This window comes from Anolis carolinensis, unplaced genomic scaffold (genome assembly GCF_035594765.1).
Source record: "Anolis carolinensis isolate JA03-04 unplaced genomic scaffold, rAnoCar3.1.pri scaffold_25, whole genome shotgun sequence".
NCBI classification, from domain to species: Eukaryota; Metazoa; Chordata; class Lepidosauria; order Squamata; family Dactyloidae; genus Anolis; species Anolis carolinensis.
In genome coordinates this window covers 11246-155424 of record NW_026943834.1, presented here as the reverse complement: position 1 = coordinate 155424, position 144179 = coordinate 11246, and the positions used below count along the sequence as shown (strand labels likewise).

The 144179-nt window shown below is 40.7% G+C and overlaps 3 protein-coding genes and 1 long non-coding RNA gene across 9 annotated transcripts; 3 read left to right on the top strand and 1 right to left on the bottom strand.

The window, feature by feature from the left end:
* Positions 1–30102: 30102 nt before the first annotated feature.
* LOC134294853 (leucine--tRNA ligase-like) lies at positions 30103–86620 on the top strand. 6 transcript variants are annotated; one of them, XM_062966615.1, is made up of 20 exons: positions 30105–30633; positions 31322–31382; positions 32267–32543; positions 35859–36002; positions 44424–44531; positions 46424–46583; positions 47518–47622; positions 55401–55516; positions 56650–56933; positions 61624–61722; positions 63590–63727; positions 69850–69953; positions 70070–70252; positions 73314–73380; positions 76838–76895; positions 78371–79017; positions 80509–80731; positions 82722–82877; positions 84521–84777; positions 85817–86620. In XM_062966615.1, exons 3-20 carry the CDS (start codon positions 32499–32501, stop codon positions 86100–86102), a joined length of 3180 nt encoding a protein of 1059 aa, XP_062822685.1. In that variant the 5' UTR covers positions 30105–30633; positions 31322–31382; positions 32267–32498; the 3' UTR covers positions 86103–86620. The 6 variants fall into 6 exon arrangements, with proteins under 6 accessions (XP_062822683.1, XP_062822685.1, XP_062822682.1 ...); XM_062966613.1 differs by having other exon boundaries at positions 30103–31382; positions 78371–79021; positions 80513–80731; XM_062966612.1 differs by having other exon boundaries at positions 30105–31382.
* LOC134294854 (uncharacterized) lies at positions 61444–63635 on the bottom strand. The gene is made up of 2 exons (XR_010001510.1): positions 63528–63635; positions 61444–61523 (listed from the first exon to the last, which is right to left on the bottom strand). It is a non-coding gene; the product is annotated as an uncharacterized LOC134294854 (long non-coding RNA).
* Positions 86205–100023, top strand: LOC134294859 (cytoskeleton-associated protein 2-like). Its single transcript, XM_062966634.1, has 6 exons — positions 86205–86261; positions 91649–92281; positions 93773–93991; positions 95982–96137; positions 97781–98037; positions 99077–100023. The coding sequence occupies exons 1-6, from the start codon at positions 86205–86207 to the stop codon at positions 99360–99362; spliced, it is 1608 nt and encodes a 535-aa protein (XP_062822704.1). The 3' UTR covers positions 99363–100023.
* A 13242-nt stretch (positions 100024–113265) lies between these two features.
* Positions 113266–118346, top strand: LOC134294858 (arrestin-C-like). The gene is made up of 6 exons (XM_062966633.1): positions 113266–113351; positions 115792–115833; positions 115944–116081; positions 117551–117634; positions 118059–118082; positions 118252–118346. Exons 1-6 carry the CDS (start codon positions 113266–113268, stop codon positions 118310–118312), a joined length of 435 nt encoding a protein of 144 aa, XP_062822703.1. The 3' UTR covers positions 118313–118346.
* The last annotated feature ends 25833 nt before the right edge of the window (positions 118347–144179 follow it).

The following is a 144179-nucleotide window of genomic DNA, read 5'->3' as shown; positions in this document are numbered from 1 at the left end:
CTCTATGACACTTCAACTGAATTAATTAAGTGCAAAATACTTTGACACTTTCAACTTTTTTTGAAGAATGAAGTATGATGGCGGTGAAGGAGTAAAAAGGAAAGGAAAAAGAAACGTGGATATTTTAAAAGCAGCTGAAAAGGTGAGATGATAGAGGATGAATTGAGATGATCTCTACCAACTGGGACAGCTGGAGGGTGTGTAATGGTACTGCTATATGGGAACTATGAAGATTCTTTCTGTGGGTTACCTATTCCAGTGGTAATTTAAGTTGTTAAAATATGCAGGTAGAGCTCCTTCACCCAAATATAGTTACCGATAATCCTGTTTGCCTTCTTTATCCCTCATTGCAATGGTGCACCTAAAAAAGCAGAACAAGTCTTTTAAAAATAAAGCATGATAATCAAAGGTTTTAGTTAGTATAGTTCTTTCCACAAAATGCTAATAATTGTAAGCCATTCTTGTTAAGGAAGATTTCAGGTGTCATTTGAGTGGGGGAAAGTAGCTATATTACTCTTATGCACAGATTTATTTTTACACTGCCCATACTAGAAATGTTATTAGTTTGCCACAATTAAAAAAATGTTTACAGTGTTGAAATAACATATCTCATGAACACAGCTGCTGACAAAAGCAGCAGGACAATAACAAGCTCCAGAAGTCTTTGGCAATCTCTAAATGTTTATGAACTTTCATTTTTATGTGGCATATTAATCAGTATCTTCAGGTGAGGGGACACTAAATGGCATTTAGACAGAGCTTGAAAATATTATGGAGGAAGGGAGCTAGGGGAATTATGGTAAATATCATTTGTTCAAAATAATTTTTCCAAGCTCTGAATTTATATTACATGCATCCAGACAGTTATCTTCTCCTTCTGAGGAAAATTTGTAGTCTATAGGATGGACACAAAGGATGAATAATTTCACCTTGAAGAACAGTCTTAAATTATTAATAAATGAAAATTTGGCAAGTTTTCCAGATTTGGCAGAGGTCACTTTTTCTGGAAAATTTCATCATTTTCCAAACCCGGCGGGTCAGAAAAATGAAAATTTGGCAAGTTTTTCAGATTTGGCAGAGGTCACTTTTTCTGGAAAATTTCATCATTTTCCAAACCCGGCGGGTCAGAAAAATGAAAATTTGGCAAGTTTTTTCAGATTTGGCAGAGGTCACTTTTTCTGGAAAATTTGAGGATTTTCCAAACCCGGCGGGCAAAATTGACTTCCATCTTTTGCACAGTATCTTATATGAAAACAGTTTTACAATCTTTTTCTCAACCATCTCTATCTAGTGTCTCTATATTGCATATTGCCTTTTATTTACATTCTCAGTTGCTTTGCAGACTTTATCTTCTAATACAGTTTGGTTAAATAATCACCTTGTTTTCCTCTTCCTTCAAATAGTTTTTAACCATTTCCCAGTCTGTCTGTTTTTTCGGTCTGCCTTGGCTATTTTGTAATAAATATGTTAATTTATCATTATTTCCCAGATCTTATTTATCCAACATCTTACTTCCGGTATTTCTTTGTCTTTCCAGTATTTGGCAAAATTCATTCTTGCTGCGGTAGTAAGATAATTAAATAGGATTCTGTTTCTGACATTTAGAGTTGAACGTGCAGACCGAAAGGTCCCAGGTTCAAATCCCGGGAGCAGAGTGAGCGCCCTATTCAATACATGATGTATTCTGCATACAAGTTTAATATGTAGGGTGAAAGTATACAGTCCTGCCGTCTATATCTACATTGCCATATAATCCAGTTCATATTTCGAGGAGCAGGACGAATTATGAAAATGAGCTTGCATCCATAAGTTTTAAAGTATTTTTTCAGTTTCTACATTTGACACTGCTCTTTTTCCAAATTTTATTTTGCAATTCTGCACAAGCCATACAGCTTTGCAGCATTGCAAAACTGATCTGTGAGGGAGGCACCACAGTCACTCCTTCTGCCTCCCCTACCGGATGCTTTTTTATCCTCAGTCCAGACCTGCTCTTCAGACCTGTCATCCAAGCAGATGAAAGGCACCATTAAAACTACAAGCAAATCAAGAGCCTTCAATAAGAAGCAAAAAGCCAACTTCAATCCCGGCCACCTAATGCTACATTGAGATCACTGTCTTGGTAGAGTCATTTCATCTTGCAGGGATCAAATGTCATCTATATCCTGGACTCAAATGAGGCCAAAGGAGGAGCGTTGGTGAAATGAATTATAACGGCAGCCTACAGATGAATCATGCAAATATTGTTCATTTCCAGTCCACCGGTTTTGTGATATTTTCCTATAATCAAAACAGATTTTTCTGTGGGTAGTTAAAAGCACACTTGAATGTTTCTATATTGTAGTCCCTGTTTTTCAATAGTGGGGGCAACTTCCAGAATGCCAAGGCTTTGTTTTTGTGTGCCTTCAGGGCATTTCCTATCATGGGGTTTTCTGGGACTGAAAGTGTGTGGCTTATCCCAGGTTACCCAGTGGGCCTCTACACTGTCATATTACTTACTTACTTAATTACTTGGGTGATCCCTCATTGTCCAAGTATGATGGCAGTGGGTACATAGGTGACTGTGGAGTCCTATTGTTGACCCACATGTTCTTCCACAGTGGGGGCATCTATTTCCCAGTGGAAGGTGGTTCCAGTCAGGGTTGGCTTGATGCACCTTCCTCTTGGCACGTTTCCCCCTTTCTCCTCCCCCCCCCCCCCATTTGTGCCTCTTCAAATTCAACAGCACTGCTGGTCACAGCTGGCCTCCAGTTAAGAGCAGTCAAGGGCAAGGGCTTCCCAGTTCTCAGTGTCTATGCCACAGTTTTTGAGGTAGTGTCATATAATGCAGTTTCAGAATGTGAATTAACTGTATTGAACTGGATTATATGAGTCCATGCTGCCATATAACCCAGTTCAATGCAGTTAATCCACATTATGAAACTGCATTATATGACAGTGTAGATCCAGCCTCCATGGCCAACTGAAGATTCTTCAGGGTACATCATGACAACTATTCCTTCCTAATTCTAAACCATTATGAACCCATATTCTTTTTTAAAGTGTATGCACTTCCATTACCATCACAGGCACATTTGGTCAGGACATGAGAAAGTGCCTTCTTGGTGGCCACTCCCAAATTGTGAAATTCTCTCTCATAAGAGATTAGGTTGGCACCCTCTGTTCTTTTATGCAAATATTTATTAAGAGGTCATTGCAGAAAGTCTTCTAAATGGGATGTGTGGTATTATCCTTATCACCATCATTATTCTATTTCACCTGCCCTTTTAACAATTTACATCAATGTTTCAGTATGATTGCCCCATTTATCTGTTGTTTTAATTTTCATAATAATCATGGTTTTAACTGATATTTTGTTGTAACTGTCATGGTGAGTTGCTTTGTGTTGTACACACTCCAAGGCTCTAGGAAACTGCCTGTCTAGAATGTGGGACAGAGAGTTCTCCTGCTCAGGGCCTAAAATCTCCTGATTTTCTTGCTCATCAGCAAGCTCAGAATCCCCACTGTTAGCATCAGGCTGCCTAACAGGCCCAGAATCCGCAGTGAGACCAGGTACAGGCACAATCAATGGCTGGACTACAACACCCTTATAATAATAATAATAAAACTTTATTTATAACCCGCCACCATCTCCCCAATGGGGACTCGGGGCGGCTTACATGGGGCCATGCCCAGACACCATACAATATAACAAAATAAAACAATATATCATAACACAATATAATAGTACAAAAATAATCATATACATTACAACACAGATCAGAGCAGACAGGGCGGGCCACATGAACATTTAATTAAAAACTCGGGAGAGAGAGGCATATAAATAAAGAGAACAGGGGTATAAGTTGGAACAGTCCAAACAATCCAAAGGATAAAATCCAAGGGGAGTAATCAAAAGGTATATAACATTTACTCCCCGAAGGCACATCGAAAAAGCCATGTTTTTAGATCTTTCTTAAAAGCCAATAAGGTGGGGGCTTGCCTGATCTCAGAGGGCAACGAATTCCACAGTCGGGGGGCCACAGCAGAAAAGGCCCTCTCTCTCGTTCCCACAAGACGGGCCTGGGATAAAGGCAGTGGCGAAAGAAGGGCCTCCCCGGATGAGCGGAGGGATCAAACAGGTTTATAATAGGAGATACGGTCACGAAGGTAGGTGGGTCCCAAACCGTTTAACCCAAATAGACATAAATCTTTTAACATAATGAAATTCCACCTGCCATCCACAAACTGTGAGTGCTAAACAAACAACCAAACTGCACTTTGTGATACAGCAACCAAGAGCCATCTGTTACACTCCTATTTAGAAATGTATCCAACATCATTGCAAATTTTAGGAATGGACAATAAACGTGAAGTACCAATCTTTTGTTTTAAGCGGTACTTGCCTAAGCTTGTTCTGTTACTTGTTTTTAAAATATTTAAAATATATTTGTATATTTTGTGAGATCTATTAGTACTTGGTCTCACATGGGGAGAAAGACATGATATAAATGAACCTAAAGCCAAGGTGCAAAATATGTCGAGGTCATCAGGGAGCTGCCGTAGTCATTAAAGTGCTAAGTGTGATACTGAGAAGGCATACCTATGGGTCTATACTCAGTAGGCAAATAGGTCGAACCTACAAGGGTCAATCATCAAAGGCCTTCTGGAAGAGCCAGGTTTTCAGGCTCCTCCGAAAAGAGAGGAGGGTAGGGGCCTGCCTGATCTCCCTGGTTTTTTAAAGGGTTTGTTCTGTGTGTGTTTGATGGGGTAGTGGGGAAAGGCTCCAAATAAATAAACCCTCAAATCAGAAAATTCTTTTAACCAGGAAGAGGGCAAGAATCCATTGACCTCTGCTACTCCAGAGGAAGTGAATCATGGAATCATTAGTGAATCATGGAACTACCGTTCATGATTCACTAAAAAAGTTTCAACACACACATACACCCATTTTTGTTTGGCTATGGCCATGATCATACCTCCACCTACTCAAACCTTCCGCCCACCCAAACACATGCTTGATTCAACCAGAGAAACTTGTCTCAGAGGCCTGATAAACCAAATGTTCCCTCAGAGCCCGCCATGTTGGTTGTGGGCGGGGCCTGGGCCGGGTGGGCGGGGCCTGGGCCTGGTGGGCGGGGTTTCTTGAAGCCCCGCCTCCCTCCCTCCTGAATATCCAAATATAATACAAATATAATATAATAACATTATAAAAATAAAATAAAAATACAAACAGAACAAAATAATAATATAATATAATTAACATAATAATGGAATAATTCAATGATATAATATCAATATCTAATCATAATAATAACAACAATAGTATTATATATAATATTATAGTAGGAATAATATAGTAAAAATACAAATAAAATATAAAATAATAATAATACGTATATTGGATAAAAACAATTATTCCTCTCCCTCTAATTATCATCATCATCATTTAATTACTTATTAATCGCCCTCCATCCAAGATGCTCTAGGCAATTTACAAGATAAAAATAATTTGGACTTTATTTTTCTTTTCTTTTTGTTGTATGAACCTAGAGGCATGGATGAGGGGTTGTGCTGCCAAGTTTAGTGTTTCTGGGATGTGTAGTTTTGTTGTTTTGTCCTAGGCCGAAATTTCATTACCCTTTTATATATACAGTAGAGTCTCACTTATCCAACACTCGCTTATCCAACGTTCTGGATTATCCAACGTATTTTTGTAGTCAATGTTTTCAATTTATCATGATATTTTGGTGCTAAATTCATAAATACAGTAATTACAACATAACCTGACTGCGTATTGAACTACTTTTTCTATCAAATTTGTTGTCTAACATGATGTTTTGGTGCTTAATTTGTAAAATCATAACTTAATTTGATGTTTAATAGGCTTTTCCTTAATGCCTCCTTATTATCCAACATATTCGCTTATCCAACATTCTGCCAGCCCGTTTATGTTGGATAAGTGAGACTCTACTGTATATAGATGTATACATCTACACATTTTAGCCAAACAGTCAACTCAGAAAACCAAGTTATCCATGGATCAACATACCACCAATTGTTTTTTTACCACCAAACACTGCATGAAGACCAAGCACAAAGTTGCTGCATGCAATAATGTCCTGCGGAAACTTACTGGCAGTGCATGGGGTGCAGACCCAAAATTAATAACAAAATTAATAACAAGCCCTGGCCTTGTCTTACTCAACTGCTGAATACGCCTGTCCTGTCTGGCACAAGTCTGTCCATGTGAAGCATGTGAACATAGCACTGAACAAAACATGCAGAATAATCACAGGATGTCTCAAACCTACACCTGTTGATAAACTCTATATGCTAGCTGGCATTGCCCCCCCCCCCCCGATGTGCAACAGGAAGTTGCTGCTAACTGTAAGACAAATAAGGTCGTACGCTGTGAAAGCCACCCACTGCATTGCTCTCAGCTGCCTCCCAGTAGACTCAAATCAAGAAAAAAGCTTCATGAGAACCATCACTCAGCAACAGCAAGAGCAAGAGGACTGGGCTGTGGCGCAGCTGGTTGGTAGCCAGCTGCAATAAATTACTATTGACCAAGAGGTCATGAGTTCGAAGCCAGCCAGGGTTGGAGTAAACTCCCAACCATTTAATAGTCTAGTTTGCTGTTGACATATGCACCCCAAAGACAGTTGCATCTGTCAAGTAGGAATTTAGGTACCACTTATGCAAGGAGGCTAATTTAACTAATTTACAATGCCATAAAACAGGGGTCCCCAAACTAAGGCCCGGGGGCCGGATGCGGCCCTCCAAGGTCATGTACCTGGCCCCCGCCCTCAGTTTATTTATTTATTTATTTACAGTATTTATATTCCTATATTATATAGTTATATTATATATCATATAGTTATACTATATTATATAGTTTTATAATATTTTTATATCAGTTTTAATAATATAATATATTATATATACATATAATATTGATAATATTATACAATATAATACTAATAGTAATACCATATAATAATATTAATTATATGTTATAAATTACATATTATATAATAGTATAGTGGTATAGTTCAATATAGTAATATATAATGCTAATATTGTGTTATGCTAATAATATAATATATTGTATGTATATACAGCTGCTCTGAGTTCCCTTCGGGGTGAGAAGGGTGGGATATAAATGTAGTAAATAAATGCAGTAAACAAATAAATAATTTTAGACTTAGGCTCGGCACACAACAACAACAATCCTAATTAACTTGACTATCTCATTGGCGAGTAGCAGGCCCACACTTTCCATTGAAATCCTAATAGGTTTATGTTGGTTAAAATTGTTTTCATTTTTAAATATTGTATTGTTCTTTCGTTGTTGTTGTTGTTGCACTACAAATAAGACATGTGCAGTATGCATAGGAATTTGTTTGTAATTTTTTTCAAATGATAATTTGGCCCCTCAACACTATGAAAGATTGTGGACCGGCCCTCTGCTTAAAAAGTTTGGGGACCCTGGTCTTCAGGCTTGGAAAGTTAGCCGTTGTGCATTCATTGAAAAATATTATGTGGGGCATTTTTGGGGTAGAGCTGAGATCATTTCGTCTCCCCAAGAATCACATTTCCAGTGTTTTCTCCATCACAAAGGAAGGGGTCTGTGATATGAAGAGATGTCCTCCCATTGAGAGCACCAGAAGCATTGTCCTCGATCCCATTGTGTTCACACGAGGGAAGTCATCTCAACAGGAAGCCTATTCAGAGGGAGGACAATACTTTCAATACTTTATCTTCTTTTTACCCCCTGATTTTCACTTTTGAGCTCATCTCCTGGTTATTATCTGGCTGGCAATATTATGCCACCTATGTGAAGCATTGTCCACCAGCCCCTCCTGCTTCTCCTCCTCCTTGTTCTCAAATCAGTCCAATTATGGCTCTGGTCAACCCAGGAGGCCTTTGTTCTCCTTCCTTTTGGCTTTTTAACAGTGCAGGATCAATACCATGAAGTGTTCTCCGTTTCTAAAGGAGGAGGAGATGTTTGTATCATAAAGGCACCTGATTGGGGGGGAGGAGTCCTAAGATTTGTCCCAACTTTGCTGTTGTTGACTGTTGCCAAGTCAAGTTCAACCTATAGCAATCCTGTGAACAAGAGACCTCCAAGCAACAGATTCATTAAAATTTTAAATGTTTCACAGACTATATTTTAGTTCTTGTGGACCACTGGTGGTCTGCAGACCACTGGTTGAGAACCACTGTTTCAGAAAGTGGCTGTATCTCTAGAGCCCCTCTCCAATGTTGATTTTCTTCACTACTGTAGCTTTCACAACTACAGTAGAGTCTCACTTATCCAACATAAACAGGCCGGCAGAACGTTGGATAAGCGAATATATTGGATGATAAGGAGAGATTAAGAAAAAGCCTTTTAAACATCAAAATAGGTTATGATTTTACAAATTAAGCACCAAAACATCATGTTATACAACAAATTTGACAGAAAAAGTAGTTCAGTACACATTAATGCTATGTAGTAATTACTGTATTTACGAATTTAGCACCAAAATATCACAATGCATTGAAAACATTGACTACAAAAATGTGTTGAATAATCCAGAACGTTGGATAAGTGAGACTCTACTGTATATATAGAAATTCCAAATACGATGGCACAGACAATCCCAACCTTACATTCATTTATATCTCTCGATAGTTTAGGATCCTGTCTACTTTTTTTATAGCCATCGTCTTTTTCTGTCTCTTGACTGCAGTCTCGCTTGTGAATTAAGTGGAGCAACTTATTATTATTAGAGCGACTAACTCGAGCAGACTTATTGAATTAATGGGGTTTACATTAAGTGTTGACTTGCCATTCAAAGGGCATGTCTTGCTTGTTTGCACGGGCAATTGGATGTGGGCCTAAGGAAGTTGTAATGGTATATGCTTTTGTGGACAGAATCCATCACACTTGAAACGTTATCCTCAATTGATTCATATATATACAGTAGAGTCTCGCTTATCCAACGTAAACGATTGGTGGAACGTTAGAAAAGCAAATATGTTGGATAATAAGGAGAGATTAAGGAAAAGCCTATTAAACATCAAATTAGGTTATGATTTTACAAATTAAGCACCAAAACATCATGTTATACAACAAATTTGACACAAAAAGTAGCTCAATACATGGTAATGCTATGTAGTAATTACTTTATTTGGCTGCAATTTAGTATATAGGATGGGAATGTATAAGATAGAGATATAAATATTGTCTCAAAAAGAAATTAATATGTAAAGGCAAACAATCCTCGTGTTGGTGGTGGAAATTGTAAATGTTTTGTATGTGCACGGTATGTATTATTTGTGTTTTAAAAATAAAAATTCATATTAAAAAATTTAAAAAAGACATAGGAGGCAAAATCTTTTGACCCTTCCTTGTATTAAAACCAAATAAGGAGGAAGATAACTTCAAATCATGTAGCCCAATTACACTATGTAGACTACAAAAATTTTACAAAATATTAGCTAACAGATTTAAATAGATTATTCCAAATTTAATTGAAGAAGACTATTATGGATTCAGCAAAATAGAATGTTAGCTGATCCAATTAGAACACAATAAATGTAATCAATCATGCAACATCAAAGAAAGAGAAACAGTTGATACTAAAATTGGATGTCTATAAAGCTTTTGACTCTGTAAATCATCAGTACCCCTCCCAAGTGTGTGAAAACTTTAAATTGGGAAAGAAATTGTGTGAGTTAATAACAGAATTATATAAAAACTAGCTGTGCCTGGCCACACATTGCTGTGGTGAAGTATGGTGGTATGGGAAATAAAGTACTGAGGAATTGGTGGTAGTTAAGGTAAAGGGTAAAGGTTTCCCCTGACATTAAGTCCAGTCGTCGTGTCTGACTCTGAGGGTTGGTGCTCCCTCTATCAGCTCCAGCTCCATGCTGGACATGAGAGAAGCCTACCACAAGGATGGTAAAAACATCAAAACATCCAGGCAATGTCCCCTGGGCAACATCCTTGCAGATGGCCAATTCCCTCATACCAGAAGCAACCTGAAGTTTCTCAAGTCGTTCCTGACACGAAAAAAAAAATTGCGAGGAGACTGTCACAATAAGCTGGTTTCCAAGGAAATAAGAAATAGATTTTCTCTAGAGAGAGAAAGCAACATTACAAAGTCTGTGCAATTTTCTTACAGCAGCTGAGGATATGATCAATGGTTTCGTCGGTTTCCTTGCACAGTCTGCATTTTGGGTCATCAGCTCATTATTATTATTATTATTATTATTATTATTATTATTAACCCTGTGTCCCTTCTATGCTTCTCTGTCTTTGTCTCTACTCATTCTATCAGTCCCTTCTTTGTTTGCAATTCATATTTGTCTCACTTATTGCTGACCTCCACTCCCTTTTCATACTCGCATCCAAATAAGTCACTTGCGCATTCCTCTCTTCAGAGACATGGAAGGGAAAAGCTTAAAATGGCATATTCTTTCCCAAGGTCATTTTAGGCAAATACTAGTTGTTCCCGGCCACGCGTTGCTGCGGCATAGTCTGCAAATATGTTGTCCTCTTCCTATGCTTGTGAATCATCCAGTGATGTTTATTTCCTTTTGCATCCGTCTTTCAGGGCAAATTCAAGATATCGTAAGGCTCATTTTTTTTGTTACACTTCACTTTCCCTTGACTGTCCTGAGTCATGTCTTTTCTCACACTGCTGAGTCATAGAAAAAGCAGGGGCTTTGAATGAGAACGTGGCCCTTTTGAGAATAACCTGGCCTTATGTGAGAGCGATCCAGTGCACTCTTGAAAGAAGTCGGTCTCATAAATCTAAGATTGTGGCATTCTGCTTTTGCAGGGTTTGCTCCCCTTGAGAGAACTCCAACTGAACGAGCTTGAGAACCCAAAGGGAACCGAACAGGAAGTTCATGCTTTCCAAATTACAGGTGAGAATGATATTGAGTTTCTTCACTATTCTAGGCTGGTTTGGATTGCAGATATAATAATAATAGTAACAACAACAACAACAACAAACGGATTTTGGCTCAAATTTCTGATTAGTTTACATGGGAAAATGGCCCAACAATGGGCCGGGCTGTGGCGCAGCTGGCTAGTAACCAGCTGCAATAAATCACTACTGATCAAGAGGTCATGAGTTCGAAGCCCGGGTCAGGTTAAGCCCCCGACCATTAAATAGCCTGGCTTGCTGTTGACCTATGCAGCACCGAAAGACAGTTGCACCTGTCAATTCGGGAAATTTAGGTACGCTTTATGCGGGAGGCTAATTTAACTAATTTACAACATCATAAAACTGCCAGCAAAACACGAGGAAAGGAATGAGGAAGTACAGCCACTAGTGGACAGTGAAGCAACAGCTCCCCCTGTGGGCGGAATCGTGAAGCTGGAAAAAAATGTTAAATGCCTCTGTGTCTGTCTATATATGTTGTTTGTCTGTTGGCATTGAATGTTTGCCATATATGTGTTCATTGTAATCCGCCCTGAGTCCCCTTTGGGGTGAGAAGGGCGGAATATAAATACTGTAAATAATTAAATAAATAAATATATACTTGTTCCCTATCACTTGCCCTGATTTCAGCTGGGGCAATGGGGAGTGGAGTGGGGATTTTTTTCTCTCCCCTTTCCCATTACACCATTGCTCTGGCTGATGTCAGGGCAAGTGACAGGGAACAGGTAGGCCCTAGGTCATGATCAGAACTGTTTCAACATGGGAAGTCAGTTAAAGTGTGCAGTCAACTGTACTGTACTGTGTTCGGCACCGCTGGGTGGTGGGGACTCCTCATATCTGTGACATCTTGGGACATTTGTCATTGGATCATTAGGGCTAATCTAACATCCAGCATGCCAGATAGGCCCCAAAATAAGTGTTGGTGTAGATGTACCCTCTGTCATAGGCCAACATGGCTACCCTTCTAGAATATCTCATTCTTCTGCACTTGTTCAGTCTTTGCTTCATATATTGTTGTTGTTGTTCTTGTTTTTTAGTTATTATTATTGTTGTTGTTATATTAAAATTTTGAGAGTGCCTTGGACTGCAAAAAGATCAAACAAGTATATATTCCAGAAATAAAGCCCAACTGCTCACTGGAGGGAAGGATATTAGAGGCAAAAATGAAGTACTTTGGCCACATCATGAGAAGACAGGAAAGCTTAGAGAAGAGAATGATGCTGGGGAAAATGGAAGGAAAAAGGAAGAGTGGCCAACCAAGGGCAAGATGGACAGATGGCCTCCTTGAAAGGACTGGCTTGTCCTTGAAGGATCTGAGAGTGGCCACGGCTGACAGGGAGCTCTGGCATGGGCTGGTCCATGAGGTCACAAAGAGTCGGAAGTGACTGAACGAAAAAACAACAACAATTATAATTTTGACCATATTGGTTGAGGAGTGGGATCGTGGTTGAGCAAACTGTGCTGTCAAGATTCCTCAAACTTAGAACTTAATACAGGCAGCCTCCACCAAAGGATTGGTGAGACAAAGCAGATAAGGCCATGGGGAATGAGGACTATTTTGTGTTGTGGAGTTTTGAGGTAGTAGTTGAAGCAGGATCCTAAGAGATCTTTCCAGTTGGCTTTTTCATTGTAATAATAATAATAATAATAATAATAAAACTTTATTTATATACCGCCCTATCTCCCGGATGGGACTCAGGGCGGTTTACAGTCATAAAAGCAACACAAACATTACATAACAACATAATACACATTATTAAACAAAGTAAAATAATACAATTATAACAATAAATCACACTTACATGACCAGATCAAGGGGACGGGAACCATAAAGGGAAATCTTATGCAATATATTCAGGCTCAGAAGTCAGCGGCAGTCCAATATAATTACTCAAAAACCTTCCGACACCACCAGGTCTTCAGTTCCTTACGGAAATTGGATAATGTAGGGGATTGCCTGATCTCTTTTGGCAATGCATTCCAGAGCCGGGGGGCCACTGCCGAGAAGGCTCGTTCCCTCGTCCCCACCAGCCGCACTTGAGACGGTGGTGGGAGCGCGAGAAGAGCCTCCCCGGAAGATCTCAAGGTCCGCACTGGCTCATAGGAGGAGATGCGATCACGGAGATAGGTAGGGCCCAAGCCGTGTAGGGCTTTATAGGTCAAAACCTGCACCTTGAATTGGGCCCGGCAGTTTATCGGCAGCCAGTGGAGCTGCTTTAATAGGGGCATTGTGTGCTCCCTATAGCCGGCTCCCGTTAGAAATCTGGCTGCCGATCTTTGAACCAGTTGGAGTTTCCGGGCCGTCTTCAGGGGCAGCCCCACGTAGAGAGCATTGCAGTAATCCAGTCTGGATGTAACTAAGGCATGGACCACCGTGGCCAAATCAGACTTCTCGAGGTATGGTCGCAGCTGGCGCACAAGTTTTAAATGTGCAAAGGCCCTCCCAGCCACCGCCAACACCTGGGCATCAAGCGCCAGAGATGAATCCAGGAGGACCCCCAGACTGCAGACCTGCGCCTTCAGGGGGAGTGCAACCCCGTCGAGCACAGGTTTCCACCCAATACCCCAATTGGTCCCATGACTGACCAGGAGGGCCTCTGTCTTGTCTGGATTAAGCTTCAACTTGTTAGCCCTCATTCAGTTCGACACAGCTGCTAGGCACCGGTTTAGGGTCTGAGCGGCTTCCTTGGAGTTTGGTGGAAAAGAGTAGTAGAGTTGAGTGTCATCTGCGTAGAGATGGCACCGAACTCCAAAACCCCGGATGACCTCTCCCAGCGGTTTCATGTAGATGTTGAAAAGCATGGGGGAGAGAATGGAACCTTGCGGGACCCCACAGGTCAAAGGCCAGGGGTCCGAGCAGGTGTCCCCCAGCTTCACCATCTGGGAACGACCCTCCAGGAAGGAGCGGAGCCACTGCAAAGCAATGCCCCCAAGAACCATTCGCGAGAGCCGCCCCAGAAGGATACCATGGTCGATGGTATCGAAAGCCGCTGAGATGTCCAGGAGAACCAGAAGGGATGCACTCCCCCTGTCTAGTTCTCTGCGGAGGTCATCCACCAAGGCGACCAAAGCCGTTTCAGTCCCATGACCAGGCCTGAAGCCAGACTGTGACGAATCCAGATAATCGGTCTCAACCAAGAATTCCTGGAGCTGAGAAGCAACCACTCTCTCCAGGACCTTGCCCAAAAATGGGAGGTTGGAGATTGGCCGGTAGTTGTTCAATAATAATGAATCTAAAGTCGCCTTCTTTAAAATGGGCCTCACAATTGCCTTTTTAAGGCAAGATGGAACATGCCCTTGCTGCAAAGAGGCATTGATGATACCCGAAAACCAATCAGCCAGCCCCCCACCGGCGAGTTTGATAAGCCAGGATGGGCAAGGATCTAGGATGCAAGTGGTCGCCCTCACCGCTCCAAGAACCTTGTCAACGTCATCAGGCTGAACAAGTTGAAACGAATCCAATAAAATCTGACAGACAGGTGCCTCGGTTACATCCCCTGGTTCTGCACTAATGTCAGCGTCCAAGTCGGAGCGAATTCGAGCGACTTTGTCTGCAAAATGATGTGCAAACTCGCCACATCGGGTTGTCAGGTGATCAGAAGGCCCCTCCTCCTCAGGGGGATGGAGGAGCTCCCTGACCACCTGAAACAACTCTCTTGGTCTATTAGTTGCAGACGCAATGCGCGCAGTCGAGAAAGTCTTTCTGGCTGCACGCATTGCCACGGAGTATGCCCTAAGAGAGGCTTTAGCCCGTGTTCGGTCAGATACACTTCGAGTTCTCCGCCAACGGCTCTCTAGCCCCCGCCTCGTACGCTTCATCACTGCCAGCTCGCCAGTGAACCAGGGGGCTGGTTTGGACCGATGCGACAAGAGGGGACGCTCAGGGGCGATCGTGTCTATTGCCCTAGAGACCTCCGTGTTATAGAGATCTACCAGGACATCAACAGGATCGTCAGCCAGCATGGCAGGAAAATCCCCAAGAGACGTCAGGAATCCATCCGGGTCCATAAGTCTCCTGGGGCGGACCAGCTTAATGGGCCCACCACCCCCGCGGAGGTTAGAGGTTACAGTAAGTCTAAAGCTGATCAGGTGATGATCGGTCCATGACAATGGAAGAATTTTTTGCTTTCCACACCGACATTTCCCTCGTCCGCAACAAAGACTAGGTCCAAAGTGTGGCCAGCTACATGGGTGGGCCCTGATATCACTTGGGACAATCCCATGGTCGTCATGGCGGCCATGAAGTCCAGAGCTGCGCCAGACAGGGCGGCCTCCGCGTGGATGTTGAAGTCTCCCAGCACAACAAGCCGCTGAGACTCCAACACCACGTCGGAGATCACCCTCGCAAGCTCTGGCAGGGAGACTACTGTGTCGCGGGGTGGTCGGTACACAAGTAGAAGCCCCAGACTGTCCCGGTTACCCACTTTCAGATGGACACATTCGAATCCTGAAAATTGCGGAACAGGGCACCTGGTCAGGATGATGGAATCACGATAGACCACCGCAACCCCGCCTCCCCGCCCCCCAGGTCTGGCCTGCTGATGCACTCCGAAGCCTGGTGGACAGAGCTGGGTAAGGTTTCCCCCCCCAGCTCATCCAACCAGGTCTCAGTAATGCATGCTAGGTCTGCTACTTCATCCAGGATTAAGTCCTGAATGGCAGCTGTTTTACCATTCACAGACCTAGCATTTAACAGCAGGACCTTAAACCCAGGGGGGCTGTCATGCTGGCTCTCTAACCTATCTCGCTTCAGGGTCGCAAGAACTCTGTTGCGCTTCTCCCTGAGTTGGTGTGTTCGATCACATCTCCGCCTCCCCAGTACAGTCTCAATGGTGGATCCCCGGCTCTGGAAAACAATATGTCCCTGGATGGTCTCATCTAAACTTGGAGGAGATGATAGTCAATGTATAGCTGGTGCTGGAGGAGGAGGGGAGAGTCCTCCTTGGGCGGAGCTTTGTGGGATGAATTCATCTCCAGAAGAGATGCAGGTTAAGGGAGGAGGGCAGACTGGAGTTGCCATGTGGCGCTCTTTCTGAATTTTCGGCAATGTGGGGAGTCTCCATTTACAAGTTAGCTCGCTTCCGTGAGCCTGAGCCTGAGATACTGGGATTGAGGGCCTCAATTGATTTTTTTGACACAAAATAATGAAGTCAAGATTCTTCCAAAATACTTGGAAGAACTTCCTTTTTTTCTTTTTCCATATACCAGACTCTAACATATAGGGGACCTTACACCAATTTATCAGCATCTTTGTATCATTATTCTATTCTTTAAAATTCATTAACACAAGGTTTAGAAAATAGAAAACCTTTGATTCCAAAGGTCCTTTTCTAAAAGTAAAATCAAAGTGTATTGTGGTACCCTAAAAACAGTACACTTATTGTGACAAAAGCTTTCTTAAGATCAGAGCTGCAAAGAAACCTATGAAGGATATTAAGGTTTCTGGGGGGTTATCTTCAGCAGATTTTTATGCAGATTTTGCTTTTTCATTGACGTGCAATAACATGTTCTTATTTTTATCTTAGGCTCAATTCATGTGAACTAACCAAAGCATGTTGTGAAGATCTTTTTGAAGTTCTCAAAAAGAGTAAGTCTTTGTAAGAACTAGACCCAAGCAACAATGAGGATCTAAAGACAAACCTAGAAGCTGATAAACGAAGCCAGATTAGAAAACTGAAGCGGTGCAATTTTAGAATACAAATATGGCTATAGAAGAGCAATGTGGGGAAATGGGTATGTATTTTTCTCAGTTAAACTAACTACTTTGCTGTCTTTCTGTTAAAATGATAGAATTGGATATTTGCCCTAGTTTTTGATCTATCAAACTGTGCGAAGGATTAAATTTGGAGATGCAACTGCTCCAAAGCTGTTCCATAAGACACCATGACTGAAGATTTGAACCTAATTTATCTCTACTAATCAGATACTCTTGTATACCATGAGGGCTGAATGAACTGAATTTGGGTCGTAATACTATTTTTAGTTACTCATCCCTGAAAATTAAACTGGACAAAAGGGGGAGCTGCGCATGCGTCAACGAGAGTAGACGTGCCTAATTGCTCTCCTAACTATAAAGGCAATTAAAGCCTCAAAAAGCCCATAAAGGGTCATAAATCTCTCCTTAACTGGAGTCCGGATCAAAGGAGAAAAGAGAGAAGGCTGGGAGGTCACAATCAAAGGTGACTGAAGCCATAAATCTCAGAATCCAAACAGAAGTTCGGACAACTGTGAGTATGGCGGACAGAAAGGAGAAGGAAGGGGAGGAAGAAAAATTGAACAAAATTATAACTACATTGGAACATCTTAAATTAAACATGGAGATTTTAAGACAGGGAAATGAGCAGACAAGAGAGCAAATCACACAAATTAATAGCAAACTCGGGCTGATAGAGAATAAAGTGGAAGAATGCCAAGAAAAGTTTAAGGAGGCAGCAGCGGAGATCAGAAGACAAAAAGGTGAATTAATCACTCTGAGAGACATTAATAGAAAACTTCTAGATAAAGTTGCTGACCTCGAGGACAGATCCCGAAGAGCCAATCTGCGTTTGAGAGCAGCAGGAGAGAGTCTTCAGATAAAGGAGAATCTGAAGGGAGCTATAACTGAATGGCTTACAACAAATGCTCAAGTCCCATCGCAAGGAATCGAGAGGATACATTGGGCTTTCAGAGGAGGCAGGAAACCCAAGGATATTTTGATACGGTTCACAAGGGAGGCTGAAAGGGACATTGTTTATCGAAAATTGAGGAAAATGAAGAACCTGACCTTGGCTGGCAGTAAAGTATGGCCACTCCTGGATTTATCTTCAGAGACATTGGGAAAGAGAGCAGAAATGAGGGAAATTACAGGAACTTTGGAAAGGAAAGGACAACGTTATACCTGGGCTTTTCCAGCCACCCTAATTGTATATAAAGACAATAAATTATATAAAGCTTCCGACTTGGAAAGTGGGAGGAAAATGCTTAAACAGCTAAAACTGGATACAGACGGAAAAGAAACAGACGGTCTGGAGGAGGAATCAGATAAGACCAAGGACAAGCCGACTGGACAAGAAGCATCGAGGGAGCTGGAAACTGCAGAGAGAGGCGGACCAACAGAGACAGACTTACTTCAGAGTCTATTTGCAATGGGAGATCCAAAGGACAGGGAAGAAAAGAGAACTTTAAGGAATTTGAAGGACCTGGATTTAGAACAAATTAAATCTATAGAAAAACAATTAAGAGATCTTAAAAAACAGAAAATTAGAGAGGAGAATAGAAGAATTGAAACGAGATCTTGTACAGAGACTTAAGAATGAACAGCCTAACATTTGTGGAATAATGAAATTTGGACAAATGGGGTTAAAGGGGTAAAAGATGATGCAGGAGGGGAGAGCAGTGGATGGCAACGCAGTCACCGGTGGGAGGGAGTCTGGGAATGGAAGAGAACAAAGGGAAAACTCTTTCAGGTCTCCCTCTGATGGGAGGAGGGAGAGGTCTGGACTCTGGGGGGCATGGGGGAGGATGGGAAGACAAGCAGACAGGGGAAAGAAACTACAGGAGGGTAAATGCAAATAATACCTGGTTATGGGTGAAGTAGTAATAATGTCTCATAATGTTAATGGTTTATCAACTCCACAAAGAAGGGCAAAAGTTATGAAAATGGTAAAGGATTATAAACTTGGCATTCTGCTTTTACAAGAATGTCATAAAAGAAAGGACCATACTCCATTATTTAATGATAGGATTTGGGGACAGGTGTATGAATCGAGAGGTTCAAATAGAGCACGGGGTGTGGCAATTTTAATTAAAAATACAATAGACTTCCAAGTGGAAATGGTAAAAAGGGATTCAGATGGGAGATGGGTAATGATTAAAGGGAAAATTGAAAAAATTAGAATCACTTTAGTGTGTATATATGCCCCAAACAAAAATCAAAAAAAGTATTTAAAAAAGCTATTTGGGGAAATTGATAAGTTTGCACAAGGAGAAGTGTATTGTGCAGGAGATTATAACCTGGAATTGGTAACAACAAGGCAAAATAGTAATAGAAAGTTAAATATAAGGGAATACAACATGAATGATTTATTAGAAGGGGAACCAGAGAATAATAGATGGACATATTACTCGGGAAGACATGACATATATAGCAAAATAGATCATATTCTGGGGAAAAATACAAACCAATCAGTGATTCTAGAAGCAAAAACACTTCCAATACATTTATCGGATCATGCACCATTAAGAGTAAAAGTAAAATTAGAAATAGAAAGAAAAGAAAGAACCTGGAGATATAACACAGTTTTAAACAGTAGAGAGGAAGAATATGAAACAATTAGGAAAGAAACAAATAAGTATTTTGAGACCAATGACAATGGACAAGTAACTAAAGATATAATTTGGGATGCAAGTAAGGCAGTGATAAGGGGTCACTGTATAAGTTTAGAGGTAAATCTTAGAAGAAGATGGAGGAATGAACAGGATAAGAGAATAAAAGAAATAGAAACCCTGCAAGACAAACATAAAAGGACTAAGGATAGACAGATTTGGAGAGAGCTAAAGGAGAAAAAAAACCAATTAGAAGCATTTGAGGAAAGGAATATAATAAATAAATATCTATACGTTAAAAGCTATTCCCAAAGTTGGAATATAAAATCAATGAAGAGGATGGCTTACTATTTGAAAAAGAAAAAAGAAAAAACATGGATAAAGAGATTGAAAGACGAAAATGGGAAAGAACAAGAGGAGCAAAGTAAGATTAGGGAGATAATGGCAAAATATTATAAAAATCTATATAAGGAAGAGAGGGTAATGCAAGGGAACTTAAATATCAGAGAAAAAATTGCAGAGGAAGACAGAGAGTTATTAAACCAACCAATAACGCAAGAGGAAACAATAAGGGCAATTAAAGGGTTAAAGGGAGGCAAGTCACCAGGGCCAGATGGATTTCCAGCAGAATATTATAAAGCATTTATGGAAGAGTTGGCACCACACCTAACGGAATTGTTCAATGAAATATACACTAAGCAAAAAGTCCCCCTAACATGGAAAGTATCAGAAATTATAACTATACCCAAAAAGGGGAGAGATTTAACACAACCAGGTCATACAGACCCATTAGTCTATGCAATCAAGATTATAAAATATTTACAAAACTTTTAGCAAAAAGATTGGAAACAATAATGCCAAAAATAATCAAAGAGGATCAATATGGATTTGTGAAGGGAAGAAAAATTGGGGATCCAATAAAAAATGTAGTAATTGCAATGAATCATGCAAATTCGAATAAGAAAAAAATGGGAATTCTCAAATTGGATGTTTACAAAGCATTTGATAAAGTCAATCACAATTATCTGTTAAGATTATGTCAACAGTTGAATATGGGGGAAAACTTTTGCAAAACACTGCAACAATTGTACAGCAACTGTAAAGCAAAAATAAGGGTGAATAATGGAAGGACAGGAGAGATACCAATTTTAAATGGTACAAAACAAGGTGGTCCATTATCCCCCACTTTATTTGTAATAGCGATAGAAATGCTAGCTGAAAGTATCAGGAATAGCACCAATTGGACAGGGTACAAAATAGAAAAGGAAGGAGGACAAAAGGAAGAAATAAGGCTTAATTTCTTTGCCGATGATGCAATGATTATTACAAGTCAACCGTTAATTATGGTAAAAGATATTATTAAAAAACTGGAAGAATTTAAAAATATATCAGGACTATTCGTTAATATTAAAAAGTCAGAGATACTATGTCTTAATACCCCACCAAGGGAACAACTGGAGATTAGGAAAATATCAGGGTTAAGATTAGGATTAAAGAAGCTGAAATACTTAGGAGTATGGATATATAAAAACCCAAAGAGTATAGTCAAGGGGAATTATAAACAAAAATGGAAGGTAATAGAGAAACAGTTTAAGAATTGGGAAGGAAAAACATTAACAAGAGTGGACAGAATAAGGGCACTAAAAATGTTTATAATACCAAAATTGACATATTTATTTCAAACATTACCGAACACAGTAGATAGGAAGACACTAAAGACATGGGACAGGAGAATAAGAAAATGGGCAGTCGGAGGAAAAAGGCCCAGAATAAGGGACAAATGGTTAAATGCAAAAGAGGAAGAGGGAGGCTGGGGGATTCCAAGTTTAGAAGTCTATCACGATGCGTTTCAAATCCAAAGATTATTGGAAATACAGTATACTAAAAAAAATGGGCAAATATGGAGAAGATAATAAATAATACTAAAGAAAAAGAAATAATATTTAGGGAATGGAGTAGGAGAGAAGAAGCAGAATTTAAGGAACCTTTTAAAGGAACCTTTTAAAGGAAAAAGTGTGGAAAAAAAGAAAGAAGAAGCTAAGTCCAGGCAATGAGAATAAGATGGCAACTATATGGCAAATTAATTACAATAACAACGAAATTATAGGCAGAACATTGAGATCAATTGAAAGTAGAGGGAAAAGGTTAGTGGAGGATTTGTACACAATAGATGGAGACCCTGTAGAACAAAAAGAAATTCAGAATTGGATAGGATCAGGGAATTGGATTCAAAGCTGGGCTATAAGACAGGAAATTTTTAGATTGAGAGAAAAAATTAGAGAACAGGACAGTCCATTTGAGAAGGTGATTAGGAAATGTTTGAGAGAGGAAAAGAAGGTGGCAGGAGATCTGTATGAACAAATTATAACGGTAAAAGAAGAAATAGTAGAGGAAATTTTCCAAACATGGAGAATGGACATGGAAATTGAGAGGGAAGATATACAAAGGGAAATAAGTAATATAGCAAAAGAAAAGTACAATGTATTAAGGGAAGCAAGAAGGAAAATGTTACAAAAATGGTACAGAACTCCTGCACAACTTTCACGGTTTTTACCAGGGATGAAAGATAGGTGTTGGCACGGTTGTGAACAAAGAGGGGTGTTCAATCATATGATATGGGAGTGCGATCGGGTGCAAGAATACTGGAGAATGATTGAAGGAGAAATCAATAGAATGCTAAATCTACAAATAGTAATAGTTAATAGAAATGTACTACATGCAAGGATAACAGAAGTGAAGAATATACAAAAAGAAAAAATGATTGACAAATTAATAGCATGTGCACAAATTGTTTTAGTGAGCGGTTGGAAAGATAAAACGAAATGGACTCTGACGAATTGGTATAAGTATATAATTGATATGTTAAATGTAGAAATCACAAATTGCAAATGGAATAATATAGATACAATTGAAAATATTGCAATAATCAAGGGGATGTGGGAACCAGTTAAGAACTATTTAGAGAATGTACTAAGATGTGGAGTGGAAAAATTAAGATTGAGATTGATATTTCAAATGTAACTTCTGTAGTTTGTTGTATAAAGTGTATGTACAAGGAGGGGAGGGTGGGAGTGGGATAAGATGACAAAACAACAATAAAAAAAAATTAAAAAAAAAAAGACAAAAGGCTCTTGTTCTCTTCCTCTCACAAATAAAGACAAAACATCATAGAAAACCTTAAGAGTTTCAAATAGAAAAAAAATTATTAACATTATAAGGTGAAACCAGTTGTACATGTTTAAAATATCAAACAGCTCTGAAATATATCACCATCTCTTGAAATTAGATGATACAGATTTGCCGCCTGGGAATGGTGGAGAGTTCCAAACTGCAGAACTGGTGCGTTTAAAATAGCGTGGTTTGCTCTTATAGAAGATTTCTTCCAGGTTTGGACTTTTCACAACACCAAATAACCTCCTGACATTAGATGGATTGTAATATTGGTGCATGACACCTTGGGTCAGTTGATTTCCTAGGAGAAGACAACACAAATTACTAGCATTAGGAATTATTTATCTAAGATGCATGCTGTATTGTTTCAGAGCTCTTAAAAGGAGGCGGCACAAATTTGAAAGGAAGAATTAACTCTCTTTTCCCCAACCAGTTTAGAAAAAAAGTTTGTCCTTTCTCCCTCAAGTCAGTTTGACACAGAAGGCTGCAATGACAACCAAGACTGAAGTCACAAAGAATATGCAGGTTTGATTGAAAATGTTAGAGAATCATTGCTAGAAGCAAAGGAGAATATCTGTGCAGATTGAATTTAACAGATTTGGTCTGTAGGAGAAACAGACTTAATGAATTGTACTCTTTTCATATGTCCTGGAGTCAGGTGTATGAGATGAAAACACAATGTAACAATTCTTGCAATGCATTCAGATTTGGTCATTAAGAAGTGAACACATGCATGTATAACCCCCAAAGCCATAATGCATGAATGAGCTACTTTCTAACCCTTTAAAAATTGTTTTGAAAATTTTGAAAAAGAAAAAACCACTTTACCAATAGAACAAATTTCAAACACAATATATAAAATAAAATGTCTAATTTTCTAACCCATGACAAATATTACATGTTTATATATTCTTATATTGGCTAAGGTTGTAGTCTTTAGAATACCTTAAACAGAGCTAGAGGTCATGGTTATGAAGTTTCTGGGAGTTATCATCGAAAAGTACCTTATCTAAATTCTCATATTAAATTTCAGTAAATCCAGATTTTCTTCTAAGTAAGCATTGTTAAGACCAGATTTGGAGACTCATACATTTAAACATTAAAAATGCTCTGGATCACACCGAACACTCATTTAACCCAAACACGGTTCCAGAAAGCTGTCAAGAACAAATGCCTTACCCAAAACTGTTTCTCCAGAACTGTCCCTCAGTGATATAATATACAGGGAGCCTACTTTGATTTCATGGTAAATGTCAGTTGGTAGACACATCCTATATGAATCTGTCTATCATCAGATTGTGGTTATTGCAGCAACAATAAAAATAGGGAAATGCTCTGCCACCATGCAAATGAGTACCAGATGAATTAAAAACTTACCAGAAGCCCATGCAGGGATTGGCTTGCGTGGCCAGCTTTCATCATCTGTTGAGTCATCACTATTCAAATCCATCCCATAATCGTCAATGTTAACCTTGGGGTGCTTGTGGCTCTGTGGTGTCATCTCATATGAATTACAAGGTGAGTTCTGGACAGAAAGGTACATTTGATTACTGTATTTAAGACCAGATAATCTTAGATAAGTTGTAGCAACATGGTAGAATCTCAAGCATGCTTTCTAATGTTTAGGTGGCGTGTTTTTCTCAATTTGAAACTGTTGCTCTGTGTCCAAGGATGCATAGAATGAATGGAATTTGATATGTTAACTGCCATTGTTCAATGCCACTGAATCTTGGGATTTGTAGTTTGGTGAGACAGCAGCACTCTTTGGCAGAGAAGAGGAAAGACTTTGCAACACTACAACTCCCATGATTCCATAGCATAGCCCGGGACAGATCCCTGTGGTACCACACTAGTCACTTCTTTCCAGGATGATGAGGAAGCATTGGGAAGCATTGTTTAGCCCACGTTTTACTGTTTCTTCATGAGAATATCATAGAGAACCTTGTCAAAGGCCTTACTGAAATCAAGTTATGCTATAGCCATAGAACTCCCTTCATCTACCAAGCTTGTAATTCTATTTTATTTTTAAAAAGATTAGATTAATCTGATTCTTCTAGGTAAGGAGGTACAATATAGAATTATATCTTTAAGCTTTACTTTACCTCTTTTCAGAACTTACCCCTTGAGAATCAGAAGAGGGATCTAGCTCTGACCTAGGGAGAAAAAACATAAGACATAAATATATAAATAAAACAGTACTATTTCCTTTTTATCATTCTGTCACTAAATACATTAACGCAATGAAATGAAGTGACCAGCGTTGTCAGCTAAACTCTTACCCACATTCTGTATTAGACTACACAAAGCCCTATAAAAGCTCAACAGCTGTCCTGTTTTCATGTGGGAATTTGGAACTCTCAGAAGTCAACGGATTACATTCAGCAGTGCACAAGCAGATGTTAGTTTATCCAACAGCACATTTCTTTAGCCCCCTCCCTCTTATAGCCCAGTGATTCTGCTTTTGCAGCTTGGGGAGTTGGCCAATGACCACCAATACCAGTAAGAAAATATAGATTTCAGTTAGTTACAATTTAGAAAGGATTTAGTTTCTCTGATTTAAAGCTAATATATCCAGGATGACAATCTTTCATTCAGTTTTGGAACAGTTAGTTTCAACACATATAAAGAACCAAATATTTGCTTTTGGCACCTTTCCCAGCATATTGTGAGATTTTACCTGCTGAACATCTTTTGCGCCTCTTCAAGAATCTCCTCCATCCACAAAAAGTCTGTCTTGTCAACATTATCAAGAAGTTGTCTCCATAGATTCTGCGATTCTTCTTCCAGCCTCATGAGGCTTACCATCTTCAGCTTTCCTCGGTCTGCAAAAAACAAACAAAGAGGTTCTTCTTGCTCAAGTAACAGAAATACCTGATAATGTTGTCTAAGGTTTAGCAAAACAACCTTAAACAGACTAGATTGTGTTGAAACGAAATACTCAAGAATCAGGCAAGTGCCAGCAGCCTAACTTTAAATTAAAGTCAAATATAACTATTTTGAAAGTAGTGTGTGTCTGAAAGCGATAGGGCAGAGCTTTCTAAACATTTTGTTTTGGTGACACATTTTTTAGACATTCATCATTTTGCAACACGGTAAATCAGCTTTACTAGCATATTGGAGGTGTTAACCCAGGCATGGGCAAACTTCGCCCCTCCAGGTGTTTTGGACTTCAACTCCCACAATTCCTCACAGCCAGTAATGCCTGTGTTAACCAATTGGAGACATGGAAACATACATAAGTTGTAATAATGAAATGTCTGGGGATGCAACATATCTCATCAAACCTTTCATTTATATATTTAAAATACACAATTTATAAGATAGTAACATATATTTCCAATATTTTGTTATTTCCTGTAACATTGCTGTGGCATACGTGCACACTGCAGCCAACACATTAACATGTTGTGACACACAGTTTGGAAGCTCTGTTAGATAAGGCAACCTAGTCAGGAACCTAGGCCCCTTCTACACATATTATCTTCTTATCCCAGGTTATCTGACAATGGAGACTCATATAATCCAGTTTAAAGCAAATAATCTGAGATCAGATTCTGAGATACACAGCAGTGTAGATGGGGCCCTAATCATACATCTATTGCTGTAAGGATGAAGAATTCCCTACTGGCTATACTAATTAACTCCAGAAATAAATGTAAAATATTGGTAGCATACAATGCCTTATATGATCAGCCCACCACATTTGCAGCTTTGACTTTTGAGGATTTATTATTCACAGATTTTATTCAAATGTTCTCTTAAGGAATTTCAAGGTTTTCCAGTGAGTCCTTGGCCCCTTCTACATTGCATATATAATCGAGATTATCTACTCAGAACTGGATTATATGGCAGTGTATAAGGAGCCTGTGGTCAACCTCCTTCAGTCACACTGGAGAATCCAGAAATTGCTAGAGAGGTGTTATCTTAGGGGTGTGTGTGTGTGTGTGTGTGTATGTATATATATATATATATATACACACACACCACTGTCTTTATTTGCAGTGTTTCACTTTTGCAGGGGCCCGGTGCTCTAACCCTAGCAAATATAGAGGTCTGACTGCACATGCACAATCAAGGGCCAAGATACCACTACGTAGGAATACTTCTGGCTTGTCAATCTGTATTTTATCTGTGGATATTTCTTGCCTGTCTTTTAATAGTTTTGTTTCTAAAAAGCAGCTAAAAACCTTCCTGTTTGTGCAAGCTTTTGATGAAGACACTGAGCTGTAATGACAGGAAGGCTAACTTTTATCTGTCTTGTTGAGTAGCTTGCAATAATTGTATTAGATTAATGTTTTTAAATATGTATACTTATCTCTAAATTGTAAAATTGTTTTTATAGTTTGTGTTTTATATATGTACATTGTTTTATATTATTTTACACAATGTTGTGAGCCGCTTTAGGTCCCGTTTTAGGGAGAAAAGTGGGATACAAATAAATATGTATTATTATTATTGTTTTATTTTGCATTTTTAACCATCTTGTATCCCATTTCAAGGACAAGGAGATTATGACTGACAGATCCCAATACAATCTCCAGAAAAAAAGTATTATTGACTGTGCTAGAGTTTGTAGATATTCATTTGGCAGCAAGGAATTGAAGTGTCTTTTTCCTAATGGTACCCAACGTATGAAACAATCACCCCTCTTGTATACCACCAAGTCTTGGTGCTGGCTTACTTTTAGTATTTCTTGAAACAGATTTTTCATTTGCTTTTCTCCTAGCTATAAACTGTTGAGCATTTCCCCACTAATTGCATTATTGTATTTTCTTGGACTGCTTTATAATGTTATCGCAAATAATTTTTGACAGTAACCGCAACAGATTCCCAGATTTGAACTGCTGACTTTTCAATCAGCAAGTTCAGAAGCTCAGCTGTTTAATCCACTGTGCCACCAAGAGCTCCCAAAAGGTAAAGGTTTTCCCCTGGCATTCTAGTCATGTCTGACTCTGGGGGTTGGTGCTCATCTCCATTTCTGTGCCAAAGAGCCGGTGTTGTCCATAGACACCTCCAAAGTCATGTGGCAGGCATGACTGCATGGAGTGCTGTTACCTTCCCGCCAGAGCAGTACCTATTGATGTAGTCACATTTGCATGTTTTCGAACTGCTAGGTTTACAGAAGCTGGGGCTAACAGCAGGCACCCACCCCACTTCCCGGATATGAACCACCAACCTTTCGGTCAGCAGCGTCAGCCGCTTAGTGGTTTAACCCACTGCGCACTTCAGGGCTCCAAGTGCCCTTGGGGAAGCAATAATATAAAATTGAGCAGATTGAGGCCACAGCATCCCGTACAATGTAGCTTTTGTTGACGTTTATGCGGAATCTGATCCAACAACAAAGACACAGTAGCTTCACACAGATGAAAGAGGAAACATAAATTTACTTATTCAGCAGAATCAAAAACATAAACTTGTGGCATTACATCAAAAATAAATCCTGAAGAGCAACAAAATGAACAAAGTCCTTGCATGCATAACATAAACACAGAGAGCATGGCTTCTCCACCTCCCAAGGGAGAGAGCACCATGTATCTCAAAACACATCCAGTTATACTCCACTAGGTGTGGACCAAACTTACTGGCCTGAACAAGCACCTGCATATAATGACCACCAGAATGAGATTTTTTTGCTTAACACATATTCTATTCCAGTGGTTCTCAACCTGTGGGTCCCCAGGAAGCAAGTCAAGACTGGTTATTCAAGCAGGCATTTGGCGATTGACAAAAATATGGAAAAACACCCTGGATTGATACAATGGCCTAAATGTTTTGTGTTGTACCTGTGATTGCTATCACAGTTTTATAATTTTAATCATTTTTATTCCATAGTTTTAAATGTTGTTGTTTTAATCGTTTATGTTTACATATGTGAGGCATTTAATTTTGTTATTGATTATGCTGTGAACTGCTTTGAGTCCTCCCCTAGGGGTGAGAAAAGCGGTATATAAATGCAATACATAAATAAATACAACTCCCAGAAATCCCCGCCAGTTTACCAGCTGTTAGGATTTCTTAGAGTTGAAGGCCAAAACATCTGGGTACCCAAAGACTGAGAATCACTGATCCACCTTGGTGCTGATGCTTGCAAAACCTGACCCGTTTTCTTTATACCTTAACAGTTTTTTATACACTTGAGAATGCACAATTAAAATTTTAGAGAACAGATCCATGATTTATGCATAGATCTTAAAATGACAGAAGAACAAAATCCACAACTGTCAACAAATGGAGCACATTTCTTCCAACATTAACAAGTGATGAGGAAGTAAGGAGGGGCGCACTAACTGTAACACTCCTTGAATATGCCTCAAAGCAGGCATGGGCCAACTTGGGCCCTCCAAGTGTTTTGGACTCCAACTCCCACCATTCCTCACAGCCTCAGGCCCTTTCCGTAAGCGGCTGAGGGGGAAAAAGGAAAGGGCCTGAGGCTGTGAGGAATGGTGGGAGTTGGAGTCCAAAACACCTGGAGGGCCCAAGTTGGCCCATGCCTGCTTTAAAGTCTAACAACCACAATATCAATACGTTGAGCATCGCATATCCAAAACGTTGGGGGCAGAATGTTTTTATCATCAGGAAGCCAAGGGGTGGCTATCTCATGCGGTACCGAACTGAATGAATTGCCCCGTGAAGATACCCCCCAAGGCACGCAAACACCCCAAAGTCCCAAACAACCCAGTTTTCCCATTCTGATTCGCTGTGCACAAAAGGAAGATGCGAGGCGGAGGCGGGCGACCCTTAAAGCCTTCCCTGGGACTCACCCCTTGGGTTCCCCGCCATTGTTGCTTTGCGGATCCAAGTCTACAGAGGCGAAATTTCCGCAGCCAGCTGTTAACAGCGACCCCGCGCTCGAAACGCCCCCAGCCCCGGCTTGTCGCCGTTGAAATATTTTTTTCAAACAACGTCACTCCCCGCGGTCCAATGAGCAGCGCGCGCCTCCACGACGGGGCCGGCTATTGGCTGAGACGCAGCTACCGAAATAAAGCCCAGGAAGGGGCTGGGCTTAGGCGCAACGGAAGGAAGGGAAGTCTCGGGGTTACACTGGAGCAGGAATGAGTAAACTCCGGCCCTCCAGGTGTTTTGGACTTCAACTCCCACAATTCCTAACAACCGTTAGGAATTGTGGGAGTTGAAGTCCAAAACACCTGGAGGGCCCATGCCTGCACTAGAGTTAAAAGCAAGTGTGCATCCCTCCTGAAATCCCCGAGCTTGTAGTTTAGGGGAGGGGCCTTCAAAATGCCCAGCCAGAAAGAACCTGAGTCTCATTAAACTACAAGTCTCAGAATTTTGCAGGAGGCAGCCACGGGATTTCAAATGGGATGCATACTCTGCCTACTAAGTACAGTAGAGTCTCACTTATCCAACAGAAACGGGCTGGCAGAATGTTGGATAAGCGAATATGTTGGCAACACCCTGAAAACAGAAGAGTTCCAGGGGCATTCTAATGACTCTGATCAAAATCCTCATTGACTATGTCAATTATGTAACTATCTCCCCCCGACTTGACACATTCACCTTTTGGCCCAGACTTGTGTTTGATATACCTGTTTTAACATTTTATCTTGTAAGATTGTCCTTTTCGATTGTTTTACCGATATTGTTGATTTATTGTTGTAAATTTGTGTTTTTGTTTTGATTTTATATTGTGATGTTGGGCAAGGCCCCATGTGAGCCGCCCCGAGTCCCTTCGGGGAGATGGGGCGGGGTACAAGAATAAAATTATTATTATTATTATTATTATTATTATAACTTGCAGTTTCTCAAGTTGCTCCTGATATGAAAAGAAAAAAATGTAATAACATGAGAGATTCTTCTGCAATAAGGGGCATTAAGTACAAATATTGGTTGCTGGTGTAAAAGATGGTATAGTAGATTGATAACTGCTGAATTATTTAATATTGCGAATCGTATTGTAGTTGTGTTACTGCAGGGATCAAATATGTACAAGTTTTCTTCTTTATGACATATGCAAATAAGTATAACAATATCTCTTGGATTCACTATCAGTCTACAGGCAGGAGGAGGCAGAGTTCTCCCTGGGTTGCTGTGAGTTTTTCGTACTGTATGACCATGTTCCAGTAGCATTTTCTCCTGCTCCTGGAAGGAATAACTACTGGAATATGGCCATAAGACCCGAAAAACTCACAGCAACCCAGTGATTCCGACCGTGAAAGCCTTCGACAATACAGAGTCCTCCCTGTTCTCAACACGGATTGCATCCAGCACAATGGACACAAAGGTGTTTGTTTCTATAGTAAATCAACACACCTGGATGGAAGCAGTTGTCATGCTTTTCTGCCCTTGCTCCTTTCCAGATTAATTTATTCTCCATTCTACAGAGAAAGTCGGAGCTTATATATAGATTTCAAAACACACATCTATGTTTAGAGTTCATCTGTTTATAATGTATAGTACCAAATATTAGGATTGTGTTTTATTAACTCAGTATGAACTACTAGATATTGTCTACTGTATTGAAGATGGAGGGAGGGAGGATTTGATCCTGCAATAATTAGGCCATACATTAACTTCAGTACTCAGAATAGTTATTTTTTTGGATTTAAGCTGCCCAAATCTTCCATCATCCTGGACCAGTCAGAGGGAGTTTTCAACCAAAAGAACAACAATTCTAAGCTGTGGGTAGCTATTCCATTTTTCTGTGTGTGAGAGAGGGAGAGATTGTTGCTCATTCTTTCATCACACTGAAACATTCTTGAAGTTTAGAAGGAAAGCTATCCTGCAAAGTGTTGTTGCAAAAAGGAATGATGGCTAGAGGTGTGGCATGGATGGGAAGAGGGTCCTCGTGTTGCCATCTGAAAGTTGGTGAGGCTTAGCAGGAGGAATTTTAAGCAGAGCCTCTCTATGGTTGCACCTGCCCATGAAAAAATGCTTTTCTGTTAAATAATGCCTTTTAATTTGTCTTACAGCAACATTCAACACATGCGGAAACAGCTTGATGCCTTAGGTCTTTCTTTTAGCTGGGATCGGGTAAGCTTTTGAAAATATGGTGACATACTTCAAATGTATTTTAGATCAAGCCTGAGTGCTCATTAGAAAGCAAAATGGCTGAATTGAGGCTGTCATACTTTGGATATATCACGAGCCAATAGCAGTAGGAAAAGTAGAAAATCCACACCCTCAGTATTCAAGAGCTGGGCAGGACTTTCTTTTTTAATTTTTCAATTCCTATTTTAACATAAAGAACACAAAAAACCCAACAATGTCTGTACACACATAATAAAAACCTAATTGAGCAACATTTTATAACATTTACAGAAATACACAATTTCTCTCACCAACCTACAGCTCTGCTTTAAACATAAATATAAAATACAAAAGAATATACATAAATTAGTTTTAAAATGATTATTGGCTCTCATTTGTAGGTTTCTCTATAGTTTTAACGTTTTTTGTTCCCCCTTATATCCAACAAGCTATTTACTTCAAGGAGGGAGGGTTTGCATTAACAAATGAATATCCCCACAGTTTATATCCCGAAACTTGTGCATAAAGCAGGACCTGAGCAGGACTGTTAATACCAGGGTGTCTTGTAGGTCTCTGGTTCATAGAATTGTCATCAGTCGAAGCCCACATGCCAGCAATTAACATTTTTATAAGTAATTGTTATATTTATAGAATTTCAATTATACTAACAAAATTTCTGCAACCTCAGCCTCCCCTCATTGTATTGGATTATACTTCCAATACAATGGCTTCAATTAATATGAATTGTTTGAGGAAAGAAGATTTATGCAGTACTTGAGTGTTTCATTTTATTAAAAGCCCACAATAATTTTTAAACACATTATATTTTGATAGCCTCTTTGTTTTATTATGTTTACCTCAGATTACAACTGTTCTTTTGTTTTCAGGAAATAGCCACTTGTTTCTCAGAGTACTATAAGTGGACACAATACATTTTTCTTAAACTTTATGAAGCTGGATTGGTCTATCAAAATGAAGCTGCAGCCTCAGAATGGCTGCTGAAGACCTTGTTTGGGGCGGAGCCTGGTGCGGCCCCGCCCACGGAGGGCCCTGACGGCGGGAAACTTTCCCGCCGCGCCGAGGGGGCTCCTGGGAAGAAGAAGCCCCCTGGTCGCCGCCATGTTGGGAAGGAGGGAGCGCCCTTCCCAGCAACCTGCAGGGCCGGTGAGTCGGGCCCTGCCCTTTCTCAGAGTACTATAAGTGGACACAATACATTTTTCTTAAACTTTATGAAGCTGGATTGGTCTATCAAAATGAAGTAAGTTAAATTGTATTATGTCAGACTATGCATGTGTTCATATGATAACTTTCTGAATTATCATAAACAATATTGTATGTGTGAGAGAGGGGGTGGTTACTGAAAATTGTTCATTTTCTTCTGTGAGACCTTCTGGAGCAATGTGCAAAGGATAGGTGCTTTGGTTTCTTACTTCATCATGCTCTTTTATCACTTTGTAAACTTTTCAGTACAGAAATCCAGTCATCCTTCCACATTTGTGTTTTTTACTTTACCAGATTTGATTATTCACAGATTTGATTTAAAATGTTTTGTCTAGGAATCTCCAGATTGTTTGGGGCAACTTTAAGGTCACTTTCCTCCAATCATGCTGAAGGACCTGAAGGAGATTTCTTGAGAGACTGCTTCTCTAGGTTCTCCAGTGTGATTCTATATTCATAAGTTGACCATAGAGTCATGTTGGAAGTCCTGGAAAATCTTAAAGAGGTGTTTTCTCAGATAAACAGCAATTTTGTGTGTTGTCGAAGACTTTCATGGCCAGAATCACTAGGTTGTTTTCTAGGATGTATGGCCATGTTCCAGAAGCATTTTTTCCTGACGTTTTGCCCGCATCTATGGTAGGCATCCTCAGAAGTTATGAGGTTGTGGATACTTTCCATAGATGCAGGCGAAACATCAGGAAAGAATGCGTCTGGAACATGGCCATACAGCCTGGAAAACAACAACCCAGCAATTTTGTGGTTTTTCATTTTCATGGGGGTCTTATGTCCCTAACTGCAGCAAATGTGGAAGGCTAACTGTAACACATATTTTAGGCATCTAAATATGCTAAGCATCACTTCTTATGAATAACTTCACATGTCTTGTTTCTGCCTTTCCCTTTTTTTAAAACTGTGGTCATGAAAACATTCACTAAGTAGCAAGAGTTATATCCAGGAGAAAGCGCTGTATTTAAAAATATTTGGATGGGCGGATTTCAGAAACGTCAAGGCAAAGAAAGGGATTGTAAGAAAGAAAAGAAGGGGGAGAAAAACATAGGAAATCAATATATGCTTGTATAAATTAACCATAGTTCCAAAAAGGTACTTATTTGGAGTTGATGTCTGTAAAATACATGCTCATATATAAGCCAAAGAGCTGTTAAGTATTAAAGTCATTGACTGCAAGCAGGATTTTAATAATATGTGTGATTTTTAATTTCCCTTGAGTTGAAAAGGATAAAAAAGTGACGTGTCTGTACAGAAGAGAAAAAAGATAGCTCCTCTTGAGATAAATTCCTATTATCCTGTATTCATGTAGTGTTGTTTTAATTTATGCCATTATATTATCTGTTAGTCATTAGGTAATACACAAAAGGCTATGTATTGTAAAAAGAGAAGATTTCCTTTCTTGCAGTGGTAATGTTTTGAATTTGACTGGCTTGAACAATGAGTGAATATGCCTCTCAGGGTTTTTATTGATAGAGTGATAATGCAGACTACTCAAGCAACCAAATAATTTTTACCTTCGCTTCTAAAGAAATGTCTCCGGGTTTGTGTGATAAGATGCATATCCTAACCCTGGGAATGGGGAAGAGGAACATACTGGCTCTTAATACAGCATTTCTATTCAGCAGACTATTCAGTTTAGCAGAGCATTTAGAGATAAATGCTATATAGTGGGCCCTTTGTTTCCACAGGAGTTTGGTTCCAGGACCCACTGTGGATATCAAAATCAATGAAGGCTCAAGTCCCAATATATGAGTGCCATTGTCAAAAGGTCTCCTTTATATAAAGTGGCAAAATCAAGATTTGCTTTGTGGAATAGTCAGCTCTGTGGATACAGAACCTGCGTATACAGAGGGCAGGCTTTAGCTTATTTTTGTGTAGTTCTGTTTCATCAAGAAATATCAGCAGAAGACTTGGGCTGGAAATGTTGTGCTAAAGAAGTCTAAGACCAGGATCTGAAGGGCCATGCTGTTAATGTCAAGCCTCTAGGAAGGATTTGCTTTTTTTTTTCAAATGACAGGCTTCACATGCAACATAGCAAATAATCGTGATTTAAACCAGTGATTCCCAAAGTGGGTGTTACTGCCCACCAGTGGGTGCTGGAGCGATCCAGGGGGGCAGTGATTACACCTATTAGGACACGGGGGCGGGGCCAGAGAAGGGAGGGGGCCCCTTCCCAAGTGCTGGAGACAAGACTGAGCACCTGAGGCGCCTGTTAGGACACACGGGGCGGAGCTAGAGGAGTGGGCGTGGCTTCTTCCCAAGAGCCCGAGACAGGGCTGAGAATCTATACACCTCCTGAGGTGCCTGTTAGGACACAGAGGGCGGAGCTAGGGAAGGGGGCGGGGCCTCCTTCCAAGAGCCCAAGACAGGGCTGAGCCTGTATACCTCTCCTGAGAGGCCTTTTAGGACTAAAGGGCGGGGCTAGGGGTCAGGGCGGGGCCTCTTCCCAAGAGCACAAGACAGGGCTGAACCTCTGTATACCTCCCCTGAGGTGCTTGTTAGAACACAGGGTATAGAGGTTCAGCCCCGTCAAGCATTTGGGAAGAGGCCCCGCCCCCTCCTCTAGCCCCGCCTCCTGTGTCCTAGCAGGCGCCGCAGGACAGGGATAGAAGCTCAACCCTGCCTCAGAGCTCATAACTTCGCCCATCCCAGTCCTGGCCACCCATTTGTGGCCCCGCCCACCTCACCTCCCAGCCCTGCCTTGGACTAGGGGAGAGGCTCAGCCCTGCCCTCTTGAGCAGGAGCCATGCCCACCCCTCAAAGCCACGCTCCTCTTTCCCAGGGGCGCTGAGTCATATTTTTTCTGGAAAGGGGGCGGCAGGCCAAATAAGTTTGGGAACCACTGATTTAAACTGAGGAACAGTCCAAATTAATTTGAGATACTTTATTGGAAGCTAGCATTCCACAATGTTGAAAAGCCTGAGAAATTCCATTAGGCTCATTGGAACACATCTAAAGAATCACCTTCAGTTTTGAACCAAAATTCTCTAATCATCTTTATTTGGGGTTATTATTAGTTCAGCATTTATGGTACATCCCATTTTATGTACACTTTTTAATGAGATCTTTAAAATGAAGTTTGAAAAGGAAATTATAGGTTGTGTCTCCAATTGCCATGTGCTTTTTCAGATTGGCATGTGCAGAAAAGATATTTATGGTACCTGACATCCATCTGAAAAGTTGGCTGCCTATTTTTTCAGACATGCTTACTAATACTATCATTTCCCCTCTTTGATTTGTGGCATCGTTTAGGCAATGGTTAATTGGGATCCGGTGGACCAGACTGTTCTTGCTAATGAACAGGTGGATGAAAATGGCTGTTCATGGCGTTCAGGAGCAAAAGTGCAAAAGAAGTACCTCAAGCAGTGGTTCATTAAACCATCTGCCTATGCAAAGGTGTGAGTAAAAATGATTTTTTGAATATTATCAAACTGTTGTCTTTGGAGGATTATTTTCTCTTTCATTTCACTTAACATAAGAGCAAGGTGCTACCATTATAACAGTTCTGACACAAAATCTGATGGAACTGTTCTTAGTAAACATTCAGGTTTTGGGAGTTTCTTTCTTGTAAGTTGTGTTAAGCTGAGCAGCCATAACCTTACTATATAGCATAACTTTACTATAAATCGCTTTTCCCCAAGTGTCATTGTATTGTATTTGGCCAAACAAAGTGTGTGTAATTGTTAGTACCTGAACCATTTTGATAACTATGATTTCTCTTAGTATTTGATTTTATTCAGGTTTGTTTGTTTTCTTTTGTTGCTTTTGATTGATATGATATAGATAACTAAGGAGAATTTTAAACTTGTACTTTCTTATGAGAGTATTCAGCCTAGTTAGGAAATGTGTGAAGGGATGGCTTTACTTCAGCTTTTTCTTTTTCTGTTCTCATAGTTCATTAAAGTAGGAGAAATACAGGCCCGACCTCTCCTTCAGAATTCCATTGTATATTCCTTTGATACTTAAGCCACGTGTTGATATCTGTATTTTGGGGTGAAATGGGGAAGTATGCATTTGCCTAGAACACCTGAACTGGCTATAAGGATAATGTGGATAGGGTCTGTTGCTAATGGCTATGCCTCACCTTGATCACACACAACGTCTTTCTGGTATAGTGGGCTAGAATTGACCCCATCTGTTTCTTTTCAAATTGCAGTTGGTGGGTATAATAACCAGTTGCCAAAGTCAGCACTGATACACTTCTTTTCTGCAGTCTCTGTGTCTGGAACTTGGATCCTTCTTCTTTGCCTCACATGGATTTTTGTCCAAAGATATGATTTTTGTTAAGATAAAAAGATCTCTTAGAACATGACATCCTTGTGCCTTGAAGTTGTTTGCTAAAAGGTTTGTAGTAGTTACAGTGCAAGGTTGCTTTCTCTTTATGTTCTTGTAGGGCAGGGAAGGTAAGGTAACCTTTAATCTCAACCAAAGTAAAACATAAAAAATCAAATGAAAAGAAACATTGATATCATGATGAACTTCAACATACTATTGTATGTTTTTAAAATTTCATTGTGAAAGGTCAAACTTATCAGCCAGTTTCTAAACATCCTAAATCACTGCAGTTCTGGTTTTTATTTGGATGGGATCCCACCACTGAATATCAAATGCTGTAGACAAGGACTTTAAAAACTTTTTCTACTTGTGACTCCTTTCTGCCTAAGAAATTTTCCATGACTCCAGGTATATAGCTATATAAAATAGATATAAAATCAAGCATTTAATGATAATGAATCAACATTTGAAAGGCTTGTTAAACAGGCTGATTTTTCTTTTTGTGGAGTACAGCTGAAGCATTTTCTGCAGAGTGAACACTGTTTGTTGTTGCTGATTTCTGTGATTAGGTGGCTTTCAGAAGCCTTTTACTGTTGCCAAATTTTGTGACCCCCAACATTGAGCTAAGGGAACCCTATTTGGGGTCAGGACCCTTGGTTTAAGAAGCAGTGCCATAGACTATATTTCAAAGAAGGCAATGACAAAACCATCTCTGAGTATCTCTTGCCTTATGGAGCAGCCATAAGTTGACATGCAGTTTGAAGGCATATATGTGCACACACATAATTCCATTATCAACAGACAGCATGGCTCCAAGCAGGTCTCAGGTTGGAGAAGGCTACCACATGAGTGTGCCAGTCCCTTTTCCTCTAGCTAGCCTCAGCTCAGCATGGTCAGTGGAGGCCTGAGAACGCAAGACACAGATTTTCCTATCACTGGCTGGCTCACTCTGTTTACCTTGCTCAGCCCACGTGCCACTCCATTACTTTGCTGGGTGCATCTGTTCGTTTCTCAAAAGAAGAAGGAATCCTCATCCCCTTCATTGGCCAAGAGGGTGTGGGAAGCCCAACTATACAGGGTGTGCCATGTCTCAGTGGAGGAAGGAGTGTCCATCTCCTTTCGTGGCCAAGAAAGGGACCGGAAGCCCAGCTACATGGTGTGTCCCTGTCTTGGCAAAGAAAGGAATATTTGTACCCTTTCTTGACTGAGGGAAGAGTAGCATGGCCCCTTTCTTAGTGGAGGAAGAATTCTCTGTCTCCTTCCTCAGCTGAGAGAGTAACACGAAGCCTGGCTGTGCGGAGCATGCTCCTGTCTCAGCGGAAGAAGGAGACAGAAGGGGAACATGAAGATTGCATATACTGCAGCTGGGGCTTGCCATAGCTGTCACTGTTGTCTAGAGCCGTTTGTCATCCTGGTAGGAATAATGTTTATTTGTATGTTTTTTCAACTTTTGCAGGTCTCCTGTACCCCTAAACCCCACAAAAGTGAAAAATTGGCTGTAGTTAAAATCCAGCTGTTCCTGTGCCATATTTGGCCTGTTTATCCTATTACAAAGATGTTTGACCGACTTGGATATTTATATAGCTTCATCCTTTATTATAGCTTTCCATACCTGATTTTAGCTATTTGCTCAATAGCTATACTGACATGTTCTATTATTGCTACCTCACTTTTACCAATTTTGTATATAGTTCTCATTCCTTGTGGTTAGGAGTACAAGATCCTTCATGGAAGTAAATATCTGTGAGCAAAGGAATTAGTTTTTTTTTAACCTGAAAGTACCTCTCTAAGAATTTCTAGGTCTTCCAGCATGACTCTGTAAACTTACCATTGGAAGGATCTAGAGATTCCTAGAGAGAATAAAATCTGTGACTAACACTATGTGACACGATTCTTTCCCCTGGGTTATAGGTGTCCTTTCCTAATTGGTTCTATCATAAAAACATGAGAAAAGTTTATTAAACTGTAAAAACGTGTTTTTGCGGCCTGCAAAAAAAGGTCTAAAATGGCATATTGAAAAGTTAAAAATGGCTGCCACAAAAATTACGTTTCTGAATTATAACACCTACTTTCCAAGTAAGTAGTGCACAATTAAGGGAGCAAGCTTGTTTTCTGCTGCCCTGCAGACTAGGACTACAGGAAAGGAGATTCCACCTGAACATCAGGAAGAACTTCCTCACAGTGAGGGCTGTTCGACAGTGGAACTCTCTCCCCCGGGCTGTGGTGGAGGCTCCTTCCTTGGAGGCTTTTAAGCAGGGGCTGGATGGCCATCTGTCGGGGGTGCTTTGAATGCGATTTCCTGCTTCTTGGCAGGGGGTTGGACTGGATGGCCCATGAGGTCTCTTCCAACTCTACTATTCTATGATTCTATGATTCTATAAACAGGAAGTTGAGCCACGGTGATTCATTGGGTTAAACCCTTGTGCCGGCTGAAGTGCTGACCTGAAGGTTGGGTTGCTGACCTGAAGGTTGACAGTTCGAATCTGCAAGACAGGGTGAGCTCCTGTCTGTTAGCTCTAGCTTGCAGGGACATGAGAGAAGCCTCCCAGCAGGATGGTAACACATCTGGGCATCCCTTGGGCAACGTTTCTGTAGATGGCCAATTCTCTCACACCAGAAGCGACTTGCAGTATGTCCTCAAGTTGCTTCTGACGCAATAAAAAAAATTAAACAGGAAATAACACTTTCAAACTAGAACATAATTTTTTTTCAAATGTTGTTACATAGTGTAATTAAATCCACAAAAAGTCAAAACTGCAAATGAGAGGCAACAGTATAGTACAAGTTACGATATTCAACTGTATTGCATTCCCTTCTGCTTATGTTTTACACAGTATTATGTACTGTTTTATAAACACTTTTTGATTTCCTCTTTGTAGTCATCTGTCTTCCATCTATCCATCTGTGTGCCCTTCCTCCAGTTCTTTGTTGCTGTTTTGCTTGATAAGAAACTAGTTTATTATGTCTGACAGTTTTTTCTCTTTCATTATACTTCTATTATTTAAATTATCTATATAGGTTCTCTTGCTGCGTAAACCTTAAATACAATTTGAGATGTTCATTTCTGGATGCTAATCCTTTCTCTTTGCAACATCTCACATCTGTTTTCAATCTAGGTCAGCACTTTGTTAGGTGCTTCTAGCTTCATAATTCCCTCATATCTCTGTTTCTTAGCAACTGGTGCTATTGACTGCTATCTCCAAATGATCTCAGATTTTCCTTATCTGTTGCTAGATTCTCTTCTCCGCCATGTGTTTTCTTTTTCTTGTTGCTCTACTGACTTCTCCCTATTTATTATAAATATATCTCGCTGATCAGACTAATCAACTCTTTGTGTTGACTAAAGGTGGGCAGCTTGTAGCCTTTTATCTGTTTTTGTGACCTCTTCTAGACTCCTTCCACCTTTTGAAGGTACAAAAAAGAGAATTGTCATTCCTGGGGAGTCTCCAATCATGACAATTGTCTTATCAAATAAGGGAGGCAAGCTTTTAAAAAACAGTATTGAAATATAACATAGTTACTTTTGGTTGGGGAGAGATGGGGGAAAACTGTATTTTAGAAGGAGGTGTCAGTGCATGGCACGTCCTAGAAGGGGCAAAATTGATCTCCAGATTCACAGAGATTGATCTGCCCTGCTGCAAATGAAGGTTTGTAGCTCTAGGGGCCGGGCTGTGGCGCAGCTGTTGAGCAGCTGCCTTAAATCACTCTGACCATGAGGTCATGAGTTCGAGGCCAGCCCGTGGCGGGGTGAGCACCCGTCAATTAAAAATAAAAAATAGCCCCTGCTCGTTGCTGACCTAGCAACCCGAAAGATAGTTGCATCTATCAAGTAGGAGATAAGGTACCACTAATAAAAAAAGTGGGGAGGCAAGATTAACTAATTTACGACCTGGTATGAGGAAGTGCCGTCAGTGTGGATGATGAAGCAGCTGCTCCCCCCTGTGGCCAGAATCGAACATCCCCTCAGAAGAAAGTTAACTTGCCTCTGCGTGTGTGTCTCTCAGTCTCTGTTTGATGTGTTTATGGGCATTGAATGTTTGCCCTATGTGTGTTATAATGTGATCCGCCCTGAGTCCCCTTCGGGGTGAGAAGGGCGGAATATAAATACTGTAAATAAATAAAATAAATAAATATGCTTGATACTGTTGCATCATCTTACAGATGATGATGATGATGATGATAACAACAACAACAACAGTAACTTTATTTTTGTACCCCACCTCCATCTCCCCAAGGGGACTCGGAGCGACTTACATGAGGACGAGCCTGGTCAACATCATAGAATATAATCACATTAAAATACATACACAGTATCATAAAATGGAATAAGACAACAATTATAAACAACATAGCAGTTGTGATAGAATAAAAACAATCTCAAACCCACCACCAATGGACCTGTAATAAAGTCCATTTCTAGGCATGGATGGGCAGGTGGGTGGGCAGAACTCATTTTGAAAATAGGGCTAATGGATAAAGTGCATAAGTCTGATGAGTAGGGGTGAGCAATGTAAGATGGGGGATAATATCTTTGGGTAGAGGACAACAGTAAAGTGAGAGTACAGATTTCAAGTCCTAATTGGAGCCAGGTTATTTAGGGGATTGATTCAAAATTGCTGCTTTCATCAGTGGTCACATATACTGTATACTAGTTCTGGCTTTAGAGTTCTTATGTTCTTGGTGTCACCTTCCTAACAGATCTTTCTGGGTTGCATCCTATTGACTTTCTTAGATAAATAGCCTTCTTTGAGTGTTAAATTGCTTCCTTGCTGTCCTGCTTTAAGACTGGAACTTAAGACTGGAACTGCAGCCAGTTTTCTCCTGTATCTAATCTGAAGTTGCTTTCAGTTGAGAAAAGAAACTGGAACTCATTTTACTTCAGAGAACACTTGAGAGGTTTTTTAAATATTGTCTTGAAAGTTTAGGTGATGAATGAATGGTGGTTAAATTTTAGCCATGCTGGTCTGGCAAGCAGTATATTTTATCAGTCATTTGGGTTGTGTAAAATAAGACCCTTGTGGCAAGAGGTAGCTGAAATGAGACTGGAGTCCCTGAAGGCATGGATTCATTCCTTTTCTCCTCTGGATTTGTTTTGCTAGGTCAGCTTCAAGATCAGGTATCTGTTACCTCTTTGGAATTCACTGTGATAGCTAGCACAGCAAGAGACTTGTTTGTACTGTACTTAGCTGTGTCTACTATTGAATTTTTTTCTCTCTCCCACCTAGTTAGGTGGCTTCTGTATGACAGCTGGCTTCATGAAGAAGCACACTTTGTCCCAGTGCTATCTTTTCTCATGATTGTCCCCAGCACTACTGAGTTCCTGAAGATATTTATTTTTCCCAACAGTGCACTCAGCAGTATGCACTGCCTCTTGGCTAAAATCACATTTTGATGTTGTGCAGATAAGTGTTTTGTATATAAGTTTCATTATTTCATGACTCACAACTGTCAGCTGATGGAGTGGGTATATAGAGAAGTCAGACCTTGGAATGGTACTATTTTAGAGTATAATTCCCAACATCTCCCATTGTCAAGGCTAGCAGAGAGATTCTCAGACCTGTAGTTAAAACTGTAACTTTTCCAAGCTCTGATATGAGTTTGACTTAGCAAGCCTTATAAATGCCACTTGATTTATTTATTAGAATATTTTATATGGTATTGCAGTTTATCTGTTGTGACATAACCTAAGCGGATTAACAAGCATCTGTTAATTGAAATCATACTGTTTTGTATTTTTCCATATATCAAACATATGCATATTTGTAAATGTACATATGCATATTAAAGAATTTGACAGCTGTGGTATATCTATTTTTTCTGATTTGAGTTTGGAATTGCAGTTACTAGACATTAAATTTTTACTAAAGCAGTATCATCTCTTCCCTCTCTTAATGTTTAGGGGGAAGAGGAACAAACAAGCATCTGCCAGTTTATAAACTGGCTTGTTTGCATCCTATTAATATTTTAGGGTATCATTTTAATGCATTCCTTTTTCTTTAATGAAAGATTTCCTAGTTTCTGAGTTCTGTGCTCAGATGTTCTAGTTTTTTTTAAAGTCACATTTTCATAAGAAATTCCAGAAGTTGTTATGGTTTCTTCCGCCTCTTGATGATGCAGATTGCTTTGACAGCCACCTTTTTGAATACAAATAATTTCCTTTGCTCTCATGGTACATTACGTGAGTAATGCTTAGTGTTTATTTGCTCATAAAATTTGCCAAATTACATTTTAACCTTTAGTTACATCCTTATTTCCCTTTTGGATTCATTTCCTTGTCTTAAATATTGGCTCTGGTTATTTAATGCAAATTTTATTTAGTAATTTGTGTGCATTTCTTGTGAGTTTTTTTTCTTTTTATTTCTGTAAATTAGATTTCTTGCTCAATTTCCTTCCTGTGTCTGGTCTGCTATTGGACTCAGTCAGGAGCTAACATAGTACTATCATTTAAAGGAAGCAAATAGTGGCAAAGTATACATGCATCATCCTTTGCCAACATACACATGCATACACCATTTTGCCTGTAATTTAGGATAGCAATCCATGTATAAGAGGTGCACTTGTAATACACAGATAATTATGTTACAATGAATATGTTAGTCTATATGGCGCTATAGAGCCAACATGATGTAGTGGTTTGTGTGTTAAGAGATCTCGGTTCAAATTCCTGCTCAGTCATGGAAACCACTAAGTGACTTTCAACAAATCACATTCTCTCAGCTTCAGCAGAAGGCAAAGTCAAATTGCCTCTGAACAAATTTTGCCACAAAAACTAGGGTTGCCATAAGTCAGAAAGGACATGAAGGCACACAACAACAACAGTGATGCCATAAGACTTATGTAGTTTTCACTTCAATAGACTTGCTTCTTCTGTTAATACTGTTATTATTTATTTATATAAATATTACTCTATAATATATTTTATATAGTGTTTTATTGCACTGCCATTTTACAGAATAAGAAAGGAGGACAAATGTAATTAGGAACTGAAATCCAAGGTATGAATGAGTTATGGAATGGAGGCAGAAAATAATAGTTTTATTTAAATTATATTTATGATCTTTAATTCATTATAAGTTGTGCCAGGATTTCCTCAACCTCTAATGTCGCACACAAGTTATAAAATGGAAGGAAGAGGGCTCCTTACAGGTTGCATTGGGGGGGGGGGGGTAGCCAGAGTTGTCTGCTCATTGAGTAACCCCAGTGCCCTTTCACATTAATATATAAACTCTACGATCAGTTTTTCCTAGCTTGGCAGCCCCTAGATGTATGGCTCACAGTGGTTATACATGGTGAGCATTTTGATCCACAATGTATCTGGAGAGTTGCCTTACGCCATCGCCTCCATGCATCTATGTAATCAGAAGAATTTGGATTATCTCTAAATGAAAAGAAACCAAACGGAGGGAGATGAGAATTTCTGAGTTAGAAAGAAGTGTTCCTTATTTGTGGAGGGTATATTTGAGAAGTGACTACAGAGCCAGATTTGTACAAATGTGTTGCATCTATATTTGGATTCTATAATTTCTTCTGTTGTGATTGCAGTCCATGCTTGATGGTTTGTCAGATCTCCCTAAGTGGTATGGAATAAAAGAAATGCAAGCCAATTGGCTAGGAGACTGCACTGGATGCTACTTTGAGTTTATTTTGAAGGTGAGTGCAATCACTGAAAATTGCAGTGACATTTCTCATAATCAGAGGTGTTAAAATATAACATCAGATATTAGAAACAAACATCTGGTCTAGGTAAAATGGGAAACCCTCTGAATAGAATATTTTGAATCAATGAAATGCCATTTTAATTACTGCTGACTTGAACTCAGTGGTCCAATTCCCTCATCATGGTTGAAAGATCAGGCATGCCAATAGGTGACATGTTCTTCACTAGTGTCCATCTTTTGCCCAAATTCATACCTCTTAGTCATAGTTTGAACTAACTATTATGTGGTATTGCATATTACAAACCTTAATTAGGTATAAACTACCGTTAGTAATAACTAGAATTTGTTTATTTTTACTTAACTGTGGTTAGTCAGTGTATTTATGGATATACTGCAAGGGTAACCTGGTCGACCATAAAGCAAAACCCAGAATCTCCTAAGTACCTTTCTCAAGCCAGCCAGAAGGATCCGAATTCATCACACTAGCTTTCAACACCCATTGGCATCTAAATTAAACAAAGATGGTTTCTACATCCTATCAGTGAGAAAATGTGATGTTTTTAGAATCCAGATATACATCTTGCTTGCTTGAGATTTTATAAAAAGAAGTTTTACTCAGATGTTCCGACCTGGCCAACGCACTTTCACCCCCACCCCAAAAAGCTGTGAAATAACTGTGAAAAAAGCAGTAAAAGAAAGCAGTAACATTTGCTTCCACAATCTCCATTAAGTTACTTGTGAACTACTGCTTCATGATTAGTTCGGAAAACGATAGTGAAGGGGGAAGTTGGGCATGAAAGGGAACAGAAGGGTTTGTGGGACAGTGGCGCCTGTATATGAGAATTTTATATAATGCCCTTTGTAAACTTTATACATTATTTTTGAACCTTTTTTACAATATGGGCCCTTTACATGTATGTACAAAATAAAAGACAAAAGGACAATTCCTAATGCCAGTGTCCAACAACTTCTTGTCCTCTGATTTGAATATAATATCTATAACCAAGGTTATATAGAAAATCATTTTCTCTGTAAACATTTTGACTGGCTGTAGCTATAAGCCCACTGTTTAGCATAGTTGGGCTGATTTCTGCATAAACATGGATAGATCTGCACCGTAATAGTTATTATAGTTTGGTTGTAGTGCTAACCCATAGTAATGTCAGAGGTAGCCATAATTTTAGAATAAGGCAGAATCCCTAACAAATCAGTATTTGCTTAACTTAGCGTTCTGTTGCTCACCTCTTATTAAAGACTATAGCAATACCAAACCTTTTGCATCTTTGCAAAGAGGTTTGCTAAAATTGGGTGGGGAACATGAATGCATCACTAGTGGAGATAATGATACTCTTGAGTAAAACAACAGCCCTAAAATGTCTTACCCTTACTTCAAACAACTGTGCTGTCACTGTGATTGTTCGTTCAATAAGACATACCTGGTAAGCAATGTACAAGCCATAAGGCAGTAACAGGAGTCTTTGAAAGGCAAAGGGATGGGTAGATGGTTGCAGAAAAAGATATTCAAGGAAAATAAGTTGGCAGTGGCAGTTCAGGAAGCTTGAAATCACTGGTAAGTCAAGTGCAGCCCTTAGGCCAAGACACTGTTGTAAATCTAGGCAACTATAGATCAATAGGTCTTGAAAACCTTTTTTTACTATAGCTCCAAGAACCTCCCAGCCAGCTTGGCCACAGACCATGCTAGCTCCCAAATTGAGCATTTTGATTGAACTGAACCATTGTATTCTCAGATGCAGAATATGGCCTTCAGGAAGTAATATGTTGGCGGATTTTATAAACAGCTAGAATATTTAAGATTCACTGCAAGTGGAAATGGCCTATGCTGTTCTGAAGAAAATTGCAGTAATTTTTTCTGTCTGTGGTCAGGTTAATAACAAATCAACAGGAGAGAAAATAGCAGCCTTTGCATATGTACCTGAAGCCATTTATGGTATGTCTTATTTACATATCTTACCTGACCACAGACTGTTACATGGAAATAGCAGTCTAAAGGAAGCCTTCCAGAAGGATTTGATACCAGGCAAAGGTAATTTCCCCAGTTATGCTTTATTTCTATTATTATTTCTGTTTTATGTTTATGTCTATATCTGATATTTTATAGTTTTTATTATTTTAATTCACAGATATATTATTTTGAGATATGTGATGTATTTTTGCATTTATGTAAGGCATTGAATTTTGCCATCTACTATGTTGTAAACCGCTTTGAGTCCCCGAAGGAGTGAGAAAAGCAGTGTAGAAATGTAACAAATAAATAAAGTAGTTTCTGATTTTCTAAGGCAGAGTTTTGTTTGTCAGGCCTAACAAGTTTCAGCAAAATGAGTAATTAAAATGTGTTGCTTTCAAATATGAATAGAGTATACCTATTATGAGGCTTGAAATCTGTTAGAGCTGATGGGTAAAGTCAGAGGTTGGATAAAGGTGGGACTGTAGAAAAATTCAGAACTTCTATAGAAAAATAAGAAAAATAATGGAAGAAGAGGGTGATACATTTCTAAGGACTGTTTAAAATGTCATTTAAGAAATAGTTACCTTTGGAACAATGTATACTGAAATAAGTTATGTATGGCAAAAATAGTTAATTGTTATGATGTATCAAAAAGAAATAAACAAACAAACAAAGAAAACCTTTAAAAAAGGTGAAAAGGTACAACGGGAATGAGCAGATAGGAGATGTCCTTTTCACTAAGTTTGTCTGTACAGACAATTTGCCTAGATGGTTAGAACATCAATCCTTACAGTATAAAGTGAAATAATCATTAGTCCCTAATCCCTGAACAATGCTAAAAAAGCAAACTATTGTATGGTACAAGCACCATATCCATGGGGGATATGTTTCAACACACACAAACACATGGATACCTGAAACCATGAATAACAGCAAGCCCTTTATTTTGACTAAACTTGGGCCAGTAGCGTACTATAGTTTTTGCATTATCCTTCTATTCTTTTTTTTCTAGAGTCTCTTACTTCAGTGACAGCTATGAACCTGCTTACCAATCAGGAGATCCCTGTAGTCATATCAGCAAAATCAGAGTTTGAAGGCTACCTTGATGCTAAAATAGGTGAGTATAAAAGACTGACTGTGTTTTTTATGTTCCTCATTGAAATTGCTTCCAGTCAAAATTGCTAAAGTTGTCATCTCTATATTCTAATAGTGACATGGAAAGATAATGGATGTTGCCATCATAGACTTTGCCAGATTCAACAGGTATCTCTCTCGGTTTAGTGAAAATAACATAGCTGTGGCTTCTCTGGCTCCTTTTCTCCCTAATCTGGTGGTTCTCAACCTGGGGTCCCCAGATGTTTTTGGCCTTCAATTCCCAGAAATACTAACAACTGGTAAACTGGCTGGGATTTATGGGAGTTGTAGGCCCAAAACATATGAGGACTCCAGATTGAGAACCACTGCCCTAATCCAACCTTTATCTCCAACCTGGTGTCATTGCTAAGGATTACAGCTGTGCTGCACTGAAGGCAGAGGGTGTGGAGAACAAGGTTAGAAAGATATGACAATGTAAGAAGAATCTTGCTGAATAATATCAATGGCATGGCCAATCTCGCAGCCCATTCATACAATGGCCAGCCACACTGCTAGGGAAAGTCCACAAGCAAGACATGAATATGGTTCCCAAGCAACCAATATGATCTTTCTGATTTGTTGTTGTTTCCGGGATTTTCTAGGACTGAGAGTGTGTGACTCAGCTATAATGGAAGTCGTGACAAACAATAATTAGTAGTCTTAACCACTTGAATTTGACCAGTCCCCTTCTAAAACTATCCAAATTGGCAGCTTTTATGTCATCTACCAGGAAATGGTAGATGACAATATGCTGTGTGATTAAGTTCTTCCTTTTCCTGATGCTTCCATCATTCAGTGTAGCGTTGTCCTTAGAAAAAAGGCAAGTAAGGTATTCAGCATTCAAGGACACAAATATATAAAATTTTACATGACCGAACAAAAGTAGGGAGAATGTGGATGGCTCTGGATTAGGTGAAAGAAAGAAAGGCATCCCCTTATTCACTTTTCCTGCACCATGCATAATTTCATACATACCTATCATTACTTGCTGTATACCTTGCCTGCTTTTTTCTAAACACAGTGCTTAGAAACATTTCTCTATGTAACCTTTCTCTATAGGAGAGTTGTTCAGCTGCTTAATCATTTTGATTGCCCCTTTCTGCATCTTTTCCAGCTCTGTATTATCTTGAAGCAGGAAAATTGTGGTTATTTCCATCACATCAGGAGATTTAAAGCTATGTTAATGTTTGGGGATTCAAATCTGTCAATCCTAGGTATACAGATAGTTTTTAAGATTTGATACAAAGTTATGTTATGCAGTCCCAAATTTGTGTTGTACTTGGAGTACAAAGACCAAACTGATGCAATTATTGTAAGCTTGAATGTTAATTTATTTTTAGGTGAAGCAAAACGTTCCATTAATGCTTCTCCAGTTTAAACTATACCTGTTAAAGAGTGAATATCACTTGTTTCATTTATTATTATGTTTTTTCCAGCTAATAGCTTAAAGAAATAAACACACATTCAAGGTCTTTATTTGAAATATCTATTAAATCAAAATCAATATAGGCAGTCCCCGACTTTCAAACATCTGCCTTACAAACGACTTATATTTACAAATGGGAGTGAGACAACATCAGTATATCAGTATCATAAGTATTGATAACCATCTAATTTCTCTCTGTCCCAAACCAAGACAATATGTCACCAAAAGGGTAGTATCCATGTCACCGCGGCCAGGTGTCTGCATGAGCTATCGGGGAGTGCTTGATGTTATGGCTCCAATTCCAGAGCTTGCAGACTCAGCTCTGGGAATTGGCTCCATGACATGGCGCCCCCCTTCGCCGATCTCTTCTTCTGCGCCTCGTCCGACACGACTCTGAAACAAATCAAACCTGAATACTATACATCCATTTTATCTAAAGTCCCCATATACTTTTTTAACAAGCTGCGATGGAATACAGGATGTATTTTCCCCAGACTTTTTGGCAAGAGTAGCTGGAAAGTCACTGCGTTTATGATCTCCTGTATCCTGAAGGGTCCAATGAATTTGGGGCTTAACTTTTTCGAGGGCAGACCTAGTTTTATGTTTTTTGTACTTAGCCACACTAAGTCCCCCTTCTCCAACTTATCTCCCTCCACTCTTTTACGATCTGCGAAGGTTTTATACCTTTTGTGCGCCTCCTTTAATGATGCAGTCACTTGGCTCCAACAATCTTGCATCTGAGTTTTCCACTTCCCCACCCCTGTTTCTTCATTCTCTGGCCACTTTGGCAATTGGGGCAACGGCTGGACCTCATGCCCATAAACTATTTCAAATGGAGTTTTATTTGTTGCGGAATGGATTGTAGAATTAAAGGCTAGTTCAGCAAACGCTAGCCATCTAGACCAATCGTTTTGTCTCTTATTTGAGTAGATGCGAAGGAACTGCCCAAGTGTCTGTTGGATACGTTCCACTGCACCGTTTGTCATAGGGTGGAAAGCGGAACTCATGCTCCTCTCTGCCCCTAATATTTCTAAGAATTTTCCCCAAAATTTCGCCGTGAATTGGACACCCCTGTCACTGACCACCCTGCTAGGACATCCGTGCAGCTTGTAAATATGATTTATGTACAAGTCAGCCAGTTTCTCTGCTGAAGGTAACTTTGCCAGCGCTATAAAGTGAGCTTGTTTAGAAAACAAATCTAATACAGTCCATATATAACGATGCCCCTTGCTGACAGGTAATTCCCCCACAAAGTCCATAGCCACACATTCCCATGGTCTGGTAGGTTCTGCCACAGGCTGCAATAGTCCCATTGGCCTCCCCCCCCCCCCCCCGCGACTTATTCATGGCACAATCATCACACTGGGTAACATAATTTTTTATGTCCTTTCTCATCCCTGGCCACCAACAATGTTTTGCTATGGATTTTGTCGTCTTTGTAATTCCCATATGCCCTGCGCTCTGGTTATCATGGAAGCGATTCAAAATTTTAGCCCTCAAAATTGCAGGAATGTACAATTTCTTTTTCACAAACCATAGTCCCCCCTTTTGTTCCCCTTTTTCTGCATTGGATAAAATCCATTGGTCCCCTTCGTATGATTGCGCCAGTTCCTTCTCCCAAATGCCCCCTTCGATAATTTTGACCCCTGCCGAGTTCTCTCTTTCTGTCTGTGCCCTCGTGCTGACTGCTAACCCCCATTGTTTTTTGGAAAACACCGTCCCTTCCTTTGCTGCGGCTATATCCTCGTGTTGAGGCATGCGTGAAAGGGCATCGGCCAGAACATTCTGTTTCCCTTGGAAAAACTTCAATTGGAAATTGAACCTGCTGAAGTATTGGGCCCATCTAATTTGTTTGGGGGATAATTTTCGCGGGGACTTTAAGTACTGGAGATTTCTATGATCAGACCAGACCTCGAACGGGATTTTGCTTCCTTCAAGGAAGTGCCGCCAGCATTCCAATGCCTTCAGCATGGCTAATGCTTCTTTTTCCCATATGGGCCAACATTTTTCAGTTTCGCTAAACTTCCGTGATAGATATCCACATGGTTTCAAATTTCCATTTTGATGATCCTTTTGCAATAATACTGCCCCATATGCACAGTCCGAAGCATCACAATGTATTATGAAAGGACTCTGCATGTCCGGGTGCTTTAGGACGGGTTCTTCTGTAAAGCGTTCTTTTAAAGCCTCAAAAGCTTTTTGGCATTCTGGCGTCCAATTCAGCTTGGCGCCAGGGGCTTTCACTTTTGCCGTCTCCCCTTTCCCCTTCGTTTTCAACAGTTCTGTAAGGGGCGCAGCCAGTTGCGCAAATCCCTTTATAAATGATCGATAGAAATTTGCGAACCCTAGGAACGATTGCAATTGTCTCCTCGTTTGAGGGACTCCCCATTCCCTTACGTCCGATACTTTGGATGGGTCCATAGCTAATCCCTCCGGAGATATCCGATACCCCAAAAAGTCAATTTGTGCCTTGTTGAATTCACATTTGGAAAACTTTGCATACAGTTTTGTTTCCCTTAGCTTTTGCAAAACTTCCCGAACCAATTCAATGTGCTGCTTTCTATCCTCGCTCACGATAAGGATATCATCTAAAAATATGAATACTCCTCGGTATAACAGTGGGCGTAAGATCTCGTTTATGAGCTGCATGAAGCACGAGCCGCCGTTTTTTAACCCAAAAGGCAAAACTAAATATTCAAAAAGTCCGAATGCGCAGGAAAATGCAGTTTTCCAAGTGTCCTCGGGTTTGATTCTTAACTTATGATAAGCTTCGATCAAATCAAGTTTGGTAAATATGCTCCCTTTCTTCAATACAGTAATCAGGTCCTTTACTAAGGGCATAGGGTATTTATTATCTTTCGTAATTGCATTCAGATTTCGATAGTCAATGCACAGTCTTAAAGAATTGTCTTTCTTTCTCCTAAATAACACGGGGGCCCCTGAAGGGGAGTTGGAGGGTTTAATGAAACCTCGCGCCAGATTTTTGTCAATATATTTCCTCAATTCCTCCTTTTCCTGAACAGACATGGGATAAACTTTCGGTTTTGGTAAGTTTGCCCCTGGGGTTATTTCGATTCCCACCTCTATATTCCTTTTGGGAGGTAATTTACTTGCTTCCTTTTGATTAAATACATCCACAAAGTCCCTGTATTCCGGGGGTAACAGTTCTGGGCTTAATTCTTCCGACTCATCCCCCTCACTCTCTTCCTCTGCTATCTTGCCTATCTCCCATTCCGTTTGTTGTTCTTTAAAAGACATGCTCTTTCCCCTCCAATCTACATCGGGGTTTGCCTGCTCCAGCCACGGGATCCCTAATATGATATTATACGTGGCAATAGGGGCTACTACAAAGGGTATTCTTCCTTCCCATTTGCCTATTTTACATGGGATCCCCTGTATTTCCTTCGTGGACACTTCCCCAGCAGCCACCGATCCGTCCAATTGCGAGAACGCAATCGGAACTTTAAGTGCAGTTTGCTGGCATTTTAGCGCCTCTGCTAATTCTGGAGTTATAATGTTCCTAGAGCAACCACAATCCACGAATGCTCTGCAAGTGGCTCGACTCTCCAGCCCCGATAAGCAGATTGGCACTACCATCATGCGTTTGTCTTGACTCACCAGCTGTTCCGGAGGTTCTGGGGCTTGCCCCTCCTCCTCCGCTCGTCTCCCGGCTGCTGGCGTGGGTTTGGGCGATTCTCCCTTCCGGGCCCAACATTCCGCTGCCCGATGGCCCGCCTTCCCACACACAAAGCATCTTGGCTTGGGTCTGTTGTCGTCTCCTTTGGAGGGGATCCCGGGTCGCCCTCCGGGGCGCTCCTGCTTCCGCGTTTCTCCCCGACCCCTTGCTGCCGGTCGCTGCTGGGCGCCGCCGCTCCGAAAGCGCCTCACTTGGGACAGGGTGGATTCGACGTGCCCTGCTAGCTGAATCCATCCCTGTAACGACTCCGGGTCATCTCTGTGCGCTGCCCAGCTGAATATCTCGGGGCGCAGTCCTTCTTTGAATAATTCCACTTTGGTCACTTCGGACCACTCTGGTACCCTTTCCGCAAGATGGAGGAATTCTCCTGCGTACTCGGGTACCGTCTTGTCCCTTTGCTTTATGCCTTTTAATTGGTCGCGAGCTCTTAATTGCTCCAGCGGGTCTCTGGATCGGTTCTCCAGTGCAGCTAGGAATTGGGGCACTGATCTCAAGCACGGGTCGCGCCTGGCATGCAATTGCACATACCAGCTGGCCGCCCCTCTTTTGAGGGTATTCCCAATGGCCCGAACCATGCTTCCTTCGGAGGGGAATGTGTGTGCATTGTCCTCCATGTATCCTCTGATGCCAATGAGGAAAAAGTTCAGCTCGGACGATTCCCCTCCGTATTCTAGTTTAAGCTCCTCTCTCCCAGGCATCCATTCTGTGGTCCGTTGCCTCTGCATGGGCGGCCTGGGGAGGGGTTGCATCAGGTTCCCCTGAGCTGTCCCTTTGACCCCGCCGCGCCCCAGCCTTTCTCGGAACTCCAGCTCCTGCCAGTACTCCTCGTCTCCGTCGCCGCCTGCTGCCGCTGGGCTCTGCGTTGACGCGCGCTGGCCCCTTCGGCCCCAAGCCTCTTCCTTGCACGGCTCCCTTTCGGCCCCGTATTGGGTGGGCTCCCTCTGGAGATTCTCCTCCAACAATGGCACCAATCTTCCCACGGTTTCCGACAGCCGGGACAGGCTGGTCTCCAAGATGGATAACCGTAGGGCCTCGGTCTCCGGCGTGCTCCCTCCGGACCCCCAACCGGTCTCTGCAGCCGCTGCGACGCCTCTCCCTCCTCTGGGGATCCTCTGGGTCACTCCATTCGGTCTGGGGTAGCCGGTAGAGGAAGCGATGGCTTGTAGCATTTCCTCTCCCAGCGGCCGAACATCTGGCAAGGGCCCCTCTGCCCCCTTCGGGCTCCGATCGCCCCCTCCACTCATTTTCACTTCACTGCGACTCCGCAGGAGGGTGAGAATGGGATTCTCGACTTAATGTCACGCTCACTTCAAACGACCAGCATGAACACAGATCAAAAGAAGCTGTTATCAAAACCAATCTTTATTGAAGAACACACGACTTGGAAAAGTCGAGAATGACATAATGTTTACATACAATCATTTTTATTACCTTTGCTACAACGTCACATCACACGTAAATATCATCACCAAACTCCACCCCACATCTCACATTTCTACCCCTACAACACCAACTATTCATTTAAGCTGTTTTGATTCTCACTCCAAAAGTTCCCATGCTCCGCGGCCAGGTGTCTGCATGAGCTATCGGGGAGTGCTTGATGTTATGGCTCCAATTCCAGAGCTTGCAGACTCAGCTCTGGGAATTGGCTCCATGACAATCCATCCATATATAAACACATGGCTGCCTCCTGTAACCACGATCTTGGAATGCTGCAGGGTTTGTAAAAATATCAAAAGTTTACCCAAGAAAGTGTCCTAAACAACCTTTTCTAAAAGCCCAAGCAAACATGAGTATATTCACTGACCAGAAAACACTGACTTATTTTGCAGGGAATAAACTGGAAAACCACAAGAACGAGACAGCATAATGGAATATTCTGGATGTGGCCGTCTCGCTACAGTTCTGAATAGGAGCACTCCCCACTGACATAATTGGTTTCAGATTCCACTTATTTATCATAATTTTGATTGGGACAGAGTTTGCTCTTATTGTCTGAAACAGTTGACATGCCTCTCTCATCCAGTTGCTTGAATAGAATTTCAAAAACAAGTTTGCCATTTAGGGCAGGAACAGCTGTTTTAGATGGACGCATCTTAACTTCCACCCACACATGCACACCCCACACACACTCTCTTGTTAGTCTTTGGTTTAATAGAATTGGATATAACTGGAGTCTTAACATCTAGTAGAAAACCTTCAAATTAATAGTTTGAGCCTGATGTCACAGTAGTAATTTAATCTGCTCAGGTATTGTCAGTAGAAAAATCAGGTTGAGAAAAAATAACCCTGGCTTCTCAGAATATGACGCAAAAATGACAAGGCCAAGTTAATCTGTAAATGCATAAAGAATTTAATCTGCAAAGGGCTACAATTAGATAGAACATAAAGTGTTTTAGTTTTATAGGAGTGGAAACATTTTTTATTTTAAGACTCTTTTTGTGTGCTGAAAGGAATAAACAAAATATGGGTTAAATAAATTGAAAGTATTCATGAAGAGAATGCAGTTACTATTGACAGCTAAGTTCTGAATAGAAAGTCTGCTGGAATGAGCTTCAATTTTTAAATTATACAGAGTTATGTATTCTGTTTCTAAAAAACTGTTTAAGAAATACTTTCCTTTATTTTCCCTCTCCAGGAATCCCTTGCACTGAAGCAGATGATGCTAAAGTTGCTAGGAGTTTGGGCCTGTCATTTGAAGAAGTTATTGAAACTCTGTCAGATGGCTCACAGAGACTGATCCACTCTGGAGAGGTTGGTGCATTGCTGTGAGTTTCTGCTTTTATGACCCCTGCTCCTTAACAGTGCCTAGGAAGACTCCAGAGGATATCAGTATAAAGGAGATGCTTCAACAGATGAAGGAAAGTCTAATGGAAACTGAGTCAGAATTATTATTGTTCATTACATTAATTTTTCACCATGTTCTTTGGCTGCTAAAGCAGCTTACATGTGGTTGATTTGGATAATAAAATCCAGTGTGGTGTAGTTCTCCGAGTGCTGTGTAAGGACTTTGGGAGACTAGCATTTGAATTTCTCCTCAGACATAGAAACCCACTACATAACTTTGGGAAAGTCATACTTTCTCAGGCCAAGGTCCACCTGCACTGGCCAATTAATACAGTTTGAAGCTAGCTGTGTCAGAAAAAAACCCCTCACAAAAACACGTGAAAGAAAGCTCTTAATGCACATTACTGCTCTGCAGTTTCTGTAATTATCCAGGCTTCAAAATTAGTTACAGGGGCCCTTCCACACAGCCTTATATCCCAGAATATCAAGGCAGAAAATCCCACATTATCTGAGTGTGGACTCAGATTCAAAGCAGACCCAGTTCAAAGCAGATATTGTGGGATTTTCTGCCTTGATATTCTGGGATATAGGGCTGTGTGGAAGGGCCCTAAGTCACTTTCCTCACTACTGGTTTGAAATTGTATTAAATGTGGATGTGCCCTAAGAGGAAGTCAATGACAAATTTTCTTCTGAATCAGTATTGTCAAGTAAACCCTAAGACAGGGTCACAACAAATCAAAATTCACTTGAAGGTGCATTATAAAAACAGCAACCACAAAAAATACTATATTGTTAAACCAGAGGTAGCATGGACTACAATTTTCTACCAGCAATTTATTTTACCTCTTTGTTGCTTTGATTTATGTTTATGGCTTGTGTGAATGGAGGGGCCTAGTTTCTGTTTTTGGAACCAGCAGGCAAAGAAAAAAAGACAGTCATGGCATTTCACCTCACTGACTTTTTCTCTCACACATGAATAGTTGTATTTTGTACAAGTGGATGAAGAATATTTCCCATAGGTAGGGACATGACTTGGACTACTCCAATAGCTTAATTAGTGCAGTGTACTTACTATGCTCTTAATCTTTTCTTTTTACCAGTTCACAGGTATGAGTAGACAACAAGCGTTAAATGCAATCACTGAGCAAGCCAAAAATAAAGGAGTAGGAGTATACCTAACAAGTAATAAATTGAAAGATTGGCTGATCTCCCGACAACGTTATTGGGGAACACCTATTCCAGTTATTCATTGCCAGTCCTGTGGTCCTGTGCCTGTGCCGTATGAGGATTTACCTGTACAGTTGCCAAATATTGCATCCTTTACAGGCAAGGGTGGCTCACCATTAGCTTCAATTTCAGATTGGGTCAACTGCTGTTGTCCAAAGTGAGTACATTGTGTTATATATTGGTTAAAAAATCTAATTTGGAATGTATCATTTTAACTATTTGAAATAGCTTTTCATGCCTTTCAGACTTAGAACTTTTTAAAATTCTGTTCATTATTGTATTGTGTATAATGTCTGAATATGCTGTTTGGGGTGAGGGGAAAGAAGATTCAAGTTATGAAACTTATCTTCAGGCCATAATTTGTGAATAATTGTGTTTTTTTGAGCCCTTGCTTTAGACAGTGGCTAGTGTTTAAGACAGAAGACAGAAAATACTACCCACAATCAAAGCAGTTTCTTCTAGTGTACCAGATTATTTTCTAACAAGAAAAAAATACCCAAAATTTATGACTTTGTTTTTGGTTTTGCCACTCCTGAGCTCAGCTAGTATGGTAGGATATAGGGGCTTTCTGGAGGGTTAAAGTCCATTTTCTTTCTCTCTCAGTTCAAGATTATATCACAATCCTAAGCACAATTTAAAATCTGTAGACCTCTTTTATTCTTCTGTCGCTCACCAAAGAAACAAGGGATTCTTGTTCCCTTTCTTAAAGTACTTGTATGAGTCTAGAATTAAGGCTGCTGTAATTTTTAAAGATATCACATAGTAAACATCGTTTATGATTTATTTTGCTGCAGATCAGGCATCAGTAAGTTATTGTTCTGTAGACCAGAAGATTATCTCTACATTGGAAAATTACAATGTGCAAAGTCACTTGGAGACAGGTGCTTTTCAGCATAAATCTGAGCTCTATGTTGTTTATGGCAGGCAACTCTTTGAATCAGAAAGGGATTTTTTTCTGGCCAAATTTAAGGCTTCTGCTGTTTGCTCAGCTAACAGACTAATTCAGATTGAGAGAACTACCTATTCAGTGAGGAAAGTGGAGCTGTTCTCTTTGTAGCATCTATGGCTGTGGGCATGGTACGCGGGAAGTATTGGAATGTATCCTTGTCCTAGGGAGACTTTTTCTTCATCCTGCAAATAATGGAACATTGCTCTCAGCAGAGCTGGCATGGTGATTTCTATATCATTAGGCTGCTTTGCTGGAACTGTAAGTGATCTCAAGCCATTCTCGCAGTTGCAGTAAAACTCCCACTTTTCTCTGAACATTCAAGCACAAATGAAATGATTGCATCTTGGCATGAGGTGTATCAGCACTGTGGCTTAGGAGACTCCCAGTTTCATTTTCTTGTTGTTGTTCCCAAAGGCATTTGAGGTAAAAAAGAACTCAAATACTAGCAAATTTCAACACAAACAATTCCTTGCACTGTTTGCCTTTATTTTTAATATGATTAAAATTTACCAGAGCAAAGGATTGTCACTGATATCAGTATTGTCTGAGAATAGTAGGACTTAATGGGGCTCAGAATTGCTCTCAATGCCATATTTGTACCCTGAGATATTTTAAGGTAATAACAGTTATTCTCAATATCATTGGGGAGCCCATAAAGAGTGGGCTGCTGTCATCAAGAGTTAGAATCATAAAAGTTGAAAAAGACCACAAGAGCCATCTAGTCCAATCTCCTGCCATGCAGGAAAATACAATCAAAGCAGTCCTGACATATTGGTTGCCCAGTCTGTTCTCGTATTCTCAGTTATTTTTAGCATATCTGACTTAATGGTAAAACTAAGTCTTGACTGTCTTGAAACTATTCTAATTCAGAACATACATATGTCATTGCACGATAGGATCCCTATTCCTATTCATTCCATTGACTATAGAAAGCCAGTTGGAGGCATTTATTCTAATATATCTTATATTCTATCTACCACTATATGTTTTTGAAAACTATTAGATTTTTTAAAAATTACAGGCATAGAGATTAAATTTGTGGTTTCATTCCTGTTTCTGTGGAGCAAAACCACATAGCAGATTTTAATACAGTAGACTCAGTTAACCACAATCCAAGCAACCCAAACTCTCAAGCAACCAGCAAAACAAAAAACAAAACAAAAAATGTACAAGTAATACTACATCCACATTTCAGTGTTTTTATAAGACAGTAAAACTGTGTTCCATTAAGTTAAGTTTGTCTTTTATTTGTTTTAATTTATTTTAATTACTATATTTCAATATTCATAGAATCATAGAGTTGGAAGAGACCTCATGGACATCCAGTCCAGCCCCCTGCCAAGAAGCATTCAAAGCACCCCCGTCAGATGGTCATCTAGCCTCTGCTTAAAAGCCTCCAAAGAAGAATCCTCCACCAGGCAGAGAGTTCCACTGCTGAACAGGTTTCACAGTGAGGAAGTTATTTCTAATGTTCAGGTGGAATCTCCTTTCCTGTAGTTGGAAGCCATTGTTCCGCATCCTAATCCACAAGGCAGCAGAAAACAAGCTTGCTCCCTCTTCCCTATGATTTCCTCTCACATATTTGTACATGGCTATCATGTCTCCACTCAGCCTTCTCTTCTGCAGGCTAAACATGCCCAGCTCTTTAAGCCGGTCCTCATAGGGCTTGTTCCCCAGACCCTTGATCATATTAATATCAAGTCAATACAGAGGTTATAGTATGGTATAGCAACCAGAAACTACATCTATCTGGCATCTAACAATTCCCATGGGTGCCGGTTAACTGAGTGCTATCTATCTATATGAAAGTTTGTGTGTGTTTTAAAACAAGAGTAAACATTTCTATTTTCAGCTCCTCTTCTAATCCTGAATTATGTAACTCAGTTTTGTGTTGTTCTTCATCTTGGAAAGAAATCACGAGTGGAGTGCCGCAGGGTTCCGTCCTGGGCCCGGTTCTGTTCAACAACTTTATTAACGACTTAAATGAAGGGTTAGAAGGCATGATCATCAAGTTTGCAGATGACACCAAACTGGGAGGGATAGCTAACACTCCAGAAGACAGGAGCAAAATTCAAAACGATCTTGACAGATTAGAGAGATGGGCCGAAACTAACAAAATGAAGTTTAACAGGGACAAAAGCAAGATACTCCACTTAGGCAGAAAAAATGAAATGCAGAATGGGGGACGCCAGGCTCGACAGCAGTATGTGTGAAAAAGATCTTGGAGTCCTTATGTACAACAAGTTAAACATGAGCCTACAATGTGATGCGGCGGCGAAAAAAGCTAATGGGATTTTGGCCTGCATAAATAGGGGTATAGTGTCTAGATCCAGGGAAGTCCTGCTCCCCCTCTATTCTGCCTTGGTCAGCCACACCTAGAATACTGTGTCCAATTCTGGGCACCGCAGTTGAAGGGAGATGTTGACAAACTGGAAAGCGTCCAGAGGAGGGCGACTAAAATGATTAAGGGTCTGGAGAACAAGCCCTATGAGGAGCGGCTTAAAGAGCTGGGCATGTTTAGCCTGCAGAAGAGAAGGCTGAGAGGAGACATGATAGCCATGTACAAATACGTGAAGGGAAGTCATAGGGAGGAGGGAGCAAGCTTGTTTTCTGCTGCCCTGCAGACTAGGATACGAAACAATGGATTCAAACTACAGGAAAGGAGATTCCACCTGAACATTAGGAAGAACTTCCTCACTGTGAGAGCTGTTCAGCAGTGAAACTCTCTGCCCCGGAGTGTGGTAGAGGCTCCTTCTTTGAAGGCTTTTAAGTAGAGGCTGGATGGCCATCTGACGGGGGTGCTTTGAATGAGATTTTCCTGCTTCTTGCAGGGGGTTGGACTGGATGGCCTGTGAGGTCTCTTCCAACTCTACGATTCTACGATTCTGTGATTCTACCATTCATATAGAATTCTTTGAGAAACTACAACTAGCCCATATTCATTTGAGATTTCAGAAGGGGGTTATAAGGTCAAAAGATTGTCAAGAATAAAAGTATATAGTTAAAGAGCTAAACTTGTAACTGTGTAACTACCAAAAATCAGAACCTGGACTGTAGAACTTCATTTTTCACATTGATTTTATTGGGACCTATACGTGATATTTTATAACTCTATATGCACGATTATAATCCTGATACAGTGAAGCCAAATCTTAAGTAACATGATACATTTTGACTTTGATGGCTCACTGATAAGTTTCAGAGATCTGGTTGGCAGCAGTCTTTTGTTTCTATATCAATTTTCCAACAAACAGTACACATTGCCATTCTTTTGAGTTTTTGGCAGCTGCATTGGAATACTGATAAAAGGAGGAAAGGATTGTGGCTCCTAGAAAATTTTGAGGTTTGGCAATAGAAGGTCTGAAAATCATTGAATCCACACTGAAAAAGTAGTGGTAATGACAGTGCTTATAATGTCTTTTCTCCATTTGTGGCCCAATTGTAGGAAGTTTAGGAAGGAAAATAACAGAGGGCTGGTTTTAAACAGTAATTACAACAGAAATTCTTGAGTGGCTCTTTTTTATGACCCTGTATTGTCAATTGACTTGAAAAGTACAGACTTGTGGATTTCGCCTCTGCCAAGACCTGTGAAGCCTCATTTTCACATGCTTGGTTAGAAGCCATATTTGTGAAATAAGTAAGAATCCAAGATTTGTTTTAGACACATTGGCTCTAATGTAGTCTCCAGGGAACAATAGTAGAAAATCATATAAACAAACCTCACAACCTCTGAGGATGCCTGCCATAGATGTAGGTGAAACGCCAGGAGAGAATGCTTCTGGAACATGACCATACAGCCTGGAAAACACACAACAACCCATAACAAAATTTCTACCCTAATAGCGTCTATCTCAGTGGAACCCTGATTATAATAATAATGATATTTTTTGTTCTTCAGATGCAAGAAACCTTCAAGGAGAGAAACAGATACCATGGATACATTTGTTGATTCAGCTTGGTATTATTTAAGATATACTGATCCCCATAACACTGAGAGGTAAGTAGTTTCAAAGTCCTGTTTTCTGTCAGTCAGCTTTACCTGTAATCCTATTAGCTGGTCCTGTCCTGCATTGCCTGGATTGGAAGAAAAGACTAGAATACTCCTTTTGTCTCTAGCTTACACAGAACACAATGGAATGAGGATTCCTGGAAGGGAAACTTCTGTGATTTTGTCATTTTTGTCCTTTCCTCACACACAATAGAATTAAAGGGCTGGCTTTTTAAAAATATATCATTTAGTGCAGCTTCTGATGTCATCATACAAATCTGTTCATAACCTTGGAAGGCATGTTATAGCTTGTCAAAACCTCCCAGGACCTGAAAAGCTTTCTAATCAATTCCCTTCCCAACCTTCATCTTGCAATTTTTGGTCAAGGGAAAAAATTATGGATTTTTTATGACCTGTAAATAGGTCAGGGGTAATTTCAGGGAGAAGGGAAAGCACCAATACCTCTTTTAGGGATCAGTCACTCCTGGCTGCCACCAGACATTTTAAAAAGCCAGAAGTGCTGCCACAATGGAGGAACTATCCTGCCTTCTCTTGGAAGTTAAGCAGGGTCCAGACATGCACATATACATTTTTTAAAGATCTGAGCACATGTTCACATGCGTCATTTGAAATTGGTTTATACCAGAATCACAGTTGTCAAGTGTACGCTGTGAAGAATAAATAACTAAAAACAGAAACATAGCTAAGGTAAGAAATGTGGCATTATAATGAATAATAGCAGAATGCTCTGCCTACTTACTCAAAAGCAAAGTCTTGCAGTATTTGATGAGAATTGATCTAAAACAAGTGGATTTAAACATGCCATTGTAATTTGAATTGATTTCTGCTGAGCCAAAACCATTTATATGCCAGAGGTGACTTACAATTAAGAGTTAAATAGGCTCATATGCAGTCAAATTTGGTATACCATTTTTTTTAAAAAATAGTCATAGTCTGGAATAATATCAGCATCATTATTACATTAATCATATAATGTATGAAAGTGGTTTTCTGCCTCCTGTTTTCAAACTCTGCCTCTGTTGGTTTGCATGAAAGATATGCAAAAACTGTTCTTGAGCTATGTGTATTTGTGGCTCTCTGTCTGCAAGAACTTGTTAACTGCATCTTGCTGACCGTTTAATCCTTGGAGAAAGGCTTCTTGTTGGTATTTTGACAAGAATTCTAACTAGGAATGAGGAAAAAATTAATGTTATTTAGCAACAAATCCACTAGTATTACACAAATACTACACTGTTTGCATTAGCAGCTCAAAAGCCAAACAAAATTTACTGTTACATTTGCACTTGTTTACTTATATTTACTGCTACACTTTTTTGAAATAAACTTGAGGTTATTTAAGATTGTTGTTTATATTGATCTGTTTCAACTCTAAACATAGGTATTGGCTTGCTTTTCCTGTTGCTATACTTTAAAAATGAAAGTTTTTTTTTCATTCTAAGTGGAATGGTTACCTTGGAATAGCTTTGTAGTTTTTAGACAATAAATGCATTTCTATTTGATTTTTCTATCACCCTTCTCCTCTGCCAGTACAGTATATTCCTTGCCTTTATGTGTTCCTGTGCAACCTTCAAATAACTGTCTAATGTTCTTGATTTTTGTGAACACAGACAATGGAAAGATTGGATTTTGTGGTCCAACAGTTCAGATTTCATTAGCCATTGAACATTTGGAATAGATTTTGTTCTAATGTCATAACACCAGGTTGCTCCCTAATGCTAACATTTAATTGTAAGCCTCCTCTGTCGGTTTGCCAGTCCTCTTCAGTATATATTCAGTCTAAATGCAATACTTACTTCTCATCTTTCTTGATCATATTTTCATCTGTGGGTGATTTTTCCTGGTTTTGTGCTAACAGAGCATTTGACAAAGACTTGGCAGATCATTGGATGCCTGTGGATCTGTACATTGGAGGAAAGGAACATGCAGTGATGCATTTGTACTACGCCAGGTTCATTAATCATTTTTGCCATGATCAGAAGATGACTAAGCATAGGTAAGTGGGACAACCATAATAGCCAAAGTGAGCCCTGAAATAACAGACATTCTGCTCCAAATACAACAAAAGCTTCATAAAGAAAGCAGGTTATCAAATATACTTTGTATAGTCTTAGGCTGTGTGAACACTGGGCATGATAATGTAGGGATGAGTTAGTCCCAACCTATTCTGCTACAGTTTTAGAGTCATGAAGTGTGTTGCAAAAAGAATAATGGATTTCTGATCTCTATTATTTTGGGAAATGCGCTTAAGTTGGTTCACTGAAAAATGTATATCAAATTTTTTTTCTTTCTCCCATAGCAACAACACATACCTCTATTTTTCAGTTTCATAGTAATCTTTCTAGTCAATATTGACTTGTGTTGTTTCAAAGAGCATATTACTTGTAGCAAGTTGTCAGTAATTTGCTACAAGTAATATGTGCCTTTTGAAACAACACAAATCAAGCTTGACTAGAAACCAGTTACTTTGATAACTTGTTGCATTTTGTTATCAAGTTACTTTGATGACTTAGTATATCTTGAAGTAATGAGCTGGAGTAGTTTAATCTCTTGCCTTTAATGGTCAGGGATATAATCCAGTAACTTTCAGTTACACATAGTAATAAAACTTTTGCGTCTTACTGAATGTTTTCTGCCTCAGTCTGAGAAATGAGAGGTCAAAGAGGAAGGGTCATATGAGTGGCTGCCTTATGCTATCTGTGGAATTTGGAGCCATTTAATGAAAAGCAGAAGAACCAACAAGAAGGAAGGAAGGCTTGGATGAGGGGAGTGGGTAGAGAGAGATGTGGAGACGTAAAGGAGGAAACACACTGCAAAAATGAACAGGACTGTTGGGTCCAGTTAGGTGGAAATTTTGAAAGATAACTTTAAAGTTTCTGCCTTCATCAGTTCTCTACCAAGTGAAAGATACTGCTTCAGGCAGCTCCAAAAGAGAAAATCATTCTGAGTGATGGGAGTGGAGGGTGCCTTACTATAGGTTGGCTTCCCCAAACAGCAGCACAGAATGTTCTCTTGAACTGGCAGGATTAGAACAAGCTGTGAAAGAGTTTGGAATAGGAAGGAGTTTTCTCCACATGCCTGAAATCGAACCAGGCATGAGATTTGCAGCAATCATTTGGAGGAGAGCGAACTGAGGAAGGAAGAGGGAGTTACTATTCGGCATCTCTGCCCAGAGCATCTGTATGCAGTCCTCGTGGAATCTGCCTGTTATATAAGGTGGTTGGGGGATAGGAATCCATGTAAGAGAGCCTTCTGAGAATTATGGTGTTCAGAGAGGGAAGATATCAGTATCACAATGGTAACAGCCACAGAAATGTGGTAATGTAGTAAATTACTTTTTGGACTGCACTAACAAGCAATGACCTGTTAGATTATCAGAACAATGTAACTTAACACTTTCTAAAATGTCACATTCCAAACTGCAGTTTGCATCTAATTTTTTAAAATCATTTATTTTTATAGTTAAGGAATAAAATTTAGTCACCTTCCTATATATACAAAGTATATTATTCATTAACATTGTTCATTGTTACCATAGCCTTTATATCATTCCGACTCTTACCCAAATTCCTCCCCCATGTGTGATGAGTAGTCAGAGCATAACATCCTTCTCTGCCCACCCAGTTGATCTGTCTAACGTGTAATATCACTAGACATCCACACCCAGGAATTGCATTGGAAAAAATGTGTCTGAACCACTGGCCCAGTGAAACTCTGTCTGGGAGTTGGCAATGTGATTTAAGCTTAGAGGCATGAGATTTTATCCATTTCAGATTGCTTTACCATTATGCCAAAGTGTAGGAGGCCATTGTTGTCAGGAAGGGAACAAGCAAACCAGATAGTCAGTGGAATACTTGCAAAAACACTATACTCAGAGGCAGCAGTCTGAAAAATATATGGTCTGATGCATCTCCCTCTGTCTGTATACCTCATGAATGAAAAGGGAATTAGGGAAAAGTAAATGGAAGTACAAGTTACATAAACAGATTGAAGAGATTCACAGGGTGAGACTTTCCATCTCCCTGCATTTACATTGTTTGTTTGTTTGTTTGCTTAAAGGATTTTTGCCCTCTTCTTTAGCCTCACATGTTTCCAGAGTAACTGATATACATAGGCTTTTAATCTAAAATACATGGCAGAAAAGGAGAAGAGGAGGGAAAATGAATGAAAACAAACTTAGGGCCCTTCCACGCTGCCCCTATATCCCAAGATGTGATCTCAAATTATCTGCTTGTCTCAGATTATCTGGTAGTGGAGACTCATATAATTCTTTAAAGCAGATAATCTGGGATCAGATCCTGGGATACAGGGCAGTATAGAAAGGTCATCAGACACACAAAATATAATAACAGTTATGAGCTATTACAAATGGAACAATTTAAAGAGAGGAGAAAGCTGATGAAGCTGGTCTTTCAACAGGACTGGTGGAAGGGATGAGCTCACTTTCTATATCCCTCTGCTGTAGATTGGCAAAATATCATGATGGCAGTTCTGAATTGGGAATTGTACCATAGTAGCTTCCATTGCTCTTTGAAACTGATAGTCTATCTTATTTTGCTCTTGGCTGTTCTTCAGTCTCTGCCACAGGGCAGTAATGAAAAGCATTGCTTGAGAGACATACACACCCACCTGACCTTTCTTCAATGGGACTGCTCTAATTGAGATGAGAAGTGGCCTTGAGAAGAACACAGAGAAGTGCATTAGCACAAAATGAGCTGGGTGATGGATGGTGTGACTTGTTACAAAACATAGCAGAAACTAAAATTGTGCTTCACATTGTAGTGTGGTATAATAAAGGAGCAACATCTAAAGCAAGCTTGTATGTGACAAAGCCATTATGTGACTTAGAGTTTATGGCTCCATCTGTGGCCATGAGAGGGAGCTATTGCTGCAAATCTCTTAATGAATAATTGGCAGTAAAATTTAGAAGAGGGAGAACTGTGGCAGAAAGCTGTGATTTAGAATTGCGTGCTTCCAGACTTTTCTAAGCTCTTGGCTGTTTTCTCTTCTTGTTTCCCAACTCACAACTTCTATTCTTAACAAAGGAGTATTTTTAAAATCCACCATAGATGGTAAAATATTTTGTGTACTAGTAATAGCATCTGTCTCTGCAAACAGACTAAAACCTCTGCTTATATCAACATGGTAACATATGTGAATGGGGATGAAAGAATAAATATTCTGGAAAAATTAACTTCTATCTATAAACATTCTGATTCCCCATGTAGGTCAAGAACGATTTCAACTAATTTCATTTATTTTAAGTGGCAAGGCATTCCCTTTGTAAACAACAAGAAAAGTTCCTCCATTTATAGTAGCAATTCTAAATACAAGTAATACATAGGATTTTAGTAACATAGCATCAAACAATCAGTGACAGTTAAACAATTAATATTCTGAGATGATATCATTTCCTTTTTTCCCTCCCTCCCCAATTTTTCTGCTGAGGCAGAAAATAGTGTCTCAAATCATTTGATTTTGCATGATCATGTGGCAAAAGGTAAAGAGAGCTCTGTGTGGTCATCTGCCACAAAGTAGGGATGTCAAACGAATTCAAGGCATTTCTTGTACAGTGTAGGAGCTGAAGCAGCATGAGAAGGAGCCGTGCTGAGCAATTTCTGTGCCAGAGATGAAAGTTATTTTTTGGACTTCTACTTCCTGAGTGTCTCCATCATCATTGCACACCCTCAAAAGTTATTTCTTTGAAACTCTGCTCTCCTTGTGTAATATACAGGAGGGCCATATGAATGTGTTGGTTAGCATTTGGGGTGGTTCTGTCCACTGAGAGGAAGGTACTGCAAGGAATTTAGAGCTAAGTCAAGATATTTTCTCCTGACGTTTTGCCCACATCTATGGCAAGCATCCACAGAGATTGTGAAGTCTGTTGGAAACTAAGCAAGTGGGGTACTGTATATATACATGGAATGTTCAGGGTAGGAGAAAGAACTCTTGCCTGTTTGAGGCAGTGTGAATGTTACCACTTGCCACCTTGATTAGGATTGAATGGCCTTTCAGCTTCAAAGCCTGACTGAGGGAATCCTTTGTTGGGAAGTGTTAGCTGGCCCTGATTGTTTCCTGTCTGGAATTCCCCTATTTACTGAGTGTTGTTCCTTATTTACTGTCCTGATTTTAGAGTTTTTTTTAATACTGGTAGTAAAATCTTGTTCATTTTCATGGTTTCTTCCTTTCTGTTGAAATTGTTCACATGCTTGTGGATTTCAATGGCTTCTCTATGTAGTCTGACATGGTAGTTGTTAGAGTGGTCCAGCATTTCTGTGTTCTCAAATAATATGTTGTGTCCAGGTTGATGCATCAATGCTCTCCTATGGCTGACTTCTCTGGTTGAGTTAGTCTGTAGTGCCTTTCATATTCCTTGATTCGTGTTTGGGCAATGCTACACTTGGTGGTCCCTGTGTAGGAGTCTACCGTATACCATGCAGCTGTGAACAAGTCAAAAGATAGTATTATTCACCTAGATGGAAATATGTAGCACTCAAAACCAACCATGTTTTTTTGGTAGACAAAGCAGAAAATCCCCAGAGCATCTCTTCAAACTATGTCTGTAAAAATACATTATTAGCAAATTGAACAACTAACAATTTACTTCCTTTTATGATAACCATAAAGTGCCATGAAGGCAGCCAGCTGACTCTACCTAATGCTTAGCTAACCCTGTGAATTATCACTAGATTCTAAAGATGGTTTAGTTAATGGTGTAGCAAGTAGAATTGAGATGGAATTGCAGAACCAGGGGATTGCTCCAAGCTCTTTGGACTAAGTGAAGCCTTTTCTCCTTTCTGGGACACACTACACATCCTGAGTTCTGTATCCTTCCTGAAGAATTCAGAATGGAACCAGGCCATCATATCACCACCAATATTCTGCAATGTGTTGTCTTCATTTGGGAGAGCTCTGTCTGAAAAAACTCCTGACTTCTACTGCAGGAGCCTGTCAACACCTACAGTTGTGCTGCTGTTGTTCCTAAACTATTGGGATGATGTGGGAATGCAGGATCAGGATTCACTCTCATATTTTCTGGATTTCAGTCCTTAGTCCTGTCCTTCCTTGCAACCATTGAGACTACCCACCTCTCACTCCTATTAATGGAAAAGTGACTGCACTACAGTCCCCAGGATCCTCAGTGTGGCCAATAACCATCCTGACTGTGGGATTGTAAGAACTGTGGTACAGAAAATAATGTTTCCAACCTTACAATGGAACATACTATCTGCAATAGCTAAACTTAACAAGAATAGATTTTGGTTGCTTCCATGTTGGGTGAATCAAGTCCCCTTTTTATGTTTTGCTAATAATACTGTTTGTGAAAGAATGAGGTGAAGATGCAGCAGCTGGGCACAGAAACAGATGATCTGTTGATTCTTCAAATATTTCAGACATCTATTTTTTTATAATTATACTATAATAGGCCCAGTATTATTCCAGTTAAAATGCAGCCCTGGAGCAAAATATTTAAAAGGTCTAGGTCAATAAAAAAAGTCTTGATTGATATCAGCAAGGTATGATTTTGTGCTAGAAGGGAGAACATTGCAGAGCTGGAGAAGACTCCATCTTCAAGTTCATATAAGGAATAGCTCCTCGCCTGAACTACCCTGTTGAGTCAGATCCCTTTAGAAATTCTGTTTTGACCCATGCTGCACTAAGAATGGCAGCCCTTAATATGATTGGATTGCACTTGCCATCAACCCTTGCTCTTTACTATCCTATTTAGAAGGAGTGCCACAGTTTACCACCTCTGCTTTGTAAAGAACATCCATGCAAAAGTTTCCTTCCATTAAATAGTCAGTGGTTCCATCTACACTGACTATTTAATGCAGTTCCAGCCAATATTGAAGAAAGTTGTTTTGCTATGCAAATGATTACATAGGTAATCATAGAACTGGTTTGAGGCACGGATGATGATTAGGCATCCCACAGAGCACTGATGGCTTTCTTCTGCATGCTTTTGTGGATGTTTGTTGCCTGGTTGATGCAGTTGCGTCCAAAGAAGGCCAAATATAAGGTAAAGCCACTTCTGGGAAAGAGCTGTGTATAGGATTACAATATGCTTAAAACACATTTTGGCGGTTAATTTCAACATAATTATTTCTCTGTCCTTAGAGAGCCTTTTCACAAGCTCTTAGTTCAAGGCCTTATCAAGAATCGAACATTCAGACTAACAACAACTGGTAAATATTTGAAGAGAGGAGAAGTTGACCTTACTGGTAAGTGAAGTTGTGACTGACAACCATTATTCATTAACTTTACAACTTTGTGTATTATTTTCTGCTTGGTAATTCAATTTTACTTCAAAAGGATTCCTACTCTTGTCTATGTTTAGGTCCTGAACCTGTTCATATTAAAACCAAAGAAAATCTGGAGATGATGTGGGAAAAATTGAGTAAATCTAAGCACAATGGCATAGAGCCTGAAGAAATGGTCCAGCAATACGGAATTGACACAGTCCGACTCTACATCCTATTTGCTGCACCTCCGGAGCAAGACATTTTGTGGGATGTGAAAAGTAAGGCTTTTTCTGATACCAACATTCCAGTTCTTCTGTTGTATTTTAACAGTCCCAGATTAATGTACCTGCTGGTTTTTCTCTTTGGACAGAACTTTTGATTTGAGATATTTTTTATTGTTGCTGCTTCTGTATTTTATCGTTGCTCTCTGTGCTCTTCAGGAATCATCATAGAACTACATCATATTTGCATCTGGTTTTTAAGATCTTGCTGTCTTCAGAACTATGAAGGAACTTTTGTCTGCAATTTCCTTGATCTACATTTTCCCCTGAAGCTGTTTTTAGTGCCACTGAAGAAAAATGCAAGTCCAGTTACCTGGATCGTATTTCTTTTTCTCCTGCAGGCAGAATAACAACTCAGGGACTTGGATAATTTAGACCAGTTAAACTACTCTTCCACGCTCCAGAGCTTTTAACTTTGATAAGGAGCAGAGCAGTTGTTTTAAACTTTATAAATGTTAATTGATTTATTGTTTCATATATATATTTATTATATTTATGAATAGTTTGGGCACTTAACCACATATCTTTATTTTTAGTCTTCAGAACATTGTTTTATGATTGACTTTGCTTTGTTCCACAGTAAATTGGTGTTTGGCAGAGCTTAAAAGCCACAGAGAAAATGTTTGCTTTTAAATGTGATTTTTTTAAAAATTTGGATGCTGTAGGAAACACAGACAGAAGACTTTCACTAAGGAAGCTTTCAGAGAGAGTTTGTTTGCCGTGTCACAGAGATGATCCAGTGAGCTTTGTGCTCACGAAGTATTTGGGCAAAGTTGAATTGTACTTGCCAGTTTAGATGGCAGACTGGGGATCAGCAGTGTCAGCACAGCTGGCAGAGTTTCGTGTTGCTTTTTTTCTTGTAGAAGTGCTCAAAATTCAAATGCCATGCAAAGAGTTGCACTTGCTAATGACTTCTCCTTTTAGTTTAGCACCCAGTCAATGCCATCTGGAGAAGAAAATGTGGAAGTGCCTTTTCTTTAGGTGTGTCCCTGACAATTTGGCCTGTTTGTCTTGTTTGATTGATTCTAAGATGGGGGTTTTCTTAGTTTTCACACTTGAATTAAATCAAAGATGCCAGTTTTATGTTCCATCTCGTATACCAAATTACATGTAAGATTCCAACAGCATGGAAACCTAAACATGGTAAATAAATAGGATTGCAGTAGTTTTCTAGGTGTTCTTGTCAGCCCTTAAGGAAACATAATAGAGGCATGCAAATGTGTCTAGGTACCCTAGACTGTGTGCTTTGTTCTGTGCACCTCTAGACTCCGTTCACGTGTTACAGGTAGAAATGAGACAAAATGGGCCAGTGTTTCTCCTTCAACTCATTTTGGAGCCTATTATTATTATTATTATTATTATTATTATTATTATTATATTATATTATATTGCATGACTATCAGCCCCCTTCCAGTAAACTCATCAAGGAAAAGCTTCATGAGAACCACCACTCCTCTTGATGTTCCCCCAGCAACAGCAAGAGTAGCCCTCTGGGCAGCTAAACCAGGCAATTCCAACTGGATGCCCCCCCCCCCATAGGGTCTGCCTCCAGGGGCAAACCAAGAATGGGCAACTTGGAAGTCCCTAAACAGACTCAGAAGCAGAGTGGGCAGATCAAAAGACAACCTGGAAAGATGGCACTACCTGGAGGAATCCTCCACCTTGTGTGACTGTGGAGCTGAACAAACAACTCCTCATGTGTATGCTTGCCCACAAAAGAGTCCTGCTGTGGGAAACATTCCCCAATGAAAAGCCATTCTTTGTGGCAATAACTCTACAGACAACTTTGCTGTGGTCCTAGTAAGCAAGTTTCTTCCTGGTCTACTGATGTTTTTTTTTTTTAAATCCACTGCAGAAGAAACAGTGAGAATGGCCACATATGGCATGAATGGTACTAGCATATGTCAGGTCTTTGGTTTGCAGACCTTTTGGTTTCCCACCATGCTTATTCTAGTGTAGAAATATGGTCCAATCACCATACTGTACTCAAGCTGGGCTCCCTCCAGTGAACCAGGCTGCCTGCCCAGATAAATGTTCTATTTCACTACGCTTGTATGATTATTAAAGTATTATACAGTGTATATGACCTTTTAAAAAAAAAGCAAAGGCAGTGTTCCAATTCTGTCGGCACATATTACATCCCAGTATTGACACGCCCCCAGCCTCTGATTGGGATGTCAATATGAGTCTCCGCCTCTTTTCTTATCTGATGCTGCTGAGGGGCGTTCCCTTCCCCCTGTGTAGCCACGCCCCCAGCCTCTGATTGGGATGTCAATATGAGTCTCCGCCTCTTTTCTTATCTGATGCTGCTGAGGGGCGTTCCCTTCCCCCTGTGTAGCCACGCCCCCAGCCTCTGATTGGGATGTCAATATGAGTCTCCGCCTCTTTTCTTATCTGATGCTGCTGAGGGGCGTTCCCTTCCCCCTGTGTAGCCACGCCCCCAGCCTCTGATTGGGATGTCAATATGAGTCTCCGCCTCTTTTCTTATCTGATGCTGCTGAGGGGCGTTCCCTTCCCCCTGTGTAGCCACGCCCCTCACCCTCTGATTGGGACTTGCCTGAGATGCTCTGCCCCCTTTCCACTTGGAGTGGCCCCGCCCCTCGACTCTTATTGGGACGTTGCTGTGAGGCTCCGCCCCTTCTCTGTCTGATGCCGCTGACAAGTGCTCCCTTCCCCCTCTATGGCCCGCCCCTCGTCTCTGATTGGGAGGGAGCTATGAGTCCCCGCCTCCTTTCTCCTCTGATGCTGCTGAGGGGCGTTCCCTTCACCCTCTGTGACCACGCCCCTCGTGTCTGATTGGGCCATTTGAATCTTGGCGGGGCGGGGCCAAAGAGCAACGGCTGCCGCCATGTCTGCTTGGTCTCGGAGCCTCCGCTTCGGAGGGAGACAGACAGAAAGGGAAAGGCCCAAGCCAAGCCGCTCTGCTGAGGAGAATGCCGCCGCAGGTAAGTGCGAGGGCGCCCCAGAGCATGTGCAGAGCGCCTGTATGGCTCCCATTGGTTTCCTGGGGAGGATGGGCGTCAGAGTCCTGACCTGCCTGGATCTCTTCCTTCCCCAGCGGAGCGGAGGCGGCAGCTGGACGAGTTCCTGGCCCAGAAAGGGAGGCCCAGGCCGGCGGGTGGCAGGTGAGGAATATATTAATATATAATATAACTAGCTGTGCCCGGCCACGCGTTGCTGTGGCTGAGTCTGGTGGTGTTGGTCAGTTTACATTACGTTGTATTTATGCTGTGACCTCCACCCTTCTTTATACTCACATTAGTAGTAGTATTTGAAGTCTGTTACCTTCTTCAATTTTTGTGTTGATTGATAATTGCTTGAGATCCCTGTTGTCTTTGGTTTGTTGTTAATCGTGATGTCTGATTCTGCTGAGTGCGGTTACATCTTATTGTGGTACAATAGTCTTTTTTTTTGCCTGTGTAGGTGTTTATTATTGTTGTTGCTGTAGTGGTCATGAAGGCTGGATAAGTTAGATGCTACTGTATTCGTTTTTGGAGGCCCAGTGTAGCACTGATTGGCTTCTCAGCCTCAGTGCCTGACTGCTTCTTGCCTGTGATGGTGTAGATTCTTATTGTTGTTGTTGTCATTGTTATTATTGTAATTGTTTTTTTGGAGGCCAAGTGTGAATGTAGTGATTGGGGAGGTGGATGAGTTGTGTTGTCAAATTTTGTATTTGTTATAGTCACAATGCGTTGTTGTGAGTTTTGTGGGTCCGGATTGTGGTTTTGTGGTGTAGTTGTGTTGTTACAACCGGGAGAAAAGGCTTTTGTGTTGTGTTGTCAAGTTTTGTATTTCTGGGGCGTTTAGTTGTGTGCCAAGTTTTGTATTTCTGGGGTGTTTAGTTGTGTTGTTATAGTCACGATGCACTGTTGTGAGTTCTGTGGGTCCGGATTGTGGTTTTGTGGTGTGGTTGTGTTGTTACAATCGGGAGGGAATGCTTTTATGTTGTGTTGCCAAGTTTCATATTTCTGGGGCATTTAGTTGTGTTGTTATAGTCATGATGCGTTGTTGTGAGTTTTGTGGGTCCAGTGTGGTTTTGTGGTGTGGTTATGTTGTTACAACTGGGAGGCAAGGCTTTTGCATTGTTTTGCCAAGTTTTGTGTTTCTGGGGCGTTTAGTTGTGTTGTTATAGTCATGATGTGTTGTTGTGAGTTTTGTGGGTCCGGATTGTGGTTTTGTGTTGTGGTTGTGTTCTTACAACTGGGAGGCAAGGCTTTTGCATTGTGTTGTCAAATTTTGTATTTCTGGGGCGTTTAGTTGTGTTATAGTCACGATGCGTTGTTGTGAGTTTTGTGGGTCCAGATTGTGGTTTTGTGGTGTAGTTGTGTTGTTACAACCGGGAGGCAAGGCTTTTGTGTTGTGTTGTCAAGTTTTATATTTCTGGGGTGTTTAGTTGTGTGCCAAGTTTCGTATTTCTGGGGTGTTTAGTTGTGTTGTTATAGTCACGATGCGTTGTTGTGAGTTTTATGGGTCCGGATTGTGGTTTTGTGGTGTGGTTGTGTTGTTACAACCTGGAGGGAAGGCTTTTGTGTTGTGTTGCCAAGTTTCGTATTTCTGGGGCGTTTAGTTGTGTTGTTATAGTCACAATGCGTTGTTGTGAGTTTTGTGGGTCCTGTGTGGTTTTGTGGTGTGGTTGTGTTTTTACAACTGGGAGGCAAGGCATTTGCATTGTGTTGCCAAGTTTTGTATTTCTGGGGCGTTTAGTTGTGTTGTTATCGCATGATGCGTTGTTGTGAGTTTTGTGGGTCCGGATTGTGGTTTTGTGGTGTGGTTGTGTTGTTGTAACCTGGAGGCAAGCCTTTTGCATTGTGTTGCCAAATTTTGTATTTCTGGGATGTTTAGTTTTGTTGTTATAGTCACTGCGCAAACAACTTTATCATTTTATATATATAGATATATTATGATACGATATAGTACAGTGTCTTATATAATGCTAATAGTGTAATATACTAGGAGTGTATTAAATACATTGTGGTATCATAATATAGCACAATATAATAACATATTATAGATTACATGTAAAACTACTAATATAATAATATATAATACTCGTATTATACTATACTAATATTATAATATATTGGATATACATATAGATAATATGATGTAATACAATGTAATACACTATTATAATTGTATATTTATATTACATTACTATTACTAATAATATTGCAATATAGTCATATAGTACAATATAATAATATGTAATGTTTATATAGTGCTTATATTGTGCTACACTAATAATATATTTTATGTACATATAACTTATAAGCCGCCCTGAGTCCCCTTCAGGGTGAGAAGAGCAGGATATAAATGTTAATAATAATAATAATAATAATAATAATAATAATAATAATAATATGGTGCAATGCTAATAATATAATATATTGTATAGACATATGATATCAATAATTTCTTTTTTATTTTTTATTTATTAGCAACATTTATATCCCGCCCTGCTCACCCTGAAGGGGACTCAAGGCAGCTTACAAGTTATATGTACATACAATATATTATATTATTAGCATAGCACATTATAAACATTCTATATTACTATATTTTACTACAGTAGAGTCTCACTTATCCAAGCTAAACGGGCCGGCAGAACCTTGGATAAGCAAATATCTTGGATAATAAGGAGGAATTAAGGAAAAGCCTATTAAACATCAAATTAGGTTATGATTTTACAAATTAAGCACCAAAACATCATATTATACAACAAATTTGACAGAAAAGGCAGTTCAATACACAGTAAAGTTATGTAGTAATTACTGTATTTATGAATTTAGCACCAAAATATCACAATGTATTGAAAACTGACTACAAAAATGCTCTGGATAATCCAGAACGTTGGATAAGCGAGTGTTGGATAAGTGAGACTCTACTGTATTATGATATGATATACAGTAGTACAGTATCTTATATGACGCTAATAGTATAATATACTAGGAGTGTATTAAATATATTGTGGTATCATAATACTATATCATTATACTGCAATATTATTAGTAATATTAAAAACATGTAATATATAATACACAATTATAATACTGTATTAATGTTATTATATGGTATTACATTATAATATTATTACAGTAGAGTCTGTAATACAGCAGAACCTTGGATAAGCGAATATCTTGTATAATAAGGAGAGATTAAGGAAAAGCTTATTAAATGTCAAATTACATGATTTTACAAATTAAGCACCAAAACATCATGTTTTACAACACATTGACAGTAAAAGCAGTTCAATACACAGTAAAGTTATGTAGTAATTACTGTATTTATGAATTGACTCCAAAAACTTTGGCTACTAACAAACTGACTACAAATAAAAGTAGAATTGCATAAAATGAATTTACAGTAACAACTTTGTTGGAAATTAAATCCATAAAGAGTTCAGTCCTTGCTGCCAAGAGAAACAGCTGTGGATCCAGGCGGGTGGCAGACTGTGTCGGATAATCCAGAGTGTTGGATAAGTGAGACTCTACTGTACATAACAAATAACTAGTAGAGGCTTGAAAAAGGTTGCTATTTTTAATGGGGTACCTGGATCTCAGAATCCTTTCTTCCCCCAAATAGGCCCTACTTGAAGGACAGGACCAATGGGCAGGCCTTGGCTCCCTCCAGACCGGACTCGGTAAGTGGACCCCAAGGAATGCTATTGTGGGTTTTTTTGGGGGGCGGGGTTCTTCCCTTATTTTGGGGACACCAGAGTCTGGAGGGAGGGAGACGAGGTTGTGTTCAGGCTCCTGAGCCGCATGGTTTCTCTGAAGGCTGGGTTGTTGTATGTTTTCCGGGCTGTCTGGCCATGTTCCAGAAGCATTCTCTCCTGACGTTTCACCCACATCTATGGCAGGCATCCTCAGAGGTTGTGAGGTATATGGAGAAACTAAGCAAGGAAGGTTTATATATCTCTGGGGGGGGAGAGAACTCTTGTCTGTTGGAGGCCAGTGTGAATGTTGTAATTAATCACCTCAAATTCGCATTAAATGGCCTTCCCAGCTTCACCTCCTGGCCTGGGGGAATCCTTTGTTCAGAGTCGTTAGCTGCCCCTGATTGATTCCTGTTTGGAATTCTTCTGTTTTCAGAGTGCTGCTCCTTAATATTTACTGTTCTGATTTTGGAGTTTTTTTTAATACCGGCAGCCAGATTGTGTTCATTTTCATGGTCTCCTCCTTTCTGTTGAAATTATCCACATGTTTGTGGTTTTCAGTGGCTTCTCTGTGTAGTCTGTAGCATGTGGACAACTTCAACAGAAAGGAGGAACCAGAAAGGAGGAAACCCACATCTATGGCAGGCATAGATACCTCACAACCTCTGAGGATGCCTGCCATCGATGTGGGTGAAACGTCAGGGTGGGAGAAAGAAAGAATTCTTGTCTCTTGGGAGCAAGTCAGAATATAAATGTACCGTGTTTCCCTGAAAATAAGACAGTGTCTTATATTAATTTTTGCTCCCAAAGATGTGCTAGGTCTTATTTTTAGGGGATGTCTTATTTTTCCATGAAGAAGAATTCACATTTATTGTTGAACAAAAAAATGAACATTTATTATATACTGTACAGTAGTTGTCATCACAAACCAGCATAACCAGACAAACTGTGAATCCTATCAAGAATTTCTTGTGACTACCATTATTTCCATGTACAACTGGTATGTACATTTATCAATCCTAAATGCTCTGGTGTTCTGTTTGGCAGGCGCTGGGCATGCTTCCAAACAAAAACATTGCTAGGTCTTACTTTCGGGGGAGGCCTTATATTTAGCAATTCAGCAAAATTTCTACTAGGTCTTATTTTTCGGGGATGTCTTATTTTCGGGGAAACAGGGTAGTAAATAAAATAAATAGTAAATATTTCAATTAGCCAGCTTGATTAGCATTGAATAGCCTTGCAGCTTCAAAGCCTGCCTGCTTCCTGCCTGTGTGAATACTTTGTTGGGAGGTGTTCGCTGGCACTGACTGTCTCTTGTCTCACAACCTCTGAGGATGTCTGCCATAAATGCAGGTGAAATGTTTGGAGGTAATGCTTCTGGAACATGGCCAGGCAGCCTGGAAAACTCACAGCAGCCCTGTGATCCCGGCCATGAAAGCCTTCGACAACACTCTTTGAAGGCTGTTCTTTCTTTCCAGGTGGCCAGGACGAAGCACAGGGAAGCCGCCCCAAGCAAACCCAAGGTGGCCCCCGTCAAGAAAGCGGTGCCCGGAGCGCCCCACCGCCCTGCGACAAAGGAGCCCCCAGCGGCTGGGTCCCGCTTTCCCCGGGAGCCCCCCTCCCAAACCCACCCTGAGAAGCCACTCAGGAATGACCACAACAAAGGAAAACAGAAGGCAGAGGATGGGAAAGAGAATGCCGTTGTTGGAGTGACCGCAGTCCGACCGACTCAAAAGAGGGCTGTTTCCAGACCGGCGTTTGGAAGCCATGCATCCAAGCAATCTGTACATTTGGGGAGTAAGGGGACATTCTCCCTGAACTCAGCAAATCCTAAAAAGAAGCACCAAACTCCCCCGCCAGGCAAGAAGCCCTCCGCCCATCCAAGGAGCCATTCGGCTGCACCCAAAAGCGGAGCCGAGAGGAAGCAAGGCAACTTCAGGCAACAGCCGAGGACCCCCAATGCAAAGCCTAGACCCCGGACCTCTGCCGTCCACACAGCTCCTGCCTCTGGGGGGCTCCGAAATGGCAGGAGAGAGCCCCCCAAACCCAAGCACCCGGATGTGGGCCCAGGCCAAGAGCTCAAGACCCCTTCTGCTCCCGACCGGAGGCAAGTGCGGCAAGTTGCCTTTGCAATTTAGCAACAATAACACTGTGTCACACACACATGGGCAAACTTAGGCCCTTCGGGTGTTTTGGACTTCAACTCCCACAATTCCTAACAGCCGGTAGGCTGTTAGGAATTGTGGGAGTTGAAGTCCAAAACACCAGGAGGGCCCAAGTATGCCCATACCTGATGTAACACAATTTTTGTTTTGTTTTGTCAAGCCTAAAAACATGTTTTAAATTGACGGTATATTTCCTGGTGTGCTGGAAACCACTCTAAGTCCCTTGAGATAGGGCGGTATATGAATAAATTATTATTATTATTATTATTGACAAAATGACATAGTATGACACAGCAAACAAGATAGATATGCTGGATTTTGTATCACAAAATCACAAGTCGAACACTTCCCAAGCGTTTAGGACTGTGTGATCATTATTATTATTATTATTATACCATTATTATTATTATTATTATTATTGACACAATGACATAGTATGACACAGCAAACAAGATAGATATGCTGGATTTTGTATCACAAAATCACAAGTCGAACGCTTCCCAAGCGTTTAGGACTGTGTGATGTATTTTCGGATGATGCACTATTACTACTACTACTACTACTATTACTATTATTAATTATTATTCAACAATACAATATCTCATCTTTGCGCCTCAACCAATGCAACCTAGTTTGCAGCAGCCACAAAAACCATGGTGACTTGACCCATTCAACACAAAAGTGACGTTTCTAGAGTAGAACTGCCGGGCTGTGGCACAGCTGGCTAGTAACCAGCTGCAATAAATCACTACTAACCGAGAGGTCATGAGTTCGAATCCCGGGTCAGGTTAAGCCCCTGACCATTAAATAGCCCAGCTTGCTGTTGACCTATGCAGCCCCGAAAGACAGTTGCATCTGTCAATTAGGGAAATTTAGGTACACTTTATGCAGGAGGCTAATTTAACTAATTTACAACATCATAAAACTGCCAGCAAAACACGAGGAAAGGAATGAGGAAGTACAGCCACTAGTGGATGGTGAAGCAACAGCTCCCCCTGTGGCCGGAATCGTGAAGCTGGAAAAATGTTAAAAATGCCTCTGAGTCTGTCTAATGTATGTTGTTTGTCTGTTGGCATTGAATGTTTGCCATATATGTGTTCATTGTAATCCGCCCTGAGTCCCCTTCGGGGTGAGAAAGAAGGGCGGAATATAAATACTGTAAATAAATAATAAATAAATTAAACAGGAAATATCACTTTCAAACCTGGAGCAGAAAAAAATTCAAAGTTTGTTACATAGTGCAATCAGTGTACTGAGGGAGCGAGATGGGAAGGTGCAACCAGGTAGAGCTTGAAATGGGAACCCAAGAGGCTTATATTCACCCGTGAGGCTTCCCTGGGGTGGGATCGGGGCCTCCCGTGAGCCCTTGTCTCCTCAGGAGCAAGGCAGGGGTCCTTCTCGTAGTGACGGTACACCTTCTTCTGCCTCCTTAGGAAGCTGCTGGAGGACTGGGTGGCGTCCCGAGGAAGGACCTACAAGAGGCCCCCCATGCGCCCCGCTGCCCCGAAGCCTCCGAAGGCAAAGTCCAGCCTGAACCTCGCCTTCTGGGGCTCCTTGGAGGAGGAGGAGGAGAAAGAGGAAGCGGAGAAGGAGGAGCAGCACCTGGCCAACGAGATCACACACACCTTGGCAGAGTGCCGGAAGCTGGCCGAAGAGGTAGGTGACCGGAGTGGGGGGCTTCCCCGGTTCAGGCCCAGACTATTTAAAAAATGGCATCTCCACATACAAACCAGCACAAGCACTGCGGTCTGCAGAGGAGGCCGTGCTCTCGGTCCCACCACCATCCTAAGCTCAAACTAAAAACGTCCCCTTTTTCCTCTCCTTTAAAAAGCTTTTAAAAAAACCATTTATGCAGTTTAGCTTACGGAGAGGAAGACTAGTACACCTCTATATATATATCCTCGTCTAGATATTGTACACCTACCTCAACCCATACGAAGCCGTCATATACTTTATAATATATGCACTTAGAATCATAGAATAGTAGAGTTAGAAGAGACCTCATGGGCCATCCAGTCCAACCCCCTGCCAAGAAGCAGGAAATCGCATTCAAAGCACCCCCGACAGATGGCCATTCCACTCTTTACATTCCACTCTATCTCCCCGAGGGGATTCGGGGAGGATTACAGAACACATATATGCTATACTACGGGCCGGCAGAACGTTGGATAAGCGAATATGTTGGATAATAAGGAGAGATTAAGGAAAAGCCTATTAAACATTAAATTAGGTTATGATTTTACAAATTAAGCCCCAAAACATCATGTTATACAACAAATTTGACAGAAAATGTAGTTCAATACACAGCAATGTTATGTAGGAAATACTGTATTTACAAATTTGGCACCAAAATATCACGATGTATTGAAGACATTGACTACAAAAATGCATTGGATAATCCAGAACGTTGGATAAGCGAGTGTTGGATAAGTGAGACTCTATTGTAATATTATAATGTAATACAAAATAATATTTATACAGTATTATAATGGTATATTTATATTACATGCAATATTACGAATAATATTACAATATAGTGGTATAGTACAATATAGTATATAGCCGGGCTGTGATGCAGGCTGTTGAGCAACCAGCTGCAACAAATCACTCTGACCAAGAGGCCATGAGTTCGAGGCCAACTCGGAGCCCCGTGTTTGTCTCTGTCTTTGTTCTATGTTAAGGCATTGAATGTTTGCCTTATATGTGTAATGTGATCCTCCGTGAGTCCCCTTCGGGGTGAGAAGGGCGGAATATAAATACTGTAAATAAATAAAATAAATCAATCTATATATATAAAAGAGTGATGGCATCAGGGCAGCGGACAAAACAACAAAACTACAGGCCACCCAACCTCGAAATTTGACAACACAACCCATCATTCACGGCTCTAAGTTGATACAACAAAAAGAAAAGAAAAATAAAGTCCTAATTACAGGGAGAGGAATAATAGTTTTTATCCAATTGCTGCCAGTTAGAAGGCTAAGCTCCGCCCACTTGGTCTCCTAGCAACCTACTCAGCCCAGGGGACAGGCACAGTTAGTCCTCACTTAGGCCTCTTCCACAGATTATCAGATTTTAACTGGATTATATGGCAGTGTAGACTCAAGGCCCTTCCACACAGCTATATAACCCATTTAGAATCTTATATTATCTGCTTTGAACTGGATTATCTTGACTCCACACTGCCATATAATCCACTTCAGTGTGCATACTAAACATAAAGACTACCATACAACAGACATTCAATACTACCACTACCTCAACAATTTCTCACCAACACCACCAGACAATGCCACAGCAACGCGTGGCCGGGCAAAGCTAGTAGTAATATATATTGCTTATATTGTGCTATACGAATAATATAATATACTGTATGTACATATGACTTGTGAGCCGCCCTGAGTCCCCTTCGGGGTGAGAAGGGCGGGATATAAATGTCACTAATAAATAATATATAAATAAATGGCAAACATTTACTGCTGTTATACAGTTAGCAAGGACAGACAATACATAAACAGAAGTGAAGGCAGTTCCCATTTTTTCCATTTCTGGCACCTGGGGGAACCCTGTGGGCACCTATTCAAGACCCCTTATCTCCTTGTGCCCATTCCCTGATTCCTTCCGTCCTCCTTCTCTCCGTCTTCAGGGCCTTCCTGAAGAGCAGATCCTCGCAGCGCTGACCCGCATCCCGCAAGTGGAGAGGTTTGCCCAGTTCTGGGTCTGCAAAGCCACGCTAGAGGCGCAGAGGGGCTCCTTGGACGTGGCAGGGCTCTACGAAGCCGCCCTCTCCGCTGGGGCCACGGTGAGTGGAGGCCTCGGGGCTCAAAAAGCAGTCAGAGAGCAGCAGCAGCAGCAACATATACCAGTTTGACAGAGCAATAGCAAAGCAGCAGAGCAAACGAGCTTCAGCAACTCACGGAGCAGAGTCAAGCTTAAGCTTTATTGAAAAGAACTACTGTACATTTCTGTCTAAGAAATATATACCATATATATGGTGGCACAGTGTGTTAAAGCACTGAGCTGCTGGACTTGCCGACCGAAAGGTTGCAGGTTCAAATCCTGGGAGCGGAATGAGCGCCCGCTGTTAGCCCCAGCTCCTGCCAACCTAGCAATTCGAAAACATGCAAATGTGAGTAGATAAATAGGTACTGCTCCGTCGGGAAGGTAACGGCGCTCCATGCAGTCATGCCTATGGCCACATGACCTTGGAGTTGTCTATGGACAATGCCGGCTCTTCGGTTTAGAAATGGAGATGAGCACCAACCCCCAGAGTATGAGTAGATCAATAGGTACCGCTCTGGCGGGAAGGTAACGGTGTTCCATGCAGTCATGCCAATGGCCACATGACCTTGGAGGTGTCTACGGACAACGCCGGCTCTTTGGCGTAGAAATGGAGATGAGCACCAACCCCCAGAGTGTGAGTAGATCAATAGGTACCGCTCCGGTGGGAAGGTAACACTGGCGCTCCATGCAGTCATGCCAGCCACATGACCTTGGAGGTGTCTACGGACAACGCCGGCTCTTCGGCTTAGAAATGGAGATGAGCACCAACCCCAAGAATCGGTCACGACTGGACTTAACGTCAGGGAAAACCTTTACCTTTTATACTCGAGTATAAGCCAAGGCACCTAATTTTACAACAAAAAAACTGGGAAAACATTGACTCCAGTATAAGCCGAGATACCAATAAAATTACATTAATTGAGGCCTCAGTAATTTAAATGTTTTTGGATCTTTACATCAAACTGTAATTTAAGATAATGTAAATGTGCTTATGTATCCTTTTAATAATAATAGAGTGAAATAATAAATGTAACAATACCAATAATAATAGAGAAAAATAATTAATATACCATATATACTTGAGTATAAGCTGACCTGAATATAAGCCCACCAGGACCCTCACCCGAGCATAAGCCGAGGAAGGTTTTTTTCAGTCCTAAAAAAGGGCTGAAAAACTAGGCTTATACTCAAGTATATACAGTAGCTCTCTAGGTTGATGTGGGTTTTCTGGGCTGTCTGGCCATGTTCCAGAAGCATTCTCTCCTGACGTTTCACCCACATCAATGGCAGGCATCCTCAGAGGTTGTGAGGTCTGTTGGAAACTAGGCAAGTGGGGTTTATATATCCAGGGTGGGAGAAAGAATTCTTGTCTATTGGATACAAATATGAATGTTGCAACTGGCCCCCTTGATTAGCATTGAATAGCATTGCAGCTTCAATGCCTGGCTGCTTTCTGCCTGAGGGAATTGTTTCCTGTCTGGAATTCCCCTGTTTTCTGAGTGTTGTTCTTTATTTTAGAGTTTTTTTGTAAACGCTGCAAAGCCAATCAATTGTAATGTAGCAAAATGGTGAGGATGAACCCAGCCGCAGCTGCACCCGCATCCACACCTGCCCAACCTGTAGCTACGAAGGAGTAGTTTCTCATTCTTCCTCTTGTTGCAGCCGCTGCAGGAGCTGCGAGATGCTGTCACGGGTATTTTGAAGAATGTCAAGGCACCGTCCAGGGGTGAGCGTGCCATGGGATCCCTTTGCACGAGAGACCCGGAGCCTGTGAGCCCTTCTGGAGTGTGTTTCCCTTCGACCCCTGCAGCCAGCCCTGTTCCAGAGGAAGATGTGGACCCTCCCCAGACTCCTCAGCAAAGCCCACCGTGGGCTAAGCCCTGCTCGGCCATCAAGCTCCAGATCCTTTCCCTGCCCAGGTGAGACCCCCATACACACAGACCTTGCCCTTTGCTCCCCTCTTTCCCCAATGAGAAGCCATCTCCCCACTCAGTGCCCTTGGCTGCCTTCCTGACTGGCCACCTATGTTGGCTGAGTAGGCCTATTAACAAAAGACCCTTCCCATAAACGTACAGCAGAGTAACTTATTAACTGCAGCATCACCCAGCACCAGTAGCCAAAAGTGATAGAAAGAACAAAAACACAGACCAATGTTATCTCGTGCTTTGGAGACTTTTTGTTATAGCAAAATTATATAGTTGCAGTAATTACAAAAACAAGATTTCCACAACACAAATAAAGTTCTTTATACAGTAGAGTCTCACTTATCCAACATTCACTTATCCAACGTTCTGGATTATCCAAGGCAATTTTGTAGTCAATGTTTTCAATACATCATGATATTTTGGTGCTACATTTGTAAATACAGTAATTACTACATAGCATTACTGCATATTGAACTACTTTTTCTGTCAAATTCGTTGTATAACATGATGTTTGGGTGCTTAATCTGTAAAATCATAACCTAATTTGGTGTTTAATAGGCTTCTCCTTAACCTCTCCTTATTATCCAACATATTCGCTTATTCAGCGTTCTGCCGACCCGTTATGTTGAATACTTGAGACTCTACTGTACTTCCTTGCTTCCACGCTGGGCTTCTTTCTCATGCAAATAAAACAGTTTCGCTTTCACAGAGCCTCCTCTCACACCAAACTTACACAGGAGCTTCACACATGAGGAACTTCAACCTGGGGCTTTTTTCACCGAAGCTTCACGCTGAGGCCTACCTCACACTGAGGCATTCTCTCACACACTTGAGTTCTACCTCATACTCCTCAGGACGACACTAGCTTTTTTAACCCTTTCAGTGCTTGACTCACATTTTTGTAATTAAAAATATCTAGTTAATATTTAATATTTCTGACAACCGGAGGGAGGGAGAGAGAGAGAGAGGAAAGAAGAAAGGAGTGTGTGAGAGAGAAAGGAAGGGATGGACTTCTCCGCTCTCTGCCTTCCAGGTCCAGCAAGCGAAGCCCTTGGCCAGAGGTGAGACTCCTGACCCCCGTGCGACGGTCCCTGCGCATTGAAGGCGCCACCGCTTCCTACCCACAGATGCTGAGGGACCACGACCCTGTCGTCTCCTCCCTGGAGGAAATCGTGGCCGCAGACCACGGGAGCCAATTCCTCTTCCGCAGCAACACAGCTCTGCCCAGAGCGGTGAGAGTGGCCGACTTTGTGACTGGACGGGCCACCTGTGGGCACAATGCCACCCCGGCCACGACGAAAGCATCATTGCCACGTTGAGGAGTGTTCACACCACCTCCTTTCCTCCCAGCCTCCTTCTTTCTCTTTCTTTGTAAACAAGACTGGACCCACAGCATTGTTCTCTGAAGCCCTTTTGGAAACATGTCCGTCTTTATTCTTCAATCCATCAATCAGTGTGGCCAGAATCCCTGGGTTGCTGTGAGTTTTCCGTGCTGTCTGGCCATGTTCCAGAAGCATTGTCTCCCGACGTATCGCCCACATCAGCAACCCAATCAATCAGCCTTTATTACAAGGAGGAAAAGTGCACAGCAGATTCCTAAACTGATGAGGCCCACTTAAGAACAGGATGAGTTCAATGCTAAATGCATACAAACAAGGAAAAAACACTGCAAATCTATACAAGGCAAGTTTCAGCCTGGGTCTAATACAGGAAGTTGTCTTATCCCGGCTACTTCAGAGAGAAACTTTGCAACAACCAGGGCCACATGGTGGAAACTATCACTAGTACAAACCTCACATGAAATTGGGCTGATCAAATCAGGGGGTATTATAAAATTGTGGTGGCGGGTGGCAGGTGAGGAATATATTAATATATAATATAACTAGCTGTGCCCGGCCACGCGTTGCTGTGGCTGAGTCTGGTGGTGTTGGTCAGTTTACATTACGTTGTATTTATGCTGTGACCTCCACCCTTCTTTATACTCACATTAGTAGTAGTATTTGAAGTCTGTTACCTTCTTCAATTTTTGTGTTGATTGATAATTGCTTGAGATCCCTGTTGTCTTTGGTTTGTTGTTAATCGTGATGTCTGATTCTGCTGAGTGCGGTTACATCTTATTGTGGTACAATAGTCTTTTTTTTTGCCTGTGTAGGTGTTTATTATTGTTGTTGCTGTAGTGGTCATGAAGGCTGGATAAGTTAGATGCTACTGTATTCGTTTTTGGAGGCCCAGTGTAGCACTGATTGGCTTCTCAGCCTCAGTGCCTGACTGCTTCTTGCCTGTGATGGTGTAGATTCTTATTGTTGTTGTTGTCATTGTTATTATTGTAATTGTTTTTTTGGAGGCCAAGTGTGAATGTAGTGATTGGGGAGGTGGATGAGTTGTGTTGTCAAATTTTGTATTTGTTATAGTCACAATGCGTTGTTGTGAGTTTTGTGGGTCCGGATTGTGGTTTTGTGGTGTAGTTGTGTTGTTACAACCGGGAGAAAAGGCTTTTGTGTTGTGTTGTCAAGTTTTGTATTTCTGGGGCGTTTAGTTGTGTGCCAAGTTTTGTATTTCTGGGGTGTTTAGTTGTGTTGTTATAGTCACGATGCACTGTTGTGAGTTCTGTGGGTCCGGATTGTGGTTTTGTGGTGTGGTTGTGTTGTTACAATCGGGAGGGAATGCTTTTATGTTGTGTTGCCAAGTTTCATATTTCTGGGGCATTTAGTTGTGTTGTTATAGTCATGATGCGTTGTTGTGAGTTTTGTGGGTCCAGTGTGGTTTTGTGGTGTGGTTATGTTGTTACAACTGGGAGGCAAGGCTTTTGCATTGTTTTGCCAAGTTTTGTGTTTCTGGGGCGTTTAGTTGTGTTGTTATAGTCATGATGTGTTGTTGTGAGTTTTGTGGGTCCGGATTGTGGTTTTGTGTTGTGGTTGTGTTCTTACAACTGGGAGGCAAGGCTTTTGCATTGTGTTGTCAAATTTTGTATTTCTGGGGCGTTTAGTTGTGTTATAGTCACGATGCGTTGTTGTGAGTTTTGTGGGTCCAGATTGTGGTTTTGTGGTGTAGTTGTGTTGTTACAACCGGGAGGCAAGGCTTTTGTGTTGTGTTGTCAAGTTTTATATTTCTGGGGTGTTTAGTTGTGTGCCAAGTTTCGTATTTCTGGGGTGTTTAGTTGTGTTGTTATAGTCACGATGCGTTGTTGTGAGTTTTATGGGTCCGGATTGTGGTTTTGTGGTGTGGTTGTGTTGTTACAACCTGGAGGGAAGGCTTTTGTGTTGTGTTGCCAAGTTTCGTATTTCTGGGGCGTTTAGTTGTGTTGTTATAGTCACAATGCGTTGTTGTGAGTTTTGTGGGTCCTGTGTGGTTTTGTGGTGTGGTTGTGTTTTTACAACTGGGAGGCAAGGCATTTGCATTGTGTTGCCAAGTTTTGTATTTCTGGGGCGTTTAGTTGTGTTGTTATCGCATGATGTGTTGTTGTGAGTTTTGTGGGTCCGGATTGTGGTTTTGTGGTGTGGTTGTGTTGTTGTAACCTGGAGGCAAGCCTTTTGCATTGTGTTGCCAAATTTTGTATTTCTGGGATGTTTAGTTTTGTTGTTATAGTCACTGCGCAAACAACTTTATCATTTTATATATATAGATATATTATGATACGATATAGTACAGTGTCTTATATAATGCTAATAGTGTAATATACTAGGAGTGTATTAAATACATTGTGGTATCATAATATAGCACAATATAATAACATATTATAGATTACATGTAAAACTACTAATATAATAATATATAATACTCGTATTATACTATACTAATATTATAATATATTGGATATACATATAGATAATATGATGTAATACAATGTAATACACTATTATAATTGTATATTTATATTACATTACTATTACTAATAATATTGCAATATAGTCATATAGTACAATATAATAATATGTAATGTTTATATAGTGCTTATATTGTGCTACACTAATAATATATTTTATGTACATATAACTTATAAGCCGCCCTGAGTCCCCTTCAGGGTGAGAAGAGCAGGATATAAATGTTAATAATAATAATAATAATAATAATAATAATAATAATAATAATAATATGGTGCAATGCTAATAATATAATATATTGTATAGACATATGATATCAATAATTTCTTTTTTATTTTTTATTTATTAGCAACATTTATATCCCGCCCTGCTCACCCTGAAGGGGACTCAAGGCAGCTTACAAGTTATATGTACATACAATATATTATATTATTAGCATAGCACATTATAAACATTCTATATTACTATATTTTACTACAGTAGAGTCTCACTTATCCAAGCTAAACGGGCCGGCAGAACCTTGGATAAGCAAATATCTTGGATAATAAGGAGGAATTAAGGAAAAGCCTATTAAACATCAAATTAGGTTATGATTTTACAAATTAAGCACCAAAACATCATATTATACAACAAATTTGACAGAAAAAGCAGTTCAATACACAGTAAAGTTATGTAGTAATTACTGTATTTATGAATTTAGCACCAAAATATCACAATGTATTGAAAACTGACTACAAAAATGCTCTGGATAATCCAGAACGTTGGATAAGCGAGTGTTGGATAAGTGAGACTCTACTGTATTATGATATGATATACAGTAGTACAGTATCTTATATGACGCTAATAGTATAATATACTAGGAGTGTATTAAATATATTGTGGTATCATAATACTATATCATTATACTGCAATATTATTAGTAATATTAAAAACATGTAATATATAATACACAATTATAATACTGTATTAATGTTATTATATGGTATTACATTATAATATTATTACAGTAGAGTCTGTAATACAGCAGAACCTTGGATAAGCGAATATCTTGTATAATAAGGAGAGATTAAGGAAAAGCTTATTAAATGTCAAATTACATGATTTTACAAATTAAGCACCAAAACATCATGTTTTACAACACATTGACAGTAAAAGCAGTTCAATACACAGTAAAGTTATGTAGTAATTACTGTATTTATGAATTGACTCCAAAAACTTTGGCTACTAACAAACTGACTACAAATAAAAGTAGAATTGCATAAAATGAATTTACAGTAACAACTTTGTTGGAAATTAAATCCATAAAGAGTTCAGTCCTTGCTGCCAAGAGAAACAGCTGTGGATCCAGGCGGGTGGCAGACTGTGTCGGATAATCCAGAGTGTTGGATAAGTGAGACTCTACTGTACATAACAAATAACTAGTAGAGGCTTGAAAAAGGTTGCTATTTTTAATGGGGTACCTGGATCTCAGAATCCTTTCTTCCCCCAAATAGGCCCTACTTGAAGGACAGGACCAATGGGCAGGCCTTGGCTCCCTCCAGACCGGACTCGGTAAGTGGACCCCAAGGAATGCTATTGTGGGTTTTTTTGGGGGGCGGGGTTCTTCCCTTATTTTGGGGACACCAGAGTCTGGAGGGAGGGAGACGAGGTTGTGTTCAGGCTCCTGAGCCGCATGGTTTCTCTGAAGGCTGGGTTGTTGTATGTTTTCCGGGCTGTCTGGCCATGTTCCAGAAGCATTCTCTCCTGACGTTTCACCCACATCTATGGCAGGCATCCTCAGAGGTTGTGAGGTATATGGAGAAACTAAGCAAGGAAGGTTTATATATCTCTGGGGGGGGAGAGAACTCTTGTCTGTTGGAGGCCAGTGTGAATGTTGTAATTAATCACCTCAAATTCGCATTAAATGGCCTTCCCAGCTTCACCTCCTGGCCTGGGGGAATCCTTTGTTCAGAGTCGTTAGCTGCCCCTGATTGATTCCTGTTTGGAATTCTTCTGTTTTCAGAGTGCTGCTCCTTAATATTTACTGTTCTGATTTTGGAGTTTTTTTTAATACCGGCAGCCAGATTGTGTTCATTTTCATGGTCTCCTCCTTTCTGTTGAAATTATCCACATGTTTGTGGTTTTCAGTGGCTTCTCTGTGTAGTCTGTAGCATGTGGACAACTTCAACAGAAAGGAGGAACCAGAAAGGAGGAAACCCACATCTATGGCAGGCATAGATACCTCACAACCTCTGAGGATGCCTGCCATCGATGTGGGTGAAACGTCAGGGTGGGAGAAAGAAAGAATTCTTGTCTCTTGGGAGCAAGTCAGAATATAAATGTACCGTGTTTCCCTGAAAATAAGACAGTGTCTTATATTAATTTTTGCTCCCAAAGATGTGCTAGGTCTTATTTTTAGGGGATGTCTTATTTTTCCATGAAGAAGAATTCACATTTATTGTTGAACAAAAAAATGAACATTTATTATATACTGTACAGTAGTTGTCATCACAAACCAGCATAACCAGACAAACTGTGAATCCTATCAAGAATTTCTTGTGACTACCATTATTTCCATGTACAACTGGTATGTACATTTATCAATCCTAAATGCTCTGGTGTTCTGTTTGGCAGGCGCTGGGCATGCTTCCAAACAAAAACATTGCTAGGTCTTACTTTCGGGGGAGGCCTTATATTTAGCAATTCAGCAAAATTTCTACTAGGTCTTATTTTTCGGGGATGTCTTATTTTCGGGGAAACAGGGTAGTAAATAAAATAAATAGTAAATATTTCAATTAGCCAGCTTGATTAGCATTGAATAGCCTTGCAGCTTCAAAGCCTGCCTGCTTCCTGCCTGTGTGAATACTTTGTTGGGAGGTGTTCGCTGGCACTGACTGTCTCTTGTCTCACAACCTCTGAGGATGTCTGCCATAAATGCAGGTGAAATGTTTGGAGGTAATGCTTCTGGAACATGGCCAGGCAGCCTGGAAAACTCACAGCAGCCCTGTGATCCCGGCCATGAAAGCCTTCGACAACACTCTTTGAAGGCTGTTCTTTCTTTCCAGGTGGCCAGGACGAAGCACAGGGAAGCCGCCCCAAGCAAACCCAAGGTGGCCCCCGTCAAGAAAGCGGTGCCCGGAGCGCCCCACCACCCTGCGACAAAGGAGCCCCCAGCGGCTGGGTCCCGCTTTCCCCGGGAGCCCCCCTCCCAAACCCACCCTGAGAAGCCACTCAGGAATGACCACAACAAAGGAAAACAGAAGGCAGAGGATGGGAAAGAGAATGCCGTTGTTGGAGTGACCGCAGTCCGACCGACTCAAAAGAGGGCTGTTTCCAGACCGGCGTTTGGAAGCCATGCATCCAAGCAATCTGTACATTTGGGGAGTAAGGGGACATTCTCCCTGAACTCAGCAAATCCTAAAAAGAAGCACCAAACTCCCCCGCCAGGCAAGAAGCCCTCCGCCCATCCAAGGAGCCATTCGGCTGCACCCAAAAGCGGAGCCGAGAGGAAGCAAGGCAACTTCAGGCAACAGCCGAGGACCCCCAATGCAAAGCCTAGACCCCGGACCTCTGCCGTCCACACAGCTCCTGCCTCTGGGGGGCTCCGAAATGGCAGGAGAGAGCCCCCCAAACCCAAGCACCCGGATGTGGGCCCAGGCCAAGAGCTCAAGACCCCTTCTGCTCCCGACCGGAGGCAAGTGCGGCAAGTTGCCTTTGCAATTTAGCAACAATAACACTGTGTCACACACACATGGGCAAACTTAGGCCCTTCGGGTGTTTTGGACTTCAACTCCCACAATTCCTAACAGCCGGTAGGCTGTTAGGAATTGTGGGAGTTGAAGTCCAAAACACCAGGAGGGCCCAAGTATGCCCATACCTGATGTAACACAATTTTTGTTTTGTTTTGTCAAGCCTAAAAACATGTTTTAAATTGACGGTATATTTCCTGGTGTGCTGGAAACCACTCTAAGTCCCTTGAGATAGGGCGGTATATGAATAAATTATTATTATTATTATTATTGACAAAATGACATAGTATGACACAGCAAACAAGATAGATATGCTGGATTTTGTATCACAAAATCACAAGTCGAACACTTCCCAAGCGTTTAGGACTGTGTGATCATTATTATTATTATTATTATACCATTATTATTATTATTATTATTATTGACACAATGACATAGTATGACACAGCAAACAAGATAGATATGCTGGATTTTGTATCACAAAATCACAAGTCGAACGCTTCCCAAGCGTTTAGGACTGTGTGATGTATTTTCGGATGATGCACTATTACTACTACTACTACTACTATTACTATTATTAATTATTATTCAACAATACAATATCTCATCTTTGCGCCTCAACCAATGCAACCTAGTTTGCAGCAGCCACAAAAACCATGGTGACTTGACCCATTCAACACAAAAGTGACGTTTCTAGAGTAGAACTGCCGGGCTGTGGCACAGCTGGCTAGTAACCAGCTGCAATAAATCACTACTAACCGAGAGGTCATGAGTTCGAATCCCGGGTCAGGTTAAGCCCCTGACCATTAAATAGCCCAGCTTGCTGTTGACCTATGCAGCCCCGAAAGACAGTTGCATCTGTCAATTAGGGAAATTTAGGTACACTTTATGCAGGAGGCTAATTTAACTAATTTACAACATCATAAAACTGCCAGCAAAACACGAGGAAAGGAATGAGGAAGTACAGCCACTAGTGGATGGTGAAGCAACAGCTCCCCCTGTGGCCGGAATCGTGAAGCTGGAAAAATGTTAAAAATGCCTCTGAGTCTGTCTAATGTATGTTGTTTGTCTGTTGGCATTGAATGTTTGCCATATATGTGTTCATTGTAATCCGCCCTGAGTCCCCTTCGGGGTGAGAAAGAAGGGCGGAATATAAATACTGTAAATAAATAATAAATAAATTAAACAGGAAATATCACTTTCAAACCTGGAGCAGAAAAAAATTCAAAGTTTGTTACATAGTGCAATCAGTGTACTGAGGGAGCGAGATGGGAAGGTGCAACCAGGTAGAGCTTGAAATGGGAACCCAAGAGGCTTATATTCACCCGTGAGGCTTCCCTGGGGTGGGATCGGGGCCTCCCGTGAGCCCTTGTCTCCTCAGGAGCAAGGCAGGGGTCCTTCTCGTAGTGACGGTACACCTTCTTCTGCCTCCTTAGGAAGCTGCTGGAGGACTGGGTGGCGTCCCGAGGAAGGACCTACAAGAGGCCCCCCATGCGCCCCGCTGCCCCGAAGCCTCCGAAGGCAAAGTCCAGCCTGAACCTCGCCTTCTGGGGCTCCTTGGAGGAGGAGGAGGAGAAAGAGGAAGCGGAGAAGGAGGAGCAGCACCTGGCCAACGAGATCACACACACCTTGGCAGAGTGCCGGAAGCTGGCCGAAGAGGTAGGTGACCGGAGTGGGGGGCTTCCCCGGTTCAGGCCCAGACTATTTAAAAAATGGCATCTCCACATACAAACCAGCACAAGCACTGCGGTCTGCAGAGGAGGCCGTGCTCTCGGTCCCACCACCATCCTAAGCTCAAACTAAAAACGTCCCCTTTTTCCTCTCCTTTAAAAAGCTTTTAAAAAAACCATTTATGCAGTTTAGCTTACGGAGAGGAAGACTAGTACACCTCTATATATATATCCTCGTCTAGATATTGTACACCTACCTCAACCCATACGAAGCCGTCATATACTTTATAATATATGCACTTAGAATCATAGAATAGTAGAGTTAGAAGAGACCTCATGGGCCATCCAGTCCAACCCCCTGCCAAGAAGCAGGAAATCGCATTCAAAGCACCCCCGACAGATGGCCATTCCACTCTTTACATTCCACTCTATCTCCCCGAGGGGATTCGGGGAGGATTACAGAACACATATATGCTATACTACGGGCCGGCAGAACGTTGGATAAGCGAATATGTTGGATAATAAGGAGAGATTAAGGAAAAGCCTATTAAACATTAAATTAGGTTATGATTTTACAAATTAAGCCCCAAAACATCATGTTATACAACAAATTTGACAGAAAATGTAGTTCAATACACAGCAATGTTATGTAGGAAATACTGTATTTACAAATTTGGCACCAAAATATCACGATGTATTGAAGACATTGACTACAAAAATGCATTGGATAATCCAGAACGTTGGATAAGCGAGTGTTGGATAAGTGAGACTCTATTGTAATATTATAATGTAATACAAAATAATATTTATACAGTATTATAATGGTATATTTATATTACATGCAATATTACGAATAATATTACAATATAGTGGTATAGTACAATATAGTATATAGCCGGGCTGTGATGCAGGCTGTTGAGCAACCAGCTGCAACAAATCACTCTGACCAAGAGGCCATGAGTTCGAGGCCAACTCGGAGCCCCGTGTTTGTCTCTGTCTTTGTTCTATGTTAAGGCATTGAATGTTTGCCTTATATGTGTAATGTGATCCTCCGTGAGTCCCCTTCGGGGTGAGAAGGGCGGAATATAAATACTGTAAATAAATAAAATAAATCAATCTATATATATAAAAGAGTGATGGCATCAGGGCAGCGGACAAAACAACAAAACTACAGGCCACCCAACCTCGAAATTTGACAACACAACCCATCATTCACGGCTCTAAGTTGATACAACAAAAAGAAAAGAAAAATAAAGTCCTAATTACAGGGAGAGGAATAATAGTTTTTATCCAATTGCTGCCAGTTAGAAGGCTAAGCTCCGCCCACTTGGTCTCCTAGCAACCTACTCAGCCCAGGGGACAGGCACAGTTAGTCCTCACTTAGGCCTCTTCCACAGATTATCAGATTTTAACTGGATTATATGGCAGTGTAGACTCAAGGCCCTTCCACACAGCTATATAACCCATTTAGAATCTTATATTATCTGCTTTGAACTGGATTATCTTGACTCCACACTGCCATATAATCCACTTCAGTGTGCATACTAAACATAAAGACTACCATACAACAGACATTCAATACTACCACTACCTCAACAATTTCTCACCAACACCACCAGACAATGCCACAGCAACGCGTGGCCGGGCAAAGCTAGTAGTAATATATATTGCTTATATTGTGCTATACGAATAATATAATATACTGTATGTACATATGACTTGTGAGCCGCCCTGAGTCCCCTTCGGGGTGAGAAGGGCGGGATATAAATGTCACTAATAAATAATATATAAATAAATGGCAAACATTTACTGCTGTTATACAGTTAGCAAGGACAGACAATACATAAACAGAAGTGAAGGCAGTTCCCATTTTTTCCATTTCTGGCACCTGGGGGAACCCTGTGGGCACCTATTCAAGACCCCTTATCTCCTTGTGCCCATTCCCTGATTCCTTCCGTCCTCCTTCTCTCCGTCTTCAGGGCCTTCCTGAAGAGCAGATCCTCGCAGCGCTGACCCGCATCCCGCAAGTGGAGAGGTTTGCCCAGTTCTGGGTCTGCAAAGCCACGCTAGAGGCGCAGAGGGGCTCCTTGGACGTGGCAGGGCTCTACGAAGCCGCCCTCTCCGCTGGGGCCACGGTGAGTGGAGGCCTCGGGGCTCAAAAAGCAGTCAGAGAGCAGCAGCAGCAGCAACATATACCAGTTTGACAGAGCAATAGCAAAGCAGCAGAGCAAACGAGCTTCAGCAACTCACGGAGCAGAGTCAAGCTTAAGCTTTATTGAAAAGAACTACTGTACATTTCTGTCTAAGAAATATATACCATATATATGGTGGCACAGTGTGTTAAAGCACTGAGCTGCTGGACTTGCCGACCGAAAGGTTGCAGGTTCAAATCCTGGGAGCGGAATGAGCGCCCGCTGTTAGCCCCAGCTCCTGCCAACCTAGCAATTCGAAAACATGCAAATGTGAGTAGATAAATAGGTACTGCTCCGTCGGGAAGGTAACGGCGCTCCATGCAGTCATGCCTATGGCCACATGACCTTGGAGTTGTCTATGGACAATGCCGGCTCTTCGGTTTAGAAATGGAGATGAGCACCAACCCCCAGAGTATGAGTAGATCAATAGGTACCGCTCTGGCGGGAAGGTAACGGTGTTCCATGCAGTCATGCCAATGGCCACATGACCTTGGAGGTGTCTACGGACAACGCCGGCTCTTTGGCGTAGAAATGGAGATGAGCACCAACCCCCAGAGTGTGAGTAGATCAATAGGTACCGCTCCGGTGGGAAGGTAACACTGGCGCTCCATGCAGTCATGCCAGCCACATGACCTTGGAGGTGTCTACGGACAACGCCGGCTCTTCGGCTTAGAAATGGAGATGAGCACCAACCCCAAGAATCGGTCACGACTGGACTTAACGTCAGGGAAAACCTTTACCTTTTATACTCGAGTATAAGCCAAGGCACCTAATTTTACAACAAAAAAACTGGGAAAACATTGACTCCAGTATAAGCCGAGATACCAATAAAATTACATTAATTGAGGCCTCAGTAATTTAAATGTTTTTGGATCTTTACATCAAACTGTAATTTAAGATAATGTAAATGTGCTTATGTATCCTTTTAATAATAATAGAGTGAAATAATAAATGTAACAATACCAATAATAATAGAGAAAAATAATTAATATACCATATATACTTGAGTATAAGCTGACCTGAATATAAGCCCACCAGGACCCTCACCCGAGCATAAGCCGAGGAAGGTTTTTTTCAGTCCTAAAAAAGGGCTGAAAAACTAGGCTTATACTCAAGTATATACAGTAGCTCTCTAGGTTGATGTGGGTTTTCTGGGCTGTCTGGCCATGTTCCAGAAGCATTCTCTCCTGACGTTTCACCCACATCAATGGCAGGCATCCTCAGAGGTTGTGAGGTCTGTTGGAAACTAGGCAAGTGGGGTTTATATATCCAGGGTGGGAGAAAGAATTCTTGTCTATTGGATACAAATATGAATGTTGCAACTGGCCCCCTTGATTAGCATTGAATAGCATTGCAGCTTCAATGCCTGGCTGCTTTCTGCCTGAGGGAATTGTTTCCTGTCTGGAATTCCCCTGTTTTCTGAGTGTTGTTCTTTATTTTAGAGTTTTTTTGTAAACGCTGCAAAGCCAATCAATTGTAATGTAGCAAAATGGTGAGGATGAACCCAGCCGCAGCTGCACCCGCATCCACACCTGCCCAACCTGTAGCTACGAAGGAGTAGTTTCTCATTCTTCCTCTTGTTGCAGCCGCTGCAGGAGCTGCGAGATGCTGTCACGGGTATTTTGAAGAATGTCAAGGCACCGTCCAGGGGTGAGCGTGCCATGGGATCCCTTTGCACGAGAGACCCGGAGCCTGTGAGCCCTTCTGGAGTGTGTTTCCCTTCGACCCCTGCAGCCAGCCCTGTTCCAGAGGAAGATGTGGACCCTCCCCAGACTCCTCAGCAAAGCCCACCGTGGGCTAAGCCCTGCTCGGCCATCAAGCTCCAGATCCTTTCCCTGCCCAGGTGAGACCCCCATACACACAGACCTTGCCCTTTGCTCCCCTCTTTCCCCAATGAGAAGCCATCTCCCCACTCAGTGCCCTTGGCTGCCTTCCTGACTGGCCACCTATGTTGGCTGAGTAGGCCTATTAACAAAAGACCCTTCCCATAAACGTACAGCAGAGTAACTTATTAACTGCAGCATCACCCAGCACCAGTAGCCAAAAGTGATAGAAAGAACAAAAACACAGACCAATGTTATCTCGTGCTTTGGAGACTTTTTGTTATAGCAAAATTATATAGTTGCAGTAATTACAAAAACAAGATTTCCACAACACAAATAAAGTTCTTTATACAGTAGAGTCTCACTTATCCAACATTCACTTATCCAACGTTCTGGATTATCCAAGGCAATTTTGTAGTCAATGTTTTCAATACATCATGATATTTTGGTGCTACATTTGTAAATACAGTAATTACTACATAGCATTACTGCATATTGAACTACTTTTTCTGTCAAATTCGTTGTATAACATGATGTTTGGGTGCTTAATCTGTAAAATCATAACCTAATTTGGTGTTTAATAGGCTTCTCCTTAACCTCTCCTTATTATCCAACATATTCGCTTATTCAGCGTTCTGCCGACCCGTTATGTTGAATACTTGAGACTCTACTGTACTTCCTTGCTTCCACGCTGGGCTTCTTTCTCATGCAAATAAAACAGTTTCGCTTTCACAGAGCCTCCTCTCACACCAAACTTACACAGGAGCTTCACACATGAGGAACTTCAACCTGGGGCTTTTTTCACCGAAGCTTCACGCTGAGGCCTACCTCACACTGAGGCATTCTCTCACACACTTGAGTTCTACCTCATACTCCTCAGGACGACACTAGCTTTTTTAACCCTTTCAGTGCTTGACTCACATTTTTGTAATTAAAAATATCTAGTTAATATTTAATATTTCTGACAACCGGAGGGAGGGAGAGAGAGAGAGAGGAAAGAAGAAAGGAGTGTGTGAGAGAGAAAGGAAGGGATGGACTTCTCCGCTCTCTGCCTTCCAGGTCCAGCAAGCGAAGCCCTTGGCCAGAGGTGAGACTCCTGACCCCCGTGCGACGGTCCCTGCGCATTGAAGGCGCCACCGCTTCCTACCCACAGATGCTGAGGGACCACGACCCTGTCGTCTCCTCCCTGGAGGAAATCGTGGCCGCAGACCACGGGAGCCAATTCCTCTTCCGCAGCAACACAGCTCTGCCCAGAGCGGTGAGAGTGGCCGACTTTGTGACTGGACGGGCCACCTGTGGGCACAATGCCACCCCGGCCACGACGAAAGCATCATTGCCACGTTGAGGAGTGTTCACACCACCTCCTTTCCTCCCAGCCTCCTTCTTTCTCTTTCTTTGTAAACAAGACTGGACCCACAGCATTGTTCTCTGAAGCCCTTTTGGAAACATGTCCGTCTTTATTCTTCAATCCATCAATCAGTGTGGCCAGAATCCCTGGGTTGCTGTGAGTTTTCCGTGCTGTCTGGCCATGTTCCAGAAGCATTGTCTCCCGACGTATCGCCCACATCAGCAACCCAATCAATCAGCCTTTATTACAAGGAGGAAAAGTGCACAGCAGATTCCTAAACTGATGAGGCCCACTTAAGAACAGGATGAGTTCAATGCTAAATGCATACAAACAAGGAAAAAACACTGCAAATCTATACAAGGCAAGTTTCAGCCTGGGTCTAATACAGGAAGTTGTCTTATCCCGGCTACTTCAGAGAGAAACTTTGCAACAACCAGGGCCACATGGTGGAAACTATCACTAGTACAAACCTCACATGAAATTGGGCTGATCAAATCAGGGGGTATTATAAAATTGTGGTGTTACGTTGGCCGTTTACTGCTACATTTTGTTTCTGCACTTTGTGTATTTTGCATGTTGTATCTTGAGTGCTCTGTGAGCCGCCCTGAATCCCTCTGGGAGATGGTGGCAAGGTACAAATAAAATATTATTATTATTACAGTAGAGTTCCGCTCATCAGATACACCGTATTATCCAACCAGGGCCGGCCCAAAGTAATTTTCAAGTGTAGGCGAACCGAATTTTGGCGCCCGCCCCCCAAAACCAATCACTGAAAAATGAGTGTTGGATAAGCGGAAATGTTGGATAATAAGGAGGGATTAAGGAAAAGCCTAAATAAAGAACAACACTCTGAAAACAGGGGAATTCCAGACAGGAAGCAATCAGGGCCAGCTAACACCACCCAACCAAGGATGCCTCCAGGGAGGAAGCAGCCAGATTTGGGATCTGCAAGGCCATTAAATGCTAATCAAGCTGGCCAATTGCAACATTCACACTAGCCTCAAACAGACAAGAGCTCTTTCTCCCACCCTGGACTTTCCACAGATATATAAATCCCACTTCCCTAGCTTCCAACAGACCTCACAACCTCTGAGGATGCCTGCTATAGGTGTGGGCCTGGCCACAGGCCCCGAAGGCGAGCGGGCCCAGACCAAAGCCAAGAGGAGGCGGGGGGTGCATGCCCAGGTGCCATTTTTGCCATTTTGCCTTTGCCATTTTCACTTGCTCGCTCACCAGGCCGAGTCTGGGACCCCCTGCCATAAAATTATTTTTGTCGCTACTTCATAATTGTTTTGCTACTGTTGTGAATCGTAATGTAAATATTTGATATGCAGGATGTATTTTCATTCACTGGACCAAATACTTGATACGCCCAAATTTGAATACTGGTGGGGTTGGGAGGGGGGGTTGATTTTGTCATTTGGGAGATGTAGTTGCTGGGATTTATAGTTCACCTACAATCAAAGAACACTCTGAAAACACTGGCCATGATCCAATATTTAAGGGCCCATCCGCAAGCTCTTGTTGACAGGGGGGTTTCTCGAATTCTTAACAGCAAGAGAGAGGATGGCAGAAATCTTTATTCTTGCTTCTTTGCAGGGCAGGTTTCCTCGGAAGCAAATACAATGTGAGGCAGGCCTTGGGGAGGAAGGGCCGAGTGCGGGAACAGAGCGAGGGGAGCTTCGCCCTCGGGGCAGCCTCTAGGAAGACATTTGGGGAAGGGGAGTTTTCCTGCAGCCCCTTGCCTTTCCGCCACCACCTCCTCCCTCTCTGCGAAGCCCACGTCTCCATCATCTCAGGCATGTTATTGACAGGATAATTGTTGGGAGGGGAGGTTCAATTCTCTTGCTCTTCACAGTGGTTGGCCTCTTGGGAAACACTTTGGAGATCCTGCCGGAGGAAGAAAAAAAAATAGACACTTGTCAATACTGGGATGTAATATGTGCCGACAGAATTGGAACACTGCCTTTGCTTTTTTTTTAAAAGGTCATATACACTGTATAATACTTTAATAATCATACAAACAAATTACTAGGGAATGCTTGCATCATTGCATAATTGCAGCCAGGCTTTGAAGCTGCAAGGCTATTCAGTGCTAATTAAGGTGGCCAATTGCACTATTCCCACTTGGCTCTGATAAGGGGGGAGGCATCTACATTGCCATATAATCCAGCTTCATACTCCCAAAATCTGGATACTTCCACAACTTCCCCTCCCACATTTTAAACTGTGAGCAACAAATGCCATAATAATAATAATAATAATCTTTATTTGTATTCCGCCCTATCTCCCCAAGGGGACTCATTACATTACAGGAAAGGCCAAAATTCCAGATGATTTCAAAAAATCCATTTCCTCACCACCTCCTGAAATAATGTAAAAGACTGCTGGCCTCCACGCTTAAAATTACGCAAAGAATGCTCTCTCCTACGCTTGAGGCCAAACTAATGTGATGGGAACAGGGGCGTCCAAAATTTTCAGTGTAGAACTCAGTGGAATTTAGTCAATGTGATGAAGTGGCAAAACACTGCAAGTAAATGGGACACTCTTAGCAGCCATTTCTATCGGTTGATTGAGACAAATCACCTTCTCAATTCCCTCTCCGACGATCTGGCTGTATGCTCAGAACACATGGAATAAAATATGCTCCATGACTCCTTATTTCAGATTATTTAAGCAGCTCAAACTTTATTGATTATTTACAACTATATACAAGACAGATCAGATGATCACCAGACTCTGTCCGTCTGCATCGGAGCACGCTGCAGGAGTAAACATTCCATTCTTATCTCTAAACCATACGTCTGGCTATAAAGCGAAAACTTCCCAAACTTACACTCTAGCCATTTCATTTCCACTCTATGCATTTAACCTCTTTCACTACTAGATTACACACACACAGCTTTAAACTCCCAGCACAATTTCACACTATACTAATCCATTTTTACCGACAATTTCTTCAAAAACTCCCAGTTTTGACCTGGCGTGAAGGCCACATGTGAAGCTTTGGGACTGGGGTGTGCCTAAGTTCCTGCATTGCTGCCCCCCAAAAATGAGGGTCCTGGGGGGCTGCGGAGGAGGACTCACCCGCTGCCTGACTTGGAAGCCCTCCGTGATGTCCAACCGCATGTGCTCCACGGTGGATTCATGGGGCATCTGGAAGGGAAGAGAAAAAATAAATTTTCAAAAAACTGATTTATTCAAGCAGTAAGAAGTTAGTTAATAAGGCACATTCAACTATTAAAACAGTAAGAAAAATCTCTAGTGGTCTATATAGTAGGGATGTGCCATCCACAAAAAATGGTTCAAAAGTCATTACAAAACTGGGAGCGCTGGCACTTGGTTTCTAAAGTGTTTCTAAAGTATACTTAGTTAAAATTTCATTACTATAACGAGACTAACGAAATTCCATTACTACAGTAGAGTCTCGCTTATTCAACATGAATGGGCCGGCAGAATGTTGGATAAGTGAATATGTTGGATAATAAGGAGAGATTAAGGAACAGCCTATTAAACATCAAATTAGGTTATGAATTTACAAATTAAGCAGCAAAAAATCATGTTATACAACAAGTTTTACAGAAAAAATAGTTCAATACACAGTCATGCTATGTAGTAATGACTGTATTTACGAATTTAGCACCAAAATATCACGATATATTGAAAACATTGACTACAAAAATGCATTGGATAATCCAGAACGTTGGATAAGTGAGTGTTGGATAAGTGAGACTCTACTGTATTTCGTTACAGTAATTGTGCATAATTAAATAACTATAATTAGGAAAACTTAAGGGGCTCCCATCTCCCTCGTTTTTAAAGCTATTGGGGTGAAACTTGCTACAATGGTAGATAACATTGTTAGCCCACCAAATTTCAGAACATTTAGCTTATCCACAGATTTTTGGTGAATTTCCAAAGTTTTCGGGAGGGATAGACCTGTCTCTTCACTATCCTGATTGGTGCTTTCTGATACTGAGATGTAGTTCAGGGCGAGGCCTAGGGCTCCAAACTACATTTCCCTCCTTCCCAAACTACATTTCCCAGAGTTCTGTGCTGTTCCCAAAATACATTGCTTCTTTTGCCCGCTGCTAATGCCGAGACTGCATTAATATTACAGAGGAATGGCAAGGCACTAAGGCAGCCTTTGGCTTCGCTTCCTTGCCTTGCATTAAATATGAAACTAACTTTGGGAGCCTTCCAATACTAAGTGAAAAAGTATGGGTAAGTTTTGATTCTAAAATATTTGATCTGGGCCATGCAAATGCTTTGGATATGGCTTCGGACTTACAAAACTTCCAATTTTCTTACGATTTCCGAAACTTCCAATTCCTTTGCACAAGCCTACTATATATAGGTGTCCCTTTTCCCAAGGCAACACTTGGAAACAATCACGACAAATTGGACTCTTTGAACTCTTTATGGATTTAATTTCCAACAAAGTTGTTACTGTAAATTCATTTTATGCAATTCTACTTTTATTTGTAGTCAGTTTGTTAGTAGCCAAAGTTTTTGGAGTCAATTCATAAATACAGTAATTACTACATAACTTTACTGTGTATTGAACTGCTTTTACTGTCAATGTGTTGTAAAACATGATGTTTTGGTGCTTAATTTGTAAAATCATGTAATTTGACATTTAATAAGCTTTTCCTTAATCTCTCCTTATTATACAAGATATTCGCTTATCCAAGGTTCTGCTGTATTACAGACTCTACTGTAATAATATTATAATGTAATACCATATAATAACATTAATACAGTATTATAATTGTGTATTATATATTACATGTTTTTAATATTACTAATAATATTGCAGTATAATGATATAGTATTATGATACCACAATATATTTAATACACTCCTAGTATATTATACTATTAGCGTCATATAAGATACTGTACTACTGTATATCATATCATAATACAGTAGAGTCTCACTTATCCAACACTCGCTTATCCAACGTTCTGGATTATCCAGAGCATTTTTGTAGTCAGTTTTCAATACATTGTGATATTTTGGTGCTAAATTCATAAATACAGTAATTACTACATAACTTTACTGTGTATTGAACTGCTTTTTCTGTCAAATTTGTTGTATAATATGATGTTTTGGTGCTTAATTTGTAAAATCATAACCTAATTTGATGTTTAATAGGCTTTTCCTTAATTCCTCCTTATTATCCAAGATATTTGCTTATCCAAGGTTCTGCCGGCCCGTTTAGCTTGGATAAGTGAGACTCTACTGTAGTAAAATATAGTAATATAGAATGTTTATAATGTGCTATGCTAATAATATAATATATTGTATGTACATATAACTTGTAAGCTGCCTTGAGTCCCCTTCAGGGTGAGCAGGGCGGGATATAAATGTTGCTAATAAATAAAAAATAAAAAAGAAATTATTGATATCATATGTCTATACAATATATTATATTATTAGCATTGCACCATATTATTATTATTATTATTATTATTATTATTATTATTATTAACATTTATATCCTGCTCTTCTCACCCTGAAGGGGACTCAGGGCGGCTTATAAGTTATATGTACATAAAATATATTATTAGTGTAGCACAATATAAGCACTATATAAACATTACATATTATTATATTGTACTATATGACTATATTGCAATATTATTAGTAATAGTAATGTAATATAAATATACAATTATAATAGTGTATTACATTGTATTACATCATATTATCTATATGTATATCCAATATATTATAATATTAGTATAGTATAATACGAGTATTATATATTATTATATTAGTAGTTTTACATGTAATCTATAATATGTTATTATATTGTGCTATATTATGATACCACAATGTATTTAATACACTCCTAGTATATTACACTATTAGCATTATATAAGACACTGTACTATATCGTATCATAATATATCTATATATATAAAATGATAAAGTTGTTTGCGCAGTGACTATAACAACAAAACTAAACATCCCAGAAATACAAAATTTGGCAACACAATGCAAAAGGCTTGCCTCCAGGTTACAACAACACAACCACACCACAAAACCACAATCCGGACCCACAAAACTCACAACAACGCATCATGCGATAACAACACAACTAAACGCCCCAGAAATACAAAACTTGGCAACACAATGCAAATGCCTTGCCTCCCAGTTGTAAAAACACAACCACACCACAAAACCACACAGGACCCACAAAACTCACAACAACGCATTGTGACTATAACAACACAACTAAACGCCCCAGAAATACGAAACTTGGCAACACAACACAAAAGCCTTCCCTCCAGGTTGTAACAACACAACCACACCACAAAACCACAATCCGGACCCATAAAACTCACAACAACGCATCGTGACTATAACAACACAACTAAACACCCCAGAAATACGAAACTTGGCACACAACTAAACACCCCAGAAATATAAAACTTGACAACACAACACAAAAGCCTTGCCTCCCGGTTGTAACAACACAACTACACCACAAAACCACAATCTGGACCCACAAAACTCACAACAACGCATCGTGACTATAACACAACTAAACGCCCCAGAAATACAAAATTTGACAACACAATGCAAAAGCCTTGCCTCCCAGTTGTAAGAACACAACCACAACACAAAACCACAATCCGGACCCACAAAACTCACAACAACACATCATGACTATAACAACACAACTAAACGCCCCAGAAACACAAAACTTGGCAAAACAATGCAAAAGCCTTGCCTCCCAGTTGTAACAACATAACCACACCACAAAACCACACTGGACCCACAAAACTCACAACAACGCATCATGACTATAACAACACAACTAAATGCCCCAGAAATATGAAACTTGGCAACACAACATAAAAGCATTCCCTCCCGATTGTAACAACACAACCACACCACAAAACCACAATCCGGACCCACAGAACTCACAACAGTGCATCGTGACTATAACAACACAACTAAACACCCCAGAAATACAAAACTTGGCACACAACTAAACGCCCCAGAAATACAAAACTTGACAACACAACACAAAAGCCTTTTCTCCCGGTTGTAACAACACAACTACACCACAAAACCACAATCCGGACCCACAAAACTCACAACAACGCATTGTGACTATAACAAATACAAAATTTGACAACACAACTCATCCACCTCCCCAATCACTACATTCACACTTGGCCTCCAAAAAAACAATTACAATAATAACAATGACAACAACAACAATAAGAATCTACACCATCACAGGCAAGAAGCAGTCAGGCACTGAGGCTGAGAAGCCAATCAGTGCTACACTGGGCCTCCAAAAACGAATACAGTAGCATCTAACTTATCCAGCCTTCATGACCACTACAGCAACAACAATAATAAACACCTACACAGGCAAAAAAAAAGACTATTGTACCACAATAAGATGTAACCGCACTCAGCAGAATCAGACATCACGATTAACAACAAACCAAAGACAACAGGGATCTCAAGCAATTATCAATCAACACAAAAATTGAAGAAGGTAACAGACTTCAAATACTACTACTAATGTGAGTATAAAGAAGGGTGGAGGTCACAGCATAAATACAACGTAATGTAAACTGACCAACACCACCAGACTCAGCCACAGCAACGCGTGGCCGGGCACAGCTAGTTATATTATATATTAATATATTCCTCACCTGCCACCCGCCGGCCTGGGCCTCCCTTTCTGGGCCAGGAACTCGTCCAGCTGCCGCCTCCGCTCCGCTGGGGAAGGAAGAGATCCAGGCAGGTCAGGACTCTGACGCCCATCCTCCCCAGGAAACCAATGGGAGCCATACAGGCGCTCTGCACATGCTCTGGGGCGCCCTCGCACTTACCTGCGGCGGCATTCTCCTCAGCAGAGCGGCTTGGCTTGGGCCTTTCCCTTTCTGTCTGTCTCCCTCCGAAGCGGAGGCTCCGAGACCAAGCAGACATGGCGGCAGCCGTTGCTCTTTGGCCCCGCCCCGCCAAGATTCAAATGGCCCAATCAGACACGAGGGGCGTGGTCACAGAGGGTGAAGGGAACGCCCCTCAGCAGCATCAGAGGAGAAAGGAGGCGGGGACTCATAGCTCCCTCCCAATCAGAGACGAGGGGCGGGCCATAGAGGGGGAAGGGAGCACTTGTCAGCGGCATCAGACAGAGAAGGGGCGGAGCCTCACAGCAACGTCCCAATAAGAGTCGAGGGGCGGGGCCACTCCAAGTGGAAAGGGGGCAGAGCATCTCAGGCAAGTCCCAATCAGAGGGTGAGGGGCGTGGCTACACAGGGGGAAGGGAACGCCCCTCAGCAGCATCAGATAAGAAAAGAGGCGGAGACTCATATTGACATCCCAATCAGAGGCTGGGGGCGTGGCTACACAGGGGGAAGGGAACGCCCCTCAGCAGCATCAGATAAGAAAAGAGGCGGAGACTCATATTGACATCCCAATCAGAGGCTGGGGGCGTGGCTACACAGGGGGAAGGGAACGCCCCTCAGCAGCATCAGATAAGAAAAGAGGCGGAGACTCATATTGACATCCCAATCAGAGGCTGGGGGCGTGTCAATACTGGGATGTAATATGTGCCGACAGAATTGGAACACTGCCTTTGCTTTTTTTTTAAAAGGTCATATACACTGTATAATACTTTAATAATCATACAAGCGTAGTGAAATAGAACATTTATCTGGGCAGGCAGCCTGGTTCACTGGAGGGAGCCCAGCTTGAGTACAGTATGGTGATTGGACCATATTTCTACACTAGAATAAGCATGGTGGGAAACCAAAAGGTCTGCAAACCAAAGACCTGACATATGCTAGTACCATTCATGCCATATGTGGCCATTCTCACTGTTTCTTCTGCAGTGGATTTAAAAAAAAAAAAACATCAGTAGACCAGGAAGAAACTTGCTTACTAGGACCACAGCAAAGTTGTCTGTAGAGTTATTGCCACAAAGAATGGCTTTTCATTGGGGAATGTTTCCCACAGCAGGACTCTTTTGACTCACATTACTATTAGTTTTAAGTCTTCCTGAATATAATGTTTGAATTAATATGACAAACCAGAATACATAGATGTGTTAAAATAAGTAAGTAATGAAAAATGAACAGTGTTGTGTTATGAAGAGTCATTGCTGTCAATCTAATTGAACACTGTAAACACATACATTGTAACAATTACAGATGCTGATCATGAAAATGCAATGATTGAGAATCTGCTTCTTACACTAGGTGGTCTTCCATATATTGTTGGACAGTAGCTTTCAGGAGGCCTTGTCAGTATAACCAAGGTGAGGAATCCTGGGAGTTGCAGTCCAAAAACATCTGGAGAGCTAAATGAGATCTACATGTTTTATGTCATCAGTTGAATATGCTCAGTTCTGATCAAAGCATCTATAAAATATTTCTGTTAATATTTTTCTCTATGGTAGTAACAATAAATAAAACTCTAGAAATTACCTTTCCAGATCTCAGAACTGATGTGTGGTGCCATTGGTGCAAGCATAACACAGAGTGTTGCGAGGGCATCCTCATATTCTGCACTATGGAGAATAACTCTTTGAGACGCTTGCTACAAAGGAAGAAAATAGAATAAAGGATTATTAAATATAACTGGGTTAGGACTCTTGGAGATTAGGATTCAGAAACTCATTGGTTGACCTTGGGCAAGACTCACTCTATCAGCCTATCAAAGTGACAATGGCCAATCTTCCCCGAATAAATGTTGCCAAGAATACCCTAGGATAGAGTCACCATAAGCTGGAGTTGACGTCAAAGCATATAACCATACAACAAGATGGTCATTTCTATCAGAAAAACATGGGGCTAAAAAGTTCAAAACTCGCACTGCTTATAGAGGATGTAGTGCAGGGGACTTTTCTTAAACACTTGGCAAAACCTTGAGACTCGAGCCAGTTATTGGGATTCTGAACAGAATCCCAAGAATGTGCATGATGATAATTTTATTAGATTAGGGCCTGAAAAGCATACTGCAAACTCAAATTTACTGTTGCAATACTAATTGAAGTCATAAGTCTTTTGAAAAATGAAAGAGATAAGCTAGACAAGATGGATAACCCTGGCCAAGGCTTGTGTTTTGCTTGGTTACTCTGTCAGCATTTCACCTCTGTTCTAGATAAAGATTTTGAGTTAGCAAAAGATACAGGAATGGAGTCTGGAAGAGTTTCATAAGGTTTAAAACTGAGGGACTGATTAGACAGTGGTATAAGGTAATTAACTTTTATATCAGAACAAACATTTAGGTGTTGGGCGCTGATTCTATAGTACATTTAAATCCTGACCTTCCTCAAAGTGTATCTCAAAGTGGTATCCCACTATTCTATTTTAGTCCCTGTGATGTAACTGAAGCTAAAAAGGCGTAACCACCCAAGGTCAGGCAAAAAACATAATGATTTTGCATGATGATCAGAACCTGGCTCTCACCAGTCTAGCCTACTGCTATGACCACAGCATTATCCTAGCTCTCCCAGAACGGCATTACAGTCACAATATTCTTTTCTGTAACAGTAACATGATTTCACATCTCCACTTGATCAACTGTAGTGAATTCCTATAGGAGAAAAGTTTCACCTCTGGGGACTTTAAAACATCTGGATAGCTATGCTACAATGAAGTATTTGTACACCAAAGAGGATGCAGCCAACAAAGAACAAATGATCATTTAAAAATGGTGGGAACACCATCTCACAATGAATAGACCCAGTGGTGTTCAGCATTAAGAGGAAACAAAACAAAATAGTTTAGATGTATGTTGTCAAGTGTTAAATGCTGTGGAAAGAGGCAACTTCTAAATAACATAGAAGAGTAAAAGATTGATGAGGGTGCCACAAGTAACTCTACAAGGACTTACAAACTGCATATGCACGTGCATTAACACATAAACACAGAGTAAGCAATTTTCAGGCCAAGAAAAAGCTAATTTTAAAGTGTTAAAAATGGCTGGAAAGGACAGATTCTTTGGTCATTCAGAAATAAAACAAACAATATTCATTCAAATGACTGTGAAACTCCTGATGCTGCATTTTACACAATTGCTAAAAGCAGCTCATCTTTGGTCAGTCTCTAGTCCAACATCATTTACAGACCTACATGTTGCTGTTCTACAAACTTGGAAAATGCAATGTTCCCAAAATGTTAACTCAAAAGAAGGCATGGAGGTGGCAGACAATAAAAAGAAGACAGATAAGCATTTACTGCACTTATATCTCCCCGCATGAGAAGCAAAGTTTTATTTGCAGGTTAAGGGCTTTGCCAGAAATCAAACCAATGTGCTCTGCTCCCATTTAAAAAACATCTGAAAATGAGTCACTGGCAGCACTCATCATGAAACATCTATTATCAGTGATTCCCTCTGCAATTGTTGATAGGAAAAGTATTTTTTAAAGAGAAATAAGAATAAGCTTCATTTTTAATGAAGTGAAACTCTTTCGGTTTGTTCTAATTTTAATTTGCATACTTCCTGGTTTCAGACAAGAGTAAAAATGGATATTCTGAAATGCTGGTGAACATTTGTTTCACCATGCTCCCAATATACACTTAGGTTTTATTCTATACTAAACAGTTTGCTAAGGATGTGAGCAGCAGTCCTGCAAGTTAAAAAGTTGCCATTACACTGTCCCCAAAGACACCTGTAGTTTCTATATATTCTTTCAACATGTATAAATCACAATAATAATACTGATAAAATTTCATTTAGTAACTGCCTTGAAGCACTACAATTAATGCTCAATTATATTCAACAGGCAAACAGACAAATTAAGTCCAAAATTAGGTCATTATCTGACTTTTTTTAACATATTACATCCTAATCCTGTTTATGATGTTAACAGAGATTATTTATATTTAACATTCTATTGTATTAATATAGTAATTAAAACAAGATTAATTCCAATTGTGCAAAGATTGATATCGGATTCTCAAATCAATGGTAACTGCAACTGAGTACAATTATTTCACAAAAAAGCACATTCTAAATCTTGCAGAGGTCACAGCGCATTCCATGATAAATACACTTTCCTGCTGGCTTTCTTGTGCATGCATAGAGCTTTAAAATGTTTTACTGTAAGTATACTTACTGACAATGCATTACTGAGACTCATCAGTTGAGAAATTGCAGCATTAAACAAATAATCTTCCAAGAAGTATTCAGTCACCTAATCACACAAAAGCAACATTTTTCTTTGTTAAATCACAGAGTTATCTATCTTTGCTATAGCAATAAATAGTGTCAGCAAGCCCTAATCTCTTCTGCTTTTCTTGAAAAGATTTCTAGGTCTTGGTTTATTAAAACAGGCTAAGAAGGGAATAAAATAATAATAAACAGTTGAACAAGAGCATGAAACTATTTGATTTCAATAAATATTCAGAAGAAAGGGCCAAATGTGGCTCCAGAGACTAAAGGAAGTAGAAGCTCAACAAGATGTGGAGAACCTTGCTTGTGCTGGTCTCCAGGATTGCTGAATCTTAACAGCTTAATAGTTTTCTTTTCACTGACAATGACAGAGAATGAACCTGGGGTATTCTTCATGTATGTGTTCTAACATTATGGCTCCTTCCTTGATAGAGAAATGAAGGAATTCTTGCATTACATTCCTATGTAGGCTGAATGACTACAATTAACCCTGGCCAGTTTCCAAAGAAAGGCCCCTTTTCAGAGTTTATATTGTCTTGTAAGGTAGCCATGATTTATGTTAATCAAGCATCCTTAGCTTTGGAGCAAGATAAAAACCATCAACATCTAGGAGTGTCGTAGAAATCACACAATGTTTCTTTATAACTTCTTTTAGCTTTGAAGAAGAAATGGAAATGGCTTATGGTCATCAGAACAGAACAGAGTTATATCACTTGCAAAGCAACAAATTTCATGACAGGCAACTACTCTTAACTTCCTTGAACCTTGTGCTCTCCAGACGTCTTGGGACTACAACTCTCTCTACTTACAGATATTGTGGCCACATCTGGAGGGCACCAAGTAAAGGACAACTGCTTTCCCTTGTCTTATGAGACATTTCACTGACAGGGATTGCCATTTTAAGCTCTGAAGGAGAGCTGGCCAACGGGTAATACATGCGTCCAGCTCCTTTTTGGGCTTTTGCTAGCTTCAAGAATCCCCTCTGGTATTTAACACCAATTTAAAAAAAGAATTGTTCTTGGAAGTTTCCAGGAAACACAACCCTCTCTAAATAAGAGTGTGTGCCCCCATTGTTGTTTTTACCAAAAATATATTTTTCAGGAAACCAGAAGTGGACTTTCAGTTGGTTTCAGGTTCACTTTAAGTTAAACGTTTCCCAGAACTAAAAACTTTTCCTGTCAAAATGGAATTACATTTACTTTTTCCAGTTTATGAAAACAGGAAATTTCAATGGTGTATGTTCTGTTCAAAGTGATAATGGCCAGAAAATCACAACATGCCACAGTGACTTCATCATTTAAAAAATGGTCAGAATTTTGTTCTAACCTGTGAGACAGCATGATTCTTTTGCTTCCAAATACATTTGGCTTCATCTTTCTCTTTCTGATTCAGCAGCTGAGGACTGGGCAACGTTCCAGAATTCCTGGCTTCAATAAGTTTGGTTGCTAAGTGCCAGAGGCGAGATTGCCATCTTTGCACCCCAGGGATTGCATCAGCTGAGTGAAAAATTGCAGGCGAGAGAGGATTTCATTAGCACGAGTTGAAATAACATTGTCTGAGGAGGAACACTTGACTAGAAGTACTGCCCTTTGTAATGAGTCAGTATTTAACAACGTTGAACCTAAAAATATTTAAATTCAAATCTTATTAAACTGAGTTAAACAGTTCTCCGTTGGTTTCATGATGCACACAGTATTTGTAAAAATATTCAAGCTGAAGGGCTACTGACAGAAACTCTTTACTGAAGATGTCCCTTTTAAAGTTGAAGCAAAGTGATGACAAAGACAAGTACTCAGTTGTAACGAAGGTCAGAGAACGATGTGTCTTCAAGTGGTACAACTCGGGAAAAGAAGATAAAACACAGCACTTAAAACTCTTCAAAAGGAATTAACACAAATTCAAATTAGCCCTGACTACACTATGTAACACAGTTTTTGTTCCTGGGTTATAAATGTCATTTCCTAATTGGTTCTATCAAAAAAAAATATGGAAAAAGTTTATTAAATTGCAAAAACTTTGTTTGTGCTGGACATCCTGCAGCACATTTTGCTATAGTTTTTCTATGAATCTCTCATACAGTCTCATCCAATTCAACATAGATTGTGGCAGCCACAAAAACGAAGTTTCTGAAGTATTATTACTTTAAAAGTAAGTACTGCACAATAAAGCAGGAAACAACACTTTTAAACCAGGAACAGAAAAAAAAATCAAATTTTGTTACATAGTGTTGTTTAATTGTTTAATATTTGTTTAATATTTAATTGTTTAATTATTAATTGTTTAATATTTGATACATATAGAAATCAGATAGATGTATATCTGAGGTCTAATTTAAGATCATTACATCATGTATCCTGAACACACTGATCATATCACACACTGGAGGAGCAGACATATGATCTCCCACATCTTACGTTCATCTGAAGAAAAACAGAAAAGAGGCCCTTGATTAAGAGACTTGTACACATTTCCCATGGAGAATTTTTTCCTTTAGAAAGGAGGGAAACCTTTCAGATGCATCTGGATCAACTATGCAAATCTGGTACAGACTTTCTGCAATAGTCACAACCATTATTTATTTATATTAGGCATGGGCAAACTTCAGCCCTCCAGGTGTTTTGGACTTCAACTCCCAGAAATCCCTGCCAGTTTACTGGCTGTTAGAAATTTTGGGAGTTGAAGTCCAAAACACCTGGAGGGCTGAAGTTTGTCCATGCCTGATTTATATAGTACCCAAACCTCAAGATAATAGGCCAGGAACCCGCTTGCAGTTGCTGCCAAAAAAAGGTGCAAAAAAGCAACAAGGCCTTTTCACGCCATCAGTGCAACTTCTGGCTTAACCCTCCCCCTCCCCCGTCCCAAAGATGCTCACCTAATGTTTATGATACTGTCTTTGGTGCATCAGATGTAAAGACTTTTTCATTTTCCCAAGTATTTGTACAACTATTTTAGTGCATTCAGATATTAGCACTCTTTTTGCCATTGGTTTCATCATATTCACTGGTTTTATCATTAGTTCATTGTTTGCATTTGTTTTCATTATACAGTGGAACCTCTACTTAAGATTATTCCAACTTAAAAGCATTTGAATTATGAGCCTGTGTTTCACTTTAACATAAGAGCAACACTTTTGAGTTAAGAGCTAGTGCCAGAGGGAACTTAGCATGAGAGTACAGGGCTTTAGAGCTTCAAGGGAGCAGCCTTTGTGCCTCATGCTTTTGTTCACTTTGGGAGATTACTGTCTGCTTTGTTCTTGTCTGCCTTTAGGAACTTTGGGTTAGTTGATTTTGTGTGTTTTTTTTAATTCCTGGTATGTTTGGCTTTATTAAGGAGGAGGGGAGAGCAAGAGAGGGAGGGAGGCTGGAATGAATATAGCATGAAGAAAAAGATGCTTCTGCCTCTTCATTTTGTGCTTCCTTGCCACAACTTTGAGCTTCTACTATGGTGCCACAACTTTAAATCACTGAGGCCTCAATTAATGTAAATTTATTGGTATCTCGGCTTATACTGGAGTCAATGTTTTCCCAGTTTTTTTGTTGTAAAATTAGGTGCCTTGGCTTATACTCGAGTATAAAAGGTAAAGGTTTTCCCTGACGTTAAGTCCAGTCGTGACCGATTCTTGGGGTTGGTGCTCATCTCCATTTCTAAGCCGAAGAGCCGGCGTTGTCCGTAGACACCTCCAAGGTCATGTGGCTGGCATGACTGCATGGAGCGCCAGTGTTACCTTCCCACCGGAGCGGTACCTATTGATCTACTCACACTCTGGGGGTTGGTGCTCATCTCCATTTCTACGCCAAAGAGCCGGCGTTGTCCGTAGACATCTCCAAGGTCATGTGGCCATTGGCATGACTGCATGGAACACCGTTACCTTCCCGCCAGAGCGGTACCTATTGATCTACTCATACTCTGGGGGTTGGTGCTCATCTCCATTTCTAAACCGAAGAGCCGGCATTGTCCATAGACAACTCCAAGGTCATGTGGCCATAGGCATGACTGCATGGAGCGCCGTTACCTTCCCGACGGAGCAGTACCTATTTATCTACTCACATTTGCATGTTTTCGAATTGCTAGGTTGGCAGGAGCTGGGGCTAACAGCGGGCGCTCATTCCGCTCCCAGGATTTGAACCTGCAACCTTTCGGTCGGCAAGTCCAGCAGCTCAGTGCTTTAACACACTGTGCCACCATATATATGGTATATATTTCTTAGACAGAAATGTACAGTAGTTCTTTTCAATAAAGCTTAAGCTTGACTCTGCTCCGTGAGTTGCTGAAGCTCGTTTGCTCACACCAAGTCGGTGTGTTCGGAGGAGTTCCTGTAAGTGGGGGACAGAGGCCGGGAGGGCGGGCGGGAGGAGGTCAGTGAGGAGGGCCGGTCTGGATGGCCTTTGGGGACCCCTCCTCCCTCTCGCCTTGCCTTTCCCACAGCGAGAACGTGGCGGCCAACTCCACCTTCTCCAAGAGCTACACCGTCACCCCCCTTCTGAGCAACAACCGCGAGAAGCGGGGCCTGGCCCTCGACGGGAAGCTCAAGCACGAGGACACCAACCTGGCCTCCACCACCGTGTAAGGAAAGAATTTTCATCACCATTTTTTTAATGATTATTTTCTGCAAATATTTTTGTTGCTGGCGGTTCGAATCCGGGGAGCGGGGTGAGCTCCTGCAGTTAGCCCCAGCTTCTGCCAAACTAGCAGTTCAAAAACATGCAAATATGAGTAGATCAATAGGCACTGCTCCAGTGGGAAGGTAACAGCGTTCCATTTATTTATTGATATTGATGTTTTACTGTTGGAATAATTGTTTTATCCAGGCCGGGCTGTGGCGCAGGCTGGTGAGCAGCCAGCTGCAACAAACCACTCTGACCAAGAGGTCAAGAGTTCGAGGCCAGCTCGGAGCCTGTGTTTGTCTGTCTCTGTTCTATGTTAAGGCATTGAATGTTTGCCTTATATATGTAATGTGATCCGCCCTGAGTCCCCTTCGGGGTGAGAAAGAAGGGAGGAATATAAATACTGTAAATAAATAAATAAATAAATTATTGTTGTATGCTTCAGGCTTGGTCCCCATGTAAGCCGCTCCGAGTCCCCACTGGGGAGATGGGGCGGGGTATAAAAATAAAGTTGTTATTATTATTATTATTATTATTATTATTATTATTATTATTATATTTATTTGCTACATTGATGTCCCGCCCTTCTCACCCCAAAGGGGACTCAGAGCGGCTTACAAATAACATGTGCATACACTAAGTCATATTACCAGCACAGCGAAACACCAGCACTACACATCACCACACCGCACCACATCACCACACCGCAACACTACCAGCAGCACCACATGCAACATTCAACATATAATATTACTACAGTAGAGTCTCACTTATCCAACATAAACAGGCCGAGAGAACGTTGGATAAGCGAATATGTTGGATAATAAGGAGGGATTAAGGAAAAACCTATCACACATCAAATTAGGTTATGATTTTACAAATTAAGCACCCAAACATCATGTTATACAACAAATTTGTCAGAAAAAGTAGTTCAGTATGCAGTAATGCTATGTAGTCATTACTGTATTTACGAATTTAGCACCAAAATATCACGATATATTGAAAACATTGAGTACAAAAATGCGTTGGATAATCCAGAACGTTGGATAAGTGAGTGTTGGATTAGTGAGACTCTACTGTAATAATAATAATAATAATAATAATAAAGAAGATTGGAAGAGACCCCTTGGGCTATTGAGTCCAACCCCCTTCTGCCTCTCTGCACCAAAAGCACAAGCAAAGCACCCCTGACAGATGGCCACCCAGCCTCAATGTTAATAATAATAATAATAATAATAACAACAACAACAACATCATCAACAACAACAACAAGGGTTGCAAGAGAAGAAGAGACCCCCTTCTGCCCTTGTGCCATTGGGGCCGGGTAAATGGCTTCAATGGGCCGCATCCGGCCCCCGGGCCTTATTTTGGGGACCCCTGCTCTATTGTATATCTGAAACCTAATTTATCCTCCCTTCTTGCCTTTAGCCTGAGACCTGGGATGGACAAAGAAGTTCTGGGGATCCTGGTTTCCTACAAAGTGAAGGTCAACCTGATGGTCTCCAGAGGCGGGTGAGTGGCAGCCTCTCCCCCCCCCTCTCTCTCTCTCTCTCTATATATATATATCTATATATATCTATTTCTCTATCTCTATCTATCTATCTCTCTATCTCTATCTCTCTATCTATCTCTCTATCTCTATCTCTCTATCTATCTCTCTCTCTCTATCTATCTATTCCCCCCCCCTCTCTCTCTCTCTCTCTCTCTCTCTCTATATATATATATATATATATATATATATCTTTCTCCCTATCTATCTCTCTCTCTCTCTATCTCTCTATCTATCTATCTATCTATCTCTATATTCTCTCTCTCTCTCTCTCTCTCTCTCTCTGTCCAGTCCTTGGGTGGCCTATTTGACGCCAACGGGGAGAGCATTTGTGTTGCTCCTTGGTTGTGGCTTCCCAGTCTGAATGTGCTCTTCTCTTCCCTGCAGCATCCTCGGAGATCTCACATCCAGGTGAGCCTGGACCCATCCCTGCCGCTCTGCTCTTTCCTTCCACTTGTGCCGAATCGGGGGGCGGGGGGGGGGGTTGCCATCCCTTTCGCAGCCCCCAACTCGGGGCTCCCCGGCTGCCTTCCTGGGCTCCCCTCCTTCCCGCGTCATTGCCGCCCGTTTCCTCTTTCAGTGACGTTGGAGTGGAGGTGCCCGTCATCCTGATGCACCCGAAGCCAACCGACAGTGAGTAATCAGCACATAAAAGAGGGAGAAGAAATCAAACTCTGGCCAAGAGGAACAAGTCAGGAGGAGCCAGGCTCACCCAGCCGTCAGGGTTTTGCTTTCGATGAAGCATCTTGTCTAGAAACCGTTATAAACAAGAGAGTCGTGCCAATGCCAAAAACAGGCACTAGGGGGCGTCTAGAAACAAAACAGTTAATAATAATAATAATAATAATAATAATAATAATAATAATAATAATAATAATAACAACAACTTTATTTTTATACCCCGCCTCTATCTCCCCAAAGGGGACTCAGGACGGCTTACATGGGGCCAAGCCCGAATAAAAACAATAGCAATATAAAACACAACCATAGAAAAAAGACATGCACAATTATTAAAATGTAAACATTAGCCAGTAAAATCAAATGACAAGAACTAATACAAACATGGATTAAAACTAAGAGGTTGTAAAAGTAGACTGGGTAAGGTGCACCCTATAAATATTGTAAACATGAGGTGATTGATAAAGTGCTGCAAATTCTTGGAAGTGCAAATTGGGATGGGAGTAGACCCTGCTGTGTCTATATCAAGTTGACAAAGGTAAAAAGTGCAAACCGGTACAAGAATGCAAAGTTCACTAAAAATACAGTAGAGTCTCACTTAACGTAAAGGTAAAGGTAAAGGTTTTCCCCTGACGTTAAGTCCAGTCGTGACTGACTCTGGGGGTTGGTGCTCATCTCCATTTCTAAGCCAAAGAGCCGGCGTTGTCCATAGACATCTCCAGGTCATGTGGCCGGCATGACTGCATGGGGCACCGTTATTATTTATTTATTATTTACAGCATTTATATTCCGCCCTTCTTTCTCACCCCGAAGGGGACTCAGGGCGGATCACATTACACATATAGGCAAACATTCAATGCCTTTTAACATAGAACAAAGACAAGACAAACATAGGCTCCGAGCGGGCCTCGAACTCATGACCTCCTGGTCAGATTGATTCATTGCAGTTAATTGCAACTAGCTTGCTCTCCCGCCTGCGCCACAGCCCGGGCCCGTTACCTTCCCACCGGAGCTGTACCTATTGATCTACTCACATTTGCATGTTTTCGAATTGCTAGGTTGGCAGGAGCTGGGGCTAACAGCAGGTGCTCATTCCGCTCCCGGGATTTGAACCTGGGACCTTTCGGTCCACAAGTTCAGCAGCTCAGTGATTTAACACACTTCATCACCGGGGCTCCCAGAGTCTCACTTATCCAACATAAACGGGCCGGCAGAATGTTGGATAAGCGAATATGTTGGATAATAAGAGATTAAGAAAAAGCCTATTAAACATCAAAATAGGTTATCATTTTACAAATTAAGCACCAAAACATCATGTTATACAACAAGTTCATTAGACATTAATGCTATGTAGTAATTACTGTATTTACGAATTTATCACCAAAATAACATGATATATTGAAAACACCATTGACTACAAAAATGCATTGGAACGTTGGATAAGTGAGTGTTGGATAAGTGAGACTCTACTGTATTCACAATAATAATAATAATAATAATAATAATAATAATAATAATAATAATTGCAGAGATCTTCAGAAAAATATTCAGGGGAAAAAATCGCAAAAATATTTGCGATAAATAATCACAGAAATATTTGCAGAAAATAGTCATTAACACTTTTTTTGCAGAAAATAATATAAAATAAACATATTCGCAGAAATAATCATAATAATATTTGCAGAAATAGACAGGAAAATATTCAGGGGAAAGTAATTGTAAAAATATTGGCAGAAATATTCCCAAAAATAATTATAGTCACAGAAAAAAAAATAATTGTAAAAACATTCACAAAAATATTCCCAAAAATAATCATTAAAATATTGGCAGAAATATTCAGAAAAATATTCAGCAACCTTTTCCTAACCAGCGCCTGTCTTTTCCTTCCTTCCTTCCTTCTTTCCTTCCTGCGTCTGCTCCGTGGGATGCCTTCCTGACTCACAGATACACCAAGGTAAACAGGGCGGTGTGTCTTGTTGTGTTGTGGGTTGTGTTTACACACCGAGTACTGGACTGTTTGGCTCACCGTTCTCTCCCTCCCTTTCTCTCTCTCTCTTTCCTTCCTGCACCTTTGTGTCCTTGGCCTTTGCTCTCCTGTCCAGGAGGTAACCACACAGTTCTTCTATCCCTTTTGCTTTTTTAAACACACACACAACACCCCTGCGAGGCAGGCATGAGAATTCCTCCTCTCACACAATGTCTCCAAATTTGTTACGATCCCCAAAACACTGCAGAGTCTTGGTCACTGTTTGCAGAGATTTAACAGCACAGCCTCTGACCGTGAATATGCATGCACCCTTGAGCTCTGGAGGCTTGTTATGCTTCCGTCATTGCCGCATACAACTATTTACAGGTCTGCTATCAGTATACAAAGATACAACCATAGCAAGACTCTTGCACAATGAGGATGGTGATGGATTACAGATGCAGAGAGATCATGGCAAGGTATCAAAGATGGCAAAGCGGAGGTGAACATACAAGCTATCCCAACCTGCCCTCCAGGAAGGAAACGTATTTATTTATTTGCGACATTTATATCCCGCCCTTATCACCCCGAAGGGGACTCAGGGCGGCTTACAAGTTATATATACATATAATATATAATATTATTAGTATAGCACAATACAAGCATTATATATTGCTACTAGCTGTGCCCAGCCACGCGTTGCTGAGGCAAAGTGGTGGTGGTATTGGTTAAAAGTTGTTGTGGAATTTTTATTTGACGTTATTTGTATTTTTTTTAATTAATTTTATTGTAACATCTTTTTATTTATTATCTTTTATTATTTTGTTGTATTATTTTGTTGTATTATTTTAGTTATTTTGTTATAGTATTTTATTGTATTAATTTTTTAGTGTTTTTAATTATTTTTATTGTATTATTTCTATTTATTTTATTTTTTATTCTTTTATTAACACTGGGCTGAGTGGGTTGTTAGGAGACCAAGTGGGCGGAGCTTAGCCTTCTAAGTGGCAGCAATTGGATAAAAACCAATTGCTCTCCCTCTAAGTAGGACTTTTTTTTCTTTTCTTTTTGTTGTATCAACCTAGAGGCATGGATGATGGGTTGTGTTGTCAAATTTCAAGGTTGGGGGGCCTGTAGTTTTGTTGTTTTGTGGGTCACCGTGATGCCATCACTCATTTATATATATAGATATTGTACTATACCACTATATTGCAATATTATTAGTAATATTACATATAATATAAATATGCAATTATAATAGTGTATTATTTTATTGTATTACATTATAATACTACTATCAATATTATATGTATATACAACATAATTATATTATTAGTATAATAAAGTCATTTCCAATATAATAAATAATACCCATATTATGCTATACTTATTTTTATTTGACACAAAATAAAATTAAGCATAGCACAATATGGGTATTATTTATTATATTGGAAATGACTTTATTATAGATTTATTATTATTTATAAGAATATTAATAATACACTTATACATTTATTACACACACACACACATATATATATAATAAAATGTATAATACATTATTATACATTGGAAATGACAACACTATTTCTCTAGAATCACATTTCTACATTTCTTAACCCTTCAGTGGGCTGTGCTGTGAACACACATGCATTAGAACTGTATTTCACATAATAATAATAATAATAATAATAATAATAATAATAATAATAATAATAATAATAACAACAACAACTTTATTTTTATACCCCGCCTCTATCTCCCGAAAGGGGACTCAGGGCGGCTTACATGGGGCCAAGCCCGAATAAAAACAATAGCAATATAAAACACAACCATAGACAAAAGACATGCACAATTATAAAAATTTAAACATTAGCCAATAAAAACAAATGACAAGAAATAAAAACATGGATTGGTTGTAAAAGTAGACTGGGTAAGGTGCACCATTGTAAACACGAGGTGACTGATAAAGTGCTGCAAATTCTTGGAAGTGCAAATTGGGATGGGAATAGACCCTGCTGTGTCTATATCAAGTTGACATAAGTTGACACATGGGAGGCACATGCAGTGCATTTATTTATTTATTTATTTACAGCATTTATATCCCGCCCTTCTTTCTCACCCCGAAGGGGACTCAGGGCGGATCACATTACACATATAGGCAAACATTCAATGCCTTTTAACAGAACAAAGACAAGACAAACATAGGCTCCGAGCGGGCCTCGAACTCATGACCTCCTGGTCAGAGTGATTCATTGCAGTGATTCATTGCAGCTGCTCTCCAGCCTGCGCCACAGCCCGGATGCAGCATTCTTCTAAGTATACCTCACAACCCCTGAGGATGCCTGCCATAAATGTGGGTGAAATGTCAGGAGAGAATGCTTCCGGAACACGGCCAGACAGTCCGGAAAACACACAACAACCCTTCTACCTGGTGTCTTCTCTCCACCTCCTCTCTTTTCCTTCCTTCCTTCCTCCCTCCCATTTTCCTCCCTGGACTCTGCCCGTTCTCAGAGGCAATGTTTGGTGTCCTCTTCCTTTCCAGCGCGGAGGACATTGTGATCGAAGAATTCGCTCGGCAGAAGCTCAAGGGCGAGAAGGACGACGACGAAGAGAAGGAGGAGGAGGACAAAGGGGAGAGCTAAGGCACCTTCCGGGGGGCACGGCGGCGTTTCCGTGGGCATCCCTGTCCCAGGCATAATAATCTGTCATAATAATAATATTAACAACAATAACAACAACCATGCCTGTTGCTCCATCCGGGCCGGCCTCTTCCGTGCGTCCAAGACAGGACCTATAACCTCGCTTTGTTGCATCTCGGCCCCAGACCAGGCGCCTACGAGGTGTTTTCCGATAGTCAGACTTTACTGAAAGCGTCGTATGTGTAATTAGCAAGGCCGGGGTGCCCTGAGCATGTCTGTGCACCAACACGCAAACACCACGCATGCAGCAACGCAGGCAACAAGGCCCCACCTACTCCCAAGCCAGGACAGGGGCCCAAGGTGCAGTTCTGTCAGTTTAGGACGTCTGTATGTTGTGAAAGATCTCCGAGACCTGTACAATAAAATAATAAAGACGCCACCATCTGCCTGCCTGGGAGAATTTGAAACTGAGGCTGGGCGGCCATCTGTCGGGAGGGATCGGATGGTGTCTCTCCTTGCCTGGCGGAAGGAATGGATAGTCTTTGAAGGGGGAGTCCCTTCCAATGCTGGGATTCTATGGTTCAATAAACAGAGGCTGGGTGGCCATCTGTCCGGAGGGCTTGGATTGTGCTTGTCCTGGCTGGCAGAAAGAAGCAGACAAGCGAGCAGGGGGAGACTCCCCAAAGGCCTCCAGGGTCCCATTCAAACAGGGTCCAGGGTCCTATTCACAAGAATAATCGTACAAATATCCCCCCAAAATATTCATTAAAATATTAGGAAAATATTTGTGGAAAATTATCAAAATAATCACAGAAAAATTGCAAAAATAATCAAAAATATTCACAGTGTAATGTCCGTTGTTGGACCGCCGGATGGAAAGCCTCATGACCCAACAGAGTCCAGATATCTTGTAAGGTTTATTTTCAAGCAGCAGTTATTGGTTAGAAACCACCTCTGAAAAGCCTGCTATTCAAACACTATTTTCAGTGTAAAGACCGAGCTGTGTCCCAAAGCCACCTTACACCACACACAGAAAATATTTGCAAAAAATACTCATGAAATTATATTTTAAGAAATACACAAAATAATAATATTAAAATATTCCCAAAATTATAACTTAAAATGTTTATAGAAAATAATCATTATATATTACAAAAATCATCAAAAATATTCTCAGAAATATTTGGGGGGGGGGGGAATATAAAAAATATCAGCAGAAATATTCACAAAAATTAAAACTTGCAAATATATTCAAAAAATATATAATCAAAGTAATCTAAAATATTCACAAAAGTAATAAAATAATTATATATATTAAATGCAATATGAGTAATAATACTGCAGTGTAGTGATATGGTACAATGTAGTAAGTAATATATGATACTAGAGGGAGGGGGAGGTGAGCAGCACTCTCTCCTGACGTTTCGCCTGCACCTAAAGAGGGGGTGAGGTCAGTTGGAAACTAGCCATTCATGGGGATAGATATCTCACCTGAACCTTCCACTGAGGTTTGTGGGAACTGGCCTTGGCTTCGGGAGCTGTTCGCCCTCGTCCGAGGCTCCGGCACTCTTGGGCAGAGGAGGCAAAAGACCTTGCAAAACCCGAACTCCCAGGATATTATTATTATTATTATTATTATTATTATTATTATTATTATTATTATTATTACTATTATTATTATTATTATTATTATTACTATTGTCATGTAATTATATTTTCCAAATGGCTCAATGATATATCAATGGGATTCCTTATGTCTTTTCTCTTTGTCGCCCTCGTGTGGACAGAAGAATATTGCACTTGCCTTGGGATTCTGATTCGCAGCTCTTTGCTGCCATCAAATGGTCAGAGAAGGAAGTGCAGCCTCGAGCGTTGAAGGCGCCTTTGTGCTGCACTTCCCTACCTGACCATTTGATGGCAGCAGAGAGCAAAGAATCAGAGTTTCAAGGCAAGTGCAATATTCTTCTGTCCACAGGAGGGCGACAAACGGAAAAGTCATTAGGACTTTGTAATATTAATTGATATTTCTTTGAGCTATAACAGTTTAAAATAATACTAATATTAATAATAATAATCTTGGGAGTGAGAGGTTTGCAAGTCCTTTCCCCTCCTCTACCCAAGAGTGCTGGTGCCTTGCCAAACTACAAATCCCACCATCCCATGCAACCTCTGCAACTTTGCAACCGCAGAATACTATGGCCATGTTCCCGAAGCATTCTCTCCTGACGTTTTGCTCACATTTATGGCAGGCATCCTCATAGGTTGTAAAACTAAGTAAGGGAGGTTTATCTATCTCTGGAATAATGTCCAGGGCGAGAGAAAGAACTCTTGTCTTGTAGGCGAGTGTGAATGTTGCTATTGGCCGCCTTGATCAGCATTGAATGGCCTTGCAGCATCAAAGACTGGCTGCATTGCTGCCTGGGGGAATCCTTTGTTGTGAACGCGTTAGCTGGCCCTTATTGTTTCCTGTCTGGAATTCCTGTAGACTCGCAGGCCTGGGATAGTGAGCAGTTATCGCACTTTAACTCTCCTTTTTATAAATATTTGAGTTTTTCTTTGCTGCCTAGAAACCATAACTTTTGGGGCTTTTTCCTTCTATTTTCCTTTCATTCTGCCTTCCTGCTTTCAAAATGGCTTAAAATTAGATGTACGTACAATATATTTTATTATTAGCAAAGCACACCATTAGCATTATATAATAGTATATTGTACTATAACATCACACTGCATTATTATTCATAATATATATTAATATATTGTATTATATTGTATTACTTTATAATATAATTATCAATATTATATGTATATACAATATAGGTTAAAGGTAAAGGTTTTCGTGACCGACTCTGAGGTTTGGTGCTCATCTCCATTTCTCAGCCGAAGAGCCAGTATTGTCCATAGACACCTCCAAGGGCATGTGGCCACAGACATGACTGCATGGAGCACCGTTACCTTCCCGCCAGAGCGGTACCTATTGATCTACTCACATTGGCATGTTTTCAAGAGTAGTTTTACAAGCAAAGAGAAACTTCCTGACCCAAAGCCATGCCTGTCTACATTGAGGGCTCCTTGGAGCTGCAGTTTGGCATGGCACCAGAACTATCTGGTTTGGGCCCTTGTAAAACTAGACCTCCCTGGGTCCTATAGCAGGTAGTTTGGCAGAGGAGGCGAAAGGCCTAGTGAACTATATCACTGAGGTTCCCATAGCATTGAGCTGTTGCAGAGGTTGTATGGGATGATGGGAGTTGTAGTTTGGCAAGGCACCATTACTCTTGGGCAGAGGGGGCGAAAGGCCTTGCAAACCTCTAACTCCCTAGATTATTATTAGTAGTATTACTATTATTTAAGATAGCCATGGCTCAAAGTAATATCAATGAGATCCCCATTAAACCCTTATGGCCTTTCCGTTTGTCGCCCTCCTGTGGACAGAAGAATATTGCACTTGACTTCAGATTCTGATTCCTAGCCCTCTGCTTCCATCAAATGGTCAGTTAGGGAATTGCAGCCTCAGTGTTATATTTCCCCCCCAAAATTGCCTTGAGATTCTCATCTGCAATCCTTTGCTGCCATCACGTGGCATATTCGAGAAGTGCAGCCTTGAATTTTATTTACTGCATCGAACCCATAATTTTTTGGTTTTTTTCCTTTCATATTGGCTTCCTGCTTTCAGAGTGGCTTACAAATTATATGTACGTACAATATATTATATATTAGCATAGAACAACATTAGCGTTATATATTACTACATTGCACTAAGACATCATACTGTATTATTATTAGTAATATCACATGTAATATATAATTAATATTATTACATTACTATTAGTATTACATTGTATTACATTCTAATATAATTATCAATACCATATGTATAGACAATATATATATTATTCTATATTATGTTGTATATTGGCCCCAGAGCATCAGATGGTGATGGGGGGAGGGCCCCCCAACTGATGGCATAGGCAACAAGTGTTACTACGGCTACTAGCAGCAGCAACAACAACAACAACAATAATATCCCGGGAGTTGAAGTTTTGCCTGTCGCCTCTTCTACCCACGAATGCTGGAGCCTCATCACTGGAAGGAGTCTAATTGGAATCTGTGGGTCCTAGACCGCAAAGAACAACTTCCTGACCCAAAGCCATGACTGTCTACGTTGTGGGCTCCTGGGAGTTGCAGTTTGGCATGGCAGCAGCACCTCTGGTTTGAACCCTTGTAAAACTAGACCTTCCAGGGTCCTATAGCATGTCGTTTGGCAGAGGAAGCGAAAGGACAAGAGAACTATATCTCCCAGTGTGTTGTTGAAGGCTTTCATGGCCAGAATCACTGGGTTGTAGTGCATTTTCCGGGCTGTCTGGCCAAGTTCCAGAAGCATTCTCTCATGACGTTTCGCCCACATCTACGGCAGGCATCCTCTGGGGAGAGAGGGCAGTCTAGAAATAAAGTTTTATTATTATTTTAATCTTATTATTTTATTCTTATTGGAAAACTAAGCAAGGGGGGTTTATATCTCCTAGGCTCCAATGGCATTGAGCTGTTGCAGAGTTTGTATGGGATGGAGGGAGCTGTAGTTTGGCAGGGCTCTTGGGCAGAGGGGGTGAAAGTCCTTGCAAACCTCTACCTCCCAAGATTATTATTAGTAGTATTAATATTAATTAAGAGTGCTCTGGATCAAAGAAAGAGCAATGATATTCCAATTAAACCCTATGGCTTTTCCGTTTGTCGCCCTCCTGTGGACAGAGGAATATTGCACTTGCCTTGGGATTGTGATTATTGGCCCTCTGCTGCCATCAAATGGTCAGTTAGGGAAGTGCAGCCTCAGTGTTATATTTTCCCCAATATTGCCTTGAGATTGTCATCTGCAGTCTTTTGCTGCCATCACGTGGCCCAATCGGGAAGTGCAGCCTTGAGCAATAATATCAATATTAATGTGTCAGCACAGAGGCTTCTCCATTGCTCAAGGCTGCAATACTGGGAGTTATAGTTTTGCAAGGGCATCTCAATCATGCCACTGACTCACCCCACTGCGACGGGGCAATGTAGGGATGGTTTGGCACCCCTTCCCATTGCCGTGGCCCGGTGCTGTGGCCTCCGGGATCTGCAGTTTGCCGTGGTCCCATGGCTCTCTCATAGGGGGTGATGCACTATGGAACTTCTACAACACATTCCTATATTACTATATAGCACTATGCCATCATACTGTATTATTCTTAGTAATAAACATGTAATATATAATTATTATTATTATATTACTATTAGTATTATATTGTATTGTGTTATAATATAATTATCAATATTACATGTAAATACAATATAGGTTAAAGGTAAAGGTTTTCCCCTGACGTTAATTCCAGTCGTGTCCGATTCTGGGGGTTGGTGTTCATCTCCATTTCTTAGCTGAAGAGCCAGCATTGTCCGTAGACACCTCCAAGGTCATGTAGCCACTGGCATGACTGCATGGAGCACTGTTACCGTCCCGCCGGAGCAGTATCTATTGATCTACTCACATTGGCATGTTTTCAAGAGTAGTTTTACAAGCAAAGAGAAACTTCCTGACCCAAAACCATGCCTGTTTTCATTGAGGGCCACTGAGAATACCAGTTCAGCATGGCAGCAGCACTCTCTGGTTCGGGCCCTTGTAAAACTAGACCTCCCAGGGTCCTATAGCATGTCGTTTGGCAGAGGAGGCGACAGGCCTAGAGAACTACATCTCCCAGTGTGTTGTTGAAGGCTTCCATGGCCGGAATCATTGGTTGTTGTGCGTTTTCCAAGCTGTATGGCCATGTTCCAGACTCCTCGAGGCGGAGTCATCCACGCGATTACAGAGGAAGGCGGTACCGCTCTCCCTCGTCCTCAGCTTCATGGAGCTCCGAATCGGATGAAAGCAGGCATGGCTCCCGGTCCCATGGCTCGTCCCGGAGGAGTTTTTCGCGCGATTCAAGATCTCCCTCCCCTTATTATTTCCATGACCCAATTTATACTCGGGATTATTTTCGCTTCTTCTCGCGCCGCCACAGGCGCCGACGTAATGCCACCAGGGACGTCCCACGCCTGCCAGCTGATGCTGATCAGGCCTCAGCCGCCCCTCCGACTGCTCCTCCGGCTGCCCCCGCGCCACCCGCCTCGGATCCGACGTCTCGATCCACGGGCCACCATGCTTCAACCCCAGCGATACCGGTGGCCTTACCGACCCAGCCATTACCCATTCAGCCAGCCCCCGCCCCTCAGCCATCGCAGGGATCGGGGGTCCCGGAGGAGGCTATTAACTCTGATGCTAGTTCGGTACTTGAACCAGCTGATCCACAGCTTACCATAGGGGTGCCCGAGATGGACTGTGATTCCCCAGAGGATCTAAGAAGTTTCTCCTCATTGATCTCGCGCCTCGCTAAGGCGCTTAATCTACCTACCCGTCAAGACCCGACAGTTCTGGATGATCCAGTTTTTCCACGGGAACAGCAGCAGGGCCCTGCCGCAACGCCATTACCACTTCTGCCGTATCTTCTTCGCCTTCTGAGGTCACCCGACCTGGCCCCCTCTTCGATACCAGCGATCTCCAGGAAGGCTGATAGTCTTTACCGCATCGACCTCGCATCAGCGGAATGGTTGGGGAAACAACTTAAGCCAAACTCCATAGTAGTTGATGTCTCCCAGTCGCGCCCAGCTCAAAGATCCCAAGCGACTCCAGGGGACAGAGAGAGAAAGAAGCTAGATGCCATGGGCCGCAAAACTTACACTTCTGCTGGTCTTTTTGCTCGTATGGCCCATTATGGGGCTTACATGGGAGCCTATCAAAATTATTTGTGGAATAAAATTACCCCCCTTCTGGAACACCTACCTGTGGAGGAACTGCGTTTAGCGAAGGCTTTCAAGCAAGAAGCTTGCCAGCTTGCAGACCTACAGAAGGAGCTCGCCAAGCATATGGCGGATTCAGCGGGTAAACTCTTCGCTAATGCTGTCGCCCTCCGTCGCCACGCATGGCTTCGCTCTTCTGGGCTATCCTCCACGGCACGCACAGCAATTGAAGATCTACCGTTAGATGAGTCCGGTCTCTTCAACCCCAATACGGACTCCAACCTCGAGCGCACACACCAAATGCGCCAAACGGCGCACAGATTTGGCTTACCATCCCAATCGGCTACCTACCCTCGTCAACGTTGGCCCTCGTACTTACCGTTCCACCGCGGACGCACTAGTCCTGCTCCTCTGGGATCGAGGCCTCGCATCCCTACTCAGCCGACCCCCGCTAGGAGATCAACTTCGTCATCACGACGCCGCCCACAGGGTAGGGCTAGGCAACCCTATGTGCCCAGGCGGCGCGTTTAGCCGTCACCGTGCTAAGATACTACCAAGTTCCCCGTTGGGAAACCCCTGTTCTCCCCAGTTGTTAACCGATGAAGCTGACCGGGTCCGCAGTGCCACACCTCTGGAACCACCCTCGGTTCCAACCACTCAACAGCCCTTTTTTAGGGATCGCCTAGCCCCATTTATAAACGCATGGGCTAACATTACCTCAGACAGATGGGTGTTGGACATCGTTCGTAGGGGTTACCTGATCGAGTTTGAGACCTTGCCACCGACAGGTCAGATCCGAACGACACCCTCCTCCCCTCCGCTCTTACAAGAAATACGATCTCTCCTGGCGAAGGGTGCGGTTCAGCGCTTGAGGGATGGCCTCCTCCATGAGTGCTTCTTTTCAAAGTACTTTTTGGTTGAAAAAAGGGGTGGGGGCCTTCGGCCCATCCTAGACCTGCGGGCATTAAATTTCTACATCAAACCCCGGAAATTCAGGATGGTTACGCTTCCCATCATTCTCTCACTGATACGGAAAGGGGCTTGGTTCGCCACTGTGGACCTAAAGGACGCCTACTTCCACATAGGAATTAGACGTTCCCACCGTCGCTTCCTTAGTTTTAAAGTTGGCCGTTTGTGTTACTGTTTTAACGTTCTCCCATTTGGCCTCTCGACCGCACCCAGGGTGTTTACCAAGTGCGTAGCGGTTGTAGCTGCATATCTCAGACAACAGGGCGTAGTCATTTACCCTTATATAGACGATTGGCTTCTTGTGGCGCAGTCTAGGGCAGCGTTACTGGATAATATTCACTTCACGTTGTCTCTTCTGCAGGACCTCGGCCTGGCCATCAATCGAGAAAAGTCCTGTTTGCGGCCTTCCCAGTCCATTCTTTTTATTGGCGCCCTTATCGATTCCGTCAGCGGAAAGGCCTTTCTTCCAGACGATCGCGCCGCGACGCTAAGGTCAATCGTTCTCAAGGCTCTCACACCTCGCGGCGTGAGCGCGCGCCTCGTCCAGACTGTACTCGGCCACATGGCCTCAACAACTGCCGTAACTCCGTACGCAAGGCTACACATGCGCCCCCTCCAGGGCTGGTTTCTGTCGGTCTTCGACCCCCTTCGCGACAGTCAAGATTCGACCTTGTTCATTCCCAATCCGGTCCGCAGCTCCCTGCACTGGTGGATGTCCAGGTCCAACATCCAAAGGGGAATGCCCTTCCGACCTCCGACTCCGTCATTGTCTCTCACAACGGACTCCTCATTGCTGGGATGGGGCGCCCATCTCGGCACCCTCAGGATCCAGGGGTCGTGGTCTGCAACAGAGAAAAAACATCACATCAACTACCTGGAAATGCTGGCTGTTCTCAAGGCACTCCGGGCCTTCGAGCCATCGCTTCGGGGTCAGGTGGTCCGGGTACTAACGGACAACACGACCACACAGTTCTACATCAACAAGCAGGGAGGGACTCACTCACGGAGGCTCATCAATCTGTCTCTGCAGATTTGGCACTGGTGCCTTCACCGCAACATCCACTTGCTGGCCGTTTACCTCCCAGGAGAGGAGAACGATCTAGCAGACTCCCTGAGTCGGACCCCAAATTCCTGCCACGAATGGAAAGTGAGACCCCAGACACTCTCACCAATCTTCGCTCGCTGGGGCCACCCAACAGTGGATCTATTCGCCACTTCGAACAACGCTCAGTGCACCCTGTTCTGTGCTCGCTCCCCCAAGAACCTGGTAAAGGGGTGCCTGGGGGATGCTGGAACCCCGGCCTTCTATATGCCTTCCCTCCGATCCCACTCATACCTCGAACTCTGTCCAAAATACTAGACGACAGGACCAACTGTATACTGCTGACTCCCTGGTGGCCACGACAGCCATGGTTCGGGCCCCTCCTCCAGATGTTGGAGGGCGAGTTCCGGCACCTCCGGTACACACCGGACATACTTACCACACAGGACGGCCTTGTCCGACACCCAGATGCGGAATCGCTCCGTCTGACAGCCTGGAGAATTCGTCCGTCCCAACCATATCAGAACCTGTGAGAGCAATCATAGCTGCAGCCCACAAGGACTCCACGAAAAAGTCCTACGCCTACAAGTGGCAATGTTTTTCCAACTTCGCAAAACGAGCCGGTTCCGAGCCTGCTTCGGCCCCTACCGCGTTACTGCTAGACTTCCTCCTCTCACTATCGGAGAAGGGTCTGACACTCTCTTCTATCAAGTGTTACCTGGCGGCAATTTCGTGGTACCGTAGGAAGGCTGGGCAACCGTCTTGTTTTGCGGATCCCATGATTCGTCTCTTTCTCAAGGGCCACAATAATCTTCACCCACCTATCCGACCGCCTGCCCCAGCGTGGAGTCTAGAGTTGGTTTTATCCCAATTATCGAGGGCGCCCTTCGAACCCATGGCCACTATTGATCTTCAACACCTCACGTGGAAAACGGCCTTTCTGGTTGCGATCACCTCAGCGAGGCGGGCGAGTGAATTGTGTGCCCTACGGGTCGACCATCCCTACCTACGATTCCACAAAGATAAGGTAGTCCTCCGTTCTGATATTACGTTTCTTCCCAAGGTAGTGACTACCTTTCATCTATCACAAGACGTCATCCTTCCTGCCTTTTTCCCCAATCCAACTACACCACTGGAGTCTTCCCTCCATGCCTTGGATGCGAGAAGGGCCCTCGCCTTTTACATCGATAGGACTCGCAGCCACCGGAAATCACCACGTCTTTTTGTAAAATACAGGAAGGATGCTCTGGGCCTACCAGTAACCCCTCAACGCCTGTCTGGTTGGATTGTAGCAACAATCAAACTAGCTTACCAGCTTGCTCGTCGGGATCCTCCGGCTATGGTGAAGGGACACTCCACCAGGGCAGTGTCGACGACCCACGCTTTTATGAGGGGTGTTCCCCTGGAGGATATATGCCGAGCAGCGACCTGGGCGACACCCATGACGTTCGTCTCGCATTACAAGCTGGACGCCTTCTCCAGACGTGACGCTGCCTTCGGAAGAGCCGTGCTGTCATCGTGCCTGGCATGACGCCCACCTAACCAGGTTGGTAGCTTGCTAGTCACCCATATGTGTGCATTTGACAGGGACCACGTAGAAGAAGTATGGGTTGCTTACCTGTAACCATGTTTCTTCGAGTGGTCACCTGTCAAATCCACACATCCCCGCCCTTCCTCCCCGCAGCACGTCATGCCTCAGTTTTGAGCTGCCTCTCGCGGCTAGGAACTGGGGCGTCGGCCACGCCCACCGGCTATATATACTAACGAGGGGAGATGGGGCGGGGCCTCCGCCAAAAATGTATCTTTGAGAGCTTCTAGAGAATTCCGAACTGTTTGCGCAGGCGCAAGGAAAACCCATATGTGTGGATTTGACAGGTGACCACTCGAAGAAACATGGTTACAGGTAAGCAACCCATACTTATTACATTTATATCCCGCCCTCTCTCCCCTTAAAAGGGGACTCAGAGTGGCTTACGAGTTATATTTACATATTTATTTATTTATTACAATATTTATATCCTGCTGTCTCCCCTTAAAGGGGACTCAGGGCAGCTTAACAATAAAACACATATATAAAAACCATACAGTGCAATATAAATCATCATTAACTTACATCAGTATTTATAAAACACATCATAAAATACAGATAGGTGTGTTCAGTTCAAATCCATTCAAGGTATACGTGGACCCCCTTTTAATGCCAACCTTTCCACGTGGAAAACTCCATTTGTAAGGCAAACCCTCGTTAAAGGAGGTTTGCAATTAATTTTAAACCAGGCTTCTGAGGGACCCGCTGCGTTTAAAGCCAAACCTAGCAGGTGGGAACCCCTTTGGTTAACGCAAGGTGAGGGGGACCCTCTATTTTTAATAGGATGCCTGGGAGAATCTTAACCTAAATGCAGGCCTATGGGCTACAGCCTATTCTGCATAGCCAGGCATGGGGGGACCCCATATGATGAATTTGAAGCCTGGTAAAAGGAGATTTTTGTATTTATTAACTTATTACATTTATATCCCGCCCTCTTTCCCCTTAAAAGGGGACTCAGAGCGGCTTACGAGTTATATTTACATATTTATTTATTTATTACAATATTTATATCCCGCTATCTCCCCTTAAAGGGGACTCAGGGCAGCTTAACAATAAAACACATATATAAAAACCATACAGTGCAATATAAATCATCATTAACTTACATCAGTATTCATAAAACACATCATAAAATACAGATAGGTGTATTACATACACTGTATCATTAGCATCGCACAATATTAGCATTATATACTACATTGCATTATACCACTATACAGAAACATTATTAGCAATATTACATATAATATATAATATGTAATTCATATTATTATATTGTATCATTGTTAGTATTATATTGCATTATTTATTTATTTGCTAGATGTATATGCTGCCCTTCTTACCCCCAAGGTGAACGGCTTACAAATTAAATTTACATACAATATTATATTATTACCATAGTACAATTACTATATTGTACTATATGAATATATGGTAATATTATTAGTAGTATTACATGCAAAATGTAATACATAATTAATATTATTATATTTAATTATTAGTATATCGTTTTACAATATAATATGAACATTATATGTATATGCAATATGTTATAATTATATATTAAATTGTATATATATATATACATATATATACACACAGTAGAGTCATCCAACATAAATGGGCCAGCGAATATTTATTTATTTATTTACAGCATTTTACCGGGCTGGCCTCGAACTCATGACCTCCTGGTCAGTGATTTGTTGATATTTATTATTCATTTACAGCATTTATATTCCGCCCTTCCTTCTCACCTCGAAGGGGACTCAGGGCGGATCACATGACACATATAGGCAAACATTCAATGCCTTTTAACATAGAACAAAGACAAACAAACAGGCTCCGAGCGGGCCTCGAACTCGTGACCTCCTGGTCAGAGTGATTCATTGCAGTTAATTGCAGCTGGCTTGCTTTCCAGCCTGCGCTGTTGGATAATAAGGAGGCATTATGGAAAAGCCTATTAAACATCAAATTAATTGATGATTTTACAAATTAAGCACCAAAACATCATTTGACAGAAAAAGTAGTTCAATATGCAGTAATGCTATGTAGTAATTACTGTATTTACGGATTTAGCACCAAAATATCACGACGCATTGAAAACATGGACTACAAAAATGCGTTGAATAATCCAGAATGTTGGATAAGAGAGTGTTGGATGAGACTACTGTATATACAATATAAATTAGAATAGCATGTTATTGGGGGAGGAGCATCTTGGTTATTAGATGTTTTTATTAGTTACTGATACTAGTATAGATATGACATTGAGTATATATTATCCTAGCACAATGTTAATATTAGTTATTCATATTAGTCTCAATATGACATTAATAGAGTACATTATTATCCTAGCACAATGTTATTAGATGTTAATATTAGTTATTGATATTAGTCTCCATATGACATTAATTGAGTATATTATTATTCTAGCACAATGTTATTAAGGGCGAAATGTCAGGAGAGAATGCTTCTGGAAAACTAATTATTATTTCTTAGATTGTACTATATTAATCATATACCACAATATCTATAATACACCACTAGCATGTTATATTATTCGTATTATGTCACATACCAGTGCTAAATGATAAGTTGCATAAGAGATGTGGGCGAAATGTCAGGAGAGAATGCTTCTGGAAACCCATTATTATTTCTTAGATTGTACTATGTTAATCATATACCACAATGTCTATAATACACCACTAGCATGTTATATTATTCGTATTCTGTCACATACCAGTGCTAAATGATAAGTTGCGTAAGAGATGTGGGCGAAACGTCAGGAGAGAATGCTTCTGGAAAACCCATTATTATTTCTTAGATTGTACTATATTAATCATATACCACAATGTCTATAATACACCCCTAGCATGTTATATTATTCGTATTATGTCACATACCAGTGCTAAATGATAAGTTGCGTAAGAGATGTGGGCGAAACGTCAGGAGAGAATGCTTCTGGAAAACCCATTATTATTTCTTAGATTGTACTATATTAATCATATAACACAATATCTATAATGCACCACTAGCATGTTATATTATTCGTATTATGTCACATACCAGTGCTAAATGATAAGTTGCGTAAGAGATGTGGGCGAAACGTCAGGAGAGAATGCTTCTGGAAAACCCATTATTATTTCTTAGATTGTACTATATTAATCATATACCACAATATCTATAATGCACCACTAGCATGTTATATTATTCGTATTATGTCACATACCAGTGCTAAATGATAAGTTGCGTAAGAGATGTGGGCGAAACGTCAGGAGAGAATGCTTCTGGAAAACCCATTATTTCTTAGATTGTACTATATTAATCATATAACACAATGTCTATAATACACCCCTAGCATGTTATATTATTCGTATTATGTCACATACCAGTGCTAAATGATAAGTTACATAAGAGATGTGGGCGAAATGTCAGGAGAGAATGCTTCTGGAAACCCATTATTACTATTTAGATTGTACTATGTTAATCATATACCACAATGTCTATAATACACCACTAGCATGTTATATTATTCGTATTCTGTCACATACCAGTGCTAAATGATAAGTTACATAAGAGATGTGGGCGAAATGTCAGGAGAGAATGCTTCTGGAAACCCATTATTATTTCTTAGATTGTACTATGTTAATCATATACCACAATGTCTATAATACACCACTAGCATGTTATATTATTCGTATTCTGTCACATACCAGTGCTAAATGATAAGTTGCATAAGAGATGTGGGCGAAATGTCAGGAGAGAATGCTTCTGGAAAACTAATTATTATTTCTTAGATTGTACTATGTTAATCATATACCACAATGTCTATAATACACCACTAGCATGTTATATTATTCGTATTATGTCACATACCAGTGCTAAATGATAAGTTGCATAAGAGATGTGGGTGAAATGTCAGGAGAGAATGCTTCTGGAAAACTAATTATTATTTCTTAGATTGTACTATATTAATCATATACCACAATATCTATAATACACCACTAGCATGTTATATTATTCGTATTATGTCACATACCAGTGCTAAATGATAAGTTGCATAAGAGATGTGGGCGAAATGTCAGGAGAGAATGCTTCTGGAAACCCATTATTATTTCTTAGATTGTACTATGTTAATCATATACCACAATGTCTATAATACACCACTAGCATGTTATATTATTCGTATTCTGTCACATACCAGTGCTAAATGATAAGTTGCGTAAGAGATGTGGGCGAAACGTCAGGAGAGAATGCTTCTGGAAAACCCATTATTATTTCTTAGATTGTACTATATTAATCATATACCACAATGTCTATAATACACCCCTAGCATGTTATATTATTCGTATTATGTCACATACCAGTGCTAAATGATAAGTTGCGTAAGAGATGTGGGCGAAACGTCAGGAGAGAATGCTTCTGGAAAACCCATTATTATTTCTTAGATTGTACTATATTAATCATATAACACAATATCTATAATGCACCACTAGCATGTTATATTATTCGTATTATGTCACATACCAGTGCTAAATGATAAGTTGCGTAAGAGATGTGGGCGAAACGTCAGGAGAGAATGCTTCTGGAAAACCCATTATTATTTCTTAGATTGTACTATATTAATCATATACCACAATATCTATAATGCACCACTAGCATGTTATATTATTCGTATTATGTCACATACCAGTGCTAAATGATAAGTTGCATAAGAGATGTGGGTGAAATGTCAGGAGAGAATGCTTCTGGAAACCCATTATTATTTCTTAGATTGTACTATATTAATCATATACCACAATATCTATAATGCACCACTAGCATGTTATATTATTCGTATTATGTCACATACCAGTGCTAAATGATAAGTTGCGTAAGAGATGTGGGCGAAACGTCAGGAGAGAATGCTTCTGGAAAACCCATTATTATTTCTTAGATTGTACTATATTAATCATATACCACAATATCTATAATGCACCACTAGCATGTTATATTATTCGTATTATGTCACATACCAGTGCTAAATGATAAGTTGCGTAAGAGATGTGGGCGAAACGTCAGGAGAGAATGCTTCTGGAAAACCCATTATTATTTCTTAGATTGTACTATATTAATCATATAACACAATGTCTATAATACACCCCTAGCATGTTATATTATTCGTATTATGTCACATACCAGTGCTAAATGATAAGTTACATAAGAGATGTGGGCGAAATGTCAGGAGAGAATGCTTCTGGAAACCCATTATTATTTCTTAGATTGTACTATGTTAATCATATACCACAATGTCTATAATACACCACTAGCATGTTATATTATTCGTATTCTGTCACATACCAGTGCTAAATGATAAGTTGCATAAGAGATGTGGGCGAAATGTCAGGAGAGAATGCTTCTGGAAAACTAATTATTATTTCTTAGATTGTACTATGTTAATCATATACCACAATGTCTATAATACACCACTAGCATGTTATATTATTCGTATTATGTCACATACCAGTGCTAAATGATAAGTTGCATAAGAGATGTGGGTGAAATGTCAGGAGAGAATGCTTCTGGAAAACTAATTATTATTTCTTAGATTGTACTATGTTAATCATATACCACAATGTCTATAATACACCACTAGCATGTTATATTATTCGTATTATGTCACATACCAGTGCTAAATGATAAGTTGCATAAGAGATGTGGGCGAAATGTCAGGAGAGAATGCTTCTGGAAAACTAATTATTATTTCTCAGATTGTACTATGTTAATCATATACCACAATATGTATAATACACCACTAGCATGTTATATTATTCATATTATGTCACATACCAGTGCTAAATGATAAGTTGCATAAGAGATGTGGGTGAAATGTCAGGAAAGAATGCTTCTGGAAACCCATTATTATTTCTTAGATTGTACTATGTTAATCATATACCACAATGTCTATAATACACCACTAGCATGTTATATTATTCGTATTATGTCACATACCAGTGCTAAATGATAAGTTGCATAAGAGATGTGGGTGAAATGTCAGGAGAGAATGCTTCTGGAAAACTAATTATTATTTCTTAGATTGTACTATGTTAATCATATACCACAATATGTATAATACACCACTAGCATGTTATATTATTCATATTATGTCACATACCAGTGCTAAATGATAAGTTGCATAAGAGATGTGGGTGAAATGTCAGGAAAGAATGCTTCTGGAAACCCATTATTATTTCTTAGATTGTACTATGTTAATCATATACCACAATGTCTATAATACACCACTAGCATGTTATATTATTCGTATTCTGTCACATACCAGTGCAAAATGATAAGTTACATAAGAGATGTGGGCGAAATGTCAGGAGAGAATGCTTCTGGAAACCCATTATTATTTCTTAGATTGTACTATGTTAATCATATACCACAATGTCTATAATACACCACTAGCATGTTATATTATTCGTATTCTGTCACATACCAGTGCTAAATGATAAGTTGCATAAGAGATGTGGGTGAAATGTCAGGAGAGAATGCTTCTGGAAAACTAATTATTATTTCTTAGATTGTACTATGTTAATCATATACCACAATGTCTATAATACACCACTAGCATGTTATATTATTCGTATTATGTCACATACCAGTGCTAAATGATAAGTTGCATAAGAGATGTGGGTGAAATGTCAGGAGAGAATGCTTCTGGAAAACTAATTATTATTTCTTAGATTGTACTATGTTAATCATATACCACAATGTCTATAATACACCACTAGCATGTTATATTATTCGTATTATGTCACATACCAGTGCTAAATGATAAGTTGCATAAGAGATGTGGGTGAAATGTCAGGAAAGAATGCTTCTGGAAACCCATTATTATTTCTTAGATTGTACTATATTAATCATATACCACAATATCTAGAATACACCACTAGCATGTTATATTATTCGTATTATATCACATACCAGTGCTAAATGATAAGTTGCATAAGAGATGTGGGTGAAATGTCAGGAGAGAATGCTTCTGGAAACCCATTATTATTTCTTAGATTGTACTATGTTAATCATATACCACAATGTCTATAATACACCACTAGCATGTTATATTATTCGTATTATGTCACATACCAGTGCTAAATGATAAGTTACATAAGAGATGTGGGCGAAATGTCAGGAGAGAATGCTTCTGGAAACCCATTATTATTTCTTAGATTGTACTATGTTAATCATATACCACAATGTCTATAATACACCACTAGCATGTTATATTATTCGTATTCTGTCACATACCAGTGCTAAATGATAAGTTGCATAAGAGATGTGGGTGAAGTGTCAGGAGAGAATGCTTCTGGAAACCCATTATTACTTCTTAGATTGTACTATGTTAATCATATACCACAATGTCTATAATACACCACTAGCATGTTATATTATTCGTATTCTGTCACATACCAGTGCTAAATGATAAGTTGCATAAGAGATGTGGGTGAAGTGTCAGGAGAGAATGCTTCTGGAAACCCATTATTACTTCTTAGATTGTACTATGTTAATCATATACCACAATGTCTATAATACACCACTAGCATGTTATATTATTCGTATTCTGTCACATACCAGTGCTAAATGATAAGTTGCATAAGAGATGTGGGTGAAGTGTCAGGAGAGAATGCTTCTGGAAACCCATTATTACTTCTTAGATTGTACTATGTTAATCATATACCACAATGTCTATAATACACCACTAGCATGTTATATTATTCGTATTCTGTCACATACCAGTGCTAAATGATAAGTTGCATAAGAGATGTGGGTGAAGTGTCAGGAGAGAATGCTTCTGGAAACCCATTATTACTTCTTAGATTGTACTATGTTAATCATATACCACAATGTCTATAATACACCACTAGCATGTTATATTATTCGTATTCTGTCACATACCAGTGCTAAATGATAAGTTACATAAGAGATGTGGGCGAAACGTCAGGAGAGAATGCTTCTGGAAAACCCATTATTATTTCTTAGATTGTGCTATATTAATCATATACCACAATGTCTATAATACACCCCCAGCATGTTATATTATTCGTATTATGTCACATACCAGTGCTAAATGATAAGTTACATAAGAGATGTGGGCGAAATGTCAGGAGAGAATGCTTCTGGAAAACCCATTATTATTTCTTAGATTGTACTATGTTAATCATATACCACAATGTCTATAATACACCACTAGCATGTTATATTATTCGTATTCTGTCACATACCAGTGCTAAATGATAAGTTGCGTAAGAGATGTGGGCGAAACGTCAGGAGAGAATGCTTCTGGAAAACTAATTATTATTTCTCAGATTGTACTATGTTAATCATATACCACAATATGTATAATACACCACTAGCATGTTATATTATTCATATTATGTCACATACCAGTGCTAAATGATAAGTTGCATAAGAGATGTGGGTGAAATGTCAGGAAAGAATGCTTCTGGAAACCCATTATTATTTCTTAGATTGTACTATGTTAATCATATACCACAATGTCTATAATACACCACTAGCATGTTATATTATTCGTATTCTGTCACATACCAGTGCTAAATGATAAGTTACATAAGAGATGTGGGCGAAATGTCAGGAGAGAATGCTTCTGGAAACCCATTATTATTTCTTAGATTGTACTATGTTAATCATATACCACAATGTCTATAATACACCACTAGCATGTTATATTATTCGTATTCTGTCACATACCAGTGCTAAATGATAAGTTGCATAAGAGATGTGGGTGAAATGTCAGGAGAGAATGCTTCTGGAAAACTAATTATTATTTCTTAGATTGTACTATGTTAATCATATACCACAATGTCTATAATACACCACTAGCATGTTATATTATTCGTATTATGTCACATACCAGTGCTAAATGATAAGTTGCATAAGAGATGTGGGCGAAATGTCAGGAGAGAATGCTTCTGGAAAACTAATTATTATTTCTTAGATTGTACTATGTTAATCATATACCACAATATGTATAATACACCACTAGCATGTTATATTATTCATATTATGTCACATACCAGTGCTAAATGATAAGTTGCATAAGAGATGTGGGTGAAATGTCAGGAAAGAATGCTTCTGGAAACCCATTATTATTTCTTAGATTGTACTATGTTAATCATATACCACAATGTCTATAATACACCACTAGCATGTTATATTATTCGTATTCTGTCACATACCAGTGCTAAATGATAAGTTACATAAGAGATGTGGGCGAAATGTCAGGAGAGAATGCTTCTGGAAACCCATTATTATTTCTTAGATTGTACTATGTTAATCATATACCACAATGTCTATAATACACCACTAGCATGTTATATTATTCGTATTCTGTCACATACCAGTGCTAAATGATAAGTTGCATAAGAGATGTGGGTGAAATGTCAGGAGAGAATGCTTCTGGAAAACTAATTATTATTTCTTAGATTGTACTATGTTAATCATATACCACAATGTCTATAATACACCACTAGCATGTTATATTATTCGTATTATGTCACATACCAGTGCTAAATGATAAGTTGCATAAGAGATGTGGGTGAAATGTCAGGAGAGAATGCTTCTGGAAAACTAATTATTATTTCTTAGATTGTACTATGTTAATCATATACCACAATGTCTATAATACACCACTAGCATGTTATATTATTCGTATTATGTCACATACCAGTGCTAAATGATAAGTTGCATAAGAGATGTGGGTGAAATGTCAGGAAAGAATGCTTCTGGAAACCCATTATTATTTCTTAGATTGTACTATATTAATCATATACCACAATATCTAGAATACACCACTAGCATGTTATATTATTCGTATTATATCACATACCAGTGCTAAATGATAAGTTGCATAAGAGATGTGGGTGAAATGTCAGGAGAGAATGCTTCTGGAAACCCATTATTATTTCTTAGATTGTACTATGTTAATCATATACCACAATGTCTATAATACACCACTAGCATGTTATATTATTCGTATTATGTCACATACCAGTGCTAAATGATAAGTTACATAAGAGATGTGGGCGAAATGTCAGGAGAGAATGCTTCTGGAAACCCATTATTATTTCTTAGATTGTACTATGTTAATCATATACCACAATGTCTATAATACACCACTAGCATGTTATATTATTCGTATTCTGTCACATACCAGTGCTAAATGATAAGTTGCATAAGAGATGTGGGTGAAGTGTCAGGAGAGAATGCTTCTGGAAACCCATTATTACTTCTTAGATTGTACTATGTTAATCATATACCACAATGTCTATAATACACCACTAGCATGTTATATTATTCGTATTCTGTCACATACCAGTGCTAAATGATAAGTTGCATAAGAGATGTGGGTGAAGTGTCAGGAGAGAATGCTTCTGGAAACCCATTATTACTTCTTAGATTGTACTATGTTAATCATATACCACAATGTCTATAATACACCACTAGCATGTTATATTATTCGTATTCTGTCACATACCAGTGCTAAATGATAAGTTGCATAAGAGATGTGGGTGAAGTGTCAGGAGAGAATGCTTCTGGAAACCCATTATTACTTCTTAGATTGTACTATGTTAATCATATACCACAATGTCTATAATACACCACTAGCATGTTATATTATTCGTATTCTGTCACATACCAGTGCTAAATGATAAGTTGCATAAGAGATGTGGGTGAAGTGTCAGGAGAGAATGCTTCTGGAAACCCATTATTACTTCTTAGATTGTACTATGTTAATCATATACCACAATGTCTATAATACACCACT

Coding starts and splice junctions, on each gene's coding strand:
- LOC134294859 (XM_062966634.1), top strand. CDS start 86,205: ATGTCCGTCTTTATTCTTCAATCCATCAATCAGTGTGGCCAGAATCCC. Junction 93,992..95,981: donor GCCGGAAGCTGGCCGAAGAG/GTAGGTGACCGG, acceptor CTCCGTCTTCAG/GGCCTTCCTGAAGAGCAGAT. Junction 98,038..99,076: donor CAGATCCTTTCCCTGCCCAG/GTGAGACCCCCA, acceptor TCTGCCTTCCAG/GTCCAGCAAGCGAAGCCCTT.
- LOC134294853 (XM_062966613.1), top strand. CDS start 32,499: ATGTTGGGAAGGAGGGAGCGCCCTTCCCAGCAACCTGCAGGGCCG. Junction 61,723..63,589: donor GATCCCCATAACACTGAGAG/GTAAGTAGTTTC, acceptor TTGTGCTAACAG/AGCATTTGACAAAGACTTGG. Junction 82,878..84,520: donor CCCTCTCCGCTGGGGCCACG/GTGAGTGGAGGC, acceptor CTCTTGTTGCAG/CCGCTGCAGGAGCTGCGAGA.
- LOC134294858 (XM_062966633.1), top strand. CDS start 113,266: ATGTCCCTTTTAAAGTTGAAGCAAAGTGATGACAAAGACAAGTACTCA. Junction 113,352..115,791: donor GAACGATGTGTCTTCAAGTG/GTACAACTCGGG, acceptor GAGTTGCTGAAG/CTCGTTTGCTCACACCAAGT. Junction 118,083..118,251: donor CTCGGAGATCTCACATCCAG/GTGAGCCTGGAC, acceptor TTCCTCTTTCAG/TGACGTTGGAGTGGAGGTGC.